Below are 144179 nucleotides of genomic sequence, written 5' to 3' on the forward strand. Positions count from 1 at the left end.
CAATTGATTAATTTGAAGAAAAAGAAGAAGAAGAAGAAGAACAACAACAACGACAAACCAGTTGGGGCAGGAGATGCGAACCGAACGGTGATAACGCCAACGAAACCCTAGAAGAAGTAGATGAACAAATTGTAGACAACATAACCGAGCACATAAGAGAGAGAGAAAGAAGAAGAGGAAGAACAGTAAGCCCTAGAACGAGAAGAAGTCATCGTGGGGAGGAAATAGGGGGAGAGGGGAAAGAAGGAAGACATAAGTGAAATAAAAGAGGGAAATTGACTTATTTGTTCCGCGCCTTTTCTTTTGGCCGAAATTTTGCGCCAGTTTTAGGCGCTCAAATTACTCTAAAAATCGACCCTAAAATAGATTAATTTGTCCCTATTGTAGTTTTATTGGGACAAATATCATAAAATTGTCCCTAATACGAATATATTAGGGACACACGCAAAAACGTATGTCCCTATTGGATGTTTTTTTTGTAGTGTAAGATTACTAAATGTATAAGAGGGTTTGATGAATTATTTGTTTATCTTATCCAGGTGTCTTCTAAGGAGTTGAGCGCGGAAATAGATAAAAACGGGAAAATCCAGAGAAAGATAGTCTAAGGATATTTTGGTCATTTGGTGGTAAAGGTGCTAAAGTGATTTCGGCTAATTATGATACTCAGATGAAAGTAGAGTCGAAGAGGAACCCGACGGCGAAAACGGATGTCAAATCGGAGTTTAAATGAACAAATTAGAGCAAGTCAAAGTTTGGGTTAAAATCAAGTCAACTTTAGAAATTGCAAGACATGTGGAGAACAACCTGACGGTGAGGGATACATTCTCGGTACATTGGTCAGAAGAGACATTTTTGGGATTCAATCAAGGCGCTGATTTCGTGCGACGCGGTGAAAGTTAACCCAGTAGCCTGCCATAATCTAACGGGAAATTTCATTTAGGTGGCACGTGGCGTCATCTGATATCTGCGATGTAACTTTGTTATACTCTCGCAAAGCATGTTATCATCCGCCCGACAACCCAACCTTTACCCGAGAATGGGTGATTCTCCCGTTAATTTGAGATATCTGATTCTTTCTTATTTCTCTTGCTCCTATCTCTCTTCTCTAAACACAGTGGAGAGAGAAATAAATTGTTCTTCAAAATGGATAAAAAGAGCTGGATATTTTCAGAGGAGACTTCTTTTCTTAACACAAGAAGGAAAGAAATCAGGGAGGTGCAGTTGATATTTTTTTGGAAGGAGATTTTTTATTGGAGTATTGGGTTCTTATAGAAACAGTTAGAGAGAGAAAAAAAGTTTGAAGATTGAATGATATATTTACAGTAGAGAGAATCAAAGAGATTGAAGGAACCTATTAGGGTTTATTTTCTTTCTCTATTCAGCTTCTTTGGTTGGGAAAGAAAGAGAAACAGAGATAGTTGGGGATATAGAAAATAGATTTTATAGAGAGACATCATAAAAACAGGAAGGTTCTTCTCTTATCGCTCTAAACAGAGAAATGACAATGAATACAAGTATGAGTGTAATCTAGGTGTCAACATAAGTGAAGAAGGAGGTGTAAACAAGGTGTAAGTGAGAAAAGGTATAAGTAATGGAGGTGCCTTTAGAAGAATAACAAACTTTGGTAGTTAGTGGTTGTTGGGATTAACAGAATCTGTTAGTCTATTCTCTCTCTATAACCGAATGTGTGAAAACTTATATAAGCTCATTCTTTGTAATTGAACTATTATGAAATTCACTCGATTAATGAAATCTTATCTTTCTTTGATTTCTATCATGGTATAAGAGCCTGTGATTTTTTTTTCTCTACTTCTTCTTCTTCTTCTTCGAATCACTTTCTCTCACTAAGAAATCGAAATTCATTCTCATTAATCTCTAATGGCTTCACAATCATCACATTCAGTTTCATCACCAAATCTTTCTTCACCAAATACTTCCATATCTAACATAGCAAGTTTTGTCTCAGAGAAGCTTGATGGATCGAATTTTCTAATATGGAAGGATCAATTCGAAGCAATTCTAATCAGTACTGATCTTTTTGGTTTCGTTGATGGCTCAATTGTTCCTCCAGTCAAGTCAATTATAGAGAATAATCATGAAATTCCTAATCCTCTTTATCTTCAATGGAGGAAAACAGATAATTTTGTCAAATCCTGTATGAAAGCAACATTCACTCACTCTATCTCTTCGGATGTTCTTGGACTTCAAACTTCTAGAGAGATTTGGAGCTATCTTGAGCAAAATTATGTTGAAGAATATGAGGCAAAGATTGCCTCACTTCGTGAGCAAATTCAATCTATTAAGAAAGGCGATTCTTCTACAACTGAGTATCTTCGAAAGATCAAGGTATTATCTGACTCTTTAATTGCTGTTAATGATCGATAATCTGATAAGGAACTTAGTCGAATTGTTCTCAAAGGTCTTGGAAAGGATTATCGATCTTTCGTTATAACTATTCATAATAGAGAAACACCTATAACTTTCTCTGAACTTAAAACTCGTCTAATCCATCATGAACAATGGATGAAAACTCAAACTCAAGAGGATGAAAGTTCTGCTTATTTTGTAAAGAATATTCCTTCTAGAGCTGTTTACAAGTCTTTTAATCCAAATAGGTCTTCTCAATCACATCAAAATTATAGGAACTCTTATCAAGTAGATCAAGGAAAGTTAACTTCTAATTCTTATAGAGGACCTTCTTCTTCTTCTAATCAAAATCTAGGAGAATCAGCTTCTGATTTTGATTTTAGTACTGTTCCTTGTGGCATATGCAAAAGATGGGGACATTTTGCTTCCAAATGTAGGTATAGATATGCTCCTGATGATTCTATAAAGAATCCACAAAGTAAAAATGATCAAAATCAACCTCCAAAGAGGTTTCCACAGCAATTTAAACCTATTAAAGGAAATTTTGCTGGTATCCATCTTTATGAAGGTATAGATGAAAGTAAAAATGAGAAAATGGGAGCTTACTCTCCAACAGATGAAGAATTGTATGAGTCAAATTTTGACTATAATTCAGATGAATTCAATTGTGAAGAGGCAAATATGGTAGTCATAGTCCCTTCACATGAAAATACAACAAATGAAGTTCATAATACCGTCACTGAGAGAGTCTGGTTGGCTGATACTGGAGCCACCAGCCATATGACAAATGACCCTACTACCATTATTGATCAACAAGAGTATAAGGGATCTGATTCTGTCATGATTGGAAATGGTCTTTCAATTCCTATTGCTGCTACAGGTAATGCTCAACTTCATACTCCATCCTATAATTTTGACTTGTTCAATGTGCTATATGTTCCTAAACTCAAAAGGAACTTACTTTCTATCTCAAAATTTACATATGACAACCAATGCTCTATGACTTTTACACCTTGGGGTTATCAAATAAAAGACTTATGGTCTGAAGACATTCTCAATGAGGGGTCAGTTAGGAATCACTTATATCCTATTGTTTTTGGTATACAAAAAGATCATAATCATCAAGGCTATGCTGTGTCTCTAGCTGCACCATACTCTATTTGGCATACTAGACTAGGTCACACATCAGATGCTATTATTCATCTTCTCTCAAGAAATAAACTGATCTCTGTGCTAGATAAGCCATCAAAGAGTTTATGCCATCCATGTTCTATTGCTAAAAGTAAATTGCTACCATTTCCTATATCTGATAGCTATACTGAATCTCCTTTGTATTTGATACATTGTGACATTTGGGGTCCTTCTCCTCATGTGACTCTCAATGGAGATAAGTACTTCATATTATTTTTAGATGACTTCAGTAGGTTTTTGTGGATATATCCTCTGAAATACAAGTCTGATAGTCTCAAGTACTTCAAATTATTCAAAACCTCACATGAGAACTTATTCAATACTTCTATAAAGTATTTTCAAAGTGATGGTGCATTGGAGTTGTCCAAAGGGGAGTTCAAACAGTACTTGGATCAATGTAGAATCTTATTTAGAAGTTCCTGTCCCTATACTCCTCAGCAAAATGGAAGGGCTGGGAGGAGAAATAGACAGATCACTGAGATGGGGAATTCTCTCCTCTTTCAATCTCACTCTCCAAAGAATTTATGGTTTGAAGCTTTTTCAGCTGCTGTATTCACCATTAATAGGCTTCCAACCAGAATTCTTCATAGCAAGTCTCCTTATGAGGTATTATTTCACAAAACACCTGATTACTCTCTGTTAAAGACATTTGGATGCTTATGTTATCCTCACTTAGGTGCTATTAGAGAAGATAAGCTAAGTCCTAAATCATCTAAGTGTGTATTCATTGGATATAGCTCTTCTCATAAGGGTTATAAGTGTTTTGACTTTGAAACTCACAAAATTCATATATCTAGGAATGTTATTTTTTAGGAAACCACTTTTCCCTTTACTGAAATGGTTCAATCTGATTCTCATTCTGAATCCTCACCTATCACATTGCACCTACCTATTACACCTATTACACCTATAACTCCAATGCTTGATAACTCTTCTATACCTGAACACTCTCCTCAAGCTAGCACATCAGTAAATGAAACTAATGATCCTGAACCAAGTCATAGAATGGTAACTCGACTAAGGAATGGCATATCCAAACCAAAATGCATTCCAGATTATGTTTCTCATTTTACCATTACTCATCCTTTATCTCAGACCTATCTGACCTTGTTACTCAAACATAAAGAACCTTCAACTTTCAAAGAAGCTTCTTCTAATCCTAAATGGGTTAATGCTATGAAGGAAGAATTTCAAGCATTGAAAAAGAATGAAACTTGGTCACTTGTTCCACCTGATCCATCTATGAATCTCTTAGGTTGTAAGTGGGTTTTTAAAGTGAAATATAAGTCTAATGGCTCTGTGGAGAGGTATAAAGCCAGACTTGTGGCAAAGGGTTATCACCAAAAAGATGGTTTGGACTACTCTGAGACATTTAGTCCAGTAGTGAAAGCTGCTACTATAAGAACAGTTCTTAATGTAGCTATTTCAAATGGGTGGAATATCCAACAGTTGGATGTATCCAATGCTTTCTTGCATGGAGTACTCCAAGAGAAGGTTTTTATGACTCAGCCTCAAGGTTTTGTTGATTTGGAATATCCATCATATGTGTGTCATCTTCATAAAAGTCTTTATGGTTTGAAACAGGCTCCAAGAGCTTGGTTTCAGAGGTTTGGCTCTTTTCTTCTCACTTTGGGTTTTAAGAGAAGTGCTCATGACCATTCAATGTTTGTCTAACTCACAGATTCTGCTATTATGGTCTTACTCCTATATGTTGATGATATCATTCAAACTGGGAGTAATAGTGCTATTATGCATTCTCTTGTGCTTACTCTTAGTAAAGAGTTTGCTATGAAGGACTTGGGTCCTCTCTATTTCTTCTTGGGGATTGAAGTATCTCGAGCTAACTCTTCTGCTCTATTTCTCACCCAAAAGAAATATGCTCTAAGCTTACTCGAAAAAGCTGAGTTGCTGGACTCTAAGCCTAGTTGTACTCCAGTTCCTGGTGGAAATAGATTGTCCAAGTCTGATGGTGAACTCATTTCTGATCCAACCTTTTATAGAAGTATAGTTGGGGGTCTTCAATATCTCACCATGACCAGACCTGACTTGGCTTATGCTGTGAATTATGCAGCTCAGTTTATGCAAGCACCAAGAACATCTCATATTCAGCTCATGAAGAAGATTTTAAGATATGTGAAGGGGACAATTGACTGTGGGATTACTATCACACCAGGAGACATTACTAATCTAAGAGGTTACTCAGATTTTGATTGGGCTGGATGCCCTGTTTCAAGGAGATCAACAAGTGGTTTTTGTATTGTGTTTGGTCAATCATTAGTGTCCTGGTGCTCTTAGAAGCAACCAACTGTTGCAAAGTCCTCCACAGAAGCTGAATACAAAGCTCTCTCCATCACCTCTGCTGAATTACTCTGGATCTCATTTCTTCTTGTGGAGCTCCATCAAAAGGTGTCTCTTCCAATGGTTTTATACTGTGATAATCTAGGAGCAAAGAATATTGCTGCAAATCCAATTTGTCATGCTAGGACAAAGCATATTGAAGTAGATTATCATTTTGTTAGGGACTTGGTGGCTTCTGGTCGACTTGAAATCAGGTATATTCCATCATTAGAACAGCCTGCTGATTTGTTTACTAAAGGTCTTGCTAAGGACCTGTTTCTCAATCTTAGAGGCAAGCTAATGGTTCTGATCGCCCCATCATCTTGAGGGGGCATGACAATGAATACAAGTATGAGTGTAATCTAGGTGTCAACATAAGTGAAGAAGGAGGTGTAAACAAGGTGTAAGTGAGAAAAGGTATAAGTAATGGAGGTGCCTTTAGAAGAATAACAAACTTTGGTAGTTAGTGGTTGTTGGGATTAACAGAATCTGTTAGTCTATTCTCTCTCTATAACCGAATGTTTGAAAGCTTATATAAGCTCATTCTTTGTAATTGAACTATTATGAAATTCCCTCGATTAATGAAATCTTATCTTTCTTTGATTTCTATCAAGAAAGAGTGATTGATGGGAGATGGATTCATTCTCTGATTAGATAGAGATATTAGGTTGGAAGATTGGAAATCATAGAGGTTTTAGAAAGTAAAGAGATTTGAATGGAGGCTTTGCCAGTAGATAGAGAAAGAGATTTTATTTCTATTTCTCTATTTAGAGAGAAGAGAGGAAGAACTGGTTCTAATCTTCTTCTCATTACTTCTATAAAACAAAGGATGAATAGGGAGGTACGGGCATCTCATCTTTGGGGGGTCCTCTCTTTAGCTCAACAAGAACAGGAAAAAATTCAGAGAGAAAGAGACCATCATCTATCTTCTTCTTCTAAGTGACAGAGAGGAATTAAAATAACAGAAAGAGAGAGATGAGCAGAAATTCAAAGTTGAAACAGAGGAGTACTGTAATTAATTTGTTTTCAATCCTTCTTCTTTTGGTTTCTTTATTTTTGTGAGAGAAAGAGAGATTAATAGCGAGAGAGGGAGTTAGAGAAAGTGAGAAACAGAGATTTCATCACATTCTTCATCTCTTCTTTTCTTTGTGAGAGAGAAAAAAGAATTTTGTAGAAAGATAGACTTGTAACAAAGAGTTGAAATCGGAAAGGAAGAATAGAGCCTGATTTGGCGAAGTATTTCTGATCTTTGTTTCTTTTCATCTCTTGTGTTTGATTTCTTTATTGTAGTCAAGAATCTCTATGCATGAAACCCCATACTTGATTAAATACTTTTTCTGCCCTCTTTTCATGATTTTCTCGATTGGTGTTTCGTTGTAGACAAAATCCTTATTTGATGTCTTCGACTAATAACATGTTCTTCATTGGTTATTTTTTTAATTTGATTTTCTCGATTGGTGTGTTGTAGACAAAATCCTCTATAATGATATATGCCTAATGATTGATAGTCTCAATAGTTGAATTATTATTATATTTTAATCGAAATAGGTTTAGGTATCTAGTTAGTGGATATGTTCTTTTGAGAAGATAAATCTTCCGATATTTCGATAATAGTAATTTACCAAGTGTTGAGTTATAAAGTTAGAAATCATGATTTAGTTAAGGAGAATTTGTTTATCATAGTTTGAGGTAGATCCAGAAAACTTAGATTTCTCCCCTATTTGAGTTCATTTTTATAACTTGTTTTAGTATTTTATTCTTTTATCACCAAAACCAATTTTCAAAGAAAACCAAGCTAATTCTAAGTTTAAGAACGGGTTTGACTAGTCTCTGCGGATCGACCCCGGTTTTACCAGGTTTTACTACTTACGCCCATATACTTGCGGGTATAGACCTTTTACGGTAACCTTTTAGGCCCATCAAGCCTTCGCAGAGTAACTCACCCAGGATGACGGGGTTAAGGGCAGTGCCCTAGTACGCTTAACCTCGAAGAAATGGGATCTTGGAATCGCATTGTTCAAACCGGGGAAGGTTTTGTTGAATAATGTGGCAAAAACTTTGTTTTTGCTATGATGATAAGTTTTAGGATTTTGTTTTTCCTTTAACGTATAGTATATATATGACTATTAGAAAACAGTTTTTCAACCTTCGTTCATTCTTGCAGAAGGAATCAAACGAAAGTAATTTTCTTGATTGGTAAAGAATCCGAGAAACGCTCTCGAATTTGAAACAAAGAAAACGTCCAAGAATATCCCGTTCCTAATGTTCACTGCTACCTCACGGAAGAGGATAAAAACAGGGTGTGATTATCCGAAAAGTCTTTTATGAACATCTATATATTAAGTTTTTCTCTTCCATAGATATTAATATGGGTGCATACACAACCATTCGACAACTAGATGTCGTAAATGGAGAGGTCCGGAACCTCTAAGAAACTTGACATAAGAAAAGAAACTGAATCTTCTCTTCTTCAAGTAATGACTAAAAGATATTATCCTTCATCGTTTCAATAGAGATTGAACAAAGATAGGATAATGTCGTGGATAAGTCAGTTTGTGAAGATAACTGAAAAGAACATTGAGGAACGTTGAATCTAAGAAGCAGTTCTTAAGATTCAACAAACGAAGGAATATAAGAAGAGTTCTTATGATTCAAAGGGGCAAAAGGTCGGTGTAAAAGTTTCTAAAGCAATGACTACATTATTAAAGGAAACTACCCTAGTACCAGGGAGACACAAGAAACGAAATTGCGAAATCCGGTTCTTGTATTTTGTTAACAAAGATAATTTGGCAAGTATAGTAGACTCCCTTCATTAGGTGTTTAAGACCGGGTGCGAAACTCAGTCGAAGTCGCAACTATTAACTATCAATCTATAAACATGCACCATCAAAGAACCTAATCTAAGTATGATGCATCAAATTAAAAGTATAGCTACTGAAGAAATATTCTTGCATCGAAACTAAGAATTCTGTATTACTATGATCAAAGCATGTGAAGATAGTAAAACATGAAAAGGATATATCATCAAAATTGTTAAGATTTCATCAAAACCCTAGAGAGAGACTTATCTATTCATGATCATCATGGCAATTATAAAAGATATTCTCATAAAAAATCAAAGACATAAGTAAAGAAGATCACCAAATGACTGATTCGTTAATGATGGTGATGATGATTGATGAAGTCAGTGAGATGAAGGTGATATTTGTAAGAAGAATGATATGAAAATTCCCTTTCCCTTTCTTTCTACAATAGTTGCCTATTAAAAGCTTATAACATCAAGGAGAGGAGAAGTCTTATGCAATTCTCCCCCTCTCTCTCTACAACACAAAAAAGAAAGGGAAGAAGAAAAATCAATTAATTATAAGCTCTGTCTCCCTTATCTCTCTACAGAAAATCACTCTCTAAAGTTCCCACTGTAGATTGCTTTCTTTCTCTCTCTCTCTACTCTGTTTTGGCCGAGAAGATGAAGAAGAAAGCGATGAAGAACTCTTGAAAAGTGATCAAGTGATGATGAAGAGCCCTTATTTTTCTGTTCTTCTACTCCACCATCTCTTTAGATTGTGTCTTGAAGCTCAGAGAAGAAGAAGAACAACATCAAGCTTTCCCAACCGAGCTCTATTCTGGCCCCCCATAGAAGATAATCTCAGTCTCTTCTTCCTTTATGTAGGAGAGAATCCAATCCCCCAAAACTACCTCTTTAAGGCAAAGTCTTAACAGTTTTGTACAACAAGAAGGAGAGTCTCTCTACAAGTATCTTGAGAGATTTAAAGAACTTGTATTGCAGTGTCCACACCATGGTTTTGAGAAAATGAGACTAGTCCAGATTCTCTATGACGGACTAGACTATCCCACTACATCCATGGTAGAGTCATTCTGTGGTGGCGGTTTTACTTCTAAACCCGTCGATGATTGCATGGCATTTTTAGAAGATTTGGCTGAGAAATCCCAGCAATGGGAAACTTCTAGAGGACCCCCTACTAGGGCTAATCCTACTCCGAACAGAGGTGGCATTTATAGAGTAAATGATTCGAAAAACAAACTTGCCGCCATAACTAGAAGGATAGAAGCCCTAGAAATGTGTCAGCCTAAAACCTTCATGGAGGATCCCACTCGGGTCATGAGTGTCGGAAATGAACCCATCTCTTATCCGTGTTCAGTCTGTGGAGATTCCAATCATACAAGGAACAAATGTCCCTTATCCTTCGGTTCAGATGAAAGAGCACAAGCTCATGCTATCTACCAAAATTCTAGGCATGATAATCATCAGAAGTATGATCCTTTCTCTAACTCATACAATCCAGGTTGGAGAAATCATCCAAACTTTTCATGGTCTCAAGGTCAACCTCAGGGTCAGTTCAATAATTTTACCAACCCTTCAGGTTTTAGCCATCCTAGGAATCCTCCTACCCAAACGAGCACCCAAAATTCTTCTGAAAGTAAGGGGTTATTAGAGGATACTATAAAAATGTTAGCTAAGAGCCATATAGAGTTTAAGGAAACTACCCAACAGTTTATGCAAGTTACCACCCAATCCTTGACTAGTTTACAAACTCAAGTGGGCCAACTTGCTGAGGCCCTAAACCAAAGAGAAAATGGTAAGTTTCCGAGTCAACCTGAACAAAACCCTAAGGCCATACAAGATAGACGGCCAACTGACCAAGCCAATGCTATATCCACTCTAAGGAGTGGAAGAGTCGTGGATAATAAGATAAGTGTTCCCCAGGAAAATGAGTCTGAGTGTATCCCTTTGTCTTCATCAAATAAAGCCCTTAATGATGAGCTTGAGAAGGCTCCTGAGTCTGAAGAACCACCTGTAGTATCTGAGCCTTACATTCCTAGAGCTCCATATCCTCAACGTCTCGTAGAGCCAAAGAAAAAGTCTCAGTATGAGGAGATAATGGAAATATTTAAACAAGTCAACATTAACATTCCATTACTAGATGCAATTAAACAGATCCCAGCTTACGCTAAGTTCCTTAAGGACCTATGTACTAGAAAGCGTAAGATGAATGTGCATAAAAAGGTCTTTTTGACTCAACAAGTGAGTTCTATTATCCAGCAAAACCTCCCACCTAAGTACAAAGATCCAGGAAGCCCTACATTACCTTGCACTATAGGGAACCATAAGATTGAACGAGCTTTGTTAGATCTAGGTGCCAGTGTCAACCTTCTTCCTTACTCGGTGTACTTACAATTAGGTTTGGGAGAAATAAAACCCACTTTTGTAGTCCTTCAGTTGGCAGATCGGTCTGTCAGACGACCACGTGGCATAGTAGAGGATGTTTTGATAAAAGTTGGTGAGTTTATCTTTCCTGTAGATTTCATCATCTTAGATACTGAACCAATTCATGATACCCAGAGTCAAATCCCTGTCATTTTGGGTCGACCATTTTTAGCTACATCAGATGCTGTCATATACTGTAGAAGTGGTCTTTTGAGATTGTCATTTGGAAATATGACGGTGGAGATGAATATTTTTAATATGGGACTTCACCCTGATGACATAGATGAGTTCAGTGGGTTGAACTTGGTAGAATTATTAGTTCAAGATGCATTACCAACAACTCAGTCGAGAGATCCTTTAGAAACTCTATTGGCACTTTTATGCTTAGATGAGGAAGGTAGTATTAATGAGATAGAGAACATGTCAGAGTCTACTTCCTTGTTAGTGTCTGAGCCGATTACTTTGCCAACCTTAGAGTCACCACTTCCATCATATGAGTCAAATGCTCAACCACTGAGCTATGGACCCACCATAAAAGATGATGATGAATCTTGGCTGCTCAATCTAGTAAATGAGAATGATGACTCACTTGACTTAGTCAAGGACCTGGAGTTCTTTAAGGACACTAATGACATCATCATTCAACAAATTATAGAGGGTTTATCTGAACCAAATTTGGTAGAGCTTGAATCTGGTAACCGAGTGATTCCTTTGGAAGAACTCCGTGTACCTGTTTTAGAAACCTCTTGTTTAACTCTGGGTGTCTTTGATAGTCATCTAGATCCTCTTGTGTCGTATCCCTCAAGAGCATGTTTAGAAGTTTGTGCAATGCCTCACTTGGTTTCCCCTCCCTACCTAGATCCTTTCTACCAGGACTATACTCTTTCTAGTCCATGGCCAAACTTAACGACTTTATTGTCGTCTAAGTTTGGGGATTCTTACCTGATCACGATAGTCTCACGGGTACTACAACATATTTACACAAATGTGAGACTATCCTTCACTAAACACTTCGTGTCTTGGGTAGATCCACAGATGTTTCGCCTATTGGTTTATGGAGCTGTTCTTAAGGTTTGTTGACTCATCAGTTTCGTCTGGCTGAAGACGTTAAACTTAGCGCTTTCTGGGAGGCAACCCATGCATAGGACTTCTAAATCTGGTAACATCTTTCCCTATTCCTGTTATTTTGCATAGTCTTCAGAACATTGAGGACAATGTTCGGTTTAAGTTTGGGGATGAGGGATTGAATTTTAGTCCTTATTTTCAAAAATTCAAAAGGGTTCAAAATTTTTAATTTTTGGATTGGAAACGTGAGTCTAGTTGTTTTTGCTTGTTAATAGTTATAGAGTCTAGTTGGTTGTACTATGCTTTTGCTAAAGGTTTTTCCATGAATTTCAAGTCTTGAAGTTGTCTGTGCACTAGCCATGTGAGTGTTAGATAGGTGAAGAGTAGACTTTTTTAAGAGAACTTAATCGATCATTAGTGGAGACTTAACCCATGTGAGATTCTGAGCCTTTCTTGTTGTTTTGAGTGATCTCTTCTGAACTAATTCTGAGTAGAATGAAGAGCTACTCAACCTCGCAAGATTCATTAGAACTCAGTTGATCTCTTGAGTTCAAATTTTACAACCACTAGGGATGTCATCAGGAATGCAAACCTTCTCTTGTAGCCTGAGAAACTTGAAAACAGTGTCAATTAGAGGAAGATAGAAATCCATTTGTTAGAATCCTGAGATTAAGGCATGAAGCAAAGTGAATAGAATTTTACCCAAGGAAGAATAATGTGAAGAAAGTATGTTATGTATTTTGAGTTTTATTACCAGAGTCAGTAGAAAAAAATAATAATAAAAAAAAATAATAATGAAAAAAAAAAAAAAAAAAAAATGAAAATGAAAGAAAAGAAGTGTTTATGTAGTTTTGTTTGAGTGTTTACCCCTTCAATTAGTTCTTGAAGATTTGAAGACGTCGAGTTCTCAGGAGTTCTAGTCAGATCCTCATTAGTGTCCATCGACCTCTAGGAAGCATTGTTAGATAGTAGATCAGATGAGAAGAGTTGGTTAGCTTCCCCATCTCGTATTAGTGGTTGTTTCCTTCTTTGAGATCAGTCGTCCACAAAAATTATAGTCCATCTTTTTCATGTGTTAAGTTTTCCTTCATATTCATACTAACACATAGAGTGAACCATTCTTGAGTGACTTTGATTTTTGAGTGTATGACCGTGAGGCAGCAGTCGAGGCGAAATGTATTGAGAAAGTAATCGAGGTCTTGTCTTTTCAGAACCGAAATGATACTCATATTGGCTGGTCACGTGCACTTCGAGTCTTAATTACTAGTGAAAAGATTTTTAACGTTTGTATGGTTTGATTGACTTGGATTTGATTTCTATTAACTTTCGAAAATCTACCAGATAAACATTTTTAGTCCATATCATATTTAGACCCTTATGCATTTTTGAGATATTTGAATTTTGTGGGTACATTCACTACAAACCCTCAAGAGACAAAACTCGTCCTCTAGGGTAACCTAGAGGTTTAACGGCTTGTTGCACGTGCTAAGTGCAATCGCGAGTACCTGCGAAAGTGACGAGTTATGTATAGTTTTATTTCTCTGTTTTGCTCGAGGACTAGCAAAATGTAAGTTTGGGGATGCTTGATGAGTTCGTCAGGACTCACTTATTTGTCGTCAACTTTCATTCGTTAGTCTTTAATTTTGATGAAACTAATGAATTTAATTAGTTTTTCAGGAATAACACAAAAATGTCAAGAAGCCAATAATTATGAGAAGTTGATATGTATTTGGTACCTAAGAGGATAGTCTAGTACAACTCAAGTTAGTCCAGGGATGATTTTGCAGTGAGGGTATGAGACAAGGGGCATTTTCTAAAATACTGAAAATTAGGGATTGAAGTGATAATCGGGTGGTGTATGAAATTTCAAAACAGGAAGGAGCACCACGTGATTCTTAATGGGTAATGTGGTGGATGATGTCACCGTGCCACTTAAATAGGTAATCTTTCTTTCTTTAATTTGAAAGTGGAACCCACCATTCTGTTGGATCTTGTGAACAATTAGATAACTTCACATCCTGGGAAAGAGGAGGGGGATATTCGGGATTAGCAACCCTAATTTGTGGCTACATACTATATAAAAAGAAGGGACGAACCAGAGAAGGGGGGACAGAGAGAGGCAACTAAGAAAACAGAGAAGAAAGTAAATTTTACTTTCTTGGAGATAAAGTGAAGAGGACAGCAAGTACAACTTTGGAAGTTTACGGAGATCAACATCGAAACATCATATGGGTGAAATCTTATTCTTTCTCTTTGATTTAACTACTTTCATTGTTGTAATGGAGTGCTAAACTCTTCACCTAGAGTGAAAGATGAAGCCACAAATATGAATAAAATTGTGTTTAGTCTCAATGATTCTCTTGATTGTGTTTTGCTATAAGAAAATATTAAACTCTTTTTAGTTTTTCTTTTGATGTATTTTTCATTATCTATTCTTCCGATTTGATATATCATATTTAGGTTTGAATCTTTAATGATTTATGCTTATTAGTTGATAGATAATAGTTAAGTCATCATTGTTTCGCTAAATTGAGTTTAAACTTTTATATGATTATGTGCTTTTGAAACTACATATTATTCGATATTTGAATGCAAGTGGTATATAAAATATTGAGTTATAAAATAGATAGAGGATTATGAATGGTTAGATATTATTTTTATGAATATTTATGGTGGATTCCAAACTCTAGGTTTTTTTTTTTCTCATTGATTTTCTCTCAATCATTTATTATTTTCGATAGTTATTTAATTTTATCATCAAAACTGAATCTCAAAGTTACTTATTCACTAGTTTAGGATTAAAAATAGGTTCAACTTGTCTTCGTGGGATCGACCCGTACTTGCTAGGTCTACACTACATAGACCCGTGCACTTGCGGATTTATTATAAAATACGGATTTATTTTAGCCTATTATTTAGGTTAGTATAAATACGCATCAAGTTTTTGTCAAAATCTTTTGTGATTCTAGCATCTCTCTTTACAGAATCCCTCTCTGATTTCCTCCTCAATCTTAAATGCCCTCTAATCAATAACAAGATTAATAGAGAAATTTACAACTATGATTCTCTCTCGGTCAGTGGCGGACCCAAAAATATTTCGTTGTGGGGGCACTTTATAATAAGCAGTTGTAAATTATTCAAAAATCTTGATATGACATTCAAGCGAGTAACTTATATCTTATAGTTACAGTCTCAACTAACTCGACTACGGCTAATTTGTGTGTTGTATTGACTGTAGTCTCGTATAATTAATTAGTCGTATACACACTTGAATTATATAAAAATAATGTGTAAATTTTATTTCAAATGAATGAGAGACCTTTATATCTTGAAAAATGGTCGTCACAATTTACGTTCTTAAAGAAGTTAATGAAAGAGAGAGAGACAGAGAGAGAGAGAGAAAGAGAGGATACTGGTTTTGGAAAACTTAGTCAGAAAAAAAGACTGTATAACTGACTTGAGACGAAGAGAAATGTTTGTCTGGGGAAACATAACTCTAACAAGACTGACGCAGCATCAAATTTACAAAAAAAAACTAAAAAAGGAATTGATTTTAAAACAAAAGAAGAAATATAGGACCAATACGATAGTTAATTAAAAAGTAGGAGGTAGAAAGAAATTAACCCACATACAAAGTTCAAATAAAAAGGAGTTGATGGGGAGTCGAACGCGGGAACTATAATGCGTACAACACCATCCCTCTCCACCGAGCCAATACTAAATACATTTAATTTTTGTATTGTATTACTTTTATACGAGGCCGCTGACTTCTATCCGAAATAAAGACAACTTTGGGCCTGTGGGGGCACGTGACCCCACAGACCCCTACGGACCCACCCCTGCTCTCGGTCTGGTCTCTTCTGTTAATATCATCAATTGAATCCCTATTTGATTTCCTCCCCAATCATTCTTTAATATCATCAAATTTCTGATTTGAAAATCTTCTCAATCCATCTTCCAGGGAGATTTTGCTCAAATGCCCCGATTCGGGGGCATTTGAGCAATTTTGCCCAACTTAAAGAAAAGTTTGCTATTTTTCCCCTTTTCAATTTTTTCATTTTTTTCCTTCCTTTTCTACCCTCATATAAATAACATATCTAGAAATTCTAGATATCTGAATTTTTACCCGAAACCAGAGAGTAAACCGTGTTCTTCATTTCTCTCTCTTTTGATCTCAACCAAACTGTGAATCTCTCTCTGAATCTTCTATAACTCGAAATTTCTATCTCAATCTAGTCGTAGTTCTCATCTCTCTCGGTTGACCTCTCTTTTACCCCAAAATTGAAAAGAATCTTCTTCTTCTCCATACTCTCTCCACTTCCAATTTCTTGCTGAGATATCTCTGTCAATCATCAAATCGATTGAAGTAAATTTGTCTCTATTGTTCATCAATCAAAGGTTGAAGTCCCTCCAAAATCATAATCATCATCAATAAAACAATTAGCAAAAATCCAGATGAAATGTAAACTCATAAAGTGTTTGATGAAATGACTAAAAGAGGTTATTATGTCATAGTGTAACTGATGGGCCTAAAAATAGGTCTAATCCCGCAAGTATACGGGGTCAAGAGTATTGAAAATAAGATCGAGTATCGTCCCAAGGGATAGGTGGGTAATTTCAGATATTGAAGGTGAGTTTAGCCCAATAATCAAAATGTCAATAGCTAACTTAGACTAACATACACACACACACTCCACTCATAGATTTGATGATTGATTTGTAAAGAAATAAGAAAATAAATAAAACTAACTAAACCTATCTAAGAAAGAGGTGAGAAGATATCTAAGGTTATAAAATCCACCACATAATTTCACTTTATAAAACAAGCACTTAATCACTTAAATCTCTTTTGTATTTACTCGGGATCCAATATAATGAACTATTTGGATTCCGGATGATATTCTAGATAAAACAATTTTATAATTAAGAATGTATGATTGACTACCATATAAAACTAATTTCCTACACTATCATTCAAGATCTAAAAGGCATATCTCATCTAATAAATCAATAAAAGCATGAAATATCTAATTATAATACATGAATGATAATAAGGTTATAGAATCAACATGAAATGTCAATCAATAGGCATTGAAGCACATCAAAGGATTTAATTAATCAAGAACAAGTATTATAAAGATCCAAAATGGATTTCATTCACAACCTTAGATTGCTAAATTAACTATACATGAAATCTAGAATCACATTCATTGACATTGTAAAATAAATGAAAATACTAAGAAATTAATGGAAAGAAATCACCAAGAATGCTCAAATTCCATATTCCCATGTATCTCCATTTTGATGTCCAAGATTTGCTCCATTTATGTTCAAGAATTGTACTCCAAGAAATCCAAGTAATAGCTATTTTATTGCAACCCAAATAAGAAAAAGAGATAGAAGAAAGAAATTAGATCTAGAAAGAAGTTGGAAAGAATAGATGAAGAGGAATAGAAATAGTAGAAGAATATGGAAGAAAGAAGGAGATGACTATTAATGGTAGAAAGAATAGTAGTAGAGAAGAAGTAGTAGTGTTAGTAGAGAAGATAGAAAAAGAATGGAGAAGATAGATTTAGTAGTAGAAAAGAGAGAAAGAAATAGGTGAGAAGAAGTAGAAGAAAAGAATGGGGGATTAGGGTTAGAAGATAGGAAGAGAAGTGGCTTAGAAATTAGGTAAGGAAGCCATTTGAGAGGGTTATTGAAGTCTAGGTTCTAATGGAGGAGAAAGTGTTTTTTTTATATAGGGTGAGGGTTTTTGGTGGGTTAAATGGTAGAAAAGATAAAAGGAAGGGTTATTTTGGGATTTTAGGGTTTAAAATATAAAAACCCTAAAGCAACTAAATGACCGGCGGCTAAGATTTTAATTGGAAAATCGAGGGACACTTGTCGCGTGATAAGGAGGTGAGGAATATGGCCGTTGAGGGTCAAAGAGGAAAATAGTTATTGTGAATATGGGGGCGCCAAGTGTCGCTTTAGAATTAATGCATTACTGTCGTTACTTGTCTCCAAAGCTGGGAAATTGAACACTATTGTGTGGGCTGATCCATGCTATTAAGTTGTGCCATAGTCAGGAGCCGTCCGATTTAGAATAGCACGGAGATGAACGGCCTGGTTGGACGACACGTAGCTGGGGCCACTGAAGTACGTTGCTGCTGGAAGTACCAAAGCTGTCATCCCTCAAAGTAGCTAATACGCTTCGCGCTACACGGAATTAACTTGCGCCCTGAACCAGAGGACGCCACCACATCCTTTGTTGTCCCACCTGCCCGAAATGAACCCAACTTTGTCCCACTTGGTCAAATGCAGTTGACTGAAACTTTGACTTAGCACAATTAACTCGTCCGGACTCCGATTTAACTTCCGTTTTCTCCTACGGACTCGTCTCGACCTCTACTTTTCAACCACGCACTGACCTTGGCCAAATTACCAGATTGTCCTTGACTCCAAATGACCAAAATACCCTTCATGCATCTTTTCCTCGTTTTTAATCGTTTTTCACACCTAACTCTCCAAAAGACACCTAATCAAGAAAACCAACCATTTTATTATAATAAAGACTCGAAACGAACTAACTCGACTAAATTAAACGACTTAGATGGGACATTTTCATGACCCATCAGTAACAGAAACACAAGTATGCAAAATGTGAGTCTCTGACTTTTCCAATTAAGTATTTGATGAAAGGACTAAGAAAAGTTATTATGTTATAATGTAGTAGAAAAACAAGTATGTAAAATGTGAGTTTCTTACCTTGCCAACCAAGTGTTTGATGAAATGACTAAGAGAGGTTATTATGTCATAATGTAATGGAAACACAAGTATGCAAAGTGTGGGTCTCTTACTTTGTCGATCAAGTGTTTGATGAAATTCCAAGTAGAGGCCATTATGTTATACGAGTTGATTTTATGTTGTTGTCCATTCCATTTGGCTAATATCAATTTTTCAATCATATATAGTTGAATGTGTTGCACTCCTATTGCTTCTTGTTAAATTTGAACATTAATTTTGTAAAATGCGAAGAGAAGAAAACGTCCTTGGTGTTTCCATGAAACAACTACCTAAATTATGGTTTCAATTCAAATCGGTGGCTCCATGTTGAACTCACCCGAAGACAATCGGTGGCTTCGTGTCGAACTCAACTCTAATAGTTTTGTTAAGCTTTTGGAGTCCAAATCGGTGGCTTCATGTCGATTCCCTTTTAGCAAGTTCGACATGAACCAACCGATTTGAACTCCAACCCAACTAGTAGCTTTCTAAGCTTTTGGAGTTCAAATCGGTGGCTTTGTGTCGATTTCCTTCTAGGGATTTCGACATCAAGTAACCGATTTGAACTCCAGTAGCCTAGGCAAATCTGCTGGAGTGAGTATCGGTGGCTTCATGTCGAACTCACTTGAAGATGATCGACTTGAAGCCACCGATTTGGACTGAAAGAGCTCAACATGGAGCCACCGATACAAACCATTCTAGTGCTTGTTATTTGTTTACCGTTTCGCTAAAATATGAGCTCTTCTTGATCTCATTGCTCATGAACCACCACAATATTTTAATTTGAAAAAAGTTTGCCAATATATTATCTAATCCAAGTATTTAGAGAAAAATTTTAGAGACCAAAAGAAAGCAAGAAACAAACACTATATTCAAGCCAGAGAATTTCATGTTCACTTATCCTGCAACGGCATTTCATTTGAAAGAAGAAGGGAGACATACAAGATTATCACCTCGTGACAAGGGTCGACAACTTTTCCTACAAACAACTTCCATGTATCTTCTGTAACGACATTGTTCCTAAGTATCGAATTCTAATCAGAAGGTTGACGTATCTATATAGTTTCCAATGGCAAGAAATAAAATTATATTCAAATTCTTCATTAGTCAAATTCAAATTATTATTCGTTTTGAAACTCAAATGAAAAAAAACTCAAAAATATCAAACACACACACTCTTTTCCTCTGTTTCTCGCACAAGCATCCTCAAATCCATGGCAGTTGTCAATGCTAGAAATGCTGATGTATCTTCTGTGCAATTCACATGTTGAACTCCAACTTCTACCACTGGTTGTTTCCGCGTTCACGCCAAGCTTTTGCTTCTTTCCCAAATCGTTCTCTTTCACTTCCAAATGAACCTAACCAGCTTCTTGAACTGCTTGGTTCTAGCTTAGGACCCCTAAGGTTCTTGAACCTAACCAGCTTCTTGAACCACAAATTCATCCCACAATAGTACTGCCACAACACTCCCTAATAATGCAACAAAGAAAGCACATCACATACGAAAAATGTTCTTTAAGTCTAAGGTACAAAGGAAATAGGATTTCCATCCTTCAGTAGCCTCGTTAAATTCGGCTAGGACTTGTAAAAGTGAAGAAGGAAGCACACTGCAAGTTAAACCAGAAGATTCATGGAAAGTAAATAAAAAGAAACATATAAGACATTACAAGTGAAACATAGAATCCTAAAAAGGAGAACTAGTTGTTAAGATTCTTAAATAGGTGGTCGATTAGTGACCTAAATAAAAACAAGTTTAGTGAATGATATATGGTTATTGACATATTAACTTAAAGTACTTATTACCTCTCAAGTGATCATCTTGAATGCCATATATCTTCCTCTCTTCTTCAATGGCCATATCAGTCTTTCCTTTGACCAGATGGAACAAAGCTCCAAATAGGGTTCAAAGGTCCAAGACTTTTGCTAGATGGACAAATAACTAGAATGAATGGAAGTGGTAATGCACTGTGTTTCTAGTCCAGTGACAATTTTTTTTTTTTTATCGATATCTCCATTTCCATTTCCTAAGCAATGATATATTCATTAACACAAACACCAGCTAGAGTTGGCTAATTATAGTAATATTCTTCGATCTTTTTTGATTGACTTGTTACAATTATCAAACCTCAAGAGAACACTAAAGATTATCAAACCTAAAAGTGAATCATCATAAGCTAATCATCATCGTCTTTCTTGACTGCCTTGTTACAATTATCAAACCTCAAGAGAACACTAAAAATTATCAAACCTAAAAAACTCATCAAATCTCAGGAGAATCCGTTTAAGTAACATTATATATAGATAAAATTATTATATGTGTTATTTTATGCACATGTACTTCATATCTGTTTGGGTAGTAGAGTTAGGCAAACTAGTTTATTAGTGAACCTAAGGTCAGGGGTTCGACTCCCATAACTTGTGATTGTATTTTAGTTTTTATATTTTTTCGACTTAAAGTGTAGGGTCCTACGTTCGCCTAAGCCCCCTAAAAGTTAGGGCCGGTACTAGAAACCTATTGGAAATTTGAAACAATAAAAATTAGAAACTTATTGGAAATTAGAAACCTATTGGAAATTAGAAACCTATAAGGAATCCTACACCCTTAATCCCAAGTAGAAGCCTATAAGAATTCCAACACCCTTTCCTCCTTGCCCCAAAGAAAGGAAGCCTAGACTCTTTCTCGAGTTCAATCTGCCCAGACCTCTCTGAACGTAGTTCTTAGACAGTATGAAGATGATGAAACTACGACGATGTTCAACGCCGCGCCTCCCCGAAGAAATCATAACTACCATCTTAGCGATGTTGCCAGTCAAATCTATCTACCGATTTAAGTCAGTTTCCAAAATCTGGTACTCTCTCTTCTCTAACCCTAATTTTATTAAACTTCACCGTGATCATGCTATTGAACAAGACAAATTTATGCTCATTATTACCCACTCTAATAGATTATACACTATAGATATGAATTCATTGGCATCTAACTTATCTCTTCAAATAGATGATTACCCCTTCATCTCTCTACTACCATATTTTATGTTTTTGGGTTCGTGTAATGGTTTAGTTTCCTTCTATGGTAATAAAAAATACATCTGGAACCCATCTACTGATGAATTGAAATCAATACCCGAGTCGCCATATCTCAATGAAAATAAGGAGGAGAAAAAAAACGATTTAGACAATACCAAGAGTTGGTTCGGTTTTGGTTATGATTGCAAGCTAGATGATTACAAGATTCTGGGGATTGTAAGACGGGTCAAAGATGATTTTAGTTATGTCATGCTTTACTCTTTAGGCTCTAATTCGTGGAAATTCCTTGACAATATTCCGTACCAAATCATTGGTGCAGGACCTGGTGTCCTAATCAATGGAGCTCTTCATTGGAAAACAACAGCTCCATTTGTCGGGAGATGGAAGACATCCACCTATAATGCTATACTTCGTTTTGATTTAATCGACGAGACATTCATGGAAGTGCCTATACCAAAAAAATTGAGTGAGAAATTCTCGACAAAAGAGTTAAAAATTGGTGTTTTAGGTGACTGTCTTTGTATATTTGATACTACTTTGTCGGATCATGCTGAAGTATGGGTAATGAAGGAGAATGGAGTGACCGAGTCTTGGACTAAATTCTTCAATATTACCACAGATAATGTTATTCCATCAATTTCTACAATGAAGCCGATAAAGTGTTTCGAAAATGGTGATGTTTTACTGCAGAATGATTATGGGGACATAATTTTATACGATCCAAAACAGAAAAAAACTCCGGTTTATAAGCTAACGGCAACCTCAGAGCGTTTAGGAGCAGTGACTTCTGTGAGTAGTTTAGTTTCACTAAATTCTGGGATTTATTTGAAGCAAGAACTAGACAATGTGATCCAAAAGAAGCTACGAGTACGAAGAAACTTAAGAAGATAAATCTACACAGACCTGTGTTACATTTTGCCGACTATTAGGTTTTGAATGGGCATCTTATGTCCTAACTGACTAGGCAGGAAGTTTTAGTTTGTTTAGTCCAGTATTTAATCTTAGAAATAAAAATGATCTCAATTTATATTAGTACATAAATCCACGGGTATTATAGTACATGCTACCAAGGGGAACGGGTTTTCTTTGGTTTCCCAAATGCTGCTCCGAAAAAGGAATTTGCTTCAACCTAGGTTCAATATAATTTCTTTAACAGGGGCAGACCGCAGATAGTGGTCATCTGCATATTTGTTGAGTTAATGGGGTTTTTCTGATTCAATATGTTTAATTTTGCATTGTTGCTTTTGACAGGGTGATATAGTTGGAGTGAGTAAATGTGGTGAGAAAGGTAACACGAGTATTGGTAAGTAGTGACAATGTGGGTGAAGAGATTAATGAACATTATGACCACGTAGGAGAGGATAAGGATGAAAAAGATGTCGGTATTAAGATGAAGAAGTTAAAGAAATCTCAAATTTCCGAAGAACATAAGGAAGCTGATATCCCATTGCCTGAAAACTGTTGCAGGCATAGAGATCCCTTCTGAAGAAATGGGACATGCTCTACAATTCTTAGAAATCTGGATTATCTGGAATGCCTTTGGACAGGTTAGGGTGACTTCTGTTTTGCTTCTTTTTTTGCAAGTACTCAACTTTCAAATGTAAAAACTGAAAATTATTAAGTGATTCTAGTATGTCAGCTGAAAATTTTGCACACAAATGTAGAAAAATTTAAGTTATGTTTTCTTGAATATAACATAACTGGGGTAATCTAGTTGGGTTCAAAATTGAAGTTCTTTTTGTTTTTTAAATATGTTCAGATATTATAAAAGGAGTCGGCTTTATGATCCTTTAGTAGTTTACTTATGCGACTCTGACTTACCACTGTAGAACCTAGGCATAGCTATCATATTGACATGATATTTAGAGAATTCAACAACTATATACATTAGTAAATCACTTAGGTAGCTTGTCTAATGGGTATGACTTTCATAACTAGACATCTCTCACTTGTTAACATGAGTAGTGTATAAATACACATAATTTGATAATTAAAATGCAGCAATAACATGAAGATTATTCGATGATATTTTAATTACATAAAGCATGGTTTATTAGTCAATTCTTTTATGAATTCATCATATGCTATTGTTGAACATGAAAGTATAGTGTGTGATATGATGTTTGATTTGTGTGTTGGGGTGATGTAGTGAGTTGGTGGGAAGTGAGTTTGGTGGTTGGTTCAACTCTCTCTTCCGAATGTTTGGTGCGATGACCGACATGTCCGCATGGTAAGGCGTACTGAGGTATGAACTAGGTATGGAGCGTATGGGGTCGACGCTAATACAAGGATAACTTTGTGGACCTTACTCTCATGCAACGTGGGTTGTGGGTGGGTTCGGGTGGTGGATCTGATTTTTCTGGATAGACACCAACTTACCATAACACTTGTGTTTATTCGTTAATTGTTACTTGTCTATGCCTCTAGTTGTCACCATTACTTATATACACGGATAAATCTAGTTGACTTGATTGATCTTGAAACTGTCTATCAAGGTTCCAGGGATTTGGAAATCTACTTGTTGAGTTTTGGCCAGCCTAGGGCCGGGAAAACGGTCCGAGAATCCGAAACCCGGCCCTAATCGCTCGATCTGAGGCGACCCGGAGACCGAAGGAGATCCGGCGCGGGTTTACCCGGCCCGAAATTTTGGGCGGGCGTGGGCGAGCATCGGGTAGGGGGTCTTACCTGAGGTTCGGCCCATACAGACCGCCCGAAATTCAAGCCCGATCCGCCCGACCAAAATTCAAGCCCGACCGCCCGAAACTCTTACCCGCCCGCGACTAGCGGTGGGAATTTTACCCATGAGCCCGAACCCGCCCACGGGCACCCGAGCCCAACGAGGACCATGGACGCCCGCACCCGTCTATGGCATAACCCGTCCAGCCCGCCAAGTTTTGGTGGGCGGGCATGGGTTAAAACCTCTACCCGCACACCCGCCCACGCCCGCACCCACTTAACCTCACCCAATGATAACCAATCAAATTACATCAACTTTATGGGTTGATGAAGCCCAACAGTCCATGTTGCTAGGCTTAGTTGAGATGGTAAACAATATGTTTAAGGGCAATCACACGAACTCAATGCATTGCTTTGCAATGGCCCAAGAGAATTTCTAGTAGAATACTGAAGTAGTCTTTGGCTTTGAGGGAACAAAGAGTGAGATAAGTTTATATTATATCTCATGAGAATTCTTCATTAGTTTTTAATGTGAGACACAAATAACGTCTAATTTTAATCCCACATTGTCTTTTTAGAATCAGGAAAGGTGTTTGGAGATTTTATAAAAGGAGAGGAAAAAGTGATTTTTTTCAAGTCATAAGATTACCCGCTACCCGCCCGCCCATACCTGAATTACCCGAGCTTCTTAATGGGATTGGACGGGTAATGGGCAAGGCGAATTTCAAAATTGCCCGCCCGATTAACCCGCTTACCCTAATAGCCATCTAAATTTTGTGCCCGACCCGATGCTTCAAGTGCCCGTGGCCGCCCGTACCCGCCCAATTCCCACCCCTACCCGCGACTTAAACCTGTTACCCGCGACCAATCGCCGCAACCAATACCCGCGCCTGATACTCGCGACCGCTACCCGAGACACATTTCTTTAATCCCTTTATGATCCAACGACTGAGAATCATCAACCGTTGGATCAAAATATCTAACCTATAGATACCCTCTCAAAAGACCACTCTCCCTAAACCTAAACTAAAACCGCCTCACTCACACTGATAGTCACTCACCGCCGACGGCCACCACTCCCGAACAACCGATCCACCATATACCACCACCACTACACCTGTAACAGTAACACCACCACTCCATAACCACCAAATATAATAGATGAAATTTAGTTTAATTTTTTATATTTTTAACTATGTTTTTTTTGTGTATTATTTTTAATTTAGTTTAATATAAACGGAACCCGAAGCCCGACCCGCCCGAGCCCGTTAGAGCCCGAACAGGCACTCGGGCTTAATCGGGCGGCGGGTTCCCACATGCTCACATTTACCTGCCCGATATCCCGATCGGGTGGCTTGCTATCCCGCCCGTGCTCGAAAATCGTGAGCCCGAACCCGCCCGAACCCCACCCCTAGGCCAACCTATTATTTTTCAGGTCAATGATATTAGAAAGTGCCACCTACTTGAGTCTTAGTTAGCCCTTGAAGAATTTTGGTAGCAATTATTTATTTCCGTAGGTAGTTTTATTTGGAGTTTCATCTCCTAGACAGTTATTTCTTTCTTTTGATTTTGTCTGACCTACGTGACGATGGTTTAGAGACTTCATTTCAGTTTTGTGAACTTAATGAGGTTTCCTTTAGATGGATTATTGTTTTCTTAGGAGCTTCTTATTTGATGTTATTTGTCTCTTTTAATGAATACATCGACTATGTTTACTATTCTGCGGAGAAATGCTTTAAGTGAAGGTTTTCATGGAGGTCGACGTGGAAATCTGGACTTGGGGCGTTGTAGAGGTCTACATGAAGTCCATCTAGTAGTGGAAGCTCATGGTTGAAAGCTTTCGGAAATTGTGTCGCAGTGTCCAACTGTCCATTAAACGATTTGCCTTCACAAAAGCTTAGACTCTTGCTCTTTTTATGTGATGAGACTCTTGAAACTACGGACGCAGAAGTGATGAAGCTTCCTACGTTGCTCATTAACTTGTCTCTTCTCATATAACTACGTTGCTCAGTTACTGCTCTAAAAGAATAGGTAGTTCACTTTTTAAACATGTTAGTTCATCACAAATCAACTGCAAGGATGACTTGCTGGTATTGTTTTCATCATAAACGTGGGGGTTTAACTATTCTTTTTCTTCTTAGGTATGAGCTTATGAAGTTAATAACTTACATATGGTATTAGATCACATGCCTTAGTGGGTGTGGGAAGACTTCTTTGTTAGGAGCCATGGCTGGGCTTTGGAGTACAGGGAGTGGAAAATTTACATTCTATGTAGACACTGTCAAAAATCCTCAACTAGCTGTAACACCAGACATAGTTACCCCTGCGGGATCTACCAAAAGATACAAGGATAAAAGGGCTATGGGTATATTTTTCCTTCCTCAAAAGTCAAAGACCATACAAGGTTCCGGAGACACTTCGTCAACAATTGCTTTATCCTACATGGAGCGAAGGCTTGACTCCCATGGATATTTTCAAGTATTCTGGTGAGCATTTCGATCAAGTGCTTTGTAGTTAGCATATAGTAACTTATTAAACTATAGGTTCCGACATAATAATTTTGTTGGCATGGATTAAGATCTTCTATGTTATATATATATATATATATATATGTGTGTGTGTGTGTGTGTGTGTGTGTGTGTCTGGGTGTGCATTTAAATGTGAGTTAACAAATACTCTCCTCCACTCTGCGTACAGCACACCCGATTCACCATACTCTATTCTAGTATCCTTTTGAATGGGTTAGTGATCCAATATCCAAAATTAGCATACCAGAAATTTTAGTCTTAATTAACCTAAAATCTTGGTAGAAAACTATAAATTCGACCAGTTCAGTAGTCAACTACAAGAATTTTTTAATTAGCTTGTTTGATTGTAAGTTTTATGCAAAAGGAATGTCTGGGAATATGTGTATATATTATAAATACATCATAAAGAGTATATATTGTCTAGGATTATAGTTTGAAACAAACTCAAATTGAAAATATTTGAACATCATGATATATTCAGGGAAAGCTCATCAAGTAAAAGCAGTGAATTGTCATAAAATAGTAAACCCTATTATCCTAAAAATATGGTGTCATCATATAAAGCTGGAGACCTCTAGCCATGTGCTTACATTTATAAATGAAAAGCCTAGACTGAAGCAAGCCATTGAATATTTTTTTAGCTGTCAACTCAAGGTGAATGAATTAAATTCTCTCATTCAGCAAAGGTATTGCCAAATTCATTTTGCAGATCGTCCCTTTCCTTGTTTCAACCACGAAACCAGCAAGATGCCAGTGAAAAGCCTAAGAAGCCCACAGGAGATGATCTTCTCAAGGCATCAGAAGATGTTCGACAATGCGATAGTACATAACCACTGGCATCAGTGAAAAGCCTAAAAAGCCACTGGATTCTACAAATTAGTGGTCTAGATCCTTTCCCTCGGGGAGCAGCAACGCGTTGCTTTTGCACCTCTATTACTTGCAAAGCCAAATTTTCTTTTATTGGATAAATCCCCTAGCGTTTTAGCTAAAGCCAATGAGGTAATTACTGATATCACCCGCTTGGCCCTGTTTGTTTCACTTTACTCATCTTCATAGTTTAATTTTATGACAGTTCCAGTTTTCTTTTAAATTTTTATTTCCTTGTTAATTCTACATTTTTTATACCAACAACTCATGTCTTTTTACGAAGGATCTTAAATTTATGGCCGACTCTGGATTCAAAGCAGGCAAAGCCTTGCTTTAGGCCACACATAATTGCAGGTGACATTTTGTTTGTTACTAGGTTTCCGCCGCGTCTTATGGACGCGACAAATCCCTCTAAGCTAACGTCATTAGATCGAAATTAAATTACTGAATTTTATTTTACTATAGAAGAAAGAGGAGAGAGAGCTTTGTCATTACCCAACAAAAACAATCCAAATTATATTATTGAATTTTATTTAACTATAGAAGAAAGAGGAGAGAGAGCTCTGTCATTACCCAAATTACTTCAGATCTTTAATGGTGAAAAGTTTTTATGAAAAAGTAGTTTCTTTGTGAGCAATTTTTGAGTATGAGAATCTTTAGAAATAAGTTTTGATGTAAATAGAGGGACTTTCAAAACCCATTTACCTCTCTTGAACAGTAATCGTGAGGATTAATGGAGAGATTTGAGGGCACAACCTCCACTTTTTTTCTCTATATTCTAAAGGTGGAGCACTTTTACTTAACTACCCTAAAAATATTTATGTAATTACAAAAATGTGTTTGGACGGTTTTTATTCATGAATTATCGTCCGTTGGATCAGATTCCAACAAAATCTCTAAAATAAAATGAACAGTCAGACTTATCCTCTGGATAACGATAACCGATTGACCTGTTTTATTATAATAGACTAGGTTTCCTCCCCGTCCTACGGACGGGGAAGATCCCTCTTGGCTAACGCCGTTAGATCGAATATTTCTTATTTTCTTCAGTCCAACAGAAACAATCCAAATTAAATTAATGGTGAAAAGTTTTTTTGGAAAAGTAGTTTCTTCGTGAACAATTTTTTAGTATTAGAATCTTTGGAATAAATTTTGACATAATTACAGGGAGTTTCAAAACCGATTTTCAAAACCAATTTACCTCTCTTGAAGAGTAACCGTGAGGATTAGTGGAGAGATTTGAGGGCACAACCTCCCCTTTTTTTCTCTCTATTCTAAAGGTGGGTGTCTTTTACTTAATTACCCCAAAAATATTTATGTAATTACAAAAATGTGTTTAAATGGTTTTTATTCATTAATTATCGTGCGTTGGATCAGGCTCCAACCAAATCTCTAAAATAAAATGAACGGCCAGACTTATCCCCTGGATAACCGACCTACCTGTTTTAATATAATAGATGTTTCTCTCGGGTGGTATTTGCTTGGGGTGCCTATAATGCAAATGAGCCTCACCCAGCCCACCCACGCGACGACACTAGAGAGTCGGTGAGTAACTTTAAGTCCCAAGCTCATACGAGCCCACCATTTTTTTTTTCTGTTGGAAGTGGGCTGCCATTTCATTTGTGGGTTTTTATGTAACTTTATAAAATGATTAATTCAAATTTGGCCTCTAGTTATAACCAACTATAAAATTTGGCCCTCATACTAAGTGAAATTTCCCTCAACTACTTTCCATTTTATCTATTTTTCAAACCATTTTTTCTCATCCTTCTCTATACTCTATTCATCCTCTCTACTCTATTCATCTTTACGTCCAGTCTAAAAGTAGTTGTTGGTATGACTCTATGTTGGTCATTTGTGAACGAGTTAAATATGGGCAGACTCTCATCCCCTTTATGCCTCTCATTACCGGAAACTCAAATTGAAAACCTCCTGGAACATCTCATAGAAAAACCCTTGACAAGAGTTTGAAACAATACGAATGATCATATTTCCTAAAGAGGTTGAGTACAAAATGATATTGATAACTATTTTTTGTTGAGATAACTGGGGTGAGAAAAAATATAATTCATTTGCACCAATATACGTATGACAATCGAACTAAAAATCTCATGAATAAAGAACATGAACCTTCAAATATATTTTATCTATAGAATTTGGATGTAAGTGATTTGATTTAAAAGACCTTTTTTGTTCAAAATGATATTGTGAGAATTTTACCTCAACTTTCATGAAAATACTATAAATACTAATAATTATTATACTGTTATAAATATTTGATTTGTGATGGATGACCACCACACTTTGTAACTCTCATGACCATAAGTTATCCACCGTTACTTTGTATTTAATCACCATTATTGTGTGCCTATTGGTTATGTAACTCATCTAGCTAAATGCCTATATAAAGAGGTTCTTTGCTAATGAATAAGATGGATCAAACCAATGTATCTAAGTATCAATATACCAATGTACCAATGTAGATAATTCTCTACAAACATATGAATACAAATCTAGTTCTTCTTGTCTACAATCTCCTGGTTAATATATTTCCATTCTCTTTCTTCTTTCCTCCTTTATTTTTCACAACACGTTATCAGCACGAATTGCTCTATGATCAAAGGGAGGAAGAAATTATCCACCACCTTGAGCAAAACATAAACAAATAAAAAATATTGGGAGGATTCATCAATTCTTATTGGTAAGTCAAAAAGTATTTGGATATTTCTTTGTTGTATATTCAACTTTTCTTATTATTCCTATCTAACCCTAACCATTGATTTTATGCTTGTTGAGACATGATAAACTATATCAAAAGGATATGAGAATTACATAATTGATAATGACTAAAGGGTTAATATTGCAAACTAATATGAATGTAAATCCAATTCATTCTAGGGTAAGGTCAAGGTAAGTTTTGTCTTCGAAAATAAATTAGTATTACTCTCATAACTAATGTTTCATTTTGTATGAATGTATCATAAGAGTATATTTTGATCTGTGAATGAAGATTTTTCCAAAGAAGAAATTTAACCATTAAATTTTGGTTAAGATCAAATTGGAACGTCTATTTGTATATGAGATTGCCCAACCTGAAGTTTGGCGTATATACTTCTTCAAACCTAGAAAATTCTAAAATAATTACTAGAGTAAAAAAATCTCAAAGGATGAAAACATATATCCCTTATGAGTTGGTAAATTGTCACCCAAAAGGGTAAACCCTTGGAAAAAAAAATTCATTTGCGCATTCCTGAAGAATGACAAATGCTAATTTTTTAGTACTGAAATTATTTTCCGTTGGTTATTAAAGGATTATAATTAAACAGTGATAAGAAAATCTTACACCGAGTTCATATTGAAAATAGAGTGACAAAATTGAAAATCTCATTTTAATATACGAACATATAGTTTGATTAAATTTGACAAAGTTCTTCATGGTGGAAGACAACCAAATTTTAAGAAATTGTTTTAAGGAGAATGTGATATCAAAGTTTTGGTTGCACTTGCATTGCAAGTGGTGATGATATTTTTTCGCATCTTTGGATGGTGATGATATCCGCTTTCAAATTACACCTGAAGACGTATACCCTAAAGAAAAAGTGATGATGGATTTAATAAATAAAATAAAATAAAATCACATGAAGATGATATATCTCACATGTAATTAATCACACCTGAAGTTGTGATATTATAACAAATTGTTCACACCTGAAGCTGTGATCAGATAGAAATTTTTGTCCAACGAGAAATATGATATGAAAAATAAATCAAATTTGCCTAAAGCAATTGATTTTTCCTTCGTCTTTGTCACATCCTTGAAGTATGTGCTCATAAATAAGACGATCTATCGACATTAGGGGGAGGAAGTTCTATATTCAATGTTGTAAAATACTTGAAAATGATCGAGTTTTTCTCATTTGGAATCATTATACGGAAAACTTGCTACCTCGAAATATTAATATTTTTCAGAGCTTAATAAGCTTATATCCAGATAAAGGTAATTGAAAATTATCAGAGTAGATCAAAGTGACATATACTCTTTGACACTGAAGGAATAATTTTTCCTCCTGAAGAGGCTATCAAATTAGAAATGAATGTGATTCATATTCCTAATAAAATCTCCTGAAGTGGATATGTGTAAAAAGAGACACCGACCTTTTACAAAGGCACATATATGTGATCACTGAACTATGTATGCTGTGAAAATTTGAAAAATCAAATAAATCATTTCAGACGATGTATTTCTGAATATAGTAGCTACTGGGACCATATTGATCCGGAATTACTCTAAGTAATATTGGTCAACTTTTGACGAGATACTCCATTACTTGTGGATTTTTTTACAAAATAATTAAGTCTTCTGACATGAAGTCGAAGCACCAATTAAGAATTACCCCGAAGGTAATAAAGTAGACATGTGTAAGAAATGTCCTTTAGTCTATAAAGGATTTGACGTCCACTTATAAAATTTCAATATGAATTACAAATCTCCGAATTATATTATGAAGTATTTATAAATCCTATTGTGACTCCTGAAGAGTTTATCAAAGTTTGACAGTAGAGTATTGAAAAAGATTATTCGAGTAAAGAAAATCTTGAAAATGAACATATTCTGAATTACTAAAAGGCTATAAGATTCAAAGCAACTCATATTGTCTTAACTTATCATTGTCATGGAAATTCAGGTCCAGAAGTACCTAATATAGTACACACAATACATTATGTGTGTTGTAATGTGGGTTTAGAAAACAACCATCACTCATATATAAAATGTCAATCGCGTTGTACTCTTTTTCCTTCGTCAAGGTTTTGTCCCATTGGGCTTTCCTTGTCAAGGTTTTAACGAGGCAACTATGCGTATTGAAAATTGTTATAATTTGTTTAAAATTTGTAGTCTTTTGTCCCATTGGGTTTTCCATTTGTTTAAAAGTTGTAGTCTTTTTCCATTGGGTTTTGTCCCGTTGGATTTTCCTGACAAGGTTTTGGCGAGACAACTAGTCATCGAATGATGAGTTTAACACCTATTATGTGTGTGGGGTGGATTGTGCATGAATTTATAACGCACATTGAAATGTTATTAGTACATTGATTTCACAAAATATTATAATTATTTTATCGATGTATATGACAAATATGAATCACTAGAAAGTGAGTTCAACTGAAATCTCTGAAGGATTTAACAAGCTTCAAACTAAAGTATGCATAAACTTTAAAGCATTATATGAATGCAACTTGAAATGTCAAATGCTACTTATTATATTTATGTGTTTATATATCAAAAGGAAGCTGACCATAACAAGTTGAACAATGTCCTCAACCTTCACGAGGGGAAGCAAGTTTATGAAGACACTGTGTACAACACTTTCATACTGTACTCTTTTTCATTCGTTAAGATTTTTTCCCACAAGGTTTTTCCTAACAAGATTTTAATGAGACAGATTATGTGCGCATCATAGATGAACAAATAGAAAGAAATTGTACTCTTTTCCCCTTCACTATGGTTTTGTCCGATTGGGTTTTCCTAGTAAGGTTTTAATGAGGCAATTTCTGATGTGGTGGACATCCAGGGGGAGTGTTATAAATATTTGATTTATGGTGGATGACCACCACACTTTGTAACTCTCATGACCATAAGTTCTCCACCATTACTTTGTATTTAATCACCATTATTGTGTGCCTATTGGTTATGTAACTCATCTAGCTAAATGCCTATATAAAGAGGTTCTTTGCTAATGAATAAGATGGATCAAACCAATGTATCTAAGTATCAATAAACCAATGTACCAATGTAGATAATTCTCTACAAACATATGAATACAAATCTAGTTCTTCTTGTCTACAATCTCTTGGTTAATATATTTCCATTCTCTTTCTTCTTCCCTCCTTTATTTTTCACAACATATACTATATTATATTATATTATATTATATTATATTATATTATATTATATTATATTATATTATATTATAATATAATATACTATATTATATTATATACGTATGTACATGACATGTATACACAAAACAAGGTCAAATTTTTTGTTTGTCTTAATGCAAACAAAATATCTTGTTTGTCTTGATTAAAGATAATTGCGAATACTTTTCAAACTTTGGCTTTGGTTTTATGTGCAAATTCATGCAAATTTGTGTGAGTTTCTCCAAATTACCCTATGTAAATCTCGTGTGCTATGTGTACGAGATTTCACAATGTTTACTAAGTGCAAGCAACTGCACCCTTAAATACCAAGTTGAACCCAGAAATTTTGTAGATTCTTTTCCAAAATCTAGTATCGAGCACCGTAACATATCCTCGAGTACTTTGTTGACTCTCTCTGTCTGCCCATCGGTCTGAGGGTGAAAGGCTGTACTAAAGTGTAATGATGTTCCCATAGAAGCTTGAAAACTCTTCCAGAACCGAGAAGTAAAGGATGAATCTCTATTTGACACAATAGACACTGGAACTTCGTGTAGCCTGACAATCTCCTTAATGTAAAATTGTGTCAGTCAATCTCCACTATATGTCGTCTTCACTGATAAGAAGTGAGCCGACTTAGTCAGCCTATCAACTATCACCCAAATGGCGTCAAAGCCTCGACTCGAACGCGGTAAACCTGTGATGAAGTCCATCGATATGTTCTCCCATTTCCACTCTGGAATAGGCAACGGTTCTAGAAGTCCCAATGGATGTCGATTTTCTGCTTTCACCATCTGACACACCTCACATGTTCAGCAACATCTTTCTTCATTCCGGACCCCCAATATTATCTCTTTAAGTCTTTGTACATCTTGTTGCCACCAGGTAGAACAGTGTACTTACTCCGATGTGCCTCGTCTAATATATCCCGTCTCAAGACCGGATCTGCCGGTACAAATAACCTCCCTCGGAATCTCAATCCTCCGCCCTGTCCTGTACTGAACTCAGTTTCAGTTCCTTGCATTAACGAAACCTGTTTCTGGTACCACTCATCGTTAACTTGTGCATCCACGACATGGTTCAGCAAGGATGGCCTAACAACCATACTACCCAGAAATAACGAGTCAACTCCTGACCCAACCATGTCAATGTCATATGTTGCCACATCCTCCAACATCTTCCACTGATTCATCATCAATGTGGCTATGATACTCCTCGGTTGTCGACTTAATGCATCAGCTACTACATTAGCCTTACCCGGGTGGTATTGTAGCGAGAAGTCATAGTCTTTCATCAACTCTAACCATCGGCATTGGCGCATGTTCAACTCCTTTTGCGAGAATAGATACTCGAGGCTCTTATGGTCGGTAAAGAGATCAAACTTTTCACCGAACAAATAATGTCTCCAAATCTTCAAAGCAAACACTATAGCTGCCAACTCTAAGTCATGAGTTGGATAATTCCGCTCATGCGGTCTCAACTGCCTCGAAGCGTAGGCAACCACCTTATCACTCTGCATAAGAACACAACCCAAACCCTGAATTGAAGCATCAGTGTAAATCACTAATCGAACACCACCCTCAGGAATGGTCAAAACTGGTGCAGTAGTCAATCTCGTCTTTAGTTCTTGAAATGCCAAGTCACACTCTGTAGACCATCGAAACGGAACTTCCTTCTTAGTTAGGTTCGTCAAAGGACCTGCAATACTCGAGAACCCCTTGATAAACCGCCTGTAATATCCAGCCAAACCCAGAAAACTACGAACCTCCGTCGCAGATGTGGGTTGCTTCCAATTAAGCACTGCCTCGACCTTAGAAGGGTCGACTGATACTCCAATGCTAGAAATAACATGACCCAAGAACTTTACTTCTTCTTGCCAAAATTCACACTTCTCGAACTTAGCATACAACTGATGTTCCATCAATCTCTCTAGTATTTGTCGCAAGTGATCCTCATGATCTTCCTTAGTTCTAGAGTAGATAAGGATATCATCAATAAATACGATGACAAACTTATCTAACAAATCTCGAAATACCCGATTCATCAAATTCATGAAAACTCCTGGAGCATTAGTCAAACCGAAAGGCATAACCAAAAACTCATAAGAACCATAACGTGTCACAAATGCAGTCTTAGGAATGTCTTCTTCTCTTTGGCTACCAAATGCAAGGAAAGTGTAAACTTTTGAGAAAACATTTATACTTTATCGGGAAAAAACTCTTCCTTGAGTATTCACAACAAATTTCTAGATTTTCCTACATACAAGTGTAACTAAAAATGGGAACAAAAACAGAAAAACAGAGAAAAAAAAGGGCAATTGGGCAGTTGTAAAAAGCTTTGGTGCATTTTCCAACTGAAATCCCGCCTATAAAGTTAGGTTTAGTACATGTCAAAATCAAACACTTCAAGAATTGTGCTTTCGAGTTTCAAATCTGCTTCATCGTCTTCCTTTCTTTATTTGAGTTCTTTTCAAATTGAGATTTCTTTTTCCTCTCTAATACTGAGAAATGGCAGTGGCGTGGACCGAAGAAGAAGATAGAGACTTGGTTGATCTATCCCACCTTTCTCCTCTGTGGGGATTTGCTTCGCAAATGAGAAATAGGACAGCGAGCGAATGTTGTGAAAGATACAAACACCTTGCTGCTGTTGCGGATGTGAGGCTTCAAAACGCGTTGGTCGCCTATCAGTCTGAACTTCAGGCCCTAGAAGAAGTTGAACATTATGAACCCATCGTTCAAGATTCAACAAGTTCCAAAGATGAAGAGCAGAAATCAATAAAACCCTAGTCGTAGAAGTTAACAATTCTGAAAGGAGATTCGTACATGGTAACTTTTTTTCTTTCTTTTTAAGTCTTTATTCGATCTTTCTAATTTTTACGTTCAAGAAAATTCTATATTTTGTATAAACTTATAATATTTATTCAAGATTCCATTTTTAGGGTTCTTTTTTATGATGTATTTGCAGAGACTTCTAATATTTTGGGTATTCTTCAAATTTAGTGTCTCTTCCAAATTTTTTTTTAGGGTTCTGACATTTTGAAATATTTAGGGTCCTCTTCTAAAACGGTGGATGATGGGTATGCGGTGAATGAAGATTCTCTTGCTGTAATGAATGAATATGGTAATTCATTTTCCAATTTCTAGGGTTTGTTTCTTGAAGGATATTTGCTGACATTTCTAATCATTTTGGGGTTATTCTGTTTTCAGTGTCCACTTCAAAACCAAGGGGTGATGACAATGGTAAAGAAGACGACAAGCATGAGAGTGACCATGAATTCTTTCAGCTGGAGGAAAAAGGTGAGCTTTTTTATTTACTTTTATTATTTTATTAATGTATTAATAAATTATATACTTAAATATTTTTTTTTTCTTATTCATACATAATGAAAAGGTTGATGTATTGAGGCTCATTGAGGGCTATGAGTCTGATTGAGGAGATGGAAGGAAGTTTGATTGAGGCGCATCGATGTACATAAACTAGTTTTTTTTTTGGTAGAGATATGGAAGGAATTGTGAACTTGTATGATTTGGTGGAATTAATAAGATAGCAAGAGTACATGCTACTGTGCTTCACACTGTTATTTCTATCTTACCTTTTCCATTTTCTCTTTTTCTTTCTTACTTCTTTAGGTAGTCCCAATGGTTTCTTAATTTTTTTTACACGACATTTATAATTTTCTGATAGCTTCTTCTCAATCTTTTCCGAATCTTCATATAATTATAAAGATGATTCATTTAATTTACAAATTTCTAAACAATAACAAATTAAAATTAAATAAGAGTTCACATAAAATAACAAATAATCAAGTAATTATTAATTTATTCTTATTAAACCTTTACGTAATATTAAATTATAAAATAATATAAATTTTAATATAAATTTATATTATTAAATGTGAAAAGTAAAACAAATTATTTATTTGATGTTATTTATTATAATATATATATTCATACTAAATAAACTTATTTTTAATATTAAGAATTTTAATACTATTTGATTTAAATTCTAAAAATCTATTATTCACATATTAATTAAAATAAATAAGTAAGTTTACGTTAATAATATTAGCAATTTCCCATATTGTAATTAATGGGGAAAATGTAAACTACGTTATTTCTCATATATAAATAAATTTTTTTAAAACAAAATCACCAATTATTTTGTTTTAATATTAATTCATATATGTATATAGTTTGATCATAAATTTTAAATATTGTTGATTTTAATTAATAATATAATTCATCTTATTTAATTATTTGTTATTGGATGTAAAATATTAATTTTGGTCAAAATTACTAATTTATATTTGAATTATTTGATGTAAATATTAATTTTAATTAATGTTAAAATTAATTTTAATTAATTTAATGTAAGTATTAATTTTAGTCAAAATAACATATAAAACCAATTATATCAAGACATATTAAAAATTAGAAAACTAAAACAAATGTGAATTTTAATTAATTTTAAAAATTAATGTGATAAAAATCACTAATAAATTGATATACATATTAGTAATATTTATTGTCTTGTGAACAATAAGATCAATGATTAAAATAAAAAAAAATTAATATAGTAGTGAAAATAAAATCGTTAATGTTTTATTAATGATGAATTAATATTATTAGAATTAAATATAATATAATGTTTGACTTGGCAATTCATATTTAGTTTTTTTAATGATGAATTTATTAAAAGGGATAGGCACATTATAATTTTTAGGGTTCTCTTCCTTGAAGGTATTTTCACATAATTTATATTTTGGGTTATTCCTCTGTTTCTATAATCTGGTAATTTATTTATTTTTAGTCTTTAAACAACATGTGGATGCCCTAATTGAAGATTCAAAACATATGGGTGATGGCCATGCTAAAGATGAAGACACTAATGAGGTGAGGTTTTTATTATTTTAATTCTATGTGCTGGATAGAAAGGGTGAGGTTTTTATTATTTTAATTTCTAAACTTAAATATTATTTTTTTCATTCATAGATAAGGATAAAGGCGGAGTTATAAGGCTACAAATTTCTTTCGGTAGGGGCACATTTTTAAGGTAGTAAAAAAAATATGAAAAATTATCTTAATGTTATAAATATTAGATTTATGGTGGATGACCACCACACTTTGGTAACTCCCACCACCATAAGTTCTCCACCATTATTTGTATTCAAGAACCATTGATTATATGTAACTCTTGTATTAGATATGTAACTCTTCAAAGGCCTATATAAAGAGGTCTCTAGTTAATGTAGCAATGTACCAAACTTATGTATCTAAGTATCAATTTACCAATGTAGAGAATTCTCTCTACAAACATAAGAATACAAATCAAGTTCTTCTTGTCTACAATCTCTTGGTTAATATATTTCCATTATCTTTCTTCTTCCCTACTTCTTTTAATTTTCACAACACGTTATCAACACGATTTGCTTTATGCCAAAGGGAAGAAGAAATTTAACCATTAAATTTTGGTTAAGATCAAATTGGAACGTCTATTTGTATATGAGATTGCCAAACCTGAAGTTTGGCGTATATACTTCTTCAAATCTAAAATACTTAAATAATTACTAGAGTAAAAAAAAAATCTCAAAGGATGAAAACATATATCCCTTATGAGTTGGTAAATTGTCACCCAAAACGGTAAACCCTTGGGAAAAAAATTTATTTGCGCATTCCTGAAGAATGACAAATGCTAATTTTTCAGTACTGAAATTATTTTCCGTTGATTATTAAAGGATCATAATTAAACGGTGATAAGAAAATCTTACACCGAGTTCATATTGAAAATAGAGTGATAAAAATTGAAAATCTCATTTTACTATACGAACATATAGTTTGATTAAATTTGACAAAGTTCTTCATGGTGGAAAACAACCAAATTTTACGAAATTGTTTTAAGGAGAATGTGATATCAAAGTTTTGGTTGCACTTGCATTGCATGTGGTGATGATATTTTTTCGCATCTTTGGACAGTGATGATACCCGCTTTAGCATTACACCTGAAATTGTATACCCTAAAAGAAAGTGATGATGGATTTAATAAATAAAATCACATAAAGATGATATATCTCACATGTAATTAATCACACCCGAAGTTGTGATATTATAAAAAATTGCTCACACCTGAAGCTGTGATCAGATAGTAATTTTTGTCTAACGGAAAATATGATATGAAAATAAAAATCAAATTTGCCTAAGCAATTGATTTTTCCTTCGTCTTTGTCACATCCTTGAAGTATGTGCTCATAAATGAGACGGAAATCTATCGACATTAGGGGGAGGAAGTCCTATATTCAATGTCGTAAAATACTTGAAAATGATCGAGTTTCTCTCATTTGGAGTCAATATACGGAAAACTTGCTACCTCGAGATATTAATATTTTTCAGAGCTTAATATGCTTATGTCCATATAAAGGTAATGGAAAATGATCAGAGTTGATCAAAGTGACATATACTCTTTGACACTGAAGGAATAATTTTTCTTCCTGAAGAGGCTATTAAATTAGAAATGAATGTGATTCATATTCCTAATAAAATCTCTTGAAGAGGATATGTGTAAAAAGAGACACCGACCTTTTACAAAGGCACATATATGAGATCACTGAACTATGTATGCTGTGAAAATTTGAAAAACCAAATAAATCATTTCAGACGATGTATTTCTGAATATAGTAGCTACTGGGAGCATATTGATCCGGAGTTACTCTAAGTAATATTGGTCAACTTTGACGAGATACTTCATTATTGAGGATTTTCTTACAAAATAATTAAGTCTTCAGACATGAAGTTGAAGCACCAATTAAGAATTACCCCGAAGGTAATAAAGTAGACATGTGTAAGAAATGTCCTTTAGTCTATAAAGGATTTGACGTCCACTTATAAAATTTCAATATGAATTACAAATCTTCCAATTATATTATGAAGTATTTATAAATCCTATTGTGACTCCTGGAGAGTTTATCAAAGTTTGACATTAGAGTATTGAAAAAGATTATTCGAGTAAAGAAAATCTTGAAAATGAACATATTCTGAAATACTAAAAGGCTATAAGCTTCAAAGCAACTCATATTGGCTTAACTTATCATATGTCATGGAAATTCTAGTCTGAAGTACCTAATATAGTACAGACAATACATTATGTGTGTTGTAATGTGGTTTTAGAAAACAACCATCATTCATATATAAAATGTCAATCGCGTTGTACTCTTTTTCCTTCGTCAAGGTTTTGTCCCATTGGGTTTTCCTTGTCAAGGTTTTAACGAGGCAACTATGCGCTGAAAATTGTTATAATTTGTTTAAAAGTTGTAGTCTTTTTTCCTTCGTTCAGGTTTTGTCCCGTTGGATTTTCCTGACAAGGTTTTGGCGAGACAACTAGTCATCGAATGATGAGTTTAACACCTATTATGTGTGTGAGGTGGATTGTGCATGAAATTTATAACGCACATTGAAATGTGATTAGTACATTGATTTCACAAAATATTATAATTATCTTATCGATGTATATGACAAATATGAATCACTAGAAAGTGAGTTCAACTGAAATCGCTAAAGGATTTAACAAGCTTCAATCTAAAGTATGCATAAACTTTAAAGCATTATATGAATGCAACTTGAAATGTCAAATGCTACTTATTATATTTATGTGTTTATATACCAAAAGGAAGCTGACCATAACAAGTTGAACAATGCCCTCAACCTTCATGAGGGGGAGCAAGTTTATGAAAACACTGCAATATTTTCACAGTGTACTCTTTTTCCTTCGTTAAGATTTTTTCTCCCACGGGGTTTTTCTTAACAAGGTTTTAATGAGGCAGATTATGTGTACATAAAAGATGTACATGAACAAAGAATTTGTACTCTTTTTTCCTTCACTATGGTTTTGTCCCATTGGGTTTTCCTAGTAAGGTTTTAATGAGGCAATTTCTGATGTGGTGGACATCCAGGGGGAGTGTTATAAATATTAGATTTATGGTGGATGACCACCACACTTTGGTAACTCCCACCACCATAAGTTCTCCACCATTATTTGTATTCAAGCACCATTGATTATATGTAACTCTTGTATTAGATATGTAACTCTTCAAAGGCCTATATAAAGAGGTCTCTAGTTAATGTAGCAATGTACCAAACTAATGTATCTAAGTATCAATTTACCAATGTAGAGAATTCTCTCTACAAACATAAGAATACAAATCAAGTTCTTCTTGTCTACAAACATAAGAATACAAAAAATAAATATTTCCATTATCTTTCTTCTTCCCTACTTCTTTTATTTTTCACAACACTTAATTGATTATAAGATTTCAAATAAATACACATCTATAAATTGTCCTCAACGAGTTTTCATCTTTTGGAACCCTGCATAAAATTTCATTATCAATAGTATCAATGAATTAAAAAAAGAAATCGTAATATTATTAACTTATGTTTTGCATAACTATAATTACTTTAAACCCTAAAGTACAGAATAACTAAATTAATACTTTTAAAATAATAAAAATATAGATAGAGAACGAAAGAAAAAAATAATATTTAGTTTAAATAAACCGTTCTCCCCCAAACGAAGACAAAAAATAAATATAAACATGTTTGGCAAACATAAAATTGAAAAACTCTAATAACTAATAAAATAAAATAAAAATAAATAAGTGAAATTTTATATGCACTCACCACTTATTATATACAGTCACAACAAAGGTATTTGATTTCAAATCAAAGGAGATGTGAGTGTCTGTAACAAAAATGGTGAATGTATTTAACATTTCCCACCTAATAAATGAGGTCAAAATAGTGAGTCATGAATGGGTCGGACTTGGAATTGGAAGTGGGTTAGAAACTTAAGTAAGCGGAAACTTATAAACTTACTAATGGACCCGAGTGAGAGTTACCAAGAATTGCAAATTGTTATTTGGGCACATCAAACTCTTGGGGGAGTTAGAAGCCCAACAAGGGAAACTCACATATGGTCGTGGGGGCACGTGCGTGCACGACCCCTATGTGAGTTTTTTTTTAATGGTAATCGTAGTATTATTTATGAAACTAGAACGATTACAACACTTGACAAAGATAATACAGACATGAAGAAACTAAAATTACAATCAAATTTAAACCGGTTTTCTCCATTCTGTGTCTTCGACAGCGAACATCCTTCTCCGTAGTAAGAGGAAAAGAGAGATACTTCGAAGAACAAAACCTTACTATTTCAGAACAGATGTCTACTATCCGATCCAATAAAGGCCACCACTTTGAAACCAAAAAAGATTCAAACCACACCAGTAGAACAAGATGGAAACAGAACATCAAAACTTTGACAAAATCCTGAGAATTCTATAGATCGGAACCCAGAGATTCCAAGGTTACCCCCCAGTATTCTCTCGATAGAGAAATCATATCCCACCACAATCGATAAAGATTATAATTGGACACCTGGAAATTAGGGTTGCTGGCAAAGCCCAAGTCAAAAGACTCAGCAAAGCCAGTTAGAAACTGCAGACGAGCTGCAAAGGGTGATTGGTGAAGCCGAGAACCAAGACTGATTAAAAGTGATGTCAAAGTTGAGACCAATGTAGCTAAGCTAAACGAAATAGAAGGGACCTTACTCGTATCTGAATGAGCCAATAAAAATTTACCGGGATCAAAAGGTTTACCCAAAACAGATAAGAACCAAGCCTTTTTTAGTTCTCCTGGGTCAAAGGGGGTGCCCATAACATAAGCTAACTTGTTCCGTCTCAAGAAGTAATTTGGCCCAGAGTTATGGAACAAGCGCAGGAAGGATAATAGCCCACCACCTGTATGAAGAGGAAAAGAACACATGTCAGCAAACAATGATATAGGATGATGCTGCCGGGCAGGTGTGTTGTTGCCGGAATTCCACCGGTTCTCTACACCAGGGTCAAATGTTTAGCCCAAAAAGAATAAGTCCCAAGCTCGAGTAGATACTCTAGGATCAAACGGGTACCCTAACCAGTGGTAATTACAAGCCCAATAGAAGGAAGGTAACTTGGGCCCAGTGTAAACCAAACCCACCAACATTTGGTAATCAACCAAGAGGATTGCGGAAGGACAAGTGTGAGCATACATGTGACAATCGGAAGGAACAAACTCCCTGCAAGTGACACGTGTCCTGTCTTCTGCAGTTGGCCGGAGCTTTGTACTGGTATCTGAGTCGTCAAGCTCGGCGCCGAGAAAGCCATGAAGGTAAAATTGAAACAAACTTAAAATTACACACTGATCTATTTCCATTCTATTAAGAGAGTAAGAAACCTACTAAGAGAAACAGATCAAAGGAGACGAAGAGGTACTAAAATAAAAAAATTCAGAGAGCACTCTCTGAACTCTAATGCTCTAGATCTTGAAATAGAGAGTTACTAAGGTGCTGGACCAGACACAAACTTGAAATTTAAATAACTACAAAGGGATTCTTAAGGAGGATTGGTAAGTAAACCCTCCTTCCACCGTTTCTTAGCCTGAAAATGATATTGCCAACCTTAGATCTACTTTCTCTTTCTAGGAAGTTAGAGAGAAAGTTCGTCTTTCCATGAAGAAAACTTCTACTCAAAGAACTGAGTAGTGTGAGAAGGAAGTAAAATTTCATAGGGATAAATCAAGGAAGAGAAGAGAGGGAAACAGTTGAAGAAGTTAATGGTGGACTTATAAGAAGATGGAAATGGTTGAATGGTAAGATGGTGATAGATTGTTTAAATTCCCTGCGATTGGGCGAGGGATCCCTCATCTCCGATCACCGGCACTGAGTGCGAGTGATCAAGATCAAGTTACTGGAATTTGTGTGACGTCACTTGAGAGCTTCTCTCTCTCAAATAGTGGTAGTTGGTTTGATTTTGATATTTTTGACATACCCCTATGTGAGCTCGCCCCTGTACTTAGCATTAGAGGCTTGGGTTGATTATTAATTGACTAGCATGATGGATTTTTTTAGGAGAGAGTTCGAGAGAAAATTCCTTTTCCTTTCTACTCTTTAAACCAACCGACTCTTTAATTTAGCAGCAGTGAATCACCAATTCCAATCTCTTGCAAGAAAAGTTCCACAATTAATCACCTCGTGGTCTCTTTGCTTTGTCCCTCTTGTATATATTTCTCTTTGTTAAAGCTTTACTCTTATAGCCTGATTCACTCGTTTGCATTATCACTTGTCTAGTGTTTTGTTTGTTTTAGCTGGCTTGTTTAAATCTCTTTCTTTTCTCAAGTTTTTTTCCTGATCCCGTCACTCATATCTACTGTATAAGTTCTTATTTTACCTTTCAACTTATCTCTTAATTCTGTATTATTCCTGCCAAATTATAGTTTAAATAACTATTATAATCTTCTTAGTTGGGTTATCTTTCACTTACCATGCAGACCTCAACTAACAGGGAGGCCAATTACTCAAACCATATCTCACCCATTTATATTTATTGTCCTTGTGTATTTACCCTTAATTGTTGCTAGCTCCCTTTGTGTGCATATCTAGATAATATTATAGTTTATTAAGTGTTTAGTTTGTCTATTGATGCTTAGTTGACACTCTCTTCTTAAGGAGAAGATGGGTCTTCCTCCTTCAATGGTCATGCCCTGGTTTTTTTGTTGAATAGGAAATATTACTAAAGCTTTAGAGTACGATTACCATAATAATGAGAAATCAAGTTCGGAATGTATTTCCATAGTTTTTTTCGTTGTTTTGTCTTGGCCCACTTTGCCAATTTGTCTGCTGGATTATTGATCTTTCTATTGATGGATGAGAACTTGATGTTGTGAAATTGCGGGATGAGGTCTTTCACTTGCTTGATGTGAGGTGTTGATTTCCATTGGATAGATTGTCTCGAGTTATGTAAGTGTTTAATCAAGTTACTGTTATCACTTTCGATGATGATTGGGTGTATTTGAATTCAGCAGCCCTTTGGACTCCTAAAAGAATAGCTTTTGCCTCACTTTCTTCACTATTTCTGGCTTTGAGGGTAGCTGTTTTAGCTTTGATAAATGTTGTCTGATAATCATGAATAATAATATCAATACCAACGCTTTGTTCAATATCTTTAAAAGAAGCATCAGTGTTAATCTTGTAATAGGGGCAATTTGGGGGTGTCCACTTAGGTGAATTAATCGTCTTAGTTAAGGCTTCATGGTGAGGTATGTGGGGGAAATTAAGAATTTGTTATATTACCTGAGATGGAAGTGTAGCTATGGAGTTGAAACAGAGATCACATATCGCTTTCCAAATAAACCTTAAAATAGTAGAATAATGTATGTCGATAGCCGAGTAAGCTAATTTACCATTCGCGTTCGATGACGTTATCCATTCTTATGAAGAGACAATATTCGTGGATATAATGTTAAAGTAGAACCATATAGTTCTTGCGAATTTACAATGAAGCACGGCATGCTTTAAAGTTTCAATATTATTGCAAACATGGCAAGTATACTGATTACCAATGAATTTGCAAACACGAAGTTTCACAAGCAGAGCGCCTGTACACAAAGATTATATTTGCACCCAAAACAATTTATGTCCATATAAGAAATTTGTTTGTCCACTTATTGACAACCAATTAATTAAGACGTAGGAATCTAGAAATAATTTATGGTCATAATTCTTATGCAAAAAATATGGACTCACTTAAGCTAATTCGGGCAATTTCAACTGAGTACAAATTATAGAAGCAACTCATGAAGAATGTGATATCACAACTTGAATTTGAAGTTTGAAGAACAAAGCCGGGTTGAAGTGAAAAACTTGATAAATTTTAGAGAAGAAGGTTGAAATTTTATTCAAGTCGAAGTAATTGTATACATACTCCTAAAAACAAAGTCAAAGAAAGAAATTTAAAAAACCATAATCCCTCGAATCAATAATGTAATCATCATGTAAAGTTTTTTTACGGGGAAAAATTATCCTCCCATACGAGGAACAATAATAAGAACAAAACTACCAAATTACGAAAATATAAAAATAAAATGAAACGTCTACAATAATATGATTTTGTTCAACAATTGCGATACTCGAGTGAAGTTGATAGCTCTCAAGTGTATGTTATATAACAATATTCAGTTACTTTTTTGGGTCAATATGGATAGGTTAATGATACGCACTTATTATAGAAAAATGGTTGCTTGGTGCTGAATACATATTTTTCATGGAGGTGTTTATAGAAAGAATAGTAAAGTTATTTCCATAATACTACTTTTTAGATCAAAAAACTTATCCATTCCCACAATATCCATAAATCTCATGAATATCTTTCATATATCGATGACTTCATTTAGAACCTATCAAACTAAAAATATACAAACAACTTCTACAGTTCTAAATCAAACAAAGACTTCTGAAATTTACATTTTTGAATACTAAAATAAATCGACCTTCATTGCCATGCAGTCACCACAATATTCGATTAAGGGATGGGTTTTTCTTTCGATGATTTCGACTTGCTGAAAAATTAATAAACAATATTCTACGATGATGAATAATAGCGATAAAAGTTTGTTCCCCCTTAACTTAGTTAAAGTGCTCATATTGATTTTTAACGCATATTACAAAAATTCTAACTTATACATGGAAGTGGAATTCAAATAAGAATTTGGGCCGGGGGGAGGGATGGGTTTTAAGTCTTAGAACACTAGGTAAATCATAAATGGGTTTAGAGCCAAAAGATAATATTAAGAAAATAAATTCATAGGAGTAATTTACATGTCTAACCTCTCTTTTCTTTACTACTATCTAACATACCCTAGGTTAAATAAAATTACCCCGATTAGAAGATACAAATAGTCTTCTCGGTTTCATGAAATAATTTCTCAATAATAAGTTTCCATCTTTAAAAAAAGTTGTCTTTCCCATTTAAAAGAATGTTTCTCTAACCTTTTGCCCCAAAGAAAATCGACCATAACTTTCTCTTCTTTAATTAACCGAGAGAAAACTCATCCACACTTTTTATTCTTCACCTGGAGAAAACTTAGAAGAACAAGATGCTTAATGGATTAAATTTCTTCTTTTACAATTATCTCTTTTTTTTTCAACGATAGATTGATGCATCGTGCATGTTTTTGTATTTCTTATTCTTAAAGCCAAGATATCAATCTTTTTCTTAAAAAAATCTTTCAGATCTTGTCCCACTCTTTCTCTCTCTAAAATCATGTTTTCTCAAGAAATGCATGAAAAGTAATTATATATTTCGCAAACATTTTGTATATGCTCATAACATTTTCTTGACTCAAAAAGCATGTTTACGTTTTATAATTCTGAATGAGCGTGTTTGTTTTACAGCTGGCAAAACCCTCAAATTTCTTGTAGCACTTCTTTGATTTTGTATAAATTGTGGGAATTTTACCAATATTTTCTAAAATCTGACAAAAAATAACATGTTTTACAAACATAACAGCGAGACCCTCAAAATGACTTTATCGGCAGTAGAATTGTACAGATTTTCTGTAAAGTTTAACATTTCGATTGTTTTACTTTTTTTATTTTATCATTCCATGAATTACAAACACTTGTCTGAGCACTTATATTTTACAAATTTACAGACGAGACTGTGGTTGTATGTGATTTTGCACGTGGATGAATTTGTGGTCGAACCTAACTATAAGCATTTTTCACTCGGGATGTTAGTCAAGATTTACAATACAAGCGCAAATGAAGAGAGTTGAATGAACTTGGTTGTTACTGCATGAATTGAAGGATAAATGGAAAAAATCTTCAAGTTATTAGTTCTTGTAATGGATGTTGCAATTGATTATGTCGTAATGAGTGTCTTTTAATTTTAATTAATATCGAGAAATACGTTAAAAATGTTGAGAGTTAACGGAAAATGCTAGAAGATATCACAAAAATGTTAGAAATACCACAACGATTTTAACAATACTCCCTCCGTCTCAAAATGAATGACCTAATCTCTATTTGGGGTTGTCCAATTTTAGAGCCCTATTTCTAAAAATAAAGAAATGAACTTTTCGCTATTTCCAGTAATACCCATTACTATAAATTTTATGACAACTTTATTTAAAGGTAAGTTCAACTTTTTCATTGTAAATAAAAAAAGTTAATGAGGATACAATTGGAAAAACCATGTTATTTTTGAAAGTCAAACAACAATTAATGATGTTCCCTTAATAAGTTGGGTTTTCAAAATAAGTCATTCATTTTGGGACTGAGGGAGTATTTTTTATTATATTTGAGTATATCCATATAATGTTTAGCCTACATTGATGAAGATTGGATCACATGACTCTTTCTTAGTTATTCACTCATTTCATATAAGTGGCAGTACAATTTTGGTCGCTAACATCTATATCATGATCGGGTAACATGTGTATTTACATAATAAATAATCATTGAATGGTATGAAAGCATCAATATAAAAGAATAAATATATAAAACTTTGCGGAAAATCTATATTCTTCTACTGTAGTTAAATCTAACTTATTTATGTTTGTAAAAATATGATAATTTTTTAGAATTTAGAAGATGGTGGTGGAGTTGCCAAAATTTATGCAGAAATCAAAAAAACGCTACAAGAAAATTTATGAATTTTTTTTTAACAATGCATATCATGCTGTTAGAATAAGTAAAATGGTATAGAAATATTGAAAATGTCAGCATAATATATATCAATTTACATGCATATTTTAAATGAAAATAAGATTGAATATTTATTGAAAAATATAATTGTGATGTTTAAATGAGTAAAATTTCTGAAAAAATTGAAAATTTGTTAATATAAACTAAGTAACTCAAAGAACATGTTATACCTAAGTATGTTGCTTGAATCAATAAAATACTTGATAAATAATCAAACTTTTATTCTCCTGCTCTAACCAAGTAATAACACATGTTATATATAATTATGTTGTTAAAATCAATAAAATGATATTGAAAACTGTTTTAGTCTAATTTAAGAAAATAAAAAAATATGTTATTTATAAGTATGTTGTCAAAATAAATTAAATGCTAGTAGATAAATAATCAAACTTTTGTTCACCTACTCTAACCAAGTCATAGCACGTGTGACGCATATAATGCTATACATATCAGCCTAAACACATACTTTTAATGAAAACAAGATTGTACTGATTCAAAATTCAACTTATCTTGTTACCAAACAAGTGAGAAGACGTGTTACATTTAAATCTGTTGTTAGAACTAAAAAAAATGCTATAACAAGATTCCATATATTTTAAGATGAAAATACCTTAATGATGAATTTTGGCAACAACAGATTTTGGAAATAAATTTTTGCCATAAAAATTTTTCTCTTATAATTTACGGAAAAAATATTGATTAACTCAACCGTAAGAAACCTTTGGTTTAGTTATAGTTTAATCCTATATATTAAAATAGCTCAGTTGGTTACATGAGGGATAAGTCTGGCCGTTTATTTTTATTGGGATTTTGACATAAATCAAATCTGACGGCTGGTATAAAATCCTCTTCATGTAAATTAAATCAAAGTAAAAGGGTATTAGTGTCAATCGACCCAAATCGATTAGAATATTCCTACAATAACTACTACCCGCGTATTTCTCTCCCGATCCACGATTTTCTATCAGGATTTACAACTTTTATTTATGAGTTAGTTAATATCTCTTCTCTATTTCTTCTCCCTTATCTTCGTTATTCTGTCCAAAATCGACATCGTCTTTATATACTGATTGTTCTCTGTTCTTTTCATCTCTAGAGGGTTCTTCTTAGGAATGTTGATTTAAATGTCATCTCTGGCGTTAGCCAAGTGGAACCTAGTATATATTTATAGAAGGGAAATATTGAGAGAAAATAAATTGCTTGAGGCTTTGGACTCATAAAAAAGTACACTCTTGGACTTATTTTACATTTCATGTATTATTTTGGTATTATAGTCTTCATCTTAGGAGTGGATATATGGTTAATTACCCCCTATTTTTGGACCTTAGACTCAAAAAATTTGCATGAAAAGTCCAAAATATGGGTCCAAATAGGGAATTAAACCCACCCAGGATTTTTTATTGTGGAAAAAAAACCCAAAAGTGTAAAAGTTGTTCTTTCCATCTCGAGGCCATAATACTTTCCTCTATTTCCCATTCTACCCTTCCATATATATATAAGGGTTATGTCTCGATTGTCCCCCAAAAGTGTGATCTGATTCCCGCGTGGCCCCCTTAAGTATAAGAAATACTGAGATGGCCGCCTTTTATGTGTTTTCTTATGCATTGTGTTAGAAGTGAGTCGAATATGGATTGGTATCGAACCCGGTTAAACCTACCGAAGCTTGGACCCATTAGCGGAGTTGATTACTGAGACAGAGCTGGTATGTGAAGCAGTGCTCTGAGGCAAAGCTGGACTCCGAGACAGAGCGGGAATGCGAAGCTAGGCTTATGTCGGTGATTAGTGTTTATTCTTGTATAATGTCGGTTGTAGAGAGAGAGTCGGTGAGGTGGTGGAGTTAGGGTTTAGTGGCTATATAAACTAAACCTTAAGGAGATATCAGTAAGACACAATCTCACGAATCTCTTGTGTAAACTTGTTTGCTTATCATAGTGGAAATCATCGCGCCGTTGTCGCCGTGGAGTAGGTTTCACCAATCGAACCACGTAAATCTATGTGTTATGTTCTTGATTGTTCTTTACTATTCCTATTGCTTGTCTTGGATTACTCGTATTGCACATTAACCCTGACTTGACACAACAAACTTGTATCAGAGCTGTGGTTTTGAGGTTTCTGTGATGGCGAAATACGAGATAGAGAAATTCGATGGAAGTAACGATTTTAATCTTTGTAAGATTAAGATTCGAGCAGTATTAGTTCAACAGGGTCTGCTGAAGACGTTGGATGGGAAGGCTGCACTCGTTGAATCACTTTCAGAAGCCGAGAAGGATGATCTCATGGAGAGAGCTCATGGTCAGATTCTACTCTGTTTGAGCAATGAGGTCTTGTGGGAAGTAGCGACGAAAACTACAGCCAATGGGCTATGGAGTAAGCTGGAGACAAGGTATATGACGAAATTTCTAACTAATCGTTTGTATCTAAAGAAGAAATTATTTAGTTTACAAATGTTAGAAGGGGAATCGTTGAAAGACCATATGGATGAACTCAACCGAGTATTCTTAGATTTGGCAAACATAGATGTCAAATTTGAAGAAGAAGATAAGGAAGTACTATTGCTTGCATCCCTGCCACCATCATATGAAAGCTTCGTTGATTCTTTTATGTCTGGAAAAACAACTACAACCTTTGAGGATGTTAAAGCAACATTGAACTCGAAGGAGTTGAGACGGAGGTCAATGGAAGAAAGCAATTCAGGTGATAGTTTGGTGGTAAGGGGAAGGACGCAGCATGTGGTCGATGGGAAGGGCCGTTCTCGGTCTAAATCGAAACCAAAGTAGTACAGACGCTTTAACTGTAAAAAAGAGGGACACTTCAAAAGGAATTGTCCTGAACTTAGGAAGAAGCCAGCAGAGGCAGCAGTCATCGAAGAAGATGATGGTAGTGTCTTGGCAATCATTAAAGAGTGTGATGAAGCTATGGTTCTGGCGATCAATGCCTGCTTCGCTGAAGATAGGTGGATTTTGGATACTGGTTGTACATTCCATGTATGTCCTCATAAGGAATGGTTTTCTACTTACAGAGTCATTAATGGCGGTAAGGTGTTAATGGAAAACGACACTCCTTGTAAGGTGGTTGGAATTGGTACTATTCAGATCAAGATGCACGATGGTGTTGTGAGGACTATAACAGACATCAGACATGTTCCAAATTTGAAGAGGAATCTAATCTCTTTGGGAACTCTGGATGATAATGGTTGCAAATATGTTGGTGAAGGTGGTGTTCTTTGGGTTTCTAAGGGGAGTCTTACAGTTATGAAGGGGTTGAAAAAGAATGGTCAATATGTGCTACAGGGTAACACAGTTACCGGATCTGTAGCGGTGTCATCATCAGACAAGGAAGTTGAGACTACCAAGCTATGGCATATGCGGTTAGGGCATATGAGTGAAAAGGAGATGGCTATACTGAGCAAGCAGGGTTTATTCTGTGGGCAGAAGGTTGGAAAACTGGAATTATGTGAACATTGCGTCTTCGGGAAGCAATGTCGGGTAAAGTTTAGTACGGCGGTTCATAACACCAAAGGAACTCTGAATTACATCCATTCAGATCTTTGGGGTCCCTCTCGGGTTAGCTCACATAGTGGGGGTAGATACATGTTAACCTTGATAGATGATTTTTCCAGAAAAGTATGGGTCTACATACTGAAACGCAAAGATGAGACATTCTTCAAGTTCAAGCAGTGGAAGACCTTGATCGAGAAGCAGACTGGAAAATCGATCAAACGCTTGAGAACTGACAATGGCATGGAATTTTGCGGAAATAAGTTTAATAGGTTATGTGTAGACGAAGGGATAGTGAGACACCATACGGTCAGAAAGACCCCACAGCAGAATGGGGTGGCGGAACGTCGTTGTATGCTTTCGAATGCAGGGGTGTTGGAGGTGTTCTGGGCTGAAGGAGTGAACACAGGAGCGTATCTGGTAAATATTTCACCCTGTACATCTATTGAGTGTAAAACTCCTAATGAGGTGTGGTCTGGTTATCCTGGTAATTATGAGAACTTGAGAATCTTTGGTTGTTCGGCTTATGCACATGTTAAAGAAGGTAAACTTGATCCGAGGGCTAAGAAATGTTTATTTCTTGGGTATGAGCCTGGAGTTAAGGGTTATCGGTTGTGGAATCCGGATGGAAAATCGAAGAAGTTTCTCATAAGTAGAGATGTTACTTTTGAAAAGTTAGCCATGGTAATTCAGAAGGTAACGCCTGTAGATGCTCGGGAGGGTGTTGGTAAACAGGTGGAGCAGGAAGATCACGGAGAGCAGGTGAAGCTTGAGATAGACACTCCGGAAGAGGTTCGGCCTCAAGTAGATGAGCAAGTCGAGGAAGATGAACCAGAGCTAGTTCATTACAGTGTTGCGAGGAACAGGGGAAGGAGAGACATCCGGGCACCGGAAAGGTATGGGATGGCAGATATGGTTGCATTCGCACTTAGTGTGAGAGAAAGCATTGATGGAGGTGAACCATGCACCTATGAAGAAGCTATGAGGAGCGATGATTCACGGCAGTGGTCTCTTGCCATGAATGAAGAGATTGAGTCTCTTCGGAAGAACCAGGTCTGGAAATTAGCCGAGTTGCCTAAGGGTCGGAAGATTGTTGATAGCAAATGGGTTTTCAAGAAGAAGGAAGGAATCCCAGGGATGGAAGATGCACGTTACAAAGCACGGTTAATAGCTAAGGATTTTACACAGCGAGAAGGGATAGACTTCAATGAGGTATTTTCTCCTGTTGTTAAACATAGCTCTATTAAAGTGATACTTGCTATGGTTGCTTTGTATGATATGGAATTGGAGCAGCTTGATGTTAAGACTGCGTTCTTACATGGAGAGTTGGAGGAACAAATCTATATGCGTCAGCTAGAGGGGTTTGAGATTCTCGGGAAAGAAGACCAGGTCTGTTTCCTGAAGAAGTCTTTGTATGGACTGAAACAGTCTCCTAGGCAGTGGTATAAGCCTTTTGACACGTTTATGGTTAAAAACGGCTATGACAGAAGCAGGTATGATAGCTGTGTGTACCACATGAAACTATCGGATGGTTTTTATGTGTATCTACTCCTGTATGTGGATGACATGCTGATAGCTTGCAAGGATATGTCGAAAATCCACATGTTAAAGGGTCAGTTAAAGGGTGAGTTTTAAAAGACTTGGGTGCCTCAAGGAAGATATTGGGTATGGAGATACGGAGAGACAGATCTGCTGGGAAACTGTTCTTGTCTCAGAAAACGTACATCGAGAAGGTGTTGGAACGTTTTGGTATGACTGGGACAAAACCTATCAGTACTCCATTGGCAGCACACTTCAAGCTTTCGGGTGAACTGTCACCAACAACTGATGACGAGACGGAGTACATGTCTCGGGTGCCTTATGAAAATCCAGTAGGTAGCATTATGTATGCTATGGTGTGCACAAGGCCTGATATTTCACATGCTGTTAGTGCAGTAAGCAGATACACGGGCAGACCTGGGAGAGGTCATTTGCAGGCTGTGAAATGGATACTACGGTATTTGGGAGGAACTACGGAGCTTGGTTTGGTTTACGACAGAAGGGCTGACACTTCTGGTTCGGTAGATGGGTTTGTAGATTCGGATTTTTCAGGGGATCTTGATAGGAAGAGGTCACTGACGGGCTATACGTTCACACTCTGCGGGAGTGCCATTAGTTGGGGAGCAGTGCTGCAGTCGGTGGTAGCGCTGTCTACAACGGAAGCTGAGTACATGGCAGAAACAGAGGCAGTGAAGGAGGCAATATGGCTAAGTGGTTCAGTTCGGGATTTGGGCCTGAAGTAGGAGATGACTGAGGTCTACTGCGACAACTAGAGTGCTATTCATTTGACCAAAAATCAAATTTATCACGAGAAAACTAAACACATTGACGTCAGGTATCACTTTATCAAGGACGTGATCTAATAAGGGAAGATCACGATGAAGAAGGTTTCTACTGCTGAGAATCCAGCGGATATTCTGACCAAGGCAGTTACAACTTTCAAGTTTAAGCATTGCTTAGATTTGATTGGGATTTCCAGATGTTAGCCCTAGCAGGGCTGGAGCGACGATGGCTCAGGGTCGTTGAGCTATGATGGTGACAGATCTAAGTCAAGAGAAGCATATTCAAGTCAAGGTGGAGAATTGTTAGAAGTAACTCGAATATGGATTGGTATCGAACTCGGTTAAACCTACCAAAGCTTGGACCCATTAGCGGAGCTGATTACTGATACTGAGCTGGTATGCGAAGCAGTGCTCCGAGGCAAAGCTGGACTCCGAGACAGAGCTGGAATGCGAAGCTAGGCTTATGTCGGTGATTAGTGTTTATTCGTGTATAATGCCGGTTGTAGAAAGAGTCGGTGAGGCGGTGGGGTTAGGGTTTAGTGGCTATATAAACTAAACCCTAAAGAGATACCAGTAAGACACAATCTCATGAATCTCTTGTGTAAACTTGTTTGCTTATCATAGTGGAAATCATCGCGCTGTTGTCGCCGTGAAGTAGGTCTCACCAACCGAACCACGTAAATCTCTGTGTTCTGTTCTTGATTGTTCTTTACTATTCCTATTGCTTGTCTCTGATTACTCGTATTGTTCACATTAACTCCGATTTGGCATAACATCATAAGCCTTCGTCATGTCCATCTTTAGAGAGAATCGTCCCTTACAAGCATGTGAAAGGTTCACAGAATGTACTAGTTCTTGGGTAATTATTATGTTGTCTAATATCTGTCTATCTGGGACAAAAGCAGTTTTGAGTCCACATAATACAATCTTCTAGGTAACGTCGAATCATGTTGGCTATAGGTTTTTTGATGAACTTATAAATTGAGTTGCATAGTAAAGTAGGCTGAAAATCTGTGGCCATACTTGGACTACGTGCCTTAGGAATTAGCAAGTGTTGTGGTGTTAATAGTTGGATCTATAGAACCTGAGATAAAGGTGGATTGAATGTGTGTGAGGGGCCGAAATCGCAGGTTAAGAAGTCAATTGAATCGGGTCGTTGACCGAAAGTCGGACCTTCACATGTTAATATTTTTATGGGCACCGACATCTTTGGGCTCAACCTGTGACAAGAGACAAAACACATGTGAAGTCAAAGTCAGGTCAACAGTTTGTCAACATTCGGTCAATTTTCGGGATGTATTCTGGCGGGCGGTACACGGGTAGACATGTGGCGAACAATGGAGGCCATCGCATCTAAATTCCATATTCTTGTTGAACAGCGAAGTGGGACCATCGTGAATTATCCAGTGTAGCGCGTCTCAGCGAGCTTCGGTAGTCCTGACACTGCCTTTTAATCTCGTCCGTTGCCTTCCGCGTACTTCAGATCAGCGCACGAGATCTCTCAGCCGGGAAGACGTTCCAATACACCACGTTGCAGCTTAGCTTCGGTAGTCCCTTGCTCGTGTTTTAATCGCAGCCGCAACCTCCCGCGTCATCAAGATCCAACGGTTGCTGCGATTCAGCTCCATTGCTTATTATTCCTTGCAACCCGAAGCTGGTTAGTCTTCATGCTCCCGGCCACGTGGCACTCTCCCGTCCACCCAGATCCCGTGCTCTCTTCCATCCAAGGGCTGCTGCTTCGTCTCACCCTATTAAGTTATACCCGGCCACACTTTAACATCCGAAACCCCAGCCAAACCCTAGCCGCCTCCCTATCTGTTAAGGGGTTTTATAAATCCAAAAATGACCTTCATTTTTTCAGTTTTTACCTATTTAACCCAACCAAAAACCCTAAACCTATATAATAACTCTTGATCCTCCATTAAAGCTAGACTTGCAAACCCTCTCATCTCCCTCTTCTCAATATTCCTCTTCTCTACTCAACCTATCCCTCTTCTCACCTATTTCTTTCTCTCTTTTCTACTACTAAATCTATCTTCTCCATTATTTTTCCATCTTTCTCTACTACTACTTCTTCTATACCACTGTTCTTTCTTCCATTAATAGTCTTCTCCTTCTTTCTTCCATATTCTTCTATCATCTTTATCCCCTTTCATCTCTTCTTTCCAACTTCTATCTACATCTAATTTCTTCTTTTTCTTTCTTTTTCTTATTTGGGTCGCAATAAAATAGCTATTACTTGGATTTCTTGGAGTACAATTCTTGAACACAAATGGAGCAAATCTTGGATAAAATGGAGATACATGGGAATATGGATTTTGAACATTCTTGGTGATTTCTTTCCATTAATTTCTTAGTATTTTCATTTATTTTACAATGTCAATGAATGTCACTCTAGATTCCATGTATAGTTAATTTAGCAATCTAAGGTTGTGAATGAAACCCATTTTGGATCTTTATAATACTTGTTCTTGATTAATTAAATCCTTTGATGTGCTTTAATGTCTATTGATTGTTTATCTATATGGATTGGATTTTTTTTCCATTACTCATGCCTCATAATTAAATATTTCATACTTTCGTTAAATTGTTAGATGGAGTATGCTTTTTAGATGATGAATAATAGTTAAGTGATCCGAATCTTTATAAGGAAGACAATTAGAATTAGTAATTATAAAATTGTTTTATCTAGAATATCATCCGGAATCCAAATAGTTCATTATATTGGATCCCGAGTAAATACAAAAGAGATTTAAGTAATTAAGTGCTTGTTTTATAAAGTGAAATTATGTGGTGGATTTTATAACCTTAGATATCTTCTCCCCTCTCTTAGATAGTTTAGTTAGTTTCATGTGTTTTCTTATTTCTTATATATCAATCATCAATTTTATGAGGGGTGTGTGTGTGTTTTAGTCTAAGTTAGATATTGACATCTTGATTATTGGGTTAAACTCGCCATTAATATCTGAAGTTACCTACCTATCCCTTGGGACGATACTCGATCTTATTTTCAATACTATAACTTGACCCCGTATACTTGCGGGAATAGACCTAGTTTAGGCCTATCAAGTTTTTGGCGCCGCTGCCGGGGATAGGTTTAGTAGTTTGGATATTGTTTGCTTGTTTTGTTCATTAGTTTAGTGTTATTTGTTAACTTAGACGTTTTTGTTTATTTTCGTAGTTTCTGACTCTTTCTTGTTTTCAGGAACTACTTTAAGAAAAAAAAAAGCCAAAAAGCGAAATAGGAACGAAGGAAAAGAAAGAAATCGAAGGAAAAAACGAAACGAGAGGAGCATCCGCTAGTATCGTATTCTATCTCTTTCTTTCTTACTTGTGTGTGATTGGTTGGATAAGTTTTGATTTGCATTGATAGCTTGTTTGTTAGTTCCTTGAGCATTGTGAGATCATGGCACGTTATTCTAACGGTTGGCCATTTCATGTTGATGATGACCTTGATCTGAGGAGTTCCATCACTACCCGACCTGGTATGACCTTCGGGGAATACCAGCAGATGAGTAGAAACGAGCCTGACCGACCTGGTATGACATTTGGGGATTATCAACGAATGTCTAGAAACGGTCCGATTAGTGAGTGGAGTAGACCAGAACCTGATCGATCTCGTATGACATTAGGAGAATACCGACAAATGTATAGAGATGGTCAAATTAGTGATGGATATGGTCCGACACTAAATATGTATGAGAGACCTTATAGTCCACACTATTCTGAGACCAATGATTTTAGAGGCAGGTATGATCCTAGTATGTACGGTGGGAGTTATTATTAAGAGTCTTCATTTAATTACACTTGTGAGCCTTATCATGAAGAGACTCTTGAAGATAAATCTCAATTAGAGTCTGTGAGTCGTCTGACTGAAATGATGTTACAACTTGAAGAGACACAAGATCGATTTGAACAGACGCAGATTCAAATGCAACAAGAGTTACATCAGAGGTTTGAGTCTCTAAATCATCAATTAGAATCTCTAAATCATCCATTAGAGATGATGATGTCACAGTTATTAGCCGACGAGGAAGGGGTTTTACCACCCCAAACTCAAGAGGGTACTAGGTCCGATGGCGAGGGTAATACGTCTAACCCTAGTACTAAGTTAAATGTCGACGAATCAACTGAGAGGACCCAAGAGCTTGAACAAACTGATAACCTTGTTGTCTCGTTTCCTCACCATGTGTCATCTCATCATGATAGGACTACATTAGACTTTGAGATTCAAGATGGTGGCTCTATGAACAAGTATGGGGGTGACACTATTTTGAACTTTTCGATTTTCGACACTTGTAGGGAGTCAGTCTTAGATGCCAGACATGATGTTATAGCTGACTATGAGGCTTTAGATGCCTTTGAGGACATCAATGACATAGTACCTAGAGACATGTTGGATAGTTTGTCGGACCATTTACCTAAGGAAACCATGGACCTTGACTTGGTCCCTGAGCCTATTGCCTTACCTTTAGAGTCCAGTTCAACCGTTCACGTGATCTCAGACTCGGTCGTTGATCCCTTTTGGGACATTTCAGACTTCTTTCCTAGAGTGTCTATGGACATAGTGGATGTTCTATCCACTAAGCTTCCAGATGACTTTTTGCCTTCGACTGACCTCTTAGCCCTTCACTTGTATGTCGATCCTTTTGACGACTTCTTAGTCGTCGCCCCTAGCATTTATGGTTACTTAGTGGACCGTGCATCCACTAAGTTTGGGGATGGCTTATTTTCTTCAATCGTCTTACTTGCACTATATGGTTTGTACACAGTTGTGAGACGATTTTCATTTGTATATAGCTTTCTTTGGGTTGACCCCGAAATTTTCCGTCATTTGCTTTATGAACGTTAGGCCGATTAATGTGTCTTGATGTTTGTGGGTATCATCTCTGGAAACCCTCCACGAGACATAACTCGTGTTCTTGTGTGAAATCAAGAGAATTAAAGGCTAATTGCATAGCTCAATGCAATCGTGTATACCCACGTTAGTGGTAGATTTGTATGTGGTCATGTCTTTTATGTGATTCATTCTCATGTAATTTGTTGATATTTTAGGAGCAATTCTTATATGTTTTACTTCTAAGGCGTGGTTTGTTCCAAGTTTGGGGATGGCGCGAGCTTGGCATCAACTTGGAACCTCTTTATACATGAGCCTTGGTAGTATCATCTTTTATCTCCTTCGGTTATGGTAATATCTCTCAACTCTTCTCTTTAGATTGACGTGCCTCTTTATCTTTTGGTGAGTGTATGCTTAGAACATTGAGGACAATGTTAGTTTTAAGTTTGGGGATGCGGGATATGACCATAACCAATGCATGACCATGGGTTTCAAAGACAAAAGGGTTCAAATTAGCCAAAATTTGAAAATTTTGAACATTTTAAGTAGATTTGCATGTGATTCTAGTGATAGTTTTAAGAATGTTGATGCATATATGTCGAGTTGACGAGTTTTGTGATTGCTAATGGCCTTTGCATGAAAGTCGAGTCTTTTTGTGTTTGTGTTGTGCCATGTGAGTTACATCTTAGTGGAGAAGAAACATTTCTAAGAGACCTAGAGTAGTCATTAGTGGAGACTTAACCCATGTGAGAGCTCAAAGCCTAAATTGCCATTCGAGTGTACTCTTCTGCGCTAACTCCGAGTAGAATGAAGAGCTACTCAACCTCGTAACTTATAAAAGAGCTCATTTGATCTCGTGTGCTCAATTTCCTTAGCCACTAGGAGTGACATTAGGATAGCAAATTAACCTTGCCCTTGTAGTCCATGAAACCCAATGAAAATGCCAACTAGAGGAAAGCGGATACTCCATCACCATCCATCATCTTAGATCCCGAGAATGAAGACATGAGATAAAGGAATGAAGAATGTCAAAAGCAAGTATGAAATGAAAGTTGATTGCAAGAATAGAGTTGTGTGTGTTGTATTTTGTTTTGGTTGTTTGTTTGTGTTATGAAAAGAAAAAGAAAAAAAAAAAAGAGAAAAAAAGAATGAAAAATGAAAAAAAAAGTGATTTGAAAAAAAAAAAAAAAAAAAGTGAAAAAAAAGTGAATTTTGAGTATGTTTGAGCATGTGTTAGCTCTCTTGTGTGAGTGATGTGATTGTATATATGTGTTGGTGTTTTTGTTCATGAATAAGTATTCGAGCAAGAAACAAATGTGGAAGTGCTTGAGAGGTTCTATCATGAAGAGGTCGACATTCTCGGGAATCCACCATCATTATTCCATCTCTAGTATCCGTTAACCTTTAGAAGACATTTTTAGAGGGTAGAATGGGTGAAAAGGGCGAGTGAGCTTCCCCACTCTATTTAGTGGCTAATTCCTTTTCGAAGATCATTCGTTCCAAAATGTTGTCCTCACCCCTTTTTATGTGTTGAGTCTATATTAGTGATCACACTCACACATACGAGCGAACCATTCTTGAGTGATTTCATTTTTGGAGTGTATGTCCGTGAGGCCGAAGTCGAGGCGAAATGTACTAACTTGGGAATCAAGGTTTTGTGACTTCGGAACATAGATGTGCTTATTATGGTATGACACTTGCATTTTAGGGTAAGATCATTAGTGAAGGGGCCTTTAGCTTTTACAAGAGCTTATTTACTTGATTCATTATGTGTTGACATGCTTAAACCCTTTACTATATGAACATGCTTATCTATGATTTGGATTTTGGACCCTTGTGTATTTGAAACCATGATGTTTGTGGGTGTCATCTATGGAAACCCTCACGAGACCACACTCGTCCACTAGGGCAACCTAGGGGTTTAACGGCTTGTTGCATACGCTAAATGCAACCGGGATGCCTCCGAAAGTGAGTTAGGTTCTTCTTTCATTTTGTTTTGCTCGAGGACTAGCAAAATCTAAGTTTGGGGACGTTTGATGGGTCCTAAAAATGTCCCATCGAAGTCGTTTAATTTAGCCAAGTTAGTCGGTTTCGAGTCTTTATTATAATAAAATGGTTGGTTTTCTTGATTAGGTGTCTTTTGCGGAGTTAGATGTGAAAAACGGTTAAAAACGAGGAAAAGATGCATGAAGGGTATTTTGGTCATTTGGAGTCAAGGACAATCTGGTAATTTGGCCAAGGTCAGTGCGTGGTTGAAAATTAGAGGTCGAGACGAGTCCGTAGGAGAAAACGGAAGTCAAATCGGAGTCCGGACGAGAGAATTATGTGAAGTCAAAGTCAGGTCAACAGTTTGTCAACATTCGGTCAATTTTCGGGATGTATTCTGGCGGGCGGTACACGGGTAGACATGTGGCGAACAATGGAGGCCATCGCATCTAAATTCCATATTCTTGTTGAACAGCGAAGTGGGACCATCGTGAATTATCTAGTGTAGCGCGTCTCAGCGAGCTTCGGTAGTCCTGATACTGCGTTTTAATCTCGTCCGTTGCCTTCCGCGTACTTCAGATCAGCGCACGAGATCTCTCTGCCGGGAAGACGTTCCAATACACCACGTTGCAGCTTAGCTTCGGTAATCCCTTGCTCGTGTTTTAATCGCAGCCGCAACCTCCCGCGTCATCAAGATCCAACGGTTGCTGCGATTTAGCTCCATTGCTTATTATTCCTTGCAACGCGAAGCTGGTTAGTCTTCATGTTCCCGGCCACGTGGCACTCTCCCGTCCACCCAGATCCCGTGCTCTCTTCCATCCAAGGGCTGCTGCGTCTCACCCTATTAAGTTATACCCGGCCACACTTTAACATCCGAAACCCCAGCCAAACCCTAGCCGCCTCCCTATCTGTTTAGGGGTTTTATAAATCCAAAAATGACCCTCCTTTTTTCAGTTTTTACCTATTTAACCCAACCAAAAACCCTAAACCTATATAATAACTCTTGATCCTCCATTAAAGCTAGACTTGCAAACCCTCTCATCTCCCTCTTCTCAATATTCCTCTTCTCTACTCAACCTATCCCTCTTCTCACCTATTTCTTTCTCTCTTTTCTACTACTAAATCTATCTTCTCCATTATTTTTCCATCTTTCTCTACTACTACTTCTTCTATACCACTGTTCTTTCTTCCATTAATAGTCTTCTCCTTCTTTCTTCCATATTCTTCTATCATCTTTATCCCCTTTCATCTCTTCTTTCCAACTTCTATCTACATCTAATTTCTTCTTTTTCTTTCTTTTTCTTATTTGGGTCGCAATAAAATAGCTATTACTTGGATTTCTTGGTGTACAATTCTTGAACACAAATGGAGCAAATCTTGGATAAAATGGAGATACATGGGAATATGGATTTTGAATATTCTTGGTGATTTCTTTCCATTAATTTCTTAGTATTTTCATTTATTTTACAATGTCAATGAATGTCACTCTAGATTCCATGTATAGTTAATTTAGCAATCTAAGGTTGTGAATGAAACCCATTTTGGATCTTTATAATACTTGTTCTTGATTAATTAAATCCTTTGATGTGCTTTAATGTCTATTGATTGTTTATCTATATGGATTGGATTTTTTTTCCATTACTCATGCCTCATAATTAGATATTTCATACTTTCGTTAAATTGTTAGATGGAGTATGCTTTTTAGATGATGAATAATAGTTAAGTGATCCGAATCTTTATAAGGAAGACAATTAGAATTAGTAATTATAAAATTGTTTTATCTAGAATATCATCCGGAATCCAAATAGTTCATTATATTGGATCCCGAGTAAATACAAAAGAGATTTAAGTAATTAAGTGCTTGTTTTATAAAGTGAAATTATGTGGTGGATTTTATAACCTTAGATATCTTCTCCCCTCTCTTAGATAGTTTAGCTAGTTTCATGTGTTTTCTTATTTCTTATATATCAATCATCAATTTTATGAGGGGTGTGTGTGTGTTTTAGTCTAAGTTAGATATTGACATCTTGATTATTGGGTTAAACTCGCCGTTAATATCTGAAGTTACCTACCTATCCCTTGGGACGATACTCGATCTTATTTTCAATACTATAACTTGACCCCGTATACTTGCGGGAATAGACCTAGTTTAGGCCTATCAGAAAGCTTTAAGATCTGACCTTGTAGATAATCATGTGGATGATGTAGAAAGGGTCTGACCTTCAGGAGAGGTATAGTAGCTTGCCTCCTTTGGTCATCAACAGAGAGAAAGATAGGTCGTCCTTCTTAATAATGAGGTCGTCTGGTCGTACAGAGAGAAGGGTAGGTCGCCCATCCTTGATAGATAGATCTTCTGGTCGTTCAGAGAGATAGATAAGTCTCCCTTCCTTGATAGAACGGTCGTCTGATCGTCCAGGGGGAAGGGTAGGTCGCCCTCCCTTGATAGAACGGTCGTCTAGTTGTCCAGAGAGAGAAAGATAACTCGCAAGAGGTTTGTACGATCGATGAAAAAGAAAGTAATAGGTTGATTGCCCGAGAATTGGATGTATAAGGTGATAACTCGATGTGTTTGTCGATCATCCGTATCATCTTCTTCTTAGTCATTTTATAGTGTTGGTGGTTGACTATCGCCTGACAGTAAGCTGTCGTCTTCAACGTGGTAACGCATAGAGCTGTCACTATAAATACGGATGTCATAACCCCTCAACGGTTTATTCAGAATGTTGTCATCTTGAATGACTGTAACGTCTCCCAACAGATATACGGGGGGAGGTCTGCTGAGGAGGTGAGCACTGGCCTCTTTATCCAAGGCTAGATGTGCTTGCTTTGCTTCGGGGTGCTCGAAGACAAATGGGTCAGGCCCATTCGCCATTAATTCATAGGCATGGTCACCGTGTTAGCCTATTAATCGTGGATTTCTCGTGGCGTTCCTGTTGATGTATTTTGGCCCATACAATGTGTTGAACTAAGTCAACAACCACGATGTTCCAGCTGTGTTGATAGAAGAAACAAGGTAATCCGTCGGGTCCAAGCTTTTGAGAGATCCCATTTCCATCATAACCTCCTTAATTTCCTCCATCCTTGACGTCTTGGAGATGTAGCCCAGATCATCTGTCGAGATCACTTTATATGCATTTAATATCTCGAAGGACACAAGACTTACTGGTTCAGTCTGAGATAAGTTCTGAAAATATTAAACAAGATCACTAGAAATTTCTTATTCATATAAAGAAGTAAAGCGAGATTGTTATGTAAGTTGGTGGATTTTTTTACGGCTCTGTGACATCGCTACGTGAAAAGCTTTCGAGTTTCAGTCTCCATTCTGGACCCACTTGGCAAGAGATCTTTGTTCCTGTTTAGTCCTATTCACCTCCTCCAAATATAATAATTGTTCGTGGATACATTTTTCAATGTCTAGTGGTGCAGGAGTTGGAGTACCCGACTGAATATCTTGTAATCGCGTGTGCAAAATTTTAAGTCGATTATGTAACATCCCAAAAGACCTCTTACTACAGTGATGGAGTGATTGTTTAACAGATTGTACCCTTTCATGGAATGTACCCCGACAACTCCATCGGCCCTCTATAAACGTCGCCTCATATTGTTTATGTTTAGCTCAAAAAGCTACAAATCTAGAAAAAAAAATTTAATACTTGTCCTTCGACTTTTAGTTTACGTACCATGGGTGTGTGGTCATTATTATAGCGTGGTAAGTGAAATATACCTACCTTTTGGAAAGCTAATAACCATTCATGATTACATAGAGCTCTATATAGTCTTTCTTTCGTTAAGTGATGGATTGATTTGTTATTGGTTCAGGTGAATCCCAGACCATTGTATCCCAAATCGATGAGACTAACCTATGAAATGAACGCGTTAAATTGTGAGGCAAAAGGTATATCACTAGACCCACCCATTTTTCATATTTGAATATAATGTTGTTTAAATCTCCAATACAACAAAATGGGTTAGTGATAGTAGAAGGCTACCCCAAAAGTTGTGTCGGTCTTGGACCTTAAGGGGTCCATAAATACAGAGTAAGCCTCAGTCTGAAGTAACATTTTAACCACGAACAGTAATATGTATTAAATTGCATGAAGAGTAATTAATAATAATATTTATTGCATTAGATCATAGTAATAAAAGTCCACCTTTACGACCCCCAGAAGGAACCTGATATCTATTTTCTAAACCTGCATTATTACAATTAAGTATTACGTAAATTCTGCGAACTGCTTTCAGAAAGAAAACCCACCTAAGGCTTAGTCCCCCTAAGGAACTGCTTTGGTGTTTCTCTTACCGGAGTGTTCCCTAAACCCCGACAATTTGACGAAAGACAAACTCATTCGTCGAAGGCATTGGGGCTTCCGGTGCCCGTTCAGTTGGACCATCGGTCGATATTTGTTTGGTTGTACGTTTGTAGGTACATTTAGATCTATCCTCCGTCGACGTAGTGTCCGAATTTCTCGGATAGCACTGTGTAGTTACACTAAGAGTGTTACCATCTGCCTTTGTCACTTTTGATCGCTTAGCTTGGGATAATGAATTTAAGAATCCAGGGGTGCAGATGGAGGCATTTGTTCTTGATCTGGCCTAGTAGCACCAAATTCTCTACTTGTTTTAACACTCATTTGGATATCCATAGGAACAAAAGATTCCACTTCCCGAATCATTCCTTGAACAGAAAAGGATAGGCACCTTAAAATACTCCTTGTACTTCGGTTCCGTCGCCTTTCCACTCAAAAGATCACTGAATTGTAAGATGATTGGGCAGAATTTGATATTGTGCCCTACTAACCCACATGAGACACAGAACAAGACAACCTTCCGAAATGGAGTTCAACTTGGATAAGCTTGGTGTTTGATGGACGAAGATTGAGACGATGCGGAAGCGCCTTAAGGATATTGAACTCGATAGTGACACGTCCATAGACACTCCATTTGGTTGCGTCCTCTGGAGTAGTAACTCGATCTTGACACGTACAATTCAAGTGCCTTATTGGAATTCCATGCGTTTGTACCCAAAACATTGTTGCATCAAAGTTATGACAAGCTAGCAATCGAGATGTACATTACTTCAGAATTACAAACTCTTCTGCTATAACATGAGGAGAATTATCGATGGTTAGGCCTAGTTTAGTTGTCGTCATAAAGCGGATCAAGAATTTGTTGTCATGGACTTTCGTTAGCATGAACTTATTAGGATCATGGATAACGCGAGACAAGGGGATCATTGCTTGACCTATATCCAATTTTTTTTATCTGAAAAACTTGAGAACCCCACTCGATGGACCCAATCGAAAATCCTTTACTGAAACAAAAACGACCTAAAACCCTAAAAATGTTTGTTCAACCATAGAGGAAGACTAGAAAAAAATTTCTTTACATATGTCTTTGTTTAAGTCGATATCTTCGTTTAAGTCGATGTCCTCGTTTAAGTCGATGTCTTCGTTTAACTTAAAGGATTCTTTTTTCTTGATGTAAGTTACCTCCTTCTTCATTAATGGTGGTTCCTCATCTGTGAGATCTTGAGACATCAGTAAAAGTTTGTAAACGAAGACACTAAACTTATGTATTTTACAAGTTTTTTAATACTAATGGTGATGTATATAGTAGTGCTCCATATTAAGGTTGGGACGTTTATGTAAGACAAAAATACAAGTGAATAGAATATTAGATTTATTGTTAATTTTTATTAAATCCCTTATTTTTTTATCATTTACCAAATGATTCTTATAACGCTTTCCTTCAACTAATTTGGTAAAGGAAGAGTAAATACATAAATTGACCTTTCTATCGCATTGTCTATACCAGATATCGTTATTCCTATGCCGAAGACCTAAAGTTTTTTTTAACAAAAACTTCAAATTTCTTAAGAGGTATTACAAATTTTGGAGTTTTGAGTGTTGGAAGGGAGATGTTCTTAAATGCACACTTGGGCACCAATAACAAGAAAAAGAACCCCCGGTTCGGTTTTTTGAGGAGAGAGAGGGACTGACATGACGTCATCAGGAAGAACCCTTCCTTCTCCATCTCCTTTCTACCTTTCCACTCCAAACCCTAATTCATTCCTAAAATTTATTCCCTTAATCGTTTTATCGTTTCTCCCATTGGAGAATCAAAAGGTACACTCACATCTTACTAATAATCCCAAAAAAAAATCAAAGCGTTATACTCCAGGCATCAAATCCAGAGAGGCTAATAAATACAAAGATCCTTGCTTTCCCCTGATCCTCTACATCATAGACCCTAACAATAATTACAAAGCGTATCAGGTAAGTGACTTATTGTTTACTTTTTCTACTTAATTTTAATTACTTCTCCTCTTCCTCTTCCCTCTTGCATGATCTGATTCAATTGGGCGGCCGTCATTTCTCACCATCGCATGCGTCAGAGTCATCATTCTCAAGATCCTTTGCTCCTTTTCCCGACCTTCCCTTGCTCGTTCCCGAGGTGAGGAACAAATAACCCACTATAGTATTTCCGCTCTCACCCTCCCACCATTTCCAGTATCCCTATTGATCTTTCTCCTCATTATTAGTCTAGTAGTAGATCATATTCCCCATGCATTCTCATCCTTATCTTGTCCTTTATTTAGTCTGGTTGGCCTTAACCTTTGAGGAGTATTTCTCCTTTACACTTCTTTTCTGTTATCCTCTGAGTTTCATGTCGAGTGACGTTCTCAACGAAGCAGTATCTTCTCTGGCGAGCAAAATGGCAGTCCTCTTAAATCTTTCTGAATATGGACAACTCACCATATCTTACCCGAAAGCTTCGGTAGTTGCTGAAGCCTCGTATTTCTTGTTAGGTTTTATTGCTCAGATTTGCTACCCTTACGATCTTGGTATCTCGTTCGCGAAAAGAATCATTTATGAACAGAACAAATTCTTCCAGGACTGCGATCTGATTCCTTATCCAGAGATGCTCAACACTTTTGGGGTGAAACCTACTAGCTCTTCCGCTTATAAGGCTATTAACTTTGGTAGGCCCTGGATGATCAAAGGTATGTTAATAGTTACGAAGAAAGTTGATTTTCAGCTAATTACCCTTGACTTCTTAGATCTATTTTTTGAGCCTCTTTGGTGTTCCCTTTACAAACTCCCTCCTGCTATTCAGAATAGGGAAGATATGGACCTGATATTTGCATGCATGGGTTCGATTATTCAGACCTTCCCTAAAACCTTTGGATCGGCTCGTACCCCTAACATTACTGTCCAATTCATGTATGATGTGCGTACTCCACTGTTAGCTTCTATTAATCCTATTTTTACTGATGGTGGTAACCCCATAAACTTTTGTTATAGGAAGTTTCCTAAGGCTATCTGCCGCATATGTCGCATTATGGATCATCCCTTTACCTTGTCTGCCCCTCCTATGGATCCCATGGAGACTTCATCGATCAACAATCTGGCCATTGTTCAGTATGTGTACCCAACTCCTCAAGTTAGTAAACAGACAACTCCCCGCTTAATTTTCAATCTTAATGGTAAACAGAAGGAATGGCAACCTCTAGGTCAGATTAAAGTGGAGAAGATGGATGGTTACCCTCCTTTCAGTTCTAAGAAGCATAAAGACACTATTCTAGGCTCTAATTCGATAGTGGGGGAGGCTTCGTCGTCTTGGTTAAATGCTCCTGATCAACCTCTCAGAGGTCAACCCTCTCAATCTATTTGGTCGCCGGAGGCTGGGGAATCTGAACCCTCTCCCCCCTAACCCACCTAGATGCTTCTCTGACGTCGTATTTCAATCCTATTGTGCTAGAAGATGGTAATGAAGATGATGGTCGTCCAATGTGAATCGGTAGTTTCCCTATTGTGTATTTAGTCAGTAGTTTAGTTTGCTTTTATTTCTGTTCAGTTTAGTTCTGATGGTCTTTTGTTGGTTTGTCTCTCTTACTGAGACTTTTGTGGCCTCTAGAATCTTAGTTGTTTTAGGTTGTCGACCCTATAGGGTTAGTCTTGTGACTTTGTGCAGCTATTGGTCTTTGTTTTAGTTTTAGTCTCTAGTTGTTCTCTTATTTTGTTATAGTAGTTGTTCTATTAGTCTTTGCTTTATTTTTCTTCTTCCTGTTATTGGCTTGCTTTATTGTTTTTCTGTTATCCTGTTTTTCTATTTTCTGTTTGTCGGACCATGACTCATAACCTTGACATTTCCATCCTCTCTTGGAATGTCCAAAGTTGTGGTAATTTCACTAATCGTAAGCACATTCACCACTTGATTAAAACTCATCACCCTACTATTGTCTTCTTAGCCGAGACGAAGAATGTTTCGAGCAAACTTCACCATCTTCTTAGAATTCATAAGGACTATGATTCTGTTACTATAGACCCTAATAACAAATCTGCCGGCCTTGCTCTTTACTGGAACAAATCCTTAGACGTCAATTTTATTTACTCCCACTCTAATATAATTCACACTAAGTTTTCCTTCCCTAATAATAACTTGAATTTCTTTGTTACCGGTTTTTACGGTCACCTGTATGACACCCATAAGAAGCTTAGTCCCTGGAAACAGTTACACTCGTTGGCGAATAGTATATACCATCCTTGGGGGGTCATAGGAGACCTTAATAAGATCTTTCACCAATCAGAAAATCTGGTGGTGCGAATGGTCCTCCTTCGATCACGCATAGGATTCAGAACATTACGGATAGTATTAATCTTTCGGATTTGGGCTATTCGGGTAACCCCTTCACTTGAACTAATAGGCAATATAATGGTAACCTCATCCAGGAAAGGCTTGATAGAGCCTTAGCCAATCCGGGTTGGATCACCACTTTCCCTGACTCCATGGTTAAACATTTAGAAGGCGTGGGATCGGATCACATTCCTATCTTGTTATCCGCGGTGCCCATTAATCACCCTGGTAAGAAGTCGTTCAAATTCCTTCGGACTTGGATGACTCATCCTGATTGCCATAATTTTATTGCAAATATTTGGCATTCTATGTTTAGTCATTCTAATCCCCCTCCTATCCAGACTAAGCTCAATAATCTGGGCAGGAATCTGGCTAAATAGAATAAGAATGTGTTCGGTAATATAGAAACCCGTATTAAGGAAGTTTCCAATCTAATCCAAAACCCCAAAAACCAGCATCAATATGATCAACTTAATTCCCAGTTAGACTTCCTCTATCGCCAACAAGAAAGTGTTTGGAAAGAAAAATCCAGAAATGATTTCATTAAACTAGGAGACAAAAACACCAAATACTTCCACTCTACAGCCATTTCCCGTCACAGACAGAATAAAATTCACGCCATAAAGAACTCAGCTGGAGAGTGGATTTCGGGGGATTCAGAGATAACAATTATTTTTTCTGACCATCTTATTAATATTGCATCCTCTATTAACCCTCAAATAGATGATAATCTTCTAAATCTTTTCAACCCTATAATTTCAGCTGACCATAATGACTCCCTCGTAGCCATCCCTACTCAAGAAGAAATCGACAAGGCCATTAAGAATCTTAGAGCTGAAGCTGCCCCTGGGCCAGATGGCTACCCCCCCCCCCCCCCTTTTTCTTCAAATCTAACTAGGATACAGTGGCCCCTAATATTACTAATATGGTTAGAACCTTCTTCACTTGGGCTACTCTGTCTCCTCATACTAACAACACCCATATATGCCTGATCCCAAAAACCAATACTCCTCAGACGCCTGCGGATTACCGCCCTATTAGTCTGCTGAATACCACATATAAAATCATCTCGAAAATTCTAGCTCAGCGTCTCAAACCTTTCCTTCACCTCATTATCTCGCCTTTTCAATCCGCTTTTGTGCCCAACAGACAAATCTCGGATAATATCATCATAGCCCAAGAGCTCATTCACTCTTATAGACACACTAAAGGCTCTAATAGTTACTTTGGGCTTAAGCTTGATATGTCCAAGGCTTTTGATCAGGTCGAGTGGAAATTCCTAGAGGCAATTATGAGTAAGCTCGGTTTCCCCAGTCATTGGATTAATATGATAATGGCCTGCACTTCTACTTCCACTATGGCGGTCCTTATTAATGGTCGTCCGGGGGCCTCCCTCACCCCCACCCGGGGTATTAGGAAAGGGGACCCGTTTCCTCGTTCCTTTTTACCCTTGCTATGGAAGGCCTCAGCGTGTTGAATCCCTCCTCTAGGGATAATAGCTTCATTGGCTATCCAACCAGCAACTCCGAACTGAGTAGTTCCCATCTTCTCTTTGCTGACGACTGCATCATTTTTTGCCGGAATTCCCTGGACAATATCTATAACCTCAAGAATATTATCTCTTCCTTCTGTGATTCTTCTGGTCAGTTGATTAATTATGCAAAATCCAACATCTTACTCTCTCGCAACTCTCACCCAAAATTCAAAAGGATGATCATTCGTAACCTTAAAGTCCGCCAAGCATCCCTCTCTGATAAATACCTAGGCGCCCAACTCTTCATTGGTTCTAATAAAACAAAAGTTTTCAATTCTTTAGTCGATCAAATCCAAGCCAAGCTGTCGCGATGGCAGGATAAGTTCCTGTCTCAAGCTGGTCGCACGGTTGTTGTCTCGGCAATAGCCTCAGTCGTTCCCCGATACCAAACGCAATGCTTCGCCATTCCCAAAGGTGTATGCAATCGCAGCAAGACCATTCAACGATCTTATTGGTGGGGAAAATCCAAAGGTATCTGCACGAGGGTCTGGTCCTCCATTTGCCTCCCTAAGATTTATGGAGGTTTAAACCTTCGGGATCCATGGATAACCAAGCCCTCTTGGGCAAACTTGCCTGGCGTCTCCGAACGGAGCCAGACACCCTCTGGGTTAAATTCTTGAAGAACAAATACTTTCCTAACTCCTCTTCTCCGGGCCCCCGTCGCCCCTCCCATTCCTGGTTATGGAAAACTATTCACAGGCAACTTAATAATATTACCTCTTTTTCCTTCTAGGAGGTTCATGATGGTCACTCGATCAACTTCTGGACGGATAATTGGGTCCCTTCCCTCCTGACCCCTTTTCCGAATCTTACTCACTAAGACCTTTTGACTGTAGATCAGCTTATTTCTAATAACTTTTGGAATGAAAGCCTTATTATTGAGGTTCTAGGGTCAGAAGCTTTTAGTCTTATTTCGGCTATTCTCCTTATCTCTGAGGGTCCAGATCAGTTAATTTGGCCCCTTACCAAATCGGGTAAGTATGAGGTGAAGTCTAGATACAACCAACTCATCAATGGGAATCTCACTTCTAATAGCATAGTAGTGCCCTGGAAGTTCATTTGGACTATTCCTCCATACCTCGTATTAGTCTTTTCCTCTGGAAATGTTGCACCTATATTCTCCCCATCCGTCACTTAATTGGTAAGTACATCGACAATATTATCACTTGTAGCTATTGCGGGTCTAATGAAACTTTGGACTCTTATCCACTGTTATTTTTGCTCGTAGTATTTGGTTTTACTTTAATATTATTACTCCTAACATTGATTTGGTTTTTAACTGGATTTGTTCTTGGAATGATACGAACTATAAGGTCAGTGAAAATCTGATGCAGGGAGATTTTCAGAAGATTTTCTGAAAATCTTATATATCATCAAATAGGTTATTTTAGTAGTTTCCTATTTTTTTAGTAGAGAATTGTTAATTTTAGTAATTTTATATTTTTAGGAAACCTTCTAGGTTTTAGATTCTAGTATTTTATTTATTTAGAAGTTGTTATTAGAATTTGATTAGGTTTAGGAAAGTAGTATTTTATTTATTAGAAATTGTTATTTGAGTTTGATTAGGTTAAGGAAACCCTAAGTCTATATAAAGGGGGATCTAAGAGTTGTTTTATTCATTCAAAAAATCAATAAAACTTCAGTATTTTAGTATTACTTGTTCTTTATTTTGGTTCTATAGTCTTTAGACGAAGTTCTAAGACTCTTTTCTAGGTTTTAAAGTTTTAGACGGAGTTCTAATTCTTTTATTAGTTTTCCGCTGCGTCAGTTGGTATCAGAGCATTGTGAAAATCTTATATATCATCAAATAGGTTATTTTAGTAGTTTCCTATTTTTTTAGTAGAGAATTGTTAATTTTAGTAATTTTATATTTTTAGGAAACCTTCTAGGTTTTAGATTCTAGTATTTTATTTATTTAGAAGTTGTTATTAGAATTTGATTAGGTTTAGGAAAGTAGTATTTTATTTATTAGAAATTGTTATTTGAGTTTGATTAGGTTAAGGAAACCCTAAGTCTATATAAAGGGGGATCTAAGAGTTGTTTTATTCATTCAAAAAATCAATAAAACTTCAGTATTTTAGTATTACTTGTTCTTTATTTTGGTTCTATAGTCTTTAGACGAAGTTCTAAGACTCTTTTCTAGGTTTTAAAGTTTTAGACGGAGTTCTAATTCTTTTCCGGAATTTTCCGCTGCGTCAGTTGGCATCAAGAGCGAGGATTTGCCTGGTTCGATATCATCTACGCGAAGATCACTTTAGAACACATCGATGGATTTGCCAAAGATGCATCTAAAGTTGGTTTTAAAAAAAAAAAAAAAAAAAAAAAAAAAAAATCAGATTATTAGTAGTATTCTCTATTTTGTTATCAGTCACTCAATATGGAGAATTACTATCATGGTAACAGTTTTTCAGTTCAAGTGTACCCACGTAGAGAGTATAATGAGTATAAGATCAACGAAGAAATACCAATTTTCGATGGGTATTCAACTATTGAAGAGTTTTTCGATTGGCTAGATAAGGTCGAACGACATGTCACTAATAAGTGTGCTACTATTATCAATGAGCAGGTAGTTAAAATCATTGTTTATAGACTTAGAGGGAGTGCTGCAGATTGGTGGGATCAATTACAACTTCAAAGGAAGAGACAAGGAAGGGCTCCAATTCAGAGTTGGCCGTGTATGAAAGAGAACTTGAAGGAGTGGTTCTTACCTCCTGATTATCAACAACACTTGTTAAGGATATACCAAAACTGTAGACAAGGGTTGCGTTCAGTGAGTGAGTACTATGAGGAGTTTTCAAAATTGGCTCAAAGAAACAATATGGAGAGCATTATAGAATATGAAGATGTTGTAGCAAATCGATTTTTAAGCGGATTAAAATTTAGTTTGCGAGAAAAAGTGGGGATAGCTACAGTATGGACTATTCAGGAGGCGTACAACTTAGCCCTAAAAATTGAAGCTGAGGAACGGGAATATAGGAAGTTTGGATTTCGGAGGGAAGAACAACCTCACTTAACTATTAAAAAGGTAAAAACGACTCCCTTAGAGAATGTTGAACCACCACAAATTGTGAGCATTGAAAATTCAAGTAACATTACTCACGAATCAAAATCTAACATTATTGTGTTCACGGATAAGTCTCCTAATATCAATTTACACGATGAAGGATTTGTTTCAGAAGAAGTTGGTCAGAAAATTGAGTCAATTGAAGTCGTTCAAGACGTTGTTGAAGAAATTGAGTCAGTTGTTAACAAAATTGAGTTAAAGGAAGTTGTTCAGGAAATTGAGACAAAGAACGTTGTTCAGGAAATTGAAGTGGTTCAGAAAATTGAATCAAAGGAAGTTGATTCAAAAGAAGAACTTCGCAAGTTAGACTTTGATCCAATTAAAATTCCTTCATACGAAGATCCATTCTCAGAATTATGCGAATCTCAAATTGTTTCAAATGGATTGACAAGTAATTTTATTCGAAAGTCTTCATCGAAGTTCATAATTTTCAATCACTATACTCATGATCTGTACAAGTTTATTTTTGGGCTGAAAAGTGAGTTTGGGTCAAATTACAAATATGGACAGAAAATATTCTATGTCATAATAAAATCGTCAGTCAAATCTGAAAGTTTGGTAATTCCTATGCATAGTTCACGAGAAGGATATATCAAGGGAGTATCAATCAAGATAACATTCAAGTCAATCAGTAAACTCGAGGCGAGTTTCTTTGAAGTGGAGGAGACTGATGCAGGGAGATTTTCAGAAGATTTTCTGAAAATCTTATATATCATCAAATAGGTTATTTTAGTAGTTTCCTATTTTTTTAGTAGAGAATTGTTAATTTTAGTAATTTTATATTTTTAGGAAACCTTCTAGGTTTTAGATTCTAGTATTTTATTTATTTAGAAGTTGTTATTAGAATTTGATTAGGTTTAGGAAAGTAGTATTTTATTTATTAGAAATTGTTATTTGAGTTTGATTAGGTTAAGGAAACCCTAAGTCTATATAAAGGGGGATCTAAGAGTTGTTTTATTCATTCAAAAAATCAATAAAACTTCAGTATTTTAGTATTACTTGTTCTTTATTTTGGTTCTATAGTCTTTAGACGAAGTTCTAAGACTCTTTTCTAGGTTTTAAAGTTTTAGACGGAGTTCTAATTCTTTTATTAGTTTTCCGCTGCGTCAAAATCAAAGAGTTCTGCAGGCAATTATCTTATGGCATATTTGGAAAGCGCGTTGTAATCTATCCTTCCAGAGATAGCCTCCCTCTCTCAAACAGGTAGTTAACCAAATTCTAATCTCATCCAGAAATCACACTACAATCATTGATTATACAGGTATTACTAGACCAACCAAGCCGAAGGCATTATGGCTACCGCCCCAACAACCCTTTATAAAACTTAATACTGATATTTCATTCACTAACATTAAAGACCTCGCTGGTATTGGTATCATATTTCATAACGAAAAAGCAGAATTTCTACATGCTTACACATCCATCACCAAATCTAGAAATGGGAAGAAGGTGAGATTCTAGCAATAGCAGAAAGTATTACTTGGGCTATTACTCACAATGTGGAATTTCTACACATAGAAAGCGATAACTATCGATTATCAGCCACCTCATGGACGCCAAAAACCCCGCCCATTGGTACTCCAAAGTTCACATTCCCAGAATCAGGAAGTTGCTAGAGAATTTTAAAGATGTTGTTTTTTCGCATATTCCTCGTAAGGCTAATGTTATAGCTGATTCGCTGGCCAAATGGGCTCGAACCTCTAATAGTAGTAGTTATTGGGAGGTTGTTCCCTACTCTATTCGACACTTGTACTGTAATAACTTGGTTATTGTTTAATCTATGTCCTCTTTAACAAAAAAAAAAAAACAAAGAAAAAGAAAATAAAAGCAGGTGAAAAACGGATAAAACATCAACGGCAGCAAAATGTTATTAAAATCCAAAGGAGATTCACATGAACTACTCAATATTACTAAAACAAGTAATAGGCCATTAAGATCAATCCTCAACCAGAAGGACAACCATCTCTCCCTCTCTCTGAGTTTCTCTCTCTCTCTCTCTGGGTAGTTATTAGAGGGAGAGAGAAAAATGATTCTCACTCTTCCAATCTCCTTCTGTTATACCCATCAACAACCACAACCCTATTTCATACCCAATCACTTCTCCTCCCCCATTTCTACTACCTTCTTACTCAACCCTTCTCTCTCTTCTGTTTCCAACAACCCCATGAACCGAAAAAGATTCATTCCCTTCAGATGCTCCCTTTCCCAGCCTCCTCAGAAATCACCCACCACTTCTGATTCTACTACCTCTAAATCTACCTCCTACCCACAACAAAATAAAGAAGATGAACAAAGAAAAGGACCTGATTTACCAACATTGTTCAGACGATTTTGGAAAGTTGCATCTCCATATTGGTTTTCAGAGGATAAAGTTGAAGCAAGATTAAGACTTGCTGCTGTATTTGCTCTCACATTGGGTACTACTGGAATCAGTGTTGGTTTTAATTTCCTGGGTCGTGATTTCTACAACTCACTCGCCAGTAATTCCCTTTTCCCACTTCAATCTTGAATTGTTATTTTCTCTCCCCACTAGTTGACCACTAGTTGAGTTTTTTTTTTTTTACTAATTATGTTTTTTTGTTCTTTAGACAAAGATCAGGAACAATTCTCTAAACAACTTATGTACTACTTGGGGGCATTTGCTGGAGGAATTCCGGTGAGCAAATTGCTGCACTTTATTTAGGTATTGCTTCTGAAATCTATATGCATATAACATAACTTTCATATTTGATACCATTGTCTAAACATTCTTGTTTTTATCAACGTAATGAAAACCTAAGTGATTAAGATACACTTAAGGGATTTATTTTTTTTTGTTTGATGGGTTCTTCTAATATGTTCACATCTTATGTCATTAATTCTTTCCATTTTTAACAAGTGAAGATTCAACTTCCGTGACTCATAGTACAAATTTCAATGTGTGTCATCGTAAATATGGAACGACTATGTCTTATCGTGTGCCTTCGGGGGGTGCATGATAAGAAAATCCTTTTGGTTGAAGTGATCTTTTACGGGTTCATCGTTATTGCTTCCTCGTTGTCACAAAGATAATTACCGCATCATGCTCACAAGAAACTTGACAAATCTAGTGCAGTCATCTGTTCAAACTTCAGAAGTTAACCCCTTCTTTAACTTTTATACTAATTTATGCTTGTGGTGTTATATTTAGTCGACCTTATTAATAGATTAATTAGATTCAAGTTAACTTATATCACTCGCTAATGCATGAATTATAAGTGATATGACACGTAATTACGAGGTCGGACCCATGAGAATTTGTTCAGAATTAAACCAAGTCTTAGATTGACTACATAAACTAGCAATGCGAGTGGTTGAATTCTTAGAATGTTTATCAGTCGGGCTAATCGATGGCCGATTATGATACATTACATTGATGTTGAGATCAGAAGTCATGGCAAGGTTAATGATACATTACATTGATGTTGAGATTAGAAGTCATGGCAGGGTTTCATCCTCCATCCCACGAAGAGATTAAAAGAAATTCATGAATATTAAACTCATGGTTCAAATGAACTAATTACAAGGAATATGGAAAGATGAAAGTAGAATGATGAAACCGATTTATCTTAATGACGATTTGTTGTTATCTATACATCACCATTTATCTTTATCTTCATAATTTTCTCCTCAGTGTTGCAGTTGTCTTTCAAAAACTAGCACTCGAGAACTCCTTTCTTTTTCCCTAAACTGATCCAATTAATCAACTCCAATTGTTCCCTCAAACCCCCTCTTCTTTTTTATAGGCTTTAAATAGCTATGTCTTTAATTTCTTGGTTTCCACACAAAAAGGGGAACAATTTCCCCTCTCTTGAAAGAAATTGACTTGAACCAGAATGTTTTGATCTTCCTTTATTTCCGTAGAAAGACATCATGGTATTCTAATTTCTAATTTCCAATGGCCACTGTTAGACAGATGAAGATATATGTTAAGATGGACAGTCTGAGCTGAAATTGTAATGAAGTTCATGTGATCTAAATTTGAACATAAATGTTTTGAGACATCATGGGATGATACTATTTTACACCTATTCTTATACTATCAGTTTATTTGTGGTTGTATTGGAAAAGAATTGGTTGATAATAATGTGTTTGATCCTTATTGTGCAGGTTTTTGTTTTGAGAGATTATGCTAAAGAAACACTTGCTTTAAGATGGAGATCGTGGATGACAAACTATTACATGGAACGATATCTTAAGAATCAGACATTCTACAAAATTCAATCTCAATCAATAATCGATAATCCAGATCAGCGGATTGTAGATGATCTTAGTTCTTTTACCGCAACATCACTATCATTTTCTTTGACACTCTTCAATGCTGTGGTAGACTTGATATCATTTAGCAACATTCTTTATGGTATCTATCCACCGCTTTTTGTTGTACTACTTGTATACTCGCTTGGAGGAACCGCAATTAGTGTATTTCTTGGCAGGGTAGGTTTGCCGTCTTTTAGTGTTTCTCATGGTACTTTTGAGAATTCTGAATGTGTTGAACCTCTTGTTTTATCTATTTATCTTGATTTCTTTTGTACTGTGTTCGTAATGTCAATTTTGTTGTCATAACCCATAACCTTTTTTATCGACTAAAACTAAGGAAACAGTCTTCCCTTATATCTTGCAGGGGCTTGTAACCTTGAACTTCTTGCAAGAGAAAAAAGAAGCTGATTTCCGATATGGACTTGTACGTGTTCGAGAAAATGCAGAGTCAATTGCTTTCTATGGTGGTGAAGAGAACGAAATACAGCTTCTGCTGCAACGCTTCAGAAGTGCTTTTGAAAACTTAAGCGTATGCATTTATCTTCTTCCATTTTTCAATTATGCTAATCAGATCATTGATAGGTTGCCTTGCTCCCCATGAGTTTGCATTCGACATGCACACAGCAATCCATCTTTTCTGGTGCAAGTTGCACTTATTCTTATCTTAATTTGCTCATTCTGTTGGTAAAGAGGATTTGTAGGGTAAAAACCATGATACATGGCCATCTAGAGAACAGTTCTAAAATGGCAATTCTTTTGGAAGACAGCTTAGTCCTGAAACTATATCATAACATGTAAATTATGCAGTCAGTGGTCTGAAATTTGATCTTTCAAGAACCTACATGATGATTATTCTGCACGCTGGATCATTCTTTCCCTCCACTAGTAAGGGGTCAATTAGGGAACCAACAAACCCGTAGTACCATGTGCAAGTATGAGACTTAACTATTTTTCTACCCCAAGTATGGCATTAGGAAGCAAAATAATCGTAGTAACAGCCGAGGAACCAACAACATCACCCATTTTATTCACACGATGTAAATTTTCAATAACAGCGAGTTGTTTCATATGGTCATATCACAGTCTTTCCATTTAAATTAGTCACAGTCAATGCTGGTCACCTAATTGTGTTAGGTATAGGGGTGGGAAAAAGATCCGGAAGACCGCTATCCGATCTATTCGACCGAGATAAAAAGTGTCCATGGACACCCGATGGTCATAACGGTCAGTGTCCGACCGGCCCGAAAGAATTGGCGGACGGTCACGGTCAAAATTCTACGTCGAAGGACCGACCGTTGACCGACCGGTACGAGTGACCGAATAGGTTGACCGACTAAACTGTCCTCATTTTTAGAAGTTGACCGTTGAATTTTATAGACATGAATATATGATGATCGTTGGCTATAGTCATATAGTCCTCTGGAAGACCAAACATTAGTGCATGGCTTAATTATATTTTGTCAAATGATGATCAACTGTGTTTTTTCTTTTTTATATTTACTTTTGATTTCTTGGGCTAAACATCTTCATTTGTAAGTAATTTTGTTTGTGGTAATAAAAATAAAGTTTTGAATTAAGTAAATTTGTTGGAAAGTCCGGACCGAGACCGTCCGGTGTCCGACTGGACCGGTAAAATAAACGGTCTTGGACGGTCAATGGACAAAGAATTCTTGAGAGTGACCGTCCGAGTCCGCCCGAGTAAATAGGTGGTCGCCAACAGTTTATGTCCGAGTCGACCGGTTCGATGAAGTTAGAGTCCGATACCGACCGGTCCGGACCGATTCCCACCCCTATCACTTAGGTAATATATCCTATTTATGTATCAACTTGTATTCATGGTAGTCGATCAACACTATAGATGTTCAAAGCTTCTAGAGGTTCAACTATGAGCTAATAACAGTTGGTAGAAACAGCATGGATTTTGTCAAATTGTATTTGTAATATGAAGTTGCCTGTCAAAAAGACATAATCATTGATTTTAATTTAAACTCATAATAGGAGCTCCTTGCACCGAAATGACTACTGAAACTAGTCAAACTCCTAAAAGGCTAAAACTTCCCGTCTAAGGTATGGGTATTTGTATACTTAAGGACTCCTTTTAGATATGAAGTAACCCGAAAACAGCAAGTTAGGAAACTTAAATAAAAAGACGTAAAAGTAAACAAAGAAATGCCGAAACTGTAGGTGTTTGCCTTTAAGAGAAGAAGGCTCCTTAAGGGAACTCGATTCACAGCAATAAATCTTAAGTTATAGGACTAAAAGGACTCTGGATACATGACTGTTCGATATCGCATAAGAATTCTGAAAAGGAGTTAGAAGGTAATCCGCTGTCTCACCTCACACTTCTATGATATACGTTTTTTGCTTTAGTTAAATTTGAATGTATTAGAAAATTTAGAAGTTTGGCACTGTTGTTACAACTTACACTAATTCCTTCCAAACTGCAGAAATCTTATCTTACTATGAATTTTCTTGTTTTATGCAGCAATTGTTAGTTGCTTCTCGGAATCTAGATTTCTTTACTAGTGGGTATCGTTACCTAATTCAGATTCTTCCTGCTGCCGTCGTAGCTCCCATGTATTTCTCTGGAAGAATTGAGTTTGGGGTCATCAATCAGTCTGTATCGGCTTTTAATCATATACTTGGGGATTTTTCTCTCATCGTATACCAATTTCAGGCTATCAGTGCCTTTTCAGCTGTTATTGATCGATTGGGTATGGCATTCCTTGTTTCCCTCATGACTATAATCTTGTTGAATTTCCCTAATATGAGCATTAGATATAATATATATATATATATATATTGTATATATATATCCTAGGTGTAACCCGTGCGCATAGGACACAAGCAATAATATAGACTGACGTATCATAACCATCTACATTTCGGACCATTTATGCAAATAGTGGGAGGTGATGACTGATGTAATAGCTTGATGCATTCATACTACAGTTAACAGAGCGGTATAGGTTGTTTACTTGGTCTATAATTCGAAATGACAATGTTTTCTTTCATAATTGAAAGATGCAATAATATAGACTGAGGTATCATAAGCTTTAACCATCCAGGCGACTATCTTTTGAAAATCTCTACTGATCTCGAAATTTTTGAGTTCCTGTGATTTGTGGTAACTGATTTTCCTCCTTCGACCTCTACAGGGGAGTTCGATGATGTGTTGGATAACTCTCAAGCAAATTCTGAACCCGAGCAAGAGATCACCATTATATATAGTGGTATAAAGGATTCCTCATTATTGCGAGCGAATGGAATGCTTTCAGAGAAGTGTCATAAGTTACTGGAAGTTGAGAGTTTGACACTAGAAACACCAAAAAGTAAAACTACTCTTATTAGGGATTTATCATTACAGATCAACTGCAAGGATCACTTGCTGGTAATTATTTTCATCATAAACTTGGAAGTTTAACTGTTCTTTTTACATATGAGCTTATGAAGTTATTAACTTAAATATGGTATTAGATCACAGGCCCTAGTGGGTGTGGGAAGACTTCTTTGTTAAGAGCCATGGCTGGGCTTTGGAATACAGGGAGTGGAACATTTACATTCTATGTAGACACTGCAGAAAATCCTCAACTAGCTGTAACACCAGACATAGTTTCTCCAGCGGGATCTACCGAAAGATATAAAGGCAAAAGGGCTACGGGTATATTTTTCCTTCCTCAAAGACCATATATGGTTCTGGGAACACTTCGTCAACAATTGCTTTATCCTACATGGAGCGAAGGGTTGACTCCCATGGATACTTCTAAGTACTCCGGTGAGCATATTTATTAAATGTTCTGTAGTTAGCATATGGTAATTTGTTAAAACTATACTTTCGGACATTATATTTGTTTTGATTGGAACTTAGCAACAACTTCAGTACTTGGATATACTTCTAAGTACTTCGGTGAGCATATTTATTAAATGTTCTGTAGTTAGCATATGGTAATTTGTTAAAACTATACTTTCGGACATTATATTTGTTTTGATTGGAACTTAGCAACAACTTCAGTACTTGGATATACAATTTTGATGCGTGTAAAAAAGGGAATGGCAGGTCGTCTACCTTCCAGTGTGAAGATGCGAGTAAATAAGTGAATCAATTTTGCTATGTATTAAGATCTTCTATGCCACACACACACACACACACACACACATATATATATATATATACATATTTATATATGTGCCTTTAAATGTTTGACCATCGAGATCCTTGGTTAAGGCTTAAGGCTGAAATAGGAACTAGCAAATAAATCTTATGCTACTTGCGGAAGTTCTGCAAATGCTCACACTTCTTAGCCATTGAATATCTTCTAGCTCTCATCTCAAGGTTAATGAAATTAAATTTTCTCATTCAGTAAATATATCACCAAATTGATTTTGCAGACTCGTCCCTTTCCTTGTTTGAACCACGGAACCCGCAAGATGCTAGTGAAAAGCCTACGAAGCCCACAGAAGATGATCTTCTCAAGGCATTAGAAGATGTGCGACTGGGTTATGTACTATCTCGTTTTAATGGTCTTGATTCTACAAATGAGTGGTCTAGTGTCCTTTCCCTCGGTGAGCAGCAACGCCTTGCTTTTGCACGTCTATTACTCGCAAAGCCAAATTTGGTATTATTGGATGAGTCCACCAGCGCTTTAGACGAAGCCAATGAGGTATTTACTGATATCAACTGCTTGCCCCTTTTTGTTTCACTTTACTCATCCTCGTAGCTTATTTTCAAACAGTTGTTGTTTTCCCTTAAGTTGCTATTTCCTTTTTACTTCTACCTTTTTTTTACTAACAACTCATGGTGTTTTTTTTATGATCTTAAAATCCACATAGAACTCTAGGATTCACAAATCTTTCGGTGTCTTTTCAACAACCAATGTTGTTTGAAAATGGACTTATTAATTCAAGTGTTGTATGAGTTCCTAGAGACAAGACGGTAGGACTTACAAATCCTTGGTGTGTTTCCTTCACCTATACAAGTAGACATTATAATGATGTCGTTTTGTTGATTTTGACCAATAATTATTTACTTGTTTGTTTTTTTCTTTTTCTGTTTCAGATTTGTATATCTGACCCTATTAGAACAAACCGGTAGACATTATAATGATGTAGTTCTGTGTTGGTTTTACAGGCTCATCTATACAAGCAGATTGAAGCAGCAGGAATTACGTATATCAGTGTTGGGCATCGAAGAACCTTGTACGACTTTCACTGCAAGGTCTTGTGTATATCCAAGATGGATTCTGATTCTATTTCAGACTCGGACGGCAGTCAAAGGAATTGGATTCTCGAATCCATTAACAAAGACAGTAGTGATATGCCCAAAACTGTTGGTTAGAAAGGGACTTGAGATCCACCGTTTGTCGGGGAATTCATCCATTATCTTTCTACATGTGCTTTCTTCCACTGCATGCAAACTTTGGGTCAAATATAAGAAATGGTATTATGGTGTGATATATTAATTCAGTGTGACCACTTATTATTACTATTGTTTCACTCTAACTGTTTAACCTAATTTTCGATTCTGGGATATTATGGCATAAGTGAAGTGCTAGGCAGTGAAGATTCTTCTTCGATTGGTCGGGAATGGATTTGGTCTTTTGGTGAGTATGGAGAGTATGAGTAGGAAACTATTAGTGGCAACATAGAGTCCTCCATTTTCCTTAAGGATCCGCACGATCGTGAATGATTAGTTTGCAGACTTTAAGCCATCAGTGTGGTTGCTCAATCACTAACTTTGTTTGTTGAGCAACCTAACTGGTTGCTCAGATAGAACACAAAGCAATTTTTAATTTTAGAAGGAGATAGACAAATCCTACCGAATATTTATGATTTTCACTGAAAAATTATGGAGCTTGACCAAAATAACGGTTAGGGCTTTGTCATTAATATACAGTTCATTGTGTGTTTTCAATTGGGTAACACAAAAAAGAAAATATCAATTACCATTAGATGTGATACTCACTTTTTTTTTTTTTTTTTTTGTTGAAAGGGATGTGATACTCACTTGATATGGACAAAATTGGACAATAAACTGTCAGTCCTAATTTTGGTTAATCAACTTGCGTAAGAAGAATTTCTAATAGTATTCAAAAGAATGTTAGTTAGGAATTTGAAATCAAAATGGAGTTTGTTGTGACTTTAAAGGAACTTGTGTATTTTACAACAGTACGACGTTGGGAGATTTTAAAGACAATGCCCAAAATTGTTAGGGTTTTTTGAGTTTACCCCCTTCAATAATTGGTAATTGAGCTTACTCCCTTGAATTTAGTTTTTTTGTCAAAACTACTAAGGATATGTTTAGTATGTGATAATAAAATCATAAAGTAAATAATATATAAACAAAATTAATCTTTACTAATCATATTCCTGACCAAATCAAACAATAAAATGAGGTAGAATCCCTAATATGAATCATATTAAAGAATAGTTGTTCATGGTAATGCCAATTATTTCACGTACGCCAAACATAGCCTTTGTGTTTTTGTCACTAATAGTATCCAAGGGGGTAAGCGCAATTATCCATTATTGGGGGGGGGGGGGGGGGGGGTAAACTCAATTACTAATTAGTGACGGGGGGGTAAGCCCAAAAAACCCAAATTGTTAAAGCAATGTGTTTTTCAACCAAGACTTGGTCAAAACAAATTGACCTAGAATGGTTAGAGGCAATGTCCATCTTCATTCTTCTACTGCAAAAAATCGTTGGTCGGGAAGCTCTGACCGGCTACCTTAGCTCAATTTGTTTTTCTTCCTTCTTCTCTTTCTTCTTCTTCTTCTTTCTTCTTCTCTCGCTTCTTCTTCGTTCTACTATCTCTTCTTATTTTTCGTCTTCTTCTCTTCCAGATCCAAGAGGAAGAAGCCCTTCAGTTGGGAGAAATTAACCACCCTGTGAAAGGCTCAATATATAATAGAGCTTGAACGCAAGGTTTAGTCCCTTCAAACTAAAGCAACAACTGAACTAGGAGAGATTAGACATGTAATCTCTCTCTCTTTCTCTCTCTCTTGATTACTTCCTGTTGGAATTAGAGCCTATTTTGGCTTGACCTGACTCATCAAACTCAGAAACAAAATGTCTCATTGCATTCGTCTCGTCAAACTCTTCGATTTAGAGCCAAGAAACACTCGAAGTCGATTCCGGATGAATGAGAAATTCAATTTTAAAGTTTAGACGAAGATCATTAAACTAGGGACTAAAGCTGCAAATAGGACAAGTTAGTTTGAGGGCCAATTGGGCGAAGCAAGCACACCCAGATCTGCGTGGCTCGCGTTTACTCCGCGGGGTTAAGAAGATCTAATGGCTGCGCGTTGGGAGATTCGGGATAGATTTAGGCCGCCACCAGATGCGTTGGATCCTTGCGGATCCAACCGTCCAAGCTAACTCCGACCCAGGATAGGAGTGGAATTTCGTTAGATTCCAATCTAACGGTTGATTCCTTCATCCATTGGGTTAGATTTGGTACAGATCTAAGGGGAGACGTTCCACCCGAGTTATTGAGCCAAATCCGACGCTCCAAATTGTTGTCCACTCTAATATGCTCATTTATTTCAAGTTGAGCCCGCCATTTGAAGGGGCATGTCCATTGACCCAAAAGGCACATGTACCTGTTCTCTTCCTATTTAAACAACCCAAACCCACTTCTTGTTTCATCCTATTGATTTTCTTCTCCTCTTCTTTTCTGAAATCAGTACTCCAAGTGTGTCTGAAATATAATTCTAATTTCAAAAATATTCTTCTATATCTAAAATTCTGAAGAAAGAAATATCTTAGTGAATTTCATTTATTCTCTTCTTCTCCTCCTCCTCTGAACTCAGTACTCCAAGTGTGTTTGGAATATAATTCTGATTTCAGAAATAGTCAGAAGCTTTCGAGTGTCTAGAAGATCAAGTCGCATCAGTCAAGGAGCTCTTATTATTTACGAAGGTTCGCTCGCTTTCAGAACGTTGAAGTACCATCAAAAATCTGAAGGATAGTCGTTGTATCCCAAAGGCATACACCCTAACTGTTAATACAGTTACAGAGGTGTAAAATGTCTGAAGGAAAGAGAATTTATTCTCGCCTCGACCACATAAATTCTTCTTCTTATCCTCAAATTTTCTTCTTTATTTTTGTTTATCTCGATTAATCCGTAAGAAGGATTGCTGATAAGTCAACGTTCGCTTATTGTCTATCTGTCTATACTAAGAGAAAGAAAATTCTCTACTTCAAACCAAGACTCTGTCTTAAACAAGACAAGATAGAGAGAGAATGTAAACTCGAATCAAAACCAGAGGAACAAATTGTTTGACTTGGTATTTCACTAGACACGAACATGCATTTGGTCCAATAGTCTGCATTCACCACCTCCACCACTACAACCACCTCACCTCCACCACCGCCAGGGGCGAGCCCACATAGCCCCATGTGAACTCACCTTGTCCCAAGTGCCCCGAATTTGAAACTTATGCCCCAAATCCTTCGTGTTTGTAGCACTTCCGTATACGAAACAAATCTAAGAGTTTATTTTCTGTGCATAATCACGTCTCAAATATATCACCTTTGCATAAAGGCTACAATTGACCATTCTCAAATTTTCGTAGAAGTTTAAAGGATGGTGCCACTTTTCTCTAATATGTTAGTGTCATAAAGATGTTGCCTCTACATATTCAATGTTCACTTTTCTAGACTGATTCTAATTATTTTGTCTACGACTCACAGAATGTTACTTTCCTACTCTTACCGACTGAAAGAAGCATTTTCTACAGTACATACCGTACTTTGATATGGTCATTACAAAAACGATCATTCAGATATGAACACCGCCAAACTGGATAATGACTTGAGTAGTCCATTTGGGGATATCGATAATTTGTTCATGTGAAGCCCTTTGACTAGGTGGTAACATGAAGACCATTTGGACCTCAATGCTAAGGTAGTAACGTACTCTAAAAAATATTATGAATAAATGAATACATTTTCTTTAATTATACAAATTGATTTTTGTGCGTACAAAATTGTGCTTCTACTGAAAAAAAAAAGAATTCGTCTCGCCACTGACCACCGCCACCAGCACCACTACCACCATAATCGTGTCACCATCAGTACCACCATCACTTTGTCTACACCACAACCACTGCATTTCCACCGCCATCACACTTCAACCACCAATACCATGCCTCCAGAACCACCACCACAATCATAGCTCCATATTACCACCACCACCACCATATACCATCACAATCACCACCACCATCATATCAATAATACCGCCGCTATATTTCCATCTCCACCACCACTACTATTGTATATTCATCACCACCCCTAGCACATCTCAATCACTACCACCTCCATCGCCCTCCAAAATGTTTGTCGCCACTGCCACTTCTATCACTATGGCCACCACCACCACCTTTTGCCACAATAGTCATCGTGAAATTGTTTGAGTAAAGTAAGATGAATTATTTCTATGAGAAAATAAAAACAAAAAGTAGGAAAGTGAATTATGTTGTCAAATTAATTTTGATTTTTTATGGCCGCAGCTTTGGAGAATAAAGAAAAATCTTGGGAGAATAAATTCTCTGGAGAATCCATGTTTCTTTGTAAAAACCCCAAGGTATATTTTCTTATAGCGAATACAAAAAATAAATTACAATTTACGAAATTAATTTTAAGTAAAAAATATTATTTTTTATTTTAAGTCCCTAAATTACAATTTACGAAATTAATTTTAAGTAAATTTTTTTATTTATTTTAAGTCCCTTCCCTCTCTTTCTTCTTTTATAGAGAAAAAGTCATCCATCTAATCTACTGTATAACTCCTATCCAAATTTTTTTTTTCTTCCTTCTCCATTAGTTCTCTTACTTATCTTTCCCAAATCTCCAATTCTTACTACCCTTAATCCTCTAAAATCGGAAACAAAGTTAGACAGATAAAGAAGGAAGAACATTATAAACCCTAGAAATCATCAAACAAAATCTTTTGAAGCTCTTAATACATCTTTCATGGGACGTCCAAATCAAGTTTCTTCATCTATTAATCTTCCCTAAAAGAGGTAAACACATTCTAAACCCTAGAAATCAGTTACATTTTAGCCATAAAACATATTTTTCATCACATCTAAACATATTAGGTTTGTTCTCCATGTTTTTAGGGTTTAGTGATTAGAAGAAACCAAAACTTTGGAAAAGAAAATGAAGAAAAGAAGAAACACTTGGAATGAGTTTAGGATTTAGATCCCTAGAAATATTTTGTTTAAATTTGTAAAAGTTCCATCTAATTCTTTCACGAAATTTTTTAAAATTTAAATTTTTTTTAACTCTTCAAATTTGAGGCCCTATAGCAACAACTAGAAATAAAAAAGTCCATGTCAGTTGTTCAATTTTGTAGAAAATTTTTATTCTTCAAACTTTTTTCTTTATTCTCCAAAACCACGACCCTTTTTACTTTTTTTTTTTTTTATGAGAGACCCTTTTTACTTATAAGCAACTATTTTGTCCGATACTCTTTAGAAACTTTTTTACTTTATTAGAGTAAAATAGTCCTACTAGTAGTCAAAGTGTTTCAATTTAATTTGTCCAAGGACGTTTAAAAGTATAAAAAAATCAACAAAGCCCAAGTCAAAAAAAGTATTAGACTCAATTTCGTCTTTTATATAATAGATTCCCCTTTTCAGATTCCTTATGATCCACGATTGGATTAGTCCTACTTGCCCTGCCTTTTTTGTTTCATTTGTTTGACTTAAGGTGTATTTTATTCAATTTTGTAGTTCTTGTCCGGTATTTTATATTTTCGAAATTCAAATGTCGGTTAATTTTTGTTTGACTAATCTTGCTGTTATTAAAATAGGAACAATATTTCACCAATCTCATTAGGGAATGGTGTTTGGTACATGAAGTGCACTACTTGGCATAGGTTGTAGATGAAAGAGGGGATATTATTTTTGGTATAAGGAGAAATAAAACTATTTGTTTACAAAACAGACCATACAATTTAGTAGAATAAAAGATAGTCTCTCTGAAACCCTAAAACTATACTCAATCAAAAGAACTTGTAATTAAGATAGTAATGTTAGTTAATTGGGTTAAGTTTGTGGTCATCCAACTCAAAACTAATTGGCAAGGAGTGGAGAGGATCTATACTTTATATTCTTGGTTGCTAGTTACCCATTCTCCCATGTGGGACTATTCTCACACGCCCCCCACATGTGGGGTTCTTCGAGCCTAACACATGTGTTTTTTTTTCTTTACGGGTGACGTGGAGCACGTGTGGCTTTTAAGCCTATCACGTGTTGGCCTAGCTCTGATACCATGTTAAATTTGTGGTCATCCAACTCAAAACCAATTGGCAATGGGTGGAGAGGACCTATTCTTTATATTCTTGGTTGCTAGTTACCCATTCTCCCATGTGGGACTATTCTCAGGTTGCCTCATTCATTAATGGTGGTTCTTCATTCATGAGATCTTGAGTTATCATTAAGAATTTGTAACTGAGACAGTATTGATAGTAACTTTTGTATCTGATAGTTTTTGCTATGTTATTGGTGATGTTGATGGTAGTGAACGATATTAGGGTTGAGTTGTTTATGTTAAACAAAATTACAAGAATGAATAAAGTATTAAATTTATTGTTACTTTTTACCAAGTCCTTATATTTTAGGTTATTTATTAAATGATCTTTATAACGCTCTCCTGAAACTAATTTGGTAAAGGAAGAACAACTATATAAATTGACATTCTTTAATCCACTGCCTATACCAGGTAGTGTTCTTCTTGTACTAAAAACCTTCGTAAATCTTGTAAAATCTCGTCTTCATCACTTACAAATATCCATAATGCATTATCAATTATCACATAAGCAGTATGGGCTGGGATCGTATTGGAATTGGGACCCCTGCATATTTTCAAAACCTTCTATGTTGAACATTAATAATACATTATGAACTATAATGCATTATATCAAATTCATATTTTGTACTCAACAAAAAACTTCATACTTTGTTCTTTAACTTCAAATCCAAAATCTTTTTTCTTCTTCAGCCAAATTTTTCCATCAAAAAAATTGTTATTTCTTGTTAATAGTTGGTTATGGACTGAGAGCAATACATTACGAACAAACCTAATACAATTTAGTTGTTCATAATAAGTTATGGACAGTAGATAAATTTGTAATTGTAGTGAAAGGAAGACTTAAAGAGGCGGGAACAATCAGTGTGACTGTTACTTTGTATTTGATTCAAATTTGATGAATTTGTTTGTCCATTTATCTCATTACCTTGACCATCCTTTGCATCATATTTTGGATGTAGAGTTTCATAACATTTCGTTTCTCATCTGATCAATAAATCACATTTGCTTTTAGGATTTCCTTGCCCTATCTAGAAATTTTGTATTTTTCATAAAATGAATAACTGTCACTATACATAAATATTTGTTCATACTAGTTGTTTCCCTGCATGGACCTCCACCGCTATTATTATTTTTGGAAAGGCGGGAACGTCATTTTCTATGCATGAACCTCCACCTTAATTATTATTTTTAGAGGCCTAAATGCCGCCCATAAGCAGATCTGGGATGGATTTGAGCCAATGTCTCCATTAAAATATGACAGTGATTAATTGTAAAGGATAAAATGATTAATTGGTCATCGCTCAGACACATTTACTAACTTTTCATTTTGTTAGTGCTAAACGTTCGCGGAAGCTATCAAACCTATCTTTGAAATTGATCCGACTATGAAAAATTAATCGAAAAGTTAAACCAAAACTAAATATGTAAATAGAATTAACGAGGTTCGGCTTTAAAGTCTACGTCCTCGGATGAATAAGAAAACTTTATTGAAGGATAGATGAAGACGACTCACAATTCGCAAGTTCGTCCCAAGATGGTATCGTTTAGAAAATAACCTTCTATACTAGATCTTCGACGACCGAGAAATTAAACACCGCTCAAAATAATGAATAAATTTTCTCTCTCACTTGCTCTCTCTAGCTTTGTGTTGAATTGTTTATGGTTGTGTTGTTGTGTCTTTATCAATACTCAAACCCCCTACATATAGCATTGAAACCGACTCCAATCTTGAATTTTGAGCAGTTTCCAATTTTGAGTCCAAATCCAATTTGGAAAAAGACTCTCACCAAACTGCCTATCACCAAACCGCCTAACACCAACCGCCTCTCACAATTCTCCACCTCGTACACAATTGATATACTTCAAATTTTGGACGAAACACCAGCTATACTCCTTTTAAGATATATATGCTTCTTGTAACTTCATCCGACTGCGCCATATGACCATGGCTACCTACGTACCCTTTTACAGGATCAAGCCTACCGTAGTTCTACCAACCCTTCACATAAAATTTACCTTGTCGCCATTACGCCCTTTTGGGCAACTTAACACAATCCGATTTGTAGCAACTTCAGGCAATGCTGAAACTTGCTACATGTCACCACTTTAGTCAACATCCCCGCGGGATTCTCATCTGTGTGAACCTTTATGAGAGAAACATCACCTTCCTCTACGACATCTCATACAAAATGATACTAGACATCGATATGTTTAGTACGAGCATGATGAACCTGATTCTTCGCCTAGTGAATTGCACTTTGACTATCACACCATACCTCTACGCACTCCTGCTTAATCCCTAGATCATCCAAAAGACCCCACAACCACAACGCTTCCTTCACACACTCGGCTATAGCCATATACTCGGCCTCCGTAGAAGATAACGCAACTGTAGATTGTAACATCGATCGCCAACTAACTGGAGCACCATGTACCCTAAATACATAACCAGTAATAGATAGTCTTCTATCTAGATCTCCAGCGTAATCTGAGTCAACGCAACTGCTTACCTGACATGTGTCTCCACCAAAGCACAAACCCGTATCAACGGTACCCTTTAAGTACCTCAAGACCCACTTCACAGCTTCCCAATGTGTCTTCCCCGGGTTTGCCATAAACCTACTAACCACACTGACCGCTTGTGAAATATCTGGACGGGTACACACCATAACGTACATCAAACTGTCAATTGCACTAGCATGCGGTACACGATCCATATGATCCTTCTCCACCGTAGTAGTGGGAGATTGTCTTCCCGATAGCCTGAAGTGTGGTGCCAAAGGTGTTGACACCGCCTTCGCATTCTGCATCCCGAATCGAGAAACTACTCGTTCGATGTAACCTTTCTGACTCAAGTACAGTTTCTTACTTGACCGTTCTCTCTTAATCTCCATTCTTAGTATCTTCTTTGCAGCGCCCATGTCTTTCATCTCAAACTCCTGACTGAGTTGAGATTTCAACTTATCTATCTCCACCATGCTTCGAGAAGCAATAAGCATGTCATCCACATACAAAAGGAGATAAATAAAGTCACCTTCGCGAAGCTTCTTGATGTGTACACAACAATCATAGTCACTTCTGCGAAAACCATGCTTTAGCATGAAAAAATCAAATTGTTTGTACCATTGGCGAGGGGATTGTTTCAATCCGTAAAGAAACTTCCTCAAACGACATACTTGATTTTCTTTGCCCTCAACCTTGTATCCCTCAGGTTGAGCCATATAAATTTCTTCTTCCAAATCACCGTGCAAGAAGCGGTTTTAACATCGAGTTGTTCCAGCTCAAGATCACTGTGAGCAACAATACTCAATAGCACCCGAATAGAAGTATGTTTCACGACTGGGGAGAAAATCTCATTGTAGTCGACCCCTTCTTTCTGTGCATAACCCTTGGCCACTAGTCTTGCCTTATACCTTGTACCCTTGATCTTGGAAGAATCCTCTTGTACACCCATTTACAACCAATAACAGACTTACCTTCGGACAATGGGACAACCTCCCATGTCTTGTTCTTGTGAAGAGACTCCATCTCTTCTTGCATAGTAACCAACCAACTCTCTCTTACCTCCGCGGTAATAGCTTGTTTGAAGGTGACTAGTTCGTCGTCTTCCACTGAGAGTGCATATTCAACCACATTTGCCTGCCCATAATGCCTAAGAGGTTTGTCTGACCCTAACCTCTGTACCGGCTTATATAACCGTTTCGGCCTAGTGAGTACCGAAACATCCTGCTGTTGTTGTTGTAAGACTAGTGTACCTTCTCCTTGAACTTCCTCATGATCGTGTTCATCAATTTCCTCATCCGGAGTACTATCCTGATGCTCCACCTGATCATGATTCTTAGAAACCCGTTGGTCTTCCGCTTCTACTTCCACTACTTGAGTTTTAGTAGACCCTACATCACCACAACTAGGGACGTTAGCTTTCGCCGTAGCTACAATAGATGACTCATCAAACACCACATCTCTACTAATTACAAACTTCTTGTCTTCCGTACACCATAGCCGATAACCCTTGACTCTTATAGCATATCCTAAGAAAATTGCCTTCTTTGCTCTATTATCAAGTTTGTTACCTTTAACATGGTAATAAGCCGTACAACCAAAAACCCTAAGTCTCCCGTAATCTGCATGTTCACCTGACCACACCCCGTAAGGTATGTCGCCGTCTAAAGAATAATGTGGAGACCTATTCACAATATAACAAGCTGTAGCAACAGATTCTGCCTACCATTCTACGTCAAATCCCGAATTGGAGCGCATACATCTAGCCTTCTCAAGTAGTGTACGGTTCAATCTTTCTGCGACTCCATTCTGCTGAAGTGTGTTTACTACTGTCCAGTGCCTCACAATGCCTTCCTGATTACTAAACTCCTTGAATGCCCCATCCGTGTACTCGGTCCCATTATCCAATCTTAACGTCTTCAGCTTTCGACTAGTTTTGTTCTCAACCATTGCTTTCCACACCAGGAATGTGTTGAATACCTCATTCTTATGCTCCAGAAAATAAAACCAGACAAATCTCGAATGATCATAACGAATGTAACAAAATACTTGGAACCGCCCTTGGAAGCTAACTTTGTCGGTTCCTAGACATCGGTATGTACGTAGTCTAATACCTCTTTGCTCATGTGCTTGCTTGAAGAAAACGTCACCCTGTGTGCCGTCCCGAACACATAATGCTCACAAAACTCCATGCAAGGCTTCTTCATGTCCTTCAACAAGCCTTTCCCGTACATCAAAGATAGACCCTTTTCCGACATATGCCCAAGGCGCATATGCCAAAGCCTCGTACAAGCCGTTGGATCCCTTCCACTGATTCCTACTGCTACATCTCCCGTAACTGTTGTCCCCAAAAGTTTGTAGAAATTACCGTAACGAGGAGCCATTCTCTATAATTATAGCATTGAAACCTGTAACGAGGAACCATTCTCTATAATTATCTTACAGTCGTTTCGCTCTAACACACTGATAGAAATTAGATTTTCCGCAAATTGGGTATGTGTCTTACGTCCGTCAATGTTCTGTACCACCATCTATACTCCTATAGGTAGAAAACTACTTCCTATTAGGACACATGTGGTGTGATGCCCCTGAATCAAGCATCCACTTATCGGAGATCTCCTCAGACACCTCTGTCACCGAGAAACATTCGTCAGGGTCTTCTGACACATATCCCGCCTCTTGCATCTCTTGTTTTTCCTTGTAGCCTTCGTTCTTTTGCTTCAACTTTCTTTTTGGACAAGCCGCTTTAAAGTGGTCAAGCTCACCACAACTAAAGCACGTTTTCTTGAAAGAGCATCTAGATATGGATCTAGATTTCCCGCCCTTTCCTCTTTCATTACTCCTCTCTCTTGTTGCAAACAACCCTTGTGCTTGATCCTTGTCTACTCCACCTGACGTCATACCGCTAGTAGCAATGTTACGAAGGTCATCCTCTAATAACGAATTTCTCGTCTCTTCCATGCTTAGACTATCACCAACAAGCATCAAAGTTTGAACAAGGTTCTCATAGGATTTAGGCAATGAAAGTAACAATATGAGGGCTTGGTCCTCATCCTCAACCTTAACATCAATATCCTTCAAATCTGAGATAATCCTGTCACACCTGTTCACATATTCCTGAATAAAAGAACCCTCTTCCATTCTACACGTGAATAATTTGGATTTTAAGTAGACCCTATTCGTTAAAGTTTTCGTCATGAAATTGCTTTCTAGCTTTAACCACACACTTGCCGCCGTTGTTCCTCCGTCTCCTAGGAACGCTACGTCCCTCTCAAGACACAACATAATGGTTGCCCGTGCTTCGAGATCTAACTCCTCCAAATCCCCATCTGACATATCTCATGGTTTCTTTCCCGTCAACGTCTCGTGTAATTTTTGCGAGATTAGCAGATTCTTCATCTGCATCCGCCAATAAGAAAAATCATTTTTCCCATTGTACTTCTCTATCTCATATTTCCCTGATTTGACCGTACCACTTCTCGATCCCATTTTCTATTCGTTCAATCTCGACAAGGCTCTGATACCAATTGTTAGTGCTAAACGTTCGCGGAAGCTATCAAACCTATCTTTCAAATTGATCCGACTATGAAAAATTAATCGAAAAGCTAAACCAAAACTAAATATGTAAATAGAATTAACGAGGTTCGGCTTTAAAGTCTACGTCCTCGGATTAATAAGAAAACTTTATTGAAGGATAGATGAAGACGACTCACAATTCGCAAGTTCGTCCCAAGATGGTACCATGTAGAAAATAACCTTCTAAACTAGATATTCGACGACCGAGAAATTAAACACCGCTCAAAATAATGAATAAATTTTCTCTCTCACTTGCTCTCTCTAGCTTTGTGTTGAATTGTTTATGGTTGTGTTGTTGTGTCTTTATCAATACTCAAACCCCCTACATATAGCATTGAAACCGACTCCAATCTTGAATTTTGAGCAGTTTCCAATTTTGAGTCCAAATCCAATTTGGAAAAAGACTCTCACCAAACCGCCTAACACCAACCGCCTCTCACACATTTCAATATAAAATCTTAGAGAATCGAGGAGGTTTCTGATGTTTCACTAGAGAGATGTCTTTTTGGCAAATGGTAATTAATAAGATCATTTTGATACTATTTTTATGTCAAATTTTCATTTATTAAATCTTTCGCCAAATGGACTTCTAATGGAAATTCTTTTGTAAGCTCGACGAATAAATATTTTAGCGCGATGTAACTTTTGTAGCTTGTCCTCAACTACTATGATAGTCTGTACTTTGGCTATCAGCTCTGCAAGGTGATGTGTTTTGTTTGGATATTTCCAAAATTATGAGGTGATACTGAACTCTTTTTGCTAGACCGATTGGGGATATTATCGTTCAGGCAAAAGAAGTGCATTATCTCACCTCTAAATCTGTGACAGTATTATTTTAAAGTTGTTCCTTTTCTCTGAACCAAGCTCAGTTAATCCTCTGAACTTTTGTTTGCCATCACGCTGCTCTATAAGGTTGTGCACAAGGGAACATATAAAAGTTCGACCTGATTAATCCTGATTTTAGAGAAGCATGCTAGGATCTTGTCTCTCCTTTCAATACGACGGGGAAGACTCGATGCATAATGGGCTCACCATTAGTTATCAGTCTGAGGATCATTAATAAATACTTTTGGGTCGACCGGAGCCATCATGCGTTTCCTGAGCCAGGCATTTGAAGTCCCGAGGTTTCTCAGTGTTTTATATCTCCATACTAAAAGGTGAGGACATCAGCTTACCCAATCGAGGAGCTTTCTTTTGGCCATTTTATTTTCCATTTCTGCTAGTTGTTGAACCATCAAGGTGCTGAAAGTTTTCTGTTCTTCCTCTTTTTGCTTTGCCTCCCTAGTAGGGGGTGGTGAAGCTCAAACGCTCATTTTCATCAGTCGGTCAAAACAACCTACAAAAAGTAATCAACTTGCCTCGAAGAATGACAATGATCAAAACGAGCAAACCAACTGTCTCAATCAAACGAATAAGTCCCCAAGGTTCACTCAATATTCAATATTTTAACTGCAAGGATAATCTGATTGTCTTTAGCATCGAAGAGGTTTCTAAGTTCCTTGCAGGTTTTGCCCCCTGGTTCGTGGGGAGTAGATCGATATTCAACGCAACAGTCGCACTATTCTCACTGATTCCTAGAAGAAAATTTTTGACATCAATAGTCCTAAAAATCATTCTTACACCTTCGAATTATTATTCTTTAGTGTCGGCGGTGAGGAGATTGGATTACCTACAAAGACACTCTGATGCTGAAGTAAGTTGAGTGTTGCAGGTTGTAAGGCAGTAATTGAATGGTAACTTTCGACCTATGGCAAGGTAGTAAATAGAGTCTCTCTGACATTACAGATATTACTGTATCTCGAGTTGAGACAAGCTGATATTCGGCGTTATCTGGTCTTCTGCGTAACCCGCATTTCTCCTAGGCAAAAAAGATCTTAAGGTGTCGAGCATACTTCCAGACCGTCCCATTTCAGGGCTCAGGTTGTAGAGTTGGCACAAATCCACCCTTCTGCTGGCCTTTAAGTCATGACATAGCTCATGCTGGTTAGGTGACTTGAGTCTACCTCTCATGCCAAAGCTCTGATGGTAGAGTTTTTACGGGTCCAACTTTCTGTTGGTTTAGTCAATGTCTCGCTCTTGCGAATTCAGAGATCTGACACGTGTTGCCCAAATCAGTCAGTTGATTTTTTAACTGGTCAAGGTTGGCCAATATTTGGCTCGGTATACGTGAAAACATAAACGAAACTATATTCACTTTCGAAAACCAAAAACGAGTCTCAACTCGAAGATAGAAAACGATGAAAAGAGCTTGTGACCAACATAAAAATCTTCTTTAATGGTGTCAGCAACTTTTGAGTGAGGAATATTGTTGAAGAAAGAAAATAAGTAAGACAATTTTTATTATTTTCTTATCTTTGTAGTTCTTATATAAGGGTAATTTAGAGATTTAAAAAAATCAATTTGAAATTTTTACTTACTAAGAAACCTATTTTGATAAGGTTTACACTAAATTTATCGATGTCCACATTTTCAAGGACTAAATGCCTAAAAAATATTAATGTTGAATAAAGACTTTCTAAAAACCTGGAATAGATCTTAGAACATTTTTCAACAAAAAATATCATACAATAATCTTTTTCAAAATAATATAGGCATAACTATTTTTGTCTGGGTGCATATATAGGTGCACCCCAGAATTGCTTTTAGGGTCTCTGTTGAGAGGCCATTGACTCACGACATCTGTAGGCGTCCTTTTCAGACTGATCAGTCTGAGGCTCAAAGCTTTTCTTCTGACTAGGCCAGTCTGACAGGTCTTAGACTGGCCCAGTCTGAGACAAAGCTTTGGACCTCAGGTTGGTCAGTCTGGTACCTTGCGTAAGGTCTCGGGTTGGACCAGTCTGGGGGTCTCAGACCATTTAACCTCTTTCTTTAAGCTCGAAACCTAGAGCATAATACAAATCTAGGTCAGCAAGAAAAAAAACTCTCTATTTAAGCTCGAAACCAAAAGCATAATACAAATCTAGGTCAACAAAGAATAAGAAGCGAAACGAGGACAACAAATCATGGTTTCAGACCCATAAGCAAACTCGTATCCTAGATTTTTCTTGCAAGATCTTGGAATAAAGAGAAAGTAGTGAGAAAAAAGAAGAAACTAAGAAGAGTCAAGGGGTGTGACAGGTGCCTACATACGAAGACCCCAAAAGCAATTTTCGTTTTGCGTCTAAGGGGGTGGTAAAATGCCCCCAATGTCCGTGTTATTGGTTGGGGTCATTTCAAATGTCCCCAAATGTCTGTATTATTCGTTTAGGATATTTCATATGTCCCGAAATATTTCTGTGATTCGTTTGAGACATTTCAAATGTCCCGAAACGTCTGTATTATTCGTTTAAGACATTTTAAATGTCTGTCAATGTCTTTATTATCCGTTTGAGACACAAAATTATAGACATTTCGAGAAAAATTGGTTTCATGGACGTTCAGGGACATTTTGGATAAATATGGACTGTTTTTGGAGAAAAATGTTTCTGAAAATATAGAAGACACTTGAGGACGCTTACAGACATTTCAGTAAGGAAGATAATAAAACTAAATATTATCACATTCCATTATTATATTATTATATTATTATCTTATTATTATATTATTATATTATTCTATGATTATTATATTATTATTATATTACTATTTTATTATACTATATTAAATAATAAATATCTACCCGTTGTCCATCAATTTCCACACTTGTCTACAAAAGTAATAAAAATATAATTTTAAAATATTAATAGAAATTTGTTTTTCCATATGATAACACAATAATAATAATAATATTCAATAATAAATATGTATCAATGTCCACAAAAATTACGGATGTCTACGAAAGTCGAAAAATATATTTTTAAAATATTAATAAAAATTTTATTTCATATGATAAGACAATAATAATAGGGTTAATTCTGTTTTGGCCCCCAATTGTTGACCAACTCATTGTTTTGGCCCCTAATTGTGTCCAGCAGTTCGTTTTGGCCCCAAGATCTACTTTTCGGACATTGCTGACATCATCAAGGCACGAGCAATATTTTTTTATACCTCAATTACCCCTTTGACCAAATCAAAACAAAATCCCAAGTCGTTAAATCATTTAATCCTAATTTCTTTTTTAAGACTCTTTCTTCTCCATTTTCATATCATTTCACTTTCTCTCTCTACATTTTCTTCTTTTTTTCTCTCTCTCTCTCTTCTTTCCACCTATTTTCTTTCTACCGCCACACCCACCATCATCAGTTACCACAAATCCATATAAAAACAAATATACAGAGATTCAGTTTTATAAAAAAATCTAAAACTGCTGAAACGAATTAAACCAAAAACATTATTAAACAAGAATGTTGAAAGAAGTTTGAAACTTTTAGAGAGAAAGAGAGAGAGAGAGGGATTCAATAGTGAAAACAACAGAGAATCTGGTCGTTCTAGGGCTGATGAAACGATTGATTCTGAGTGACGAAAAAAATTACGGGAGCTACCTACTTTGAGAGGCGTGAAATAGGTGGAGGATGCGGCCTTATACATTTACAATCTATGGCTGATCTTTTTGATAGTTGGGCATCAGAAGAAAAATCAAAAGCTCAAATCAGAAAAGAATTCACTGGTTTCCCTTCCAGTTTCAATCTAATACCATTTCAACAAAAAATAAAATATCTAACACCCCCACTACTTCATACATATCAATTAAATAATCATCATAGCTCTCAATTAGAAATCTACCCATCTCTTCATCATTAACCAATTTTATCCCACCATTCCACCACCATCACCATCATGTTGGGTTTTACACCCTTATACTAATGTCAAAGGAGGAAATAAGACATCTAATGTCTAAATTAGTATTCCCAGGATCACATGCATAAGCCCATAATAATACTAAGCAAAACTAGAAGATGAATACCTTATTCGCTAGTTTTTCCCTCGAACCTTTCAATTGCTTTTGAGAAGACCAAGAGCTTCAAACGTAGCTCCTCTACTTGGGACACGAGCAATCAACTTGATCTCCCACCTTGTTGTTAGCTAGCACACCAACGGTGGTTGGAAGAAGAACACCTTGCTTCTTTGACTAGATAGATAGTAATGGGAATTAGCTCACTTTCTCCTCTTTACTTGATGTGGTAGAGTAAGAAAGCTTAGAGAGAAATTCCACACCTTATTCTCTGCTCTAAGAGTGTTTATATAGAATCCTAATAAGAATCCACCTCCTTTTAGGTTTCCTAAAACACCCTTTAGAATAAGATTTAAGGAAATTATCGAAAATAGCAACTAGTAGATATTTTCTCAATTCTCTAAGGATATGACGTCCAAACCCAGTCAAAATTGGCAGATTTAATGTTCATAACATAAGGAAACGTCCCTCCAAAAATCAGCCTAATCCGAGCCCTAAAAGTGCCCGAATCGGTTTAGGCCCACAACCCCATTTTTGGGCTTTTTGTACTATCTTTGCCTAATTTCTCTTTATGCCTATGAGATATATTTATGGGACATTCCCATTATTATATCTCACTCCCACTAGTCATATCCTAGATCAAATTGACACTCTTATGTGTAACCCGTTGTAGGATCCGGTCGAAGTTAGCCGCGAATTACTTCGTAATTCGACGATCGTGGTTGGTTTCTATCTTAAACTCCATGACCCCTAAATCAACCGGACTTGATGATCTTCTTCATCAATTGTCCTAGCCGACAAATTGCTCGCATTGCATCCTTGGTCGAAGGGCATCTCCTTTAACTCCTTCACATCATCAATCCAATCATCACTGCCAACAACAAATACTCAATATGAGATTTAACCACAAACGACCCATGAGGAGATCTTCTCTCTACCCCTCATAAAATACCCATAACGAATCACCACCACCTCCACTTTTCTGTAATTGATTGGAGCAAGGCCAAAACTTGTATTACAACTTAGGATTGTTTCTCCTATAGCAATGGAGAACACCAGCAACAACCTGAATCTGGATCTCATACTAACTCGGTTGCTAAAAAATAACCCGACCAAGCAATTAGTCAACATGGTATGAGGGATTAAATGATTTAACATCTGCATCCAACAAAAAGTAGAGAGAGAAAAAAGAAAATCTAGAGAGAGAAAGTGAACTGATATGAAAATGGAGAAGAAACGGTTTTGGGATAAGAAATTACGGTTAAATGATTTGACGACTTGGATTTGGTTTTGATTTGGTCAGAGGGGTAATTCAGGTATAGAAAAGTATTGCTTATGCCTTGATGATGTCAGCACTGCCCGAAAAGTGGATCTTGGGGCCAAAACGAACTGCCGGACACAATTGGGGGCCAAAACGGTGAGTTGGTCAACAATTGGGGGCCTAAACGGAATTAACCCATAATAATATTAGAACAATAAATATCAATTAAATATCCAACAATGTCCACAGATATTCACGAATGTCTACGAAAGTCGAAATATATATATTTGAAATGTTAATACAAATATATTGTTTCATATGATTAAACAATAATGATAATATTAAAACAAATGTCCATTAATTGTCCATCAATGTCCACTGATATCTACGAATGTCAACAATCATTGAAAAATATATTCTGAAAATATTAGTACAAATATATTATTTCATATGATTAGACAATAATGATTATATCAAAATAATAAATATCCACCGATTATCCATCAATGTCTACAGATGTCTACAAAAATAAAAATATATATATATTTGAAATATTAGTATAAATATATTATTTCATATGATTAAACAAAACTTACAATATTAAAATAATACATGTCCACCAATTGTCCACCAATGTGCACATATATCCACAAACGTCTACAGAAGCCGAAAAATATATTTTTTAAATATTAGTACAAATATATTATTTCATATATGAGAAAATAATGATAATATTAAAATAATAAATGTCCCTCAAATGTCCTTCAGTGATGAGATAATAATATTAATAATAATAATGTTTACTATACATATTTCCTATAGATTTAGTATTTTAAAATGTCTCCAAGATTTTTTGTCTATGGACCAAATGTGTTGGAATGACTACAAGACGTTTTGTCTGTAAACTATATGTCTTGAAATATCTCTAAAATATTTCTTTTTTTTTTTGTTAAGGATCTAAAATATTTTGTTTACAAATTCAATACATTGAAATGTTATAAAGACATTTTGTATGTGGTTAAATGTCCCACCTAAAATGTACAAAAATGTGTATATAGACATTTTGTGTATTAAAACCCAATCAAGAAAGAAGGAAAGAAAGAAATGGTGAGGGGTGACCCTCAAATGTACAAAAATGATAGTAGCAAACGCACATGGGTACTTAGTTCGAGGATACAGTCACGTGTCAGGTGGTGTAACAGCAGACCACAAAATCAGCAAATGAATGTGGGGCCGTCCTAGTCACGTGTATATTGACCGACTACATTGGGCTTGGGCCAATTCTTGTCGGTAGCAGGTAGGTGTAAGATTGAGGAGGATAACTGGGAGTAGGGCCTTCCTTTCCCCTAGGTCCATTTATAGTCAGACAGACAAAGAATCTTCAACTGTCATGTGGGCCCTATCAATGACAGAGCAATCAGTCAGCACCAGATGAGACAACCACGTATCCCTAACGTGGCAACGGTTAAACTGTCAAAGTTTTATCCAACTGCTTCATCTCTCTCCCCTTCCGACTTGAAAAACATTGTCATAATAAATTGTAAAAGAAATGGAAAGTCAAGGCCACATTATAGAAAATTAAATTTTGTATAGACTTCCATTTGAGAACTTTGAAAAAACAAATAAAGAACTACAACCAAAAACTGACTCCATCCATTCATCTAATATTGCCGTATCAATGTCTACTAGTTTTGTTTAAACATAAATTGAAAATCGAAATCGTTTATGTCGGTTTTGGATCATTAGTTTCACACCAGGGTTTGTTGAACTTCTTATTGGAGATGTTATAAACTAACAATAAAGAAATTGCAATGTTCATTTTATTTGTCGCAGAACAAAACAAATAACGAAATAGAACATTTCATATATTTCGCCATCTTAATTACTATTAAAATCACGATTAATAATCGGAGATATGGACATGAAATAAAGACACGCTATTTAACGTGATTTGGTCGGATACTCAAGACTCACACCCACGGAGAAATTACTTCATTATTAATAATCACCACATACAATTGTATGTGGAGTTGATAGGTTACATAACTCGATAACTCGATGATTTAAACTCTATAACCCAACTCATATTTATAGAGTGATTCGGATTTTCTAGTTTCCCAAGTTTCATAACTAAACTTAGAATATTTATCCAAATATAATTATAAGAGATATATATGAACTTATTTTTTGTATCTTCATATATCTTGGACTCTTCTTTATCGTCGGATCTCTTCATCTCGATCCGTCTCATATATTTTATATCTTCCAATATCTTTCATATCTTGTATATTAGTAGTCACCATATCTAATATACCTTCCATATCTCAATATTAATATTGATTGTGGTCCAGATCGTTGTAGGTGTACCAAAGATTTAGAATTTTCCTTACTGCGGTGCGGGTATCATGCATAACTATTTAGAAAGTTTGTCTTCTGCCTCTGTTTCAATTAGCTCCTGAATGTAATTTTGGAATTCAAAAATTCTAGGGTTACAAATTCCTAGATTTTAAGTGTTATCTTCTTTCTTTTTTTTTTTCCAAGACTTACAGACCAATCACTAATAATTCTGCCTGGCTAATTTTCATGCAAGGAAAAATCTCTAATGATATATATATATATATAAATTAGGGTATAACCCGTGCTAATTGGACACATATTTTTCTATATACATGTCATTTGAGGTTGTGGCTAAATAGTTTGATTACTTAGAAATTTTCAAGTAGTAAAAATATATTTAAAATGATAGTTATAATTTCTAACAAAAAAAATGGAGATTTTATTTGGTTGTTTGATAAAAGGAGAGAGAAAAAAAAAAAGATAAACGTTTTTTGAAGAGAGAGAGAAAATTAATGGGAAAATTTATAAGAAGTAGTTTGTTATTTTGACTTTTAAATATTATATACTCTTTAAAGATAAAGGTTAAATATCACAAGTGAGAATTGAACGTCCGAGATTTATGATGTCAAATTATGACATGATAAACGACAAATGTCATTTATTATATAGATATTTCCCATTCCATTGTTTAATGCTTCATGAATGTGTGTTTGTTAGAAAAGCCGAATATTTATAGATTAATTTAAAAAAAATAGTTGAACTTATTTCGACATTTTGTAGATATCACAAGCCTTTTTATACAAGCAAGGAGTGATGTAATCGATTGAAGTTCAAAATAAATGGTGAGTTGTTGGATAAGGGGATTAGATGACGTGATTGGCAAATTCATTAAGCTTGTCAACTAACTTTGCCCTTTTCTCTTTCAACAAAAAAAAAAGAAAAAAGAAAAAGAACTTTGCCCTTTTCTTCACATCTACGGATACTGATTCTGATTTGGTTTTGTTTGCTTTCCTAAAGTCAAAATATATTTATGTTTTTGGTCTTTCTTTTCTCTCCATTTTCAAAGTTCGTGCCTTTGTTTCATATTACTCTTTTTTTTTTGTTGCAAAACATCACATTATTCCTATTAGTTTTTTTTCTTTTTGTCTTGGAGTGATTAGACAAATACAATATTGACACATGATTTAAACGGTTAGTCAAGTAATATTTGTTTTTTCATACTCATCTCACTTTGGTTTATTTGATTCAAATTTTTATCTAGTTTTTTTTTTTTTTTTTTTTTTTTGTTGAAGAAAACACCACACCACCCGCTAGAGAACCTTCAGCTCATACATCATTCTCTCCTTCGATTGCCATGTACGACTGACCCCCTGTTTTCTACCCCACTTAGCTAAGGCATCCGCTAAAAAATTAGTCTGTCTCGGGCTGTAGTGAAATTGAATGTGCTCGAAGTGGAAACAGCATGCTTTTATATTCTTCATGTGATGAAGTGACTGCCAGTTTATAGTCGTGTTGTTGTCCTTGATATGATGTATGAGATTGTTATTATCACTTTCGATGAGGAGATGAGAGATTTTGAGTTCCGCCGCCCATTGAACTGCCTTCCGAATAGCCAAACATTCGCATTCCTCCGCTGTCTGTCCCCTAACAGGCTCTGCTTTTGCTATAATGAAGTCTCCGTTTTCATCGTGAATGATGCAACCTATACCAGCCGGATCTGAGAATCTGTTGAAGGAGGCATCAACGTTTATTTTGAGGAAGGGGTGGGGTGGTGGCCGCCATATCGAAGGGGGGGTCTTGCGTGTAGTTGTTTGTTCTTCCTGGACGCTAGTAGTGTAACATTGAATCTGCCTGATCACCATTTTAATCCTACACACAAACCCAACAAACTAGATTTTTTTTGTCGAAATACAAACTAGATAAACCATCTGTTTAAACCATCCGTATTGGTTCGAACGGATGGTTTATCTAGTTTGTATTTCGACAAAAAAAATCTAGTTTGTTGGGTTTGTGTGTAGGATTAAAATGGTCATTTTAATTCCAATTAATGATTTCTTATGCAAACTTATTTTATGATTAATTTGAAAGGATAAACGGTCCTTCTAGCATGTGCATGGTATATGATGAGCCCTTAATTTTACGCATAGATTAATGTAACACTTTTACTAGAAATTAAACTTATTTAAGATATATATAAAGTAACTTGATGGGCTTTAGAGTTTTGATGAGTTTTAGATCGGGTAGTTTAGATAGTTTAATTTCAGGCGATTATCGTGCCTATCACATCCTAAGGATGTATCAATGCCTTTATAATGACTTCGCAGAATCACAATCAACCTTCCAAAAAAAAAGGAATAGTTTCATTTGCATCTTCATTTAATACATCCTATAATTTAAGTTAGTCAATCGTAGTTAGTTTTTATCTCTCATCACTACTTTCTCTATCCAAGTTACTACCACATATATTACACCCTCTCAATTTATCTTCTACTATTATTTTACAAAATTTTGCGTAAATAATATAATATTTCCACTCTCATCATTATTTTCTTTTTTTTCATCTATTATTTTCTCCCCTTGTCTGTACCATTAATTTTTCTCTCTTAATCTATTACTTTTTCTCTGAATTTCGGCTAGGTTTTTTTCATTCTACCCTCATTAACATATTAAATATTAATAACATATGTTTGTCCATGTTTTTATCAACCAAACAAATTTTTATACTTTGAGCAAAAAAATAATAATATCATTCATTAAACTACAAAATAAAAATAAAATTATATATTATACTAAGCTAAGAATCTGCTTATATGATATCAGAACAAATGCGAAGTAGTGCTTAAGAGTAAATTATAATTACCTAAAACTTCAAGGGAATTGTAGGATTAAACCAATATTTTTAGAAACTACTTTTTTCTTCTTTCTAAATTGATTACTTGATAACTCGCCATTTTCTTTTTCAGACATGTTGTAATATTTTGACCAATACGCTTACAAAGTTCACATGTACTTCGTTGCTTCGAAGTCATTTCCTTCTTTTTAACGTTTTTGCTTAAGCCGCCTTTTATCTCTGAAGTCGAAGCATAATAGGCAATCACATCTCCATTTGATAAGTTAATAGCACCACTTGATTGTTCAGTAGTTGACGAAATTTTTTCCTAATCTGAAAAATCCAACGTTCTTTCACCAAGTAATGTGTCACGTTGCGAATGAGTTGATAATATTTTACAGAAATCTCAAAACAGTCTTTCTCGTGTACAAACCCACCATATGTTTATTATCGTGTAGCCTATAGAATGAAACTAGACTATCTGATGCAACATACGTAATAACATTAAAATTTTATGCTAAGTGGGGTTGTTACAACCGTTCGCTTAAACAATCAGAAGCCCAACCTCGCAAAAGAGCCTTCTCTCGCACAGAAGCCCTGCCTCGCAGGTTATCGATGAAGATCCGCTCTGCTTTAGCAGAAAATGAAGGGCAACCCAATTTTAGTAGTTTCCAAATTTTAGTTGTTTTTCCTAGTTGTTGGCAGTTTTCAAATTTTAGTTATTTTAGAGTTTTGGAATTTTTAGAATTATATTGTTTTAGGGTTTCAAGCCTACAAACAGGCCTAAATTTTCATTGTTGAGGGGAGCTTATATTATTGAATAAATTCCTTCTTTTTAATCAATTATAGAGGAGCGAACTCTATATTTTTAATCTTTGCACACTACACGCTGCATCAGTTTGTACTAGAGCATTTGTTGATCTTTAACATGCCACCGACAACATGTTGCGGGTAGGGAGAATCTGATCGGTGTTGTTAATGAAAGAGCGGAGATTCAAGCTATGAATCAACGATTAAATGATGTTGATGAATGGCGTCAACAAATGACTCGAATGATGGAAGGTTTGACGCAACGGTTCGATGCATTAATTGTTCATCACAGGGAACCAACTTCACCAAATTGTCACTCGGTAAGGGATGATGAATCTACTGAAGATGATTCAGATAATCCTTTTGCTAGAAGCGTTCGGGGAAGAAAAAAAACTAAGCTCATCACGATTTTCGGAGGTGGGTAGCGGGATTGAGGATTGATATCCCAGAGTTAAGAGGGATGGGCAACCCGAAGAGTTCCTCGACTGGGTAACTGCGATTGATGATATTACAGAGTTCAAAGGGGTACATCACGATAGGTAGGTTCCTCTTGTGACTACTAAACTATGTGATAGGGTTGCTGCATGGTAGCTGCAATACAAGTTAACATCGTCCAGAATAGAGAAATCAAAAGTAACTTTATGGGAGAAGACGAAGAAATATATGCGTGCAACTTTTCTTCAACATAACTGATGGGTCATGAAAATGTCCCATCTAAGTCGTTTAATTTAGCCAAGTTAGTCGGTTTCGAGTCTTTATTATAATAAAATGGTTGGTTTTCTTGATTAGGTTTCTTTTGTAGAGTTATGTGTGAAAAGCGATTAAAAACGAGATGAAGTTACTTGAAGGGCATTTTGGTCTTTTGGACACAAGGGTATTTTGGTAAATTTGGCCAATATCAGTGTATGGGTGAAAAGTAGAGTCCGAGACGAGCTCGTAGGAGAAAACGGAAGTCAATTCGGATTCCGAAAGAGTGAGATATGCATAGTCAAAGTTGGAGTCAAACAATGTAGACTGGTGGGACACTGTTGGGCACCATTCTGGCTGGTGGGACACAACCAGGTGACGTGGCACGTCCTGAATGCACCCAACGGACACCAGCATGTGGTCCCTCTTTTCTCCTTTTAAGCCCTCCGGAAATTACTTTTATGCCCCTCCTTTTTGTCTCACTTTATGTTCAACCAATAAGAAATCATTTCTTGAGTAGAAAGCAACCCTAACTTCCTATTTTAACCCTCTTTCTCCCATTTTCTCCCAATTAACTCCTAAAACCCTAGCCATCAACCCATCTATAAATAAATCTCTACCTCTTTCATTTCTCTCTAGACTTAAAATCCCTCTCAAAAGGCTTCTTTCTCTAATTTCTAAGCCACTTCTCCTTCCCTCTTCTAACCCTAAATTCATTTCTTCTATTACTTTCTCTACCACCTTCACATCTTCTTTCTGATTTCTTTCTACTTCTAATCTCTATATCTAACCTTCTAATTTCTTCATCCAAACTTCTAATTTCCTCATAAATCTCTTCTTCTTCGTCTATCTCTCTTCTAAATTTCTTTTCTTTCATCTTCTAAAAAGCTATTATTTGGAGTTTTGGGTAATATTCTTGGAACATTTGGAGCTAATATTGAACATCAACATGGAGGCACAAGGAGCTATGGATCTAAATCTCATTTGGTGATTTCTTTTCATTATCTTTTGTAATTCCATTTACTTTAGAATTTCAATGAATATTACTTTAGATTTCATGAGTAGCTAATCTTGTACCTAGGGTTGTAGAGGAAACCCATACTTGGGCTTATTTTGAAATATGTTATTGATTAATGAATCCTTGTATTGAGCCTCAATGCCTATTAATTGTCATTTCATATAGATTTTATGGTCTTTTCAATGTTCATGCTTCATAGTGAGATATTTCATGCTTTTGTTAAGTTATTAGATGAGGTATGCTTATTAGATGATGAATGATTGTTAAGGTATATAGGTTTTATATGATAATCAATTAAAAATACTTGATTTTGAAATGTGTTATTGAAGAATATCTTTCGAAATCTAAATAGTTTATTAAGTTAGATTTTGAGTTATATATGAACAAAGGAATTTATTGATTGAATGCATGTTTTAGATAGTCCATTTATGTGGTGGAATCAAGAACCCTAGATTTCTTTCCAACCTTGATTTCACTCTTCTTTAGTCTTTTTATTGTTTTCTTTTTAAAATAGTTTTCTAAAAAAAAATCAAAATTAATGAAAGGGGTTTTAATTTAAGATTTATATAAAATTACTTGTCCCTTGGAACGATTTCCCGATTTACAAACTTTACTATAACTTGACCCCTACACTTGGGGAATAGACCTATTTTGGGGCTATCAATAACTACACGAAGTTAATATATCAGAAGCTACAAGAATTGAAACAAAGGTCTCGTACTGTAGACGAATATACTACTAACTTTCACTTTCAGGTTTTTCGCAATGAACTTTGTGAAACATATTAACAATTAGTTGTTCGCTACATAAGAGGTCTTAAGGAAGACTATCAAGATACGCTCAATTTGTGAGAAGCAAGAAAAAAGAAAAGGTAAAGGAACAACTTGGAATACGGTATCTGGGAGAAGTTGTGTTGAGTTAGACCCACAGGTAATATCCCACAACGAGGTAATGCATCGGGATCTGTACAAACACCGGTAATTGAGAGAGAGCAAAATTATCATGCTAATTCGTCTCAAACGAGTGGTTTGACTATTCGATGTTTTTAGTGTGGCGAACACGGACATCATGCTAATAAATGTCCAAAGGGGGACCTCACGTTAAGGGGTTGTACATGGATCACACTACCCAAGAGGAGGCAGATCAAGAAGATGATGGTGATCCTGTGTATGATGTGTTGAATCTGAGAATAAGTTGAGGGAGATATCGGGCCATTACCGGTAGTTAGGCGGTCATGTTATGAACCATGTAGTTTTGAAGGGGAAGATTGGTTATAGAATAATATCTTCTGGTCCACTTGCATAATTGGAAGGAAGGTTTGTAAACTAATCATTGACTATGGTGCACGTGAGAACGTTATTTCTGAAGAAGCAGTAACCAAGCTTAAACGGAAGAGATAACAATATCCAAACCTCTACACTTTGGCATGGCTTAAGAAGAGAATTCAGGTATTTTTCTAAACAGTGTCTTGTTTCTTTTTTCGTCATGACAAAATCATGATAGTGTGTGGTGTGATGTTGTCATTATGGATACGTGTCACCTATTATTGGGCAGATCTTGGCAGTTTGATCGATCGAATCTTCATGATGGTCGAAAGAACACTTATAGCTTTCTATTGGAAATTTTGCTCAACACCCGATTTGGGGGCAGTTAGCAAATTTGCCCCCCTAAAATCTTAGCAAAACTACCCCTTTTGAAGTTTTTCAAAATTTTGATTCCCTCTTTACCCCTATAAAAGGAAATCTAAAATTTCTAGGTTGCATTGCTTTACCCCCAAAACCCAAGGCATAACCGAGTTCTTCTTCTCCCTCTTTTGAATCCATCTTTCTAAATCGAGATCCCTTTCTTGAACCCATCTTTCTTGTTCATAATTCCTCTATGACTCTATCTAGTCCAACTAACCTGATTATTCTCCATTTTATCTCTTAGAGATACCCAAGGTTTCATCAAAAGGATTTGAGAAACTCTGACTCCCTCTTTAGGGCGAAACCTATCATCTTCTTCTCTACAATTTGAAATAGGTATTTGTACTAAATTCTACACAATGTTGCATGTTTAAGTCTCAATTTTGTGTTGTATGAATGAATTAAAGGCTTGGATTTGATTGTTACCAAAATCTAGGGTTTATGCTATAAACAAGTGTAAGGTTTTTCAACAACTATTTCATGTTATGATTTTGATTGTATGCTTGATATTGAATGAAAAAAATGATATTTGATGTTTATTGGGTTGGATTTTAGTGAGAATATTTGGTTTATATATAAAATCGATCGAACCACATATTCCAAGATCAGCTGGTCATCGCCGAACATACCCCATATTCCACTGACGTCGCTCTCACGCACTCTAAGATCATCTGATTCTGAGTGAATACATCGAGTACTAGTCATCCAACTTCACACTAAAACACTTGATCATCATCGGTCATCAATCATCGAATACTCATCACCACTTTCTCTCTCATACAGACGAATCAACCAGGTGTCTACGACACTTCCACCACCATCTTCGTCCTATTACTTCTCTGTGATCGAGTAATCAAATATCCATTGAACCACATACGACTGATCAAAAGGAGGTCGACACATATTTCTCTCTCCTAACGACCATTCATCAAAGGAGGTCGACCTACACTCAAAGGATGGCGACCCATCTTTATCTCTCCTACGACTACTCATCAAAAGAGGTCGACCTACATTCAAAGGACGAGCTCCGGCCACTCTACAAGTCGTGCCTAAACTCCGACCATTATCCAACCAACGGTAATATTTCTATGGTTCATTTACGCCTCGGTTACTTCTCTTGTAAACTTACTGACTTGATCGTCGGAGCACCCTTAGGCCGGCGCCATCCCGGTGTCCGAAGGGACTTACGATCACGTGCGTTTTTTTTCTCTTTTGTCAAAGGTTAAGCCCAAAGACGTCGTCGATGCTCGCAAAAATATTAACAGGTGGAGGTTCGACATCCGGTCAACGACCCGGTCCAGCTGACTTCTTGGCCCGCGATTTCTACCCTCACAGTATGGCCCCTAACCTAAAAAATCTAATCTTGTTTTGTATCATTTTGTTTCTTCTTGTTTCACATGGATTTCCATCCTTGAACCTCCATTGGATTCTCCCACTTGAATCAGGATCTCATCCTTTGACTCTTCAATAGACACTTTTAAGCCTAGACTCTAATTACAAGACTTAACAATTCACAAATCGTATAAAACTTGAAATTAATTAATTACATCGAGCAGACATTTGTGCTTTAAAACAAGAATGAAAGAACAATCTTGTAAGGCCAAACTAGTTTTCACATTTACATCCATACATACACAATAATATGACATTCATAATATAATAAAAGCATGCATACTCATCTTTAGCTTCGTTTCTAAGGGTGGAATCCAGGTTAGTTACAATCTAGTTAGCTTTAGGAGACCTACTAGAATAAACTTCTGTTTTCTCGATGTTGATGTTCTTTCATATATAGACGACATTGACCCATCGATTAGATCTACAAAAAATAAGACAACCGTCTGGAACATTAATAGCAATAGTAGAAACATGTATATGTTAAGTACGACATAAAAATCATGATACAACGATAAATTGCACAGATTGAGACTTTCAGAATCAGGGTTCATTTTCATTCTCGTCATTTTAGTAGATATGTCAGACCTCAAGTTTGGATCTTCGTCATTGTCTGAACCCACATAGTAGCTGTCTATACCATTTAGACCTTGAACAATTGGTCGCACTATGTTAGTGCTTTCGTCATCTTCATTTCGAATTAGAAATGGAAAACGTAGACGAGTAATATTCTCCCAGCATTAAATGCAGCACGTCTCTATAACCGAGCTCTTGTTCACGCAACTCCAGCTCTAGGGCTGCTTTTTCGTATTGCCTATACGTGGGATTTTCATAATAAATGTAAAATACGAGGACTCTTATACATAATACATCACAATGGCGACGTAACACTTCTTAATGTGCATGTTCTTAATAGAGATCAACTCGCATAGATCGTGTATGATCCGACGTTATGCCCTATTCCTTTTACCATCAGGTTGAACTTGCGCATTATTGTTACCTCTATCCATTTTGATTTGCTCTTAGATTAATCTAAAACTAACTATCGTAAAACTTTGAAAACCAAGCTTTGAACTTCAGGTAGCAAGTTTTATAGGTTTCTCTACTCAAGGTATTAACCCATTATATACACTAATTAGGGAGGAGGTGTGCCGTCTAAAAATTCTAGACTGCACCCTATGGTATAATCAAGGGAAGTGACCTTACAGAAGTACCATAGTGTGCAGTCTAGATATTCTAGACTGCAACCTATGGTATGGTACTATGGTCAAAGGAAATGACCTTACAGAAGTACCATTATGGGCAGTCTAGAATATCTGGACTGCCGCCTGTGATATGGTACTACGGTCAAGGGAAGTGACCTTACACAAGTACCTTAAACCCTAAACCTTTACACAAGCACCATAGTGTGCACTCTACAAATTCTAGTTGTAGCCTATGGTATGGTTATGTGGTCAAGGGGAGTGACCTTACACAAGTACCCTAAACCCTTACACAAACACCATAGTATCACTCTACAAATTCTAGATTGCACCCTATGATATAGTGAAATGATAAAATGACCTTACACAACCACCATAGTAGTTCTTCAAAACAAAACAAAAATATAGTTTAGTTACAAAGAACTGGACTTAATTCGGTCCGGACATGTTGTTTATGGTCGCATCACATCGACTTGGTGTAACCGAAATAAGATCTAGAAGTTTGTAGAATTCAAATCAGTTGGACGAAGACAATTTTACTTTAATATAATCAACATTGAGAGATCGATTTTGTCTCCAGAATGTAGGGTAATGATGGGCCTAAAATGTTGCCCAAAAAGGTCACTACCCGCAAGTATACGGACGTTAAGTAATAATTCCAGTAAGATCGGGTCGATCCGCAGAGACTAAGTCAAACCCATCTTAAACTTAGAATTAGTCTGATCTTTCTTTGGAAATTGGTTTGGGTGATAAAATAATAAGATACTAAAGCAAATAATAGAAATAAACTCAAATAGGTGAGTAACCTAGGAATTTAGAATCCATCTTAACACTTTCTAATGAAGACCTAATCATGCATATCTCTCGTATCACTCAAGTATTAGTAACCTATCATACCAATCCCCGAAAAATAGTCGAATCAAAACCGAATATTCCTAAAGTCTAAATCCAAAGAATCGACACATCGAAATTGCAACTATTAACTATCAATCTATAAGCATGACTCATTAAAGATGATAATCTAAATATGAATCATCAAACGGAAAGCACAGCTAATGAATAAAGTTTCTTACATCAAAACCAAGATTTCTTTAATAATTAAAACATTTTTAACATATTAAAGCATGATATCATCAAAATTATGTTAGAATTTCATCATAAACCCTAGTAAGAGAAGTTAGAAACTCATGTTCAAACAAATGTTGATATTCAAAGTTAGATGAAAATAATAACACATGATTTGTAATGCCGAAAATCTCACCGAAAGTTATTTTCTCTCTGCTGCAGCCAAACACACTCTTAAGGAAAATAATTCTCCAGCAACAAAGAAAATAATTTTCCGGCAATAATCCCAACCCCAACAAAGTCTTCTTCTCAACTTTTTATCTCTCTACTTTGTTTTCTCTCTGTCACTAAAAGAATAACAGAAGAAGAAGAAAAATAAATGATAAAAATAGTAAGGAATTATATTCTCTGTTTTTAACTAAGTCTCTCTACAAATCTTGTCTCACTCAAATTTGTTCAAACAGAAAAAAAGTTTCATCTCGCTCCATCTCTCTATAATGTAACAATAACAATAAAAGAAGAAGAAGAAAGTCCCTTTCTCTCTAAGACCAGCCACTGTTTCTATCTCTGTTCTTTTCTCTATTTGAAATATTAAATGCTCAGAGAAGAAGAACAAAACCCATTTGATTGTGTGCCAAAAGATGTATATCGAGCCGAGGTCTCAAATCGAGTTCCTCTTCGATGATCGTGAGTCCCTCTGCTATATAGAAGAAGAAAAAAATAAAATCAGAAATCTTTCTCTCTCTCTAGATTTCCTTCGATCTTCAATATGTGATTATCTTATCTTCTTTCTTAATCAGACAACGGTCTGCTTCTCTGTAATATTTGTTTCTATAAACTTTTCATCTCCGGTTCTCTCTCTCTCTCTCTTAAAATCAACAAACGAGAGTTCTTCCTATTTCTGCCGTGAGCTTTCCCTCTCTTAAATATATTTTGTCAAAATCATATCTTTGAAACCTTGCTTAATCTCTAGCTCTTTCTCGTTCAATATGGTCTTTTGCCATTTTCGTTTTTAAGTTCCTCCCTTGTCTCAATCTCAGCAAAATCTGTTTATACTTTCCAAGAAGGTTTGAGAGGACAAGAGAGAAGAATCACCGTGCAGATTTTGTTACTGGCAAAGAAATGATATTGTGCTTCTCGGGCCATGAAACAATTGCGTAGTGCCTCTGGGATGCAGTACACGTGATCTTCGCTGTCAGAGTCCGCTAGATTAGTCACGAATTATGGGAGTATATTCTTTCGAGCAACACTGGAGCAGAAGCTGACAAAAATCCCGAGATGGTCCCGATTACGACAGTGTACCACAAGCTAATCCGTACTGTTAGATCTTTTCCTTACCTGTGCGCCACTTGTCTATTAGCTGACTTGGTCAATTGATTTTGATCCCAACTTTGACTTGCTCTACTTTGCTCATCTGGACTCCGATTCGACTTCCGTTTTCGCTGTTGGGGTTGACTTAGACTCTACTTTTCATCCGAGTATCAACATTGACCACATAACCGGACTGCCCTCCCTCGAGTATCTTTCTCTCATTTTTATCTGTTTTTCGTATCAAACTCCGTAGAAGACACCTGGACAAGAGAAACAACCAATTCATCAAAGTAACTGCTCGAAATGGACTAACTAGTCCAAATTAAGAGATTCAGATGGGACATTTTCATGTCACATCAAACATCCCCAAACTTAGATTTTGCTAGTCCTCGAGCAAAACAGAATAATAAAACTAAACCTAATTCACCACTTTCGTAGGGAATCACGATTGCACTAAACACGTGCAACAAGCTGTTAAACCTCTAGGTTGCCCTAAAGGACGAGTTTGTCTCGTGAAGGTTTGCAGTGAATGGACCCACAAAATTCAGTATTTCAAAATCAAGAAGGGTCCAAATCTAACATGGACTGAAAAAAATTTATCCGATATTTTCTAAAGCTAGTAGAAAAAAAACCAAGTCAATCAGACCACACAAATGATAAAAATCTCTTCACTAGTAATCTAGACTTGAGTGCCTGTGAACAGTCAATATGAGTATCATTTCAGTTTTGAAAAGACAAGGCCTCGATTACCGTCTCGATACATTTCCCCTCGACTGTTGCCTCACAGTCATACACTCAAAAATTTAAGTCACTCAGAAATGGTTCACTCAATGTGCGAGTATGAGCATGTAGAAAAACTCAACACATGAAAAAGTCAGACTAAATTTTTCGTAAACGAATGATCTCATAGAAAAGAGACCACCACTAATACGGGACGGGGAAGCTTACCAACTCTTTTCACCTGATCAACTATCTAGCAATGCTTCCTAGAGGTCGATAGACACTAATGATGATGTGACTAGAACTCCTGAGAACTCGACGTCTTCAAATCTTCAAGAACTACTTCAAGGGATAAACACTTAAAGTAAACAAAGACACTTTTTTTCTTTGATTATTCTATTTTTATTTCTTTCTTTTTTTTTCTTTTTTTAGTACACTTCTGGTAATAAAACTCAAAATGCACAACGTACTTTCTTAACACTTTCTTTGGGTATAATTCTCTCCACTTTGCTTCATGGCTTATTCTCAGGGTTCTAAATGGTGAATGGAGTTCCTATCTTCTTCTAGTTGACACTGATTTCAAGTTTCTTAGACTACCAGAGAAGGGTATGCATTCTTGAAGGCATCCCTAGTGGCTGTAAAATTTGAACTCAAGAGATCAAATGAGTTCTTTTTAGCATTGCGAGGTTAAGTAGCTCTTCATTCTACTCGGAGTTAGCGTAGAAAAGATTACTCAAAGCAAAAGGAAAGGCTCAGAATCACACAAGGGTTAAGTCTCCACTAATGATCAATCTAGTTTTCTCAGAAAAGTTCACTCTTCACCTACATAACACTCATATGACTAGTGCACAGACAACTTCAAGACTCGAAATTCATGGCAAAAACTTTTAGCAGACGAATACTAAGACCAACTAGAGTTGTAACTATTAACAAGCACAAAACAACTAGACTAACGTTTTCAATCCAAAAATTAAAAATTTTAAACCCTTTTGAATTTTTGAAATAAGGACTTAACAAACAAAAATTCAATCCCCAGAACATCCCCAAACTTAAACCGAACATTGTCCTCAATGTTTTAAAGACTATGTAAAAATAACAGGATGTAAGGAAAGATGTTACCAGATCTGGATGTCCTATGCATGTGTTGCCTCCTAGAAAGCGCTAACTTTAACGTCTTCAGCCAGACAAAACAGATGACTCAAAAAAACTAAAAAGAATTAACCTACTTGATCACAGATATGTGACTAACTGTAAACCAATAATCGAAACATCTGTGGGTCCACCCAAAACACAAAGTTTTTATTGAATGATAGTCTCACATTTTTGTGAATTGTTGATAGTGCATGTGAGACTACCAAAGAAGAAGGGCAATCCCGAAACTTAGTGGATGCACGGTCCACTAAGTAAGTATAAATACTAGGACCAGCAACTAGAAAGTTATCAAAAGGATCGACATAACAGTGAAGGGCCAATATATCCATCGAAGGCAAAAAGTCATCTGCAAGCTTAGTGGATAGAGTATCCACAATGTCCATAGACGTTCTTGAGGAGACGCCTGAATGTCCCAAAAGGGATCAACAACCGAGTCTGAGGCCATGTTGAAGGTCAAACTAGACTCTGAGGGTAAGGCAATAGGCTCGAGGACCAAGTAAAGATTCATGGTTTCCTTAGGTAAATGGTCTAACAAACTAGCTAACATGTCTCTAACGTCATCTATGTCCTCAAAGACATCTGGAGCCTCGCAGTCAGTTGTAATATCATGCCTTCCTAGCATTTCATCTAAGACTGTCTCCTTACAAGTGTCAAATATCGGAAAGTTCAGAATCGTGTCATCCCCAAAATTGCTCATAGAGCCATCATTCTGAACATCAAAGTCTGGTGTCGTCCTATCATGGTGAGATGACACAGGTTGAGGAAACAAGACAACAAGGTCATCAGTCCGTTCAGTAGGTTTCTCTCAGTAGATTCATCGACATTTAACTTAGTACTAGGGTTAGACGTATTACCCTCGTCATCGTACCTAATACCCACTTGAGTTTGGGGTGGTGAAACCCCTTCCTCGTCGACGAATAACTGTGACTCAAGCATCTTTACCTGTTGAGTTAAGGACTCAATCCTCTAACCTAATTGTGACTCTACAAATTATGACATCATCTCAATAAGACGACTCTCAGACTCTGATTGAGAATTATCTTCAAGAGTCTCTTCATAATAAGACTCACAAGTGTAATTAAATGAAGACTCATGATAATAACTCCCATCGTACATACTAGGATCATACCTGCCTCTAAAATAATTGGTTTCAGAATAGTATGGACTATAAAGTCTCTCATACATATTTGGCGTCGGATCATTTCCCACACTAATCTGACCATCTCTATACATTTGTCGGTATTCCCCTTTGTCATACGAGATCGATCAAGTTCTGGTCTATTCCCCTCACTAATAGGCTCCTTTCTACATCTGTTGGTATTCTCCTAGGGACATACCAGGTCGGTTAAGCTCGTTTCTACGCAACTGTTGGTACTCTCCTAAGGTCATATCAGGTCGGGTAATGATGGGTTCCCTTAGATCAAGGTCATCATTATCAATAGGGTACGTCCAACAGTTAGAATAACGTGTCATGGGATCTCTAAAGTATTCAAGATGGTAAGACATGATCACAAGATGAGAATTGACACTTACAAAACTAAACTTGATTCCTTTCTTTCGGTCCTATTTTTTTTCTTTTTTATTTTGTTAAAACTAGGGAAACACTACAAATATCCTAGATAGAAGGAAAACAACCACAATCAAGTTGAGTCACCAAGCAGCCTAAATAAAATCCAGACGAAAGACAGGTTGGTCAATTTCACTTAAAAGCCTAGACAACTCCTACTTCGTAACAAAACTTGAACTATGACTGTTATGAGGGTTACTCCGTCAAAGTACTGCGATCAAACAATTTTCAAGGAGACAACCAACTATGAAAATTGAATAACCGTCCTACCTGAGGCTAGGGGTGGCAAAACGGTCCGGGAACCGGAGACCCAGCCCAATCCGCCCGGACCGTTGGAACCCGTTGACCGTTGTAAGCCCGAGCCGGGCTTACCCGACCCGTAATTTCGGGTTGTAGTGGGCGGGACTCGGACAAGGGCCTCAACCCGAGTCCCGACTCGATATACCTGTCCGTTAAGACCGCCCACCCGCTACCCGAAACTCTAAGACCGCCCGATCCATCCCATTGTAAAAACCCTAGGACACCCCTTTATAAATCCCCTCATTACTTCCCCCTTTCTCTTTCACGCCTCCTCTCTGAGTCTCTCTCTTCTATCTTCTCACCCTTTGCTAAAACTCTAACCAACCGTAACCCTAATCTCTACACTACACAGAATCAGGGGCGGACCCACATTGGGGCCTATGGGGTCACGTGCCCCCACGACCCCAAGTCAAAAAGCGCAATAACCCTAAATTATCAGAGTTTTATTGCTTAATATACCTATAATCGCACCAAGCAATCATTAATTAACGGCTGCCTTACTGGATCCTAGAGGTGTGCTAAGTTTACCACGGGATAGGTCATAGGTTCGAGCCCCACCATCATCCTTTTCTCGTTTGATTTTTCGAATAATTTCTTTGAGTGATTTTACAGGCGCCCTTTTAAGTGGTATTGAAGCCCATGTCAAAGGTAATTATTTGAGGGATGATTATGACGAAATGGGGGCATTAATAACACTTTGGAGCAACCTTTTTAAAATTACTCATTTGTTTTTGCTCCTATTATCTTTTGTGTTTATCATGTGACACTTTAAATTTTCTTTTTAAATCCAATTTTCTAATCAGATTTTCTTTTTGTAATATTCTTTTGCAAGTTCAAGTTTGACTTCTACTTTTGCTAATATTCATCCAACCTCTAATAACGTTATTTGTGTCCTCATGTAACCCATATGCCCTCTTCATCTTTTAATTTTTTTATATTTTCTTACAATATACTTTTTAAATTCACTCTTATCTCTCTTCCACTCCTTCCTTAATTTCTTTACAACATATGGATTTGTGAAAAAGAATTTAATCAAAAAAATCGTAAATATTTGTTTTATATAATTTAAGTACACTGATTATTTATTTAGATTTCGTAGTCTAATTAGTTCAGAGCAATCTTATGACATATAGGGATCATTAACTTGAATTATTTTTTTAGTAATTTACTTATAACTAATTTCGGTAGAGATTCTTAATGATGCTCCCCAGTTTTTGTGGTTGATGACGGTATTTGTTTTTTTTTTACTATTTAACATAATCAAATGTGCCCCCACAAAGAGAACTTTCTGGGTCCGCCACTGCACAGAATCCCTTATCTTTAGTAACCCAAGCTTACCTTTGATGGTTAATGACGAGCAATGGCACATTCTAAAGCTCTAAAGTGTAAGATCTTCAACCTTGATGCACTGAACAATGAAGTGGTTGAAGCCTCCGAAATTCATATGTAATCACTAGTTTTCTGGGTTTTTTTATGATTTAAAGTTGTAGACTTTCTAAAACAGATCTTTTACTCGCTTGAGTCAGATCTGTTTGATCAGACGGATCTAACCTTTGATCCGTTTGATCAAACAGATCTATAATCTGATTCAGTAAGGTGAAAAAAATGTGTATTTTTTTGTGGATGATGTTTATAGAATGCAGTTTATTGATATCTTTTAAATACTTTAGTTATAATTATTTTGTATCATTTAACTTTCTGTGATGTAAATTTTAGTTATCTTTAGTTTGTAGATATGTTTCAGAAAATAAGAGATATCATGTAACTTTTTATTTTTTTTGTGGTGATGATGAATTTCGTATGAATATCATGTAACAGATCTCCAACCTTGTATTTTTAACAAGATCTGTTTTAGTTTGTATACTTTCTAAAGATAAGAGATATTCATAAGAAGATCTGTTTTTTTTAAGTAATAGTTTGTAGACTTTCTAAACCTAAGAGATATTCAGATTTGATTTTTTTAAGTAATTTTTTTAAGTAAATTAGTTTGTAAACTTTCTAACTATGTATGAATGTTATTTTAAGTAATTATTTAGAAATTTGTTTTTTTAAATACTTTTTTAATAAAATTACCCGAGCTCGTCCGACCCGAGTCTAATGGAGCCCGCTCGGGCTGGCGGGCTCGGACGGGCTACGGGCTCTGAATTGGTTGCTTTTGTCATGGCCGATCCGCCTGACAAATTGTCGCGGGCTATGCAATGTAGTGCCCGATCTGCCCGAGTCCGGCTATATTATGTCCGAGCCCGTCCGATTCCCACCCCTACCTGAGGCAACATTTCCTCTTCTCGAGGCGACCTTTTTTAAAGAATTGTATGACACTTTCCCTTTTGGAATGCCCAAATAAAAATCGAGTTCTTGAATTGTTCAGAGATCCTATGAGCTCGATACCTTAGAGGCCAATGTCTAAATAGGATTTTAGTTTAAGTGAGGTTTGAGGCAACGTTGTTTCCTAGATGGGCAAGAGACCGGTGATGAAATCCGACTCTTATCTTGTAATGGGTTAGTGTTCTTACTAAAGACGATTAAACTAAACAGTCCGTCAAATAAATGAGGCACACAAAACACACACAAGTACCCACTTACATGGGATTCGTGGGTGATTAAGAAAAGTTACCTCCCGTTCAAGACGGGCGACGACCTTTGCAGCAGACCCGGGCAACTCTTCCCTCAAGTGTTCGAACCAGAGGCTTCTTTGGTTTCGATTACAATTATGCCCTTTAAATTTAGGGTCAAAACTTAAAACAAAAGAACGTACTAAAAAGTCTAAAGTCTCTCTTTCTCACCAAAGTGAAATAAAAAATAAAAAAATTATAAATTTCTTCTCCTGAGGTCCTCCTCCTTGTTGCGCCTTCTCCTTCACTCCTTAGTGTTCTGTACCCAAAAAATGAAGAAGCAAGTCAAAGTATTCAACAAGTCAAAAAAACCAAAAACTTTCCAAGATTAGAATAAATTTAAAACGCAGTCCCCGACAGCGACGCCAAAAACTTGATGGGCCTAAAAGTTTGCCCTAAAAAGGTCACCACCCACAAGTATACGGGCGTCAAGTAATAATTCCAGTAAGATCGGGTCGATACGCAGAGACTAAGTCAAACCTATCTTGAACTTAGATTTAGTCTGATTTTTCTTTGGAAATCAGTTTTGGTGATAAAATAATAAAATACTAAAGCAAATAATAGAAATAAACTCAAAGAGGTGAGTAAGGTAGGAATTTAGAATCCATCTAAACACTTTCTAATTAAGACCATGCATATCTCTCGTATCACTCAAGTATTAGTAACCTATCCTACCAATCCCCGGAAAATAGTCGAATTAAAATCTAATATTCTTAAAGTCTAAATCCAAAGAATCGACACATCGAAATTGAAACTATTAACTATCAATCTATAAGCATGACTCATCAAAGATGATAATCTAAACATGAATCATCAAACAGAAAGCATATCTAATGAAGAAAGTTTCTTGCACCAAAATCAAGATTTCTTTAATAATTAAAACATTTTAAGATATTAAAGCATTAAAAAGATATCATCAAAATTATGTTAGAATTGCATCATAAACCCTAGTAAGAGAAGTTAGAAACTCATGTTCAAACAAATGTTGATATTCAAAGTTAGATGAAAATAGTAACACATGATTTGTAATGCCGAAAATCTCACCGAAAGTTATTTTCCCTCTGTGGCAGTCAAACACACTCCTAAGGAAAATAATTCTCCAACAAGAAAGAATATAATTTTCCGGCAGTAATCCCAACCCAAACAGAGTCTTCTTCTCAACTCTTTATCTCTCTCTTCTCTGTTTTCTCTCTATCACTAAAAGAATAACAAAAGAAGAAGAAAAATAAATGATAAAAACAATAAGGAATTATATCCTCTGTTTTTAACTCTGTCTCTACAAATCTTCTCTCACTCAAATTTGTTCAAACAGAAAAGAAGTTTCATTACTCTCCCTCTCTCTGTAATATAACAATAAAAGAAGAAGAAGAAAGTCCATCTCTCTCTAAGACCAACCACTATTTCTATCTCGATTCTTCTTTTCTCTCTCTAAAATATCATATTAAATGCTTAGAGAAGAAGAACAAAACCCATTTGATTCTGTCCCACAAGATGTATATCCAGTCGAGCTCTCAGATCGAGTTCCCCTTCGATGATCGTGAGTCCCTCTGCTATATAGAAGAAGAAATAAATAAAATCAGAAATCTTTTTCTCTTTTTAGATTTCCTTCGATCTTCAATATGTGATTATCTTATATTCTTTCTTAATCAAGCAACCATCTTCTCTCTGTAATATTTGTTTCTATAAGCTCTTAATATCCAGCTCTCTCTTAAAATCAACAACCGAGAGATCTTCCTATTTCTGCCGTGAGCTTTCTCTCTCTAGAATATATTTTGTCAAAATCATATCTTTGAAACCTTGCTTAATCTCTAGCTCTTTCTCATTCAATCTGGTCTCTTGCCATTTCCGTTTTTAATTTCCTTCCTTCTCTCTCAATCTCGGCAAAATCTATTTATACTTTCCAAGAAGCATCTCCAATGCAACACTCAAGCTCTAAATCTTAGAGTGCCACATAGGATTTTTTGTGTTTTTCTCTAAAATCCATCTCCAATGCAAAACTCACCATGAATCTCTAAAGTGATGTGTCAAGATTCATTTTAGAGATCCTTAAGAGGACACTCTAAGTTTAGAGTGTCCTCTTGAGTTTCTCTAAGTGCCACATAAGCAAATCAATTAGTTTTAAACTAAAATATAGGTTTTTAGAGTTTCTCTTGAGTGTTGCATTGGAGATGGTTTTGAAATAGAGTGTCTATAAATGGCCAAATAGGAAAGAGACCATTTAGAGAGCCATTTTTCACACTTGACACATAGGATTTTTAGAGTTTTTCTTGAGTCTTGCATTGGAGATGCTCTAAGATAGAAGAATCATCGTGCAGATTTTGTTACTAGCAAAGAAATGATACTGTGCTTCTCGGGCTATGAAACAATTGTGCTCCGGGATGCAGTACTCGTGCTCTTCGCTGTCAGAGTCCGCTAGATCAGTCCAGGTTATGGGAGTATATTCTTTCGAGCAACACTGGAGCAGAAGCTGAAAAAATTCCCGAGACGGTTCCAATTACGCCCAACAGTGTATCACAAGTTAATCCATACCGCCAGATCTTGTCCCTACCTGCGTGCCACTTGTCTATTAGCTCACTTGGTCATCCAAACTCCAATTCGAGTTCCCTTTTCGTCGTTGGGGTTGTCTTAGACTCTACTTTTCATCGGAGTATTAACATTGACCAAATAACCAGACTACCCTCATCTACCAATGACCAAAATGCCCCTCGAGTATCTTTCTCTCGTTTTTATCTATTTTTCGTATCAAACTCCGTAGAAGGCACCTGGACAAGAGAAACAACCAATTTATCAGAGTAACTGCTCGAAATGGACTAACTAGTCCGAATTAAGAGATTCAAATGGGACATTTTTATGTCTCATCAGGTAACGGAATCAACTTTGGTTTGTCAATATCGATCTTATTTAGACGAAGACAACATTACCCAGTAGGGATCGACCTTGTCCAACCGATTTCGAACATAAACTAAAATATTCCATTTAAGATCTATAGAATCCAAGACAATTTCATCAAATATCAATAGAATCTAAGATAATTTCATTAAATAATCATTTGTAGCAGACTTAAAATTATTATTTAGGAAGAGTTTTGCAAAAACCAGGAACGAATTCATTGTTTCTACACGTCCTACGAGTGTGTCCCAATTGACCGCACCTCCCACATTTTACCTTCCTCTTTGGTAAATCGCGCCTCGAGACTTTTTTCTGGCCTTCTTAGGTCTTCCTTCTCGACGACGTGTAGTGGGAGGTCCAAAATTGGAGGTCGACGCACAGTTAGAAGATACCCAAGCTGATGACGATGTCATTGGGAATATCGAGTCTGCATAAACATCTTTAACTATTTGGAGAGGGTAAAACCTGGAACAAAAATGGTAAACATCTAAACATCTCGTCTTACATACGTCTAAACCATGCACAAGTTGAAGTTATTGAAGATCGAACGCACGACAAGTGCAAGTCTTATTTTTCATATCCACCTTCTATTAAAAATGACGATAATTAACTTCGAACTCGTCATTACTAATTGTTATAATTGTGAAATGATCAGCCCATAACTACCTTTCCTCCACCTTGTCTGCTGCCTATTGCGTATGAATCGAGTCCCTGCGAGTTGTTTGTTGTCGACGGTTAAAAAAACAGCTTTGTAATGTAGCTTTGATGAACTCAACGACATGTGTAATGGGAAGTTCTCTTGCATCTTTCATCAAGCCATTAAAACTTTCGGCGATGTTTAATGTCGCCATATCATAACGTCTTTTACTCGCACGAGCACGTGACTATCGCTAAACAATTAAATTCAAAGTCCGAGTTTTGAGATTGAACCTCGCACGGTTGATTAGGGCAATCCTGTTGCTCTATATAGGCTCAAATCGACTGTCACCAAGCGGTTAACATGAGGCGGTAAGGATCCACCGGCTTAGATGAATGAAACCACCTTTTTGCGGTTGTAGTAAGGATATGTTTCCTTATTTGCATATACTTTGTACATAATAAACCTTCTTGCTGATTTTGTGGATTGCTTGTGAGGTCTCTGGGGGACACCAGGATGGTGTCGTCCAAAGGGACTCCGACGGTTAAGTCAGTAAGCTTGACAAATAATAAATGTGAATTGCAAACCAGAGATTAAGTTATGGTGTTATATATGTTATCTGAGCAAGACGACCGTCGGGAGAGAAGGTGATACAATTAGGTGTATGCTTGCATAAGTCTCTGACCGTCAAGAGAGATAAAATGTATTAGTCGATGACCAGATGATAGAGAGATAAATTAAGTTGATTGCCAGGGAATTGAAATGCTTGTATCATTCTCTTTTTAGTCGTTTTATAGTGTCTCGGTCGACTGTCGCCTGGTGGTGAGTTGTCTCTTTAAAACGGTAACGCATAGTGTTATCACCATAAATACGGATACCGTAACTCCCCCTAACGGGTATATCCGGGATACTGTAACGTCTCCCCGACGGATATACGGAGGGAGGTCTGCCGAGGAGGTGAGGGTGAACTTCTTTCCAGGGCTGGATGTTCTTGCTTATTTTAGCATTGCTTCGGGGTGCCCGAAGATAATGGTTCGGACGCATTATCCATTAATTCGGGCTTGGTCACTGGGGTAACCCCATTGATCGTGGATTTCTGGGGGCGCTCATGGTGACGTATTTTGGCACATAGAACTGCTAGAGGGTGTAAAGTTTAAAAACCCCCAAACTTAGGGTGTTAGAGCAGATGTCGCTAGATTGTTGGCGGTGGAGTTGGAGTTTCAAGGGGTATAAGCGTAAATAACTCATTTAGCAATTGCCTTGCCACGTAGCTCTGTTAGATCGCCCTGTAGTCTCCATGGGGTGATTTGCTCACTGTGCGATAGGAGCTCAATTAGGGTTTTGGAATCTCCTTCCAATATAAACTCCTCCACACCTAATTCATCAGCCAAACCGAAACCCAGTCGAAAACCTACCAGCTCACTGTGGAGTGGTGATTGGGGAGGGAAAATCGAAATCTTCTCTCCGATGATGACGCCATCGTAATCTTTTTTGACTAGTCGTGGGTTCCATCCTTGTAACTTTTTGTTTTGTTAAGTAAATGAAATCGGTTGGTTTAAAAAAAACAAGAATATGTTTAGACTCTTTAGCACTAAAGAAAGATTATTTTTTCATAGGATTGAAGAAAGTGGGAAAATGGATATAACCTTAGTAAGGGATAATCTAATTTAATAATTATTAACTATATAATATCATCATTACTTTAATAAAATACATACTAATTTAATAAATTTCTTGTTTCTAATATTTTTCAAGAAAGAAAAAAGGAAATACGAAGAAACCCTAAAAAGGTCGAGGTGAGACTGGAAAAGACAGAAATACCTTTCTCCCTCGTCTTCCATTTCTCTTTAAAAACAAGGGAAAGCCTTTCTTTGTTTGGGGTGACGAAAGTGGCTGCCTCCTCTTCTTCTTCTTCTTCCTCCTCATATAAACCTCAATACCCAAACCTTCAATTTCCCTCATTTGGTTTTATCTTCAATCTTCCTTCCCTCAACTGAAAACGGCTAACCTCACTGTGGGTTTTTGATTCATTACTATTCAAACTGCTTTCTTGGTTTGTTAGACTCTGTGGGTTAGTGAGAGAGAGAGAGAGAGAGAGCTTACAGTAGAGAGAGAGAGAGAGAGGGATATTCAGTTAAAGTAGAGAGAGAAACGAAAGAACTCTGTTCTTTGATCTCCAATATTTGCCAACATTTAGCCAACAACAACAAGAGCAAGGTTTCTTTTCTTTATCTTGTTTACCTACTTTGCCAAATTATCAGATTATTGGGTTTCTCTGTTATATTTATATTTTTTAACTCAATCTTTTTATATCTGGTTTAAACAGAAGTGGGGAGGTTTGAGTTTTGAAGAAGAAATCAGAAATCAGAAAAATGAAGTATGTATTGGTGACTGGTGGGGTTGTTAGTGGTCTGGGAAAGGGGGTTACTGCAAGTAGCATCGGATTGCTTCTCATGTCTTGTGGCCTTCGAGTTACTTCCATTAAAATCGGTCTGTTTCTTTTTCTCTCTCTCTCTCTCTCTCTCTACCTCTTAGTTATTAGACTTACAGAATGTGTTTGTTAGTGGCGAGAGAGAGAGAGAGAAAGATTGTTCTTCTTTGTTTGATTTGAAATACTTAAAAATGTGTTTACTTGTAAGATTTATGATGGGTTTTAGGGATTTAGATAGAGGAAGCTTCAATTTTTGTTAACTCACTTTTTTAATTTGTACTCACCTTGTTGAATTTGGGTTTAGTGGTAGTAAGAAAATGGGGGGTTTCTTTTGATGTTTCATTTCTTTTAAGTTTAGGTATGTTTCTGTTAGACTACAAAATCACAAATGAATGGTATCAATAGTTTGAATTGAGTAGATAGATTTAATATTTAATTATTGGTTTAAATGTGTCTTTATTTTCTATTAATGTTTGATTGTCCAGCCTCTTTGTTGTTCTTTTCCATGTATTAATTTGAAGCATATGTAAAACATTTCTTTACCCTTTTCAAGATTTAAGGTCTAAACTCCATGTGGTATTGGCTGCCTACTCTTATCTCCATATATTTGTGCAGATCCATACCTCAACACAGATGCAGGAACGATGTCACCCTTCGAGCATGGAGAGGTTTTTGTATTGGATGACGGTGGTGAGGTAAATATACTTAGTATTCTCTCTGTACATTTTAATCGACATGCATATGTTCCTTCTCTTCCTTACACTCTATACTAGTGGAATCAGAACCCTTATGTATCTCAGGACTTAGTCCTCTTATTGTGGCTTCTATGTGAAGTCAATGATATGGCTTGGTAGTGATCAACTTTGACTATCTTTCTCTATTTTAAAGGTGGATTTGGATCTCGGCAACTATGAAAGATTCTTAGATATTAGGTTGACCCGTGACAACAATATCACAACGGGCAAGATTTATCAGGTAAGTAGTTTGCTTGCACATAATCATGTGTCATTTTGATTGAACTCAAAGGTTTGTGGATTGTACTAATTATTGCCTACTTTTTTTTTCTTATGTAGTCTGTTCTTGAGAAAGAGAGAAAAGGAGATTATCTAGGAAAAACCGTACAGGTATGTCTCAACTTGACTATAAGTGTATAACTGTGTTTGTCTTATATTTTTCTCACAGGTCCACAGCTTATTATATGGTTTTATGTTTTCCAATAATTTTTGTAGGTTGTTCCTCACATTACAGATGCAATTCAGGAGTGGATTGAACGTGTTGCTAGGATACCAGTAGATGGCAAAGAGGGATCAGCAGATGTCTGTGTGATAGAACTAGGAGGAACGATAGGTATACTAAGAATACTTTTTTTCGGGGCAAATGGAAGAGGGCTTATTCTTATCATGGTTCGACTAAAAGATCATTATTGATGCAGGGGATATTGAGTCGATGCCATTTATCGAGGCATTAGGTCAATTTTCGTACCGTGTTGGTAAGAAAATTGTGCAAGCGTTTCCAATACATACGTCAGCTTTCCAAAGATATTTGTTTTCCTAGCAGTCCTGAAATTTCTTTTTCTTCTCATTTAGGCTCCGGGAACTTCTGCTTGGTTCATGTTAGTCTCGTGCCAGTTCTGAACGTTGTTGGAGAGCAGGTGTGCATACTTACACTAGTTATTTATGTTAGGAACACTTAGAGATTGCATCAATTATTATTTATCTTGAAAGAGCTGTGAGGTGATAATTTGTTGTTAAAGTATTCTGAAGTATGCAAGTTTATGTTGTTTTATCTGATAAGTGTGCTGATGGTGTTTATCGCTTTCAGAAAACAAAGCCGACTCAACATAGTGTACGGGGACTAAGGGGTTTGGGATTGACCCCAAATATTTTAGCTTGTCGCAGCACAAAGGTTTTCCTATCTTTTTCTTTCTCAGTTATCTACTTCGTCTCCATATGATTTTGGTGGTCTCAAGTTCCTAGTCTAATCATGGACAGGTGCTAGATGAAAACGTCAAAGTAAAACTCTCTCAATTCTGCCATGTCCCGGTACTTTTTCTTTTAAAATTTACTTTTTTGACAGTATTTCTTGTGCTAGTTACAAATTAATTCTATTCAATTTACCTAACCCTAGTAAGATACGTGTTTTCCAGACAGAAAACATCCTCACTCTCTACGATGTTTCAAACATTTGGCACGTTCCACTTCTGTTGAGAGTAGGTGTTTTTAAGAGACGTCAAGTTTTAGGCTTAAAAGTTGTTTTTTTTGCTTACTGAAAGTTTATGTGTTTTCTACTATCGTATAGGATCAGAAGGCGCATGAAGCAATCTTTAAAGCTCTGAACCTTACAGGGTATGTTAAATCTCTCTTCCCGTTTGCTTTCATCTCCCATTCTTTTTCTTGGAAATGGATTTTATTGTGAATCATTATGTGATGAGTTTGATAACTTCCTCTCCTCTTGTATGTTGGCTTATCATCTGATATGTGCAGTATTGCTAGGGAGCCTGTTTTAAAGGAATGGACAGCTAGAGCTCTAATCTGTGATAAGTTGCATGATACTGTATGTGTGATAAATTCTGTATAATGACTATCCAGTTTCATGATATGGTTTCCCTACTCACTGGTTTGCAATATATATTACAGGTAAGAATTGCGATGGTTGGAAAATATACCGGCCTTTCGGACTCGTACCTCTCTGTATTGAAGGTGAAGTTTGTCCACTGTCTCATTTCGTTTTACGCCTTTGTTTCTTAATTTTTTTGCATTAACTGTCTTGGATTCTTTATATTCTGAGCGGATAACCGAGTATTTCGCTTTTGTGTTTCTTTCTCGAGTATAATGCGCATGGCCTCATATTTATAAACTTCTGTGCTGTTGCTTCTGACAAATAAGATTAAATTCTTCTGATCTTATAGTTTATTCATATTGGTTATCTCGGTGCTGATTTAAATTAAGTGTTATAATGTCTTATATTCTTGTCAACAGAGTCAAAAGGGTTTGGATTTCTTTCATTGGAAAATTGGCCAAAGCTGGCTAGACCAGCTTTTTTTTTTTTTCTCAAAATCCCTGTGCATAAATTTCAGACTAAGGTTTGCAAGATTTCCCAGATTGGTTAAGGTCTGCGTAGGGAGCCGGAGCCTAAAAATAATGACATGTTGGGTCTTCGGCCAATTTCATGTTCTTATACCATGCTAAAGTGTACGACATAGGATGTTCCAGCCTTTTGGGATTAACACACCTGACATTTTCCTTGTTGACGTGTGTAGCAACTCTATAAGTGTACGACATAGGATGTTACCCCTTTCACTTTGGATGTTAATTTGCACTAGTGAGAAAATATTCAAAATTGGTTCGTTCTCTTAAGAATATCACATGTTCAGTATTTTCACGAGCGGTTTAACAATTTTAATTTCATAATATTAGAATCCCAAATCCTAGAATTTTCCTGGGATAGAATAGTCAGCAAAAGGCTTTGGCAACAATGTATTTCAGATTACTTTTCATTTTGTAAATGTAGTATAAACACAGTATGGGTTAGCTACACTCTTATGGACGTCTGAGCACATTATTGCTGTTTGCAGGCTCTTCTGCATGCTTCTGTTGATTGCCGTAGGAAACTAATAGTGGAGTGGGTTGCAGCCAGTGACCTTGAAGATGCAACTAAGGACGAGGTTCTTATCCGTTATGGCTTCATGCGTTATGTCTAATCTAGTATTTCTTATCATTATATAACAATCTTAATTCTACTTGCAGACACCCGAAGTTTATAAGGCTGCATGGGATCTTTTGAGGGTATGCTCTTTTTTAGGGTTCTGGAGTTCAGCCAGTTCATGCGTTTACTCGCCAAATTTGTAGGTTTTATATTTCAGCTCTCAAAAAGTTGTCTCCTTTCACTCCAGGGTGCAGATGGTGTTTTAGTTCCAGGAGGATTTGGCGACCGAGGAGTGCAAGGGAAAATCTTAGCTGCAAAATATGCTCGTGAAAACAAGATACCTTACCTTGGCATTTGTCTAGGGATGCAAACAGCTGTCATTGAGTTTGCACGTTCAGTTCTTAATCTGCAAGATGCTAACAGCACTGAAATCGACTCTGAAACTAAAAATCCCTGTGTTATATTTATGCCTGAGGTACATATTTCATTTATTAAATCTCAATTGATAAGGAGAAAGAGCAACTATCTTATCTCTTCCATTTTTCTCAGGGTTCAAGAACACATATGGGAGGTACTATGCGTCTTGGTTCAAGGAGAACGTTTTTCCAAGTTACTGACTGTAAATCGGCAAAATTGTGAGAACTATTTCAACTACTTTTTTACTATTCTTCTTGTTGGCATAAGGTTACCGATATGTTATTCTCCGTAAGTGGGGAGAATAAAATTTTAATAAATTATGTTCTCCTTCCTCGTACTAATTGGACTTGCAAAATAAGATAATCGATAGTCTGACAATTTAAAATGTAAGGAGATAATTTTGTGAACAACACGCTCCTCATCCTCAGCTAACAAAAATATGAAGCATTGGAGTCCTCTTTCTGTTTGTACGAATAAAAAGAGTGGAAAGAGGTTTTGCTTTTTCTAATATGCGACGGCCATTGATGGACCTCCACTAAGCCTGAAGAAGGTGGTTAGGTTTTTTTTTATTTGGGGGTCTCGTTTTAATTTTGTAAATATTAAAGGGTGTTATTCTCAGTTGATATTATTTTGGAGACTATTTTCTCTTCCCATATAATATCAACTGAGAATAACCCCCTTTAATATTTACAAAATTAAAACAGGACCCCCAAATAAAAAAACCCGACCACCTTCTTCAGGCTTAGTATAGGAGTACCATCTTATTTATTATGAAATCTAAATAAAAAAACCCGACCACCTTTAATATTTACTAATTTCTCCATATATATGAAATTATTTTCCACCTACTGATGACCAAAAAACAACCCTAGGAAGACTGACTTACAAACTAAATTGGCAACTTCAGAAAGCCAAGTCAAGGGCTGGGTCTCACTCAAGGAAGAATGTGATGCTTGTGATTGAAAACAGAGGGACCATCTTATTTATTATGCACTCTCTTCAGATTTGTAGTCTTCTGCCTATTAAGAACTGTTATTTTCAGTAAATGCAACATCATCAACAGAATGCTTTATTCTCGTGTAACTTACTGCGATATTTTTTTAGGTATGGAAATGTAAAATATGTGGATGAACGTCATCGGCATAGATATGAGGTAAGTGGTTCCAACATACATGCATGTGCTTTCTACATTCTGTTGCTTGCATGTATGCATAAAATTTGTGGGCATGCTTTTCTTTATTTGATTCAGCGGCTGTAATTCTTGTATTTATTTTATCCGGTACAGGTAAATCCTGATATGGTTGAACAATTTGAAAGTGCTGGTCTTTCATTTGTTGGGAAAGATGAAACTGGTCAAAGAATGGAGGTATTCACTTTCTCCCCCTCTCTCTCTCTCTCTCTCTCTCTCTCTTACACATGGGAAAAAACGAGGCATTAGGGTGTATACATAAGCATCTCTTTGCTAATTTTTACACATACTTGCAGATTTGCGAATTGACTCAACATCCATACTTTGTTGGGGTTCAATTCCATCCCGAATTCAAGTCAAGACCTGGGAGACCTTCAGCACTTTTCGTAGGTATGTATCTTACTCATTCCGAAATACCCTTTAACATAAAGATTAGAACAAGCTGAATGGACTTGATTGTTCGCATTCTAAAGCTATGGCTGAAATCGTGTCCTGTTATGATGTGAACCAGTAGTTTCATGTGCAAGGTACTTACTCCCGCATTGCTCAAGAAGACCTTCCAGACCTGGGTTATAACATAACTCTGTGTCTTACATGTCGGTTAAGCCTTTCAGGTTGCTTTGGCTCCTAGATTGGTTGGGTGAAAAGCCAGGGGTGTGTCTAGGGCTGGCTAATGCCAAAAATAATCTTGTATCCTGTGAAACCAGGATAGTGGGCCCAAGTGGTGCTTAAATCAAAGATAATATGACTGGTATTTAGATGGGTGTTACATACCTCTACTGTCATACTGTACACCATTTAGATTTGAATAATGTCGTTTTTTTCCAATAAACAGGGCTAATAGCAGCAGCATGTGGGCAGCCGTTAGAACCTTTAAAAGAAAATGGCCATGTTAATCTGCAACAACAGCAGGTAGTGACAATGAAGAAGAGCACAACTAATGGATCACCAACAGCCAAAGTGCACCAAAATGGGGTTGCTGCTAACGGTGTGCATGCTAATGGTAATGGTGTTCACATTTGAAAACCAAAAAAAGGGTATCGGTGCAGTACCTTATGCGGAGTTTTTTCCTGGTCGCTGGTATCCTTTCGGATTGGTATGTACAGATTTTGGGTATGAACCTAGTTTTTTCTTAGGTGAAGGTTCGCGAGGGGGTTTCATGTGCTGAATTAGGTCATAGAAGAAGCTAATTGTGTTTGTTTTTTGTTTTCGTTTCCTTTCTGGGTTGACCGAGGGGACAGCTAGTAAGTTGGTTTATACCTTTCCAAAGAAGAAATGAATGGAAGGGTGTAATTTTTTTTATATCCTTTTGTTTTTTCTTCATATGAGGAAGGCATCTGAAAGAAAGTAAAAAACTATTTAGTTGGAGAAATAAACAAGAGCTTGTATGCCATCATTTTGAGTTATTGCTTGACTTCTCCCTTTGCTTTCCCATCTTTACGTCCCGAATTTTATTCCATCTCACTCTAGGAGATTTTGAAATGATCAGTGGGTTGAAGGGACCCTACCCTAAACAAAAAATTGAGTAAAAAAATAAACAAAAGCTCACTCAAGGAGATGTCCATGTAGGTGTGGGATTTTGGCCTAGAACCCCTGAAACTGCCCACGACCGTTCGAGTCTGAAGGGTCTGCTTATATAGTCCGCTCGACCGAACCCGTCTTTCTCGATCCGTTATACCTGCTGCCCGCCTATATGATTGATTTTAAGCCTTTAGATTTGTAGGATTAGTTACAACCGTTATCCATGAGGAGGTGGTTTCTAGGGTCATAATCGAGATCCTCATATTTATATGTCTCCAATGCAAAATTCTAAACTTATTTACTTATGTGGCATAGTTATTTTTGTGAACAAATAATTAGTTATTTAGAAAATTTGGAACACTCGATTTTTATTGGTTGAAATTCAAATCTTGAGTGTCATCTTGAGATATCTTTATTCCACACTCGACACGTCATCTTAGAGATTCAAATAGAGTGTTGCATTAGAGCATCTCCAATGCAAAACTTAATCTTAGAAACTCTGAGTGCCACATAGGATTTTCTGAGTTTTTCTTAAAAACTCATCTCCAATGCAAAACTCAACTACGATCTCAAAGATGATGTGTCGAGAGTGGAATAGAGATATCTCAAGATATGTGTCGAGAGTGGAATAGAGATATCTCAAGAGAACACTCTGAAAATAGAGTGTCCTCTTGAGATATCTCTAATTGTCCAACTCATCAATATTTAGATTTCAACCAATAGGAATCAAGTTTTCTTATATTTCCAAAATAACAAATTATTTTTTTACAAAAATAACCATGACACATAACTAAAATAAAAGAGTTTAGAGTGTTGCATTGGAGACATACAAAAATTGAGGATCTCTATTTTCGACACCTAGGAGTGAGAATCTCAATTGGAACTTGACAAATAGGATGAATAGAGATTTTTTTGAGTTTTGCATTGGAGATGCTCTTAGAGACAGTTCTTTAGAAAAAAACTCTAAAAATCATATGTGGCACTCAGAGTTTCCAAGATTTTAGAGCATCTCCAATTCAACACTCAATCTTAGAAACTCCGAGTGCCACTTAGGATTTTTAGAGTTTTTTTTCTTAAAAATCCTCTCCAATGCAACACTCTATTTGGATCTCTAAGATGACGTGTCGAGGGTGGAATAGAGGTATCTCAAGAGGACACTCTATTTCTAGATTGTCCTCTTGAGATATCTCTAATTGTCCAACTCATCAATATTTGATTTTCAACCAATAGAAATCGAGACTTCTATATTTTCTAAAATAACTAATTACTTATTTACAAAAATAACTATGTCACATAAGTAAATAAGATAAGTTTAGAGTTTTGCATTGGAGACAAAAAAAAAATTGAGGATCTCTATTAACGCCACCTAGGAGTGAGAATCTCAAATAGAACTTGACACACAGGATGAATAAAGATTTTTTTGAGTTTTGCATTGGGGATGCTCTTACTTTGGAGATGCTCTAAACGATCGTAATCCATGAGAAATCTCAATAATTATATTTTAATTATGTATTCAGTTACTTTTTGAAATTGTAAAGTGGGAGTTTCGGAAGTTGTTTAGCTACCAACAGGAGCGGACCCACGTAGGGGCCTGTGGGGGTGACGTGCCCCCACAGGCCTAATGCTAAGTCTGTTGTTTCGGATAGAGGTCAAGTACCTTTATATATAAACGAAACACAAATAATATCATGGATTAGGTATTGGCTAGGTGGAGAGGGACGAGGCAGTTAGCATTTGTGGTCCCGTGCTCGATCCCCTTATCAACGTACTTTTTCATTTTTCTCCTTTCTTTTTCTAGATACTTTTTCTCTCGTTTATATCCAGTAACCGGTTTTTTCTGAAACCCTCGCCAAATCCGGCGAGGGTTTCATCCCTTCCCCCCTCTCTCTCTTTCTCTATATTTCCTCCTTGAGATCTAGAGTTTGTTTTTCCATGACTAACTGTCAAAGATCCTACAACTTCAGTTTCAGACATATCCAAACTCATCGAAGATAAATCACTAGAATCATCAACGGTTGCTTGATTTCCAAGATCGGAACCTTCAAATTCATCGTCACTAACAAATTTATCTTCTTTTGAATTAACCATTGTAAAATCTCATATCAATTTTCAATGGATAATGATATAACAAATATAGATTCAAATGGAAAACCTAGAAATCTCGGATTAGTAGATCAATCATCTCGAACAAGAGGGATATCATGGTTGGATAGATGGGCGGTGGTAAAGATAGGGTTTCTGTTTATCTTCTCAATTCAATCCGGCGACAAGTTTCGTCTATAAACAAGTAGACGAATCATTCTAATCACGACTGTGATTCGTGGAGAGGAAAAGATGGATTTTGGTAATGGTTTGTATATGAACACCAATGAAGATTTGGTGTTGTACGTGGTGTGTTCAATGGCGGTGACGGCAGCGATTTTCCGGTGACAGCGACGGTTCTCCGGTGACGACAACGGTGGTTCTTTTGGTTTTTTCCGGTTATTTTGTTGACCTTTAGGGTCCTTTCATCCGTGATCTTTAGGATCCTTTCACTTTTCGACCTTTAGGGTCATTTATTGAGTCGGTGTCTAGTCGCATTTCTTTCTCTTCATGAGGCACTTTGCATTTAAAGGTATGTAACTCTCATGAAGTTTTCACATGAGAGAAATAGTTATGATCATCCATGTAACATTGTGATATAATCACTTATGAATGAAAAATGGTTTCAATGGTTTAACAAAAAAAAAAAAACTTCCTTTTTCATTTCAAATTTGTATGGGTAAAGTTCTTTCTGCCCCTTACTTCTTAATTGCCTATCATATTGGCCCTGTAATTCTTCTTTTCATCCTTTATTTTAAAATCACTACTTCTTTTAGTTTATCTTTTTTGTAAGTTTGATGTTGACCCCCTATAACTTTGTTACAGTTGTGTTATATAATTTGAGTGTGTATACGACTAATTATTTATATTGAGATACAATCCATACAAGGCACAAGTTACCACTAGTCAAGTTAGTTGAGAATGTAACTCTAAGATATATGAAACTCGCTTGAACGCCATATCAAGATTTTTGAATGATTTACACCTGCTTATTGTAACTAAAAGTGCCCCCACAACAAAATTTTTCTTGGTCCGCCACTAGCTACTAAACAGTTTTTAATTTGGAATAAAACTTTATATATTTGTTCATTAGTGACCGGTGCCCGACCGACCAATATCCGGTTTGCCCGACTATCAAAACCATCACGGACGGGCACTTTGTTGGAAAAAATCTGAAATGTCCGCCCATTTTATCTAGATGTCCGGGTGGACACTTAAAGACTTGTGCCCGTCACGCCCGGACCGGTTGAACTAGTGTTTGTTTCCCGCCCGTCCGGACGGATTCTCACCCCTATGTTCATGTAGAAAGACAAATTTTATCATAACCATATAAGAAAATCAGATAACATGGTAAAGAGATAGGCTTCGATAGTAAAATTTAACCTGTGCAATTTCTAATTTCTTATGTGGATCGAAGGCTATGTGGGGAAATTCATCTTTAGTGACTGATTGAAATAACTTTTTTTTGTTGTTTTTGAAGGTAATTTTTCTTAGGACTTCGTCAACACACCCGGCACCATCCCAGGGTCTTCTTTACCACTGTCTCTTCACCAACTATCCCTACCTAGTCTATATAATAAAACATAAGGGAAAACTATGACTGGGACAAACATCCTTTTTTAATAAAGAATATTGTCTAGAAGCCCTTCTCAAAATTTAAAATATAGTCCTTCGTAGAGATAAAGTTACCTATTTAAAAAACAATAATCGTTTCATTCTTAGAAATAAAATAACTAATTTAAGAAAAAAAAACAAAATAAATTTCAAGGGTTAAATAAAGAAATTGAAATATCTCACTCTCTCTCTCTCAATAGAATAATAACTAATTTAAGAGAAAAGAACAAAAAAGTAATACAAAAACATAATAACTAATAAAAATCTCTCTCTCTCAATAAAATATAACAATAATTTCGTAACATTTGATTGATACAAGTGTCCGTGCTCTAGGGCACGGGATATAACCTAGTACCCCCATATTTCTTTTTCTTGTTCCAAAACCTAGAGATTCCAAGCTTTCATCCTTAAAGATTTGCCGCCGACAACCACTGAGATCTTCCAGCATCAACGCTAGGCGTATACCTTCACTGACCACCACCTCTATCATCCTACATTGCGTTGGTTTAGATCATCTTTAAAGTAGAAAAAAATCATGGATGAAGAAGGAAACTCCAAAAACTTAAGCATGGAGAGAGCAGTCAATAAGAAAGATAAGTTAAAGTTAGTTTTCCGTTGTTCAACCACTAAACACTAAAAGTGGGTGAAGCAGAGTTTCGTTCGTCCCTCTTGCTTTCAACACGGGATAGAGTTATCAGTACGTGCGACACCAACTCTTTCATTTTAACTTTTTTTATTCATATATAGATAAATTACACCGGCAAACTTGTGCTTTAGATGGATCAACTTATACTTTTGCTCGGGTTGTGCTTCTGAAAATCTTTAATTTTTATTTTCATGAGAGATTAAAACGGCCAAAAGGAAAAACGCAACAGAATTATAAAATCCAAGGGATATCTTAGTTCTTCTCAGAAATCCCTTGTGTAACTTGTTTTCTCATCATAGTAGAAATCACCGCGCCGTTGTTCACCGTGGAGTAGGTCTCACCAACTGAATTACGTAAATCTCTTTATTTCTGTGTGATTGTTTGTTTTTCGATTACTTTTCTTGTTTGCTTAATTTTGTGAGAAAAACTGGTATTAGAGTCTGGTTATAAGGTTTGGTGATGACGAAATACAAGATAGAAAGATGATAGAAGTAATGATTTCAATATGTGGAAGATCGAAAGTGCGAGTTGCGTTAGTTTAGGGGTTTGCTGAAAACGTTGAACGAGAAACATGCACTTGTAGGGTCGTTAAGAGAAGAAGATAAGCAAGATCTCATGGAAAGAGCTCATGGACCGATTCTGTTGTGTTTAAGCAATGAGATTTTTCGGAAAGTTGCCACCGCATCGACACTCGATAGACTGTGAAGTAAGAAATCCCTCACTGATCCTTTGTAATGTAGAAAAAGCTATTTAGTTTAGGGTTATTTCTCAAATATCCCCCAACTTTATGACCAGCTTCCTGCCTAGCACCCTACTTTAACGAAAATACCCAGATGACCCTCTTTTTCAGTTACCGTTAAAAATCCGTTAATTAGTCATCACCCTTCTCTCCTCCATCTCATCACTTCTCTCTGCCACCTCATCGTCCTCACCGGTGAAGGTCGTCGGCCGACCAATTTCCGACCGGTGACCTTCAAACAAAAAAAAATGGTGGCCAATACGCGGACAACCGTTTTTCTTATATGGACAACTATCTTATGTGGACAGCGCAAAAAAATTAAATTTTTATATGGACATCAGTTTCTAAGGGGACAACTCTCTATTATTTTCACTCAAGTCCTCTTAGAATCAGATGTATTATTTGATGACCTCCCTCTTTCTCCATAAACCCTAGGTAAGTTAGTCTTCATCTCTTCTATTACTTGTTCTTCATCATCACCCAAATTTCAAGAGAGAGAAACTCCTTGGAGAAGCAATATTGGTGGTTATAGCATCAAACAAAGGCAAGGGAGTTGTTGTAGAATCTTCCCGAAGATAAAGGTTAGAACCCTAAAACTCTAAAACCAACCATGAAGAAGAAGATGGTACTGATGGGAGAGAAAATCAGAGAAGATGTGGAAGACGAAGATGGATCTGTTGGTTCCGACTCTGAAAACGATGGTGAAGAGGAAGATGAATCTGATAATTAGGGTTGCGCAAATATATGGCATAACAGAATATTACTTGCGACGAAAATCTGACATAATCAGAAAATTTGTCAGATTTTCGTCGCAACTTAGCTTCTGTTATGCCATATTTTCGCAGAAAATTTGCGATAATATTGCATAACAGAAGCTAAGTTGCTACGAAAATCTGACAAATTGTCCGATTTTGCCAGATTTTCGTCGCAAGTTATGTTCTGTTTTACCTCATCAATTTCATTAATGCCTATTATAGAAACGTCTGGAAAACTTCTTCAGGTGCAGATTGAGGGATTTTGTCTTCTTCATCCATCTAGGGTTTGATAAAAAAAAATGGTAGAAACTACAAATTACTTTTAGTAGAAGTGAAGAAAGAAGAATAAGACTAAGAAGAGATTTTGTCTTCTTCATCCATCTAGGGTTTGATAAAAAAATGGTAGAAACTACAGTTTACTTTTAGTATAAGTGAAGAAAGAAGAATAAGACTAAGAAGGAAGAAGATGAAGAAGAAGACAGTTTAGGTTTTTAATCTTTAACTATTATTTTTGTTAGTAGTCCACAAGTTACTAATTACTAGTATTGAAGACTTTATGGAGTTGTCTCCTTATTAAATCAAAGTCAACTAAGTCAAGTATAGTTGACTCGCATTGGGCCCGAAAATAGTTGTCCATATAAAAAAAACGGTTGTCCGCGTATTGGCCACCAAAAAAATCTCTCTTCTCTCTCCCGTTCTCTCTCTCTCTTCAAAACTAATAAATAATTCGTATATTCCAGATTTGACAGAACAGAAAACTAAAACCTAAGCAGATCTGGCTTATCATATTAATCTAAACATTAATGAAATCAAATATGAGAAAAATAATGACATATCCATATAAACCCTAGATCTGAGAGTAATATGATCAAATGAAATTAGAAATCTATTTTGAGTCAAGCTTAAACATCAGACTAGCATAATTCAAAATCATTAGTATGAATCAAATCAGATCGACTAATCTGTCCTTCATCTTGTGGCACTTCTTAGGATCTTCCTTCAATCCATCTTTAATGATCTGAAGAACAATCATGGATGAAGAAGGAAACTCCAAAAACTTAAGCATGGAGAGAGCAGTCAATAAGAAAGATAAGTTAAAGTTAGTTTTCCGTTGTTCAACCACTAAACACTAAAAGTGGGTGAAGCAGAGTTTCGTTCGTCCCTCTTGCTTTCAACACGGGATAGAGTTATCAGTACGTGCGACACCAACTCTTTCATTTTAACTTTTTTTATTCATATATAGATAAATTACACCGGCAAACTTGTGCTTTAGATGGATCAACTTATACTTTTGCTCGGGTTGTGCTTCTGAAAATCTTTAATTTTTATTTTCATGAGAGATTAAAACGGCCAAAAGGAAAAACGCAACAGAATTATAAAATCCAAGGGATATCTTAGTTCTTCTCAGAAATCCCTTGTGTAACTTGTTTTCTCATCATAGTAGAAATCACCGCGCCGTTGTTCACCGTGGAGTAGGTCTCACCAACTGAATTACGTAAATCTCTTTATTTCTGTGTGATTGTTTGTTTTTCGATTACTTTTCTTGTTTGCTTAATTTTGTGAGAAAAACTGGTATTAGAGTCTGGTTATAAGGTTTGGTGATGACGAAATACAAGATAGAAAGATGATAGAAGTAATGATTTCAATATGTGGAAGATCGAAAGTGCGAGTTGCGTTAGTTTAGGGGTTTGCTGAAAACGTTGAACGAGA

At 36.4% G+C, this 144179-nt stretch overlaps 4 protein-coding genes across 5 annotated transcripts; all 4 read left to right on the forward strand.

The window, feature by feature from the left end:
- The first annotated feature begins 14831 nt into the window (after positions 1 to 14831).
- On the forward strand, positions 14832 to 61344 carry LOC147557697 (uncharacterized). Its single transcript, XM_086664282.1, has 2 exons — positions 14832 to 15146; positions 58860 to 61344. Exon 2 carries the CDS (start codon positions 59229 to 59231, stop codon positions 60201 to 60203), a length of 975 nt encoding a protein of 324 aa, XP_086520408.1. The 5' UTR covers positions 14832 to 15146; positions 58860 to 59228; the 3' UTR covers positions 60204 to 61344.
- Positions 21540 to 23038, forward strand: LOC147557698 (F-box protein CPR1-like). Its single transcript, XM_086659307.1, has one exon. The coding sequence runs from the start codon at positions 21680 to 21682 to the stop codon at positions 22868 to 22870; it is 1191 nt and encodes a 396-aa protein (XP_086515433.1). The 5' UTR covers positions 21540 to 21679; the 3' UTR covers positions 22871 to 23038.
- Positions 61345 to 77200: 15856 nt separating the features above from the next.
- On the forward strand, positions 77201 to 85169 carry ABCD2 (ABC transporter family protein). The gene is made up of 9 exons (XM_086659312.1): positions 77201 to 77889; positions 77998 to 78065; positions 79538 to 79864; positions 80052 to 80216; positions 82173 to 82401; positions 82846 to 83078; positions 83165 to 83462; positions 84077 to 84348; positions 84816 to 85169. The coding sequence occupies exons 1-9, from the start codon at positions 77436 to 77438 to the stop codon at positions 85020 to 85022; spliced, it is 2253 nt and encodes a 750-aa protein (XP_086515438.1). The 5' UTR covers positions 77201 to 77435; the 3' UTR covers positions 85023 to 85169.
- A 44138-nt stretch (positions 85170 to 129307) lies between these two features.
- Positions 129308 to 136508, forward strand: LOC147557700 (uncharacterized). 2 transcript variants are annotated; one of them, XR_015234164.1, is made up of 22 exons: positions 129308 to 129647; positions 129757 to 129920; positions 130477 to 130556; positions 130750 to 130836; positions 130935 to 130985; positions 131091 to 131208; positions 131294 to 131350; positions 131448 to 131512; positions 131683 to 131766; positions 131853 to 131903; positions 132008 to 132070; positions 132160 to 132206; positions 132345 to 132414; positions 132498 to 132560; positions 133436 to 133525; positions 133608 to 133646; positions 133754 to 133981; positions 134056 to 134141; positions 135028 to 135076; positions 135209 to 135289; positions 135409 to 135639; positions 135727 to 136508. XR_015234164.1 is itself a non-coding variant. In XM_086659313.1 (22 exons), the coding sequence occupies exons 2-22, from the start codon at positions 129803 to 129805 to the stop codon at positions 136133 to 136135; spliced, it is 1809 nt and encodes a 602-aa protein (XP_086515439.1). In that variant the 5' UTR covers positions 129308 to 129647; positions 129757 to 129802; the 3' UTR covers positions 136136 to 136508. The 2 variants fall into 2 exon arrangements, 1 of the variants encoding a protein (XP_086515439.1); XM_086659313.1 differs by having other exon boundaries at positions 135409 to 135502; positions 135948 to 136508.
- Positions 136509 to 144179: the final 7671 nt, after the last annotated feature.

The sequence above is a fragment of the Eschscholzia californica genome, unplaced genomic scaffold (assembly GCF_041429995.1).
Source record: "Eschscholzia californica isolate CP2 unplaced genomic scaffold, dmEscCali1.0.p SCAF_2, whole genome shotgun sequence".
Classification (NCBI taxonomy): Eukaryota; Viridiplantae; Streptophyta; class Magnoliopsida; order Ranunculales; family Papaveraceae; genus Eschscholzia; species Eschscholzia californica.

Bases quoted from the DNA above. Each gene is read 5' to 3' on its own strand.
- LOC147557698 (XM_086659307.1), top strand. From the start codon at position 21,680: ATGAAGATGATGAAACTACGACGATGTTCAACGCCGCGCCTCCCCGAA.
- LOC147557700 (XM_086659313.1), top strand. From the start codon at position 129,803: ATGAAGTATGTATTGGTGACTGGTGGGGTTGTTAGTGGTCTGGGAAAG. The intron at 131,351-131,447 runs GTAAGAAAATTG...CTTCTCATTTAG, and splicing joins TCAATTTTCGTACCGTGTTG to GCTCCGGGAACTTCTGCTTG. The intron at 133,647-133,753 runs GTATGCTCTTTT...CTTTCACTCCAG, and splicing joins CTGCATGGGATCTTTTGAGG to GGTGCAGATGGTGTTTTAGT.
- LOC147557697 (XM_086664282.1), top strand. From the start codon at position 59,229: ATGATGTTACAACTTGAAGAGACACAAGATCGATTTGAACAGACGCAG.
- ABCD2 (XM_086659312.1), top strand. From the start codon at position 77,436: ATGATTCTCACTCTTCCAATCTCCTTCTGTTATACCCATCAACAACCA. The intron at 78,066-79,537 runs GTGAGCAAATTG...CTTATTGTGCAG, and splicing joins CATTTGCTGGAGGAATTCCG to GTTTTTGTTTTGAGAGATTA. The intron at 82,402-82,845 runs GTATGGCATTCC...CGACCTCTACAG, and splicing joins AGCTGTTATTGATCGATTGG to GGGAGTTCGATGATGTGTTG.